Raw genomic sequence first — 144,179 nt, 5'->3', positions numbered from 1 at the left:
TTAACAATGTTAAGACACTGCGGGGCTGGGATTCATGGTCATCGCGAACCGCACCGGCCGACATTAAATCATGCCAGAACATGGGCAGCGCTAACAGCGCTAGGCCAGGGGATAACACGACAGCGCAGACTCCTGTCTAGCCCCCTCAAGCCAATGACGCCACTCCTCAAAAGCCCACTTCATGGCCAAAAGCTCCCGATTCCCAATATCATAATTCCGCTCGGCGGGCGAAAATTTACGAGAAAAAAAAGCACAAGGTTTCATCACGGAGCAGTCGGAACTTCTCTGCGACAAAACCGCCCCAGCTCCGATTTCAGAAGCGTCGACCTCAACCTGAAAAGGAAGAGCAACATCAGGCTGACGCAACACAGGGGCGGAAGAAAAGCGGCGCTTAAGCTCCCGAAAGGCCTCCACAGCAGCAGGGGACCAATCAGCAACATCAGCACCCTTCTTAGTCAAATCAGTCAATGGTTTAACAACATCAGAAAAACCAGCAATAAATCGACGATAAAAGTTAGCAAAGCCCAAAAATTTCTGAAGACTCTTAAGAGAAGAGGGTTGCGTCCAATCACAAATAGCCCGAACCTTGACAGGATCCATCTCGATGGAAGAGGGGGAAAAAATGTATCCCAAGAAGGAAATCTTTTGAACCCCAAAAACGCACTTAGAACCCTTCACACACAAGGAATTAGACCGCAAAACCTGAAAAACCCTCCTGACCTGCTGGACATGAGAGTCCCAGTCATCCGAAAAAATCAGAATATCATCCAGATACACGATCATAAATTTATCCAAATAATCACGGAAAATGTCATGCATAAAGGACTGAAAGACTGAAGGGGCATTTGAAAGGCCAAAAGGCATCACCAAATACTCAAAGTGGCCCTCGGGCGTATTAAATGCGGTTTTCCACTCATCCCCCTGCTTAATTCGCACCAAATTATACGCCCCACGGAGATCTATCTTAGAGAACCACTTGGCCCCCTTTATGCGAGCAAACAAATCAGTCAGCAGTGGCAACGGATATTGATATTTAACCGTGATTTTATTCAAAAGCCGATAATCAATACACGGCCTCAAAGAGCCATCTTTCTTAGACACAAAGAAAAAACCGGCTCCTAAGGGAGATGACGAAGGACGAATATGTCCCTTTTCCAAGGACTCCTTTATATATTCTCGCATAGCAGCATGTTCAGGCACAGACAGATTAAATAAACGACCCTTAGGGTATTTACTACCCGGAATTAAATCTATGGCACAATCGCACTCCCGGTGCGGAGGTAATGAACCAAGCTTAGGTTCTTCAAAAACGTCACGATAGTCAGACAAGAATTCAGGAATCTCAGAGGGAATAGATGACGAAATGGAAACCAAAGGTACGTCCCCATGCATCCCCTTACATCCCCAGCTTAACACAGACATAGCGTTCCAGTCGAGGACTGGGTTATGAGATTGCAGCCATGGCAATCCAAGCACCAACACATCATGTAGATTATACAGCACAAGAAAGCGAATAATCTCCTGATGATCCGGATTAATTCGCATAGTTACTTGTGTCCAGTATTGTGGTTTATTACTAGCCAATGGGGTGGAGTCAATCCCCTTCAGAGGTATAGGAGTTTCAAGAGGCTCTAAATCATACCCACAGCGTTTGGCAAAGGACCAATCCATAAGACTCAAAGCGGCACCAGAGTCGACATAGGCATCCGCGGTAATAGATGATAAAGAACAAATCAGGGTCACAGATAGAATAAACTTAGACTGAAAAGTGCCAATTGAAACTGACTTATCAAGCTTCTTAGTACGCTTAGAGCATGCTGATATAACATGAGTTGAATCACCACAATAAAAGCACAACCCATTTTTTCGTCTAAAATTCTGCCGTTCGCTTCTGGACAGAATTCTATCACATTGCATATTCTCTGGCGTCTTCTCAGTAGACACCGCCAAATGGTGCACAGGTTTGCGCTCCCGCAGACGTCTATCGATCTGGATAGCCATTGTCATGGACTCATTCAGACCCGCAGGCACAGGGAACCCCACCATAACATCCTTAACGGCATCAGAGAGACCCTCTCTGAAATTCGCCGCCAGGGCGCACTCATTCCACTGAGTAAGCACAGACCATTTACGGAATTTTTGGCAGTATATTTCAACTTCATCTTGCCCCTGAGATAGGGACATCAAGGCTTTTTCCGCCTGAAGCTCTAAATGAGGTTCCTCATAAAGCAACCCCAAGGCCAGAAAAAACGCATCCACATTGAGCAACGCAGGATCCCCTGGAGCCAATGCAAAAGCCCAATCTTGAGGGTCGCCCCGGAGCAAGGAAATCACAATCCTGACCTGCTGAGCAGGATCTCCAGCAGAGCGAGATTTCAGGGACAAAAACAACTTGCAATTATTTTTGAAATTTTGAAAGCAAGATCTATTCCCCGAGAAAAATTCAGGCAAAGGAATTCTAGGTTCAGATATAGGAACATGAACAACAAAATCTTGTAAATTTTGAACTTTCGTGGTGAGATTATTCAAACCTGCAGCTAAACTCTGAATATCCATTTTAAACAGGTGAACACAGAGCCATTCCAGGATTAGAAGGAGAGAGAGAGAGGAAGGCTGCAATATAGGCAGACTTGCAAGTGATTCAATTGAAAGCACACTCAGAACTGAAGGAAAAAAAAAAAAATTTTTCAGCAGACTTCTTTTTTCTCTCCTTTCTCTGCCAATTAATTTAACCCTTTGTGGTCCGGTCAAACTGTTATGGTTCTCAATGGCAAGAGAACATAGCCCAGCATACATAGGAACTAGCTCTTGGAAGGATGGAAACTTAAACTGACCATGAACTAAACCTGCCGCACAACTAACAGTAGCCGGGTAGCGTAGCCTGCGTTTTAGCCCTAGACGCCCAGCGCCGGCCGGAGGACTAACTAATCCTGGCAGAGGAAAATATAGTCCTGGCTCACCTCTAGAGAAATTTCCCCGAAAGGCAGACAGAGGCCCCCACATATATTGGCGGTGATTTAAGATGAAAATGACAAACGTAGTATGAAAATAGGTTTAGCAAAATCGAGGTCCGCTCACTAGATAGCAGGAAGACAGAAAGGGTACTCTCATGGTCAGCTGAAAACCCTATCAATACACCATCCTGAAATTACTTTAAGACTCTAGTATTAACTCATAACATCAGAGTGGCAATTTCAGATCACAAGAGCTTTCCAGACACAGAAACGAAACTGCAGCTGTGAACTGGAACAAAATGCAAAAAACAAACAAGGACAAAAGTCCGACTTAGCTGGAAGTTGTCTGGTAGCAGGAACATGCACAGAAAGGCTTCTGATTACAATGATGACCGGCATGGAAGTGACAGAGGAGCAAGGTTAAATAGCGACTCCCACATCCTGATGGGAACAGGTGAACAGAGGGGATGATGCACACAAGTTCAATTCCACCAGTGGCCACCGGGGGAGCCCAAAATCCAATTTCACAACAGCTCCCCCTGCAGAGCCCTGGGCTCCAACACCGCCAGTTGGGGCCCGGTACTGCTAGCTGCACAGAGAAAAACACCAGCCAATGTGTCAGTGGGGTTCAGCACCGCCAGCTGTTCCCCTGCTGTGCAGCCGGCAACGTGTCCTGCAACTGCCACGCAGGCACAACAGACCCAAAAGCTGCCGCCAGTGCAGGCTTCGGCCTACACTCTGCTCCATCTCCTCCTCCTGCTGACCCCGGGCTCCAACACCGCCAGTTGGGGCCCGGTACTGCTAGCTGCACAGAGAAAAACACCAGCCAATGTGTCAGTGGGGTTCAGCACCGCCAGCTGTTCCCCTGCTGTGCAGCCGGCATCGTGTCCTGCAAAAGCCACGCAGACACAAGAACTGAAATTGAAGGGAACCTGTCCCCCCTCCCCCAGGCGTTTGTACGTTTTAAAGGCCACCTTGTACAGCGGTAATGCTGCATGTGTGCAAGGTGGCTCATAAACGTATTCTCCTCGCACATGTGGAACTGAAAACACGTCTAAAATGTGTCCTCTGTGTGACCATTTAACCGTCCCGGTGGTGTGACTTTCCTTTGTAATGACACGCTGCAACCCCCTTGGTAGCGCTGCCCGTCTTCTGGCATCATTGTTTGGCTGCCTGCGCCTCTGCGGGCGCCCTGACCCACAGAACGCCCCTCGTTGTCTTATTTATTGGGACTGCGAGGGTGTGATTGACGGGCATGATCAGTGCATCAGTTCGCCTGTCCCTCATCTCCTTCCGCCTTCTGCGGACTGTGCGGCTTCATGGCCGTGGCATGCGATAAGGGATCAGATGACGCCGCACAGTCTGAAGCGGGTGTAAGGACCCGAGTGTGAGAGGCGAACATATGTGCTGCGCCAGGCCCTGAATCCCAGCCCCGCAGTGTTTTAACAATGTTAAGACACTGCGGGGCTGGGATTCATGGTCATCGCGAACCGCACCGGCCGACATTAAATCATGCCAGAACATGGGCAGCGCTAACAGCGCTAGGCCAGGGGATAACACGACAGCGCAGACTCCTGTACAGCAAATAACAACGCTCAGGAGGCTGCACCCAGCACCAAGGTGGGATTCTTGACATCTGTGCTGCGTCTCATTACAAAGGGAACTCGCCCCTCCAACACAGTTTGACTGTTTAAAGGGCTAAATGTTATACGTGTTTCATTCAGCGTGTGCAAGGAGCGAAATTAAAAGAGCAACCTTTGACTTGTGCAGCACTACTGCTGCATAAGCTGTGGCTCTTCTACTTTGTAACCCCTGAGGGGGGGGGTTAAAGGTTACCTTTGAAATTGGTTCAATTAGGCTTCGGCCTACACTCTGCTCCCCCTGCAGAGCCCTGGGCTCCAACACCGCCAGTTGGGGCCCGGTACTGCTAGCTGCACAGAGAAAAACACCAGCCAATGTGTCAGTGGGGTTCAGCACCGCCAGCTGTTCCCCTGCTGTGCAGCCGGCAACGTGTCCTGCAACTGCCACGCAGGCACAACAGACCCAAAAGCTGCCGCCAGTGCAGGCTTCGGCCTACACTCTGCTCCATCTCCTCCTCCTGCTGACCCCGGGCTCCAACACCGCCAGTTGGGGCCCGGTACTGCTAGCTGCACAGAGAAAAACACCAGCCAATGTGTCAGTGGGGTTCAGCACCGCCAGCTGTTCCCCTGCTGTGCAGCCAGCATCGTGTCCTGCAAAAGCCACGCAGACACAAGAACTGAAATTGAAGGGAACCTGTCCCCCCTCCCCCAGGCGTTTGTACGTTTTAAAGGCCACCTTGTACAGCGGTAATGCTGCATGTGTGCAAGGTGGCTCATAAACGTATTCTCCTCGCACATGTGGAACTGAAAACACGTCTAAAATGTGTCCTCTGTGTGACCATTTAACCGTCCCGGTGGTGTGACTTTCCTTTGTAATGACACGCTGCAACCCCCTTGGTAGCGCTGCCCGTCTTCTGGCATCATTGTTTGGCTGCCTGCGCCTCTGCGGGCGCCCTGACCCACAGAACGCCCCTCGTTGTCTTATTTATTGGGACTGCGAGGGTGTGATTGACGGGCATGATCAGTGCATCAGTTCGCCTGTCCCTCATCTCCTTCCGCCTTCTGCGGACTGTGCGGCTTCATGGCCGTGGCATGCGATAAGGGATCAGATGACGCCGCACAGTCTGAAGCGGGTGTAAGGACCCGAGTGTGAGAGGCGAACATATGTGCTGCGCCAGGCCCTGAATCCCAGCCCCGCAGTGTTTTAACAATGTTAAGACACTGCGGGGCTGGGATTCATGGTCATCGCGAACCGCAGCGGCCAACATTAAATCATGCCAGAACATGGGCAGCGCTAACAGCGCTAGGCCAGGGGATAACACGACAGCGCAGACTCCTGTACAGCAAATAACAACGCTCAGGAGGCTGCACCCAGCACCAAGGTGGGATTCTTGACATCTGTGCTGCGTCTCATTACAAAGGGAACTCGCCCCTCCAACACAGTTTGACTGTTTAAAGGGCTAAATGTTATACGTGTTTCATTCAGCGTGTGCAAGGAGCGAAATTAAAAGAGCAACCTTTGACTTGTGCAGCACTACTGCTGCATAAGCTGTGGCTCTTCTACTTTGTAACCCCTGAGGGGGGGGGGTTAAAGGTTACCTTTAAAATTGGTTCAATTAGGCTTCGGCCTACACTCTGCTCCCCCTGCAGAGCCCTGGGCTCCAACACCGCCAGTTGGGGCCCGGTACTGCTAGCTGCACAGAGAAAAACACCAGCCAATGTGTCAGTGGGGTTCAGCACCGCCAGCTGTTCCCCTGCTGTGCAGCCGGCAACGTGTCCTGCAACTGCCACGCAGGCACAACAGACCCAAAAGCTGCCGCCAGTGCAGGCTTCGGCCTACACTCTGCTCCATCTCCTCCTCCTGCTGACCCCGGGCTCCAACACCGCCAGTTGGGGCCCGGTACTGCTAGCTGCACAGAGAAAAACACCAGCCAATGTGTCAGTGGGGTTCAGCACCGCCAGCTGTTCCCCTGCTGTGCAGCCGGCATCGTGTCCTGCAAAAGCCACGCAGACACAAGAACTGAAATTGAAGGGAACCTGTCCCCCCTCCCCCAGGCGTTTGTACGTTTTAAAGGCCACCTTGTACAGCGGTAATGCTGCATGTGTGCAAGGTGGCTCATAAACGTATTCTCCTCGCACATGTGGAACTGAAAACACGTCTAAAATGTGTCCTCTGTGTGACCATTTAACCGTCCCGGTGGTGTGACTTTCCTTTGTAATGACACGCTGCAACCCCCTTGGTAGCGCTGCCCGTCTTCTGGCATCATTGTTTGGCTGCCTGCGCCTCTGCGGGCGCCCTGACCCACAGAACGCCCCTCGTTGTCTTATTTATTGGGACTGCGAGGGTGTGATTGACGGGCATGATCAGTGCATCAGTTCGCCTGTCCCTCATCTCCTTCCGCCTTCTGCGGACTGTGCGGCTTCATGGCCGTGGCATGCGATAAGGGATCAGATGACGCCGCACAGTCTGAAGCGGGTGTAAGGACCCGAGTGTGAGAGGCGAACATATGTGCTGCGCCAGGCCCTGAATCCCAGCCCCGCAGTGTTTTAACAATGTTAAGACACTGCGGGGCTGGGATTCATGGTCATCGCGAACCGCACCGGCCGACATTAAATCATGCCAGAACATGGGCAGCGCTAACAGCGCTAGGCCAGGGGATAACACGACAGCGCAGACTCCTGTACAGCAAATAACAACGCTCAGGAGGCTGCACCCAGCACCAAGGTGGGATTCTTGACATCTGTGCTGCGTCTCATTACAAAGGGAACTCGCGCCTCCAACACAGTTTGACTGTTTAAAGGGCTAAATGTTATACGTGTTTCATTCAGCGTGTGCAAGGAGCGAAATTAAAAGAGCAACCTTTGACTTGTGCAGCACTACTGCTGCATAAGCTGTGGCTCTTCTACTTTGTAACCCCTGAGGGGGGGGTTAAAGGTTACCTTTGAAATTGGTTCAATTAGGCTTCGGCCTACACTCTGCTCCCCCTGCAGAGCCCTGGGCTCCAACACCGCCAGTTGGGGCCCGGTACTGCTAGCTGCACAGAGAAAAACACCAGCCAATGTGTCAGTTGGGTCCAGCACCGCCAGCTGTTCCCCTGCTGTGCAGCCGGCATCGTGTCCTGCAAAAGCCACGCAGACACTTGCTCTTGTACCTTCTGCTCCCCATCCTGGTTCCAGTACCGTCAGCTGGTTCTGGGCAGAGCCTTTGGCTTAGGTGCCTCCCTCTGGGTATCCGAGTTCCACCAACGTCAGGTGGTCCTTGGTAGTGCTTTCAGGCACGGGTACCTCCTGCTTAGTAACCGGGTTCCAGTAACGTCAGCTGGTCCTCGGTAGTTCCATTGGCTCTTGGACCTTCGGCTACCCATCCGGGTTCCAGCACCGTCAGCTGGTTCTCGGCAGTGTCTTTTGCTCTTGTACCTTCTGCTCCCCATCCTGGTTCCAGTACCGTCAGCTGGTTCCGGGCAGAGCCTTTGGCTTAGGTGCCTCCCTCTGGGTATCCGAGTTCCACCAACGTCAGGTGGTCCTTGGTAGTGCTTTCAGGCACGGGTACCTCCTGCTTAGTAACTGGGTTCCAGTAACGTCAGCTGGTCCTCGGTAGTTCCATTGGCTCTTGGACCTTCGGGTAGCCATCCGAGTTCCAGTTCCATCAGCTGGTTCTCGGCATTTTCTCAGCCTTCTTGTACCTTCTGCTACATTTCCAAGTTCAAGAGACTAAACACGATGACCCGGAAGACCACCCCTAAGATGACGACGACACCAGAGACGACAACCACCGTGATGACGACGACCCCGGAGACGACGACCCTGAAGACCACCCCGATGACGACGACCCCGGAGACGACGACCCTGGAGACGACGACGACCTGGAAGACCGAGAAGCAGAAGAACAAGAGGCTGCAGAACAAAGAGCAGAAGAACATTAAGCATAACACTAAATATCAGAGCAAAAAATATTATCTAAATTATAAGCAGAAGAAGACTAAGCAGTGTATGGGGGTGAGTCCGTTCCTCCTCGTGGTGCCCCTGGATAAAGCCTGATGCTGCAGGCCAAACTGAACGCGGACAAATGTAACTCTTTTGTGACAGGCAGAACGGAAGGTGTAATCTTCAAACTTTTATAGATAACAACTACGGGAATGCCTGTCACAAATAAGAATATGATGAAGAAGTAGAATATGATGAAGATAATAGTAAAATAAAAAGAATATGAACAATGTAAGAAAAAAAATAATAGGTAGAAGATGAAGAAGAAGATGAATAAGGTGAAGAAGTTGATGTCAAAGAAGCTGATGATGAGGATAATGAAGAAGAAAGTGTGGGAGAAGTAAAAAAGAAGGTGAAGGGCGTGGAAGTAGTGAAACATCAATATCTGACAAAAAAAAAATAAAATAAACATAGTCAAAATCTTTCTACCGCCGAACGTCATAAAAAAACCCCAAAATCCTGCTATTCTATTACATTGGGCTAAACCTCTGTGCCTTTAATGTCTCCGCCACGTCCCCCAATACATCCTACATTATTCTTAGTTGTTTTCCTTCATGTAGAATGAACCTACAAGTTTATAAAGGGTTTATTTTAATTCCGATATTTTCGTCCCATTGACTTGCATTGGGATCGGGTATCGGTATCGGATTGGATCCGATATTTTGACGGTATCGGCCGATACTTTCCGATACCGATACTTTCCGATATCGGAAAGTATCGCTCAACACTACCAACCACATATTGAACAGTCTGGTATCTCTGTGACACCCCTCATCTATCTGTGGCCTACAAATTGTGTCATTAGATTAGAGTCGAGGCTTGCATTCACCTTTTTATTAAAATGGGCAAGGCGCATGTCAAGGGACGGGGAAGTGGACGTGATGGTGATGGTGCATGCAGAGGTTGAGGCCATCGGCAAGTTGAAAGTGTTCCTCAACAAACACCAACATCTTCTCGCAACAGATTCCTGTCAGAATTCAGGGTGCGGAAGAGGAAGAAGAGGTGGTGGATGATATAGTAACTGACCCAACCTGGCAGGAGGACATGCAGAGTGAGGACAGCAGCACAGAGGGGGATGACGCAGTGTGGCGTCCGCACACAGAAGGTGGACAACCTATCCATGCAACACCAACATGACGGAAGTTGCCAGTACAACTGAAAGCTCTTCACGAGTCTGGTTGTTTTTTTAAAGACTCTGCCGATAACCCCAAACAGGCCATTTGCAACAACTACCATGCCTGCATCAGCATGGGTAGCCAAACTATCAGCCTGACCACCAGCATAAACAGGCACATGGCAGCAAAGAACTCAACTTTGTGGTCTGAACCACAGGCACCAGGAACAGTGTCTGCAGGTAATACCACTCCTTCTTCCACTGTTGTGTGTGAAAGCCAATCCCCTGTCCACAGTGCATGTGAAGATGCCTCCTGCCCTGCACGTGACGTTACCCAGACTCAACTAGCACCATCATCGAGCACATCCTTGTCCCAGCGCAGCCTTCAGTTGTCCATAACACAGTCATTGGAACTGCACCGGAGCCGCAGCGTGAAGACAAGAAGAAGACATCATCCTATGAAGATGGGAGGCCCCAGATCGGACCGCGACGCCCATTGGACCAGACCGCAGTGGGACAGCCCCTGGGTGAGTATAATCTAACCTCTTTTTCTCATCTTTCAGGATACATTGGGGGCTTATCTACAGCATTTCAGAACGCTGTAGATAATCCCCTGATGCTGGTGGGCTTAGCTCACCTTCAATTTTGGGGGTGACGGGTTCCCTTTAATACAATGTGTCCAACATGCCTCACCTGTACTCCTTGGTTATCCAACACACTGTGATGTCTGTCGCCAGCGTTTTCACATGGGAATTTTTTAAATAATTCCGCAATAATGGCCCTCTGGTACTGCACCATTTTAGTACACCTGTCTGCCTCTGGAACAAGAGTTTGAAAGTTCTCCATGTAGCATGGGTCTAAAAGTGTCACTACCCAGTAATGACTGTCACCCCAAATTTTTATAATACGAGGGTCATGGGAAAGGCAGCGCAACATAAAGTCAGCCATGTGTGCCAGACTGGTAACAGGAAAGCCTTTCACGTCCTCAACAACAGGATGAGTAACCAAGGTATCCTCCTCCTCTTCCTTGTCCTCAGGCCATCAACGCTGAACAGACGGTATGACAGTTGTGCTTGTACCATCTATATCGCATGAAAGTAGCTCCTGTTCCTCCTTCACCTCTTCCTCATTGTCAACCAATCCACATTGGGATGACATGAGGCTGGACTGTGTGTAATCACCCTGCATGGTTCCTTGCTATATGTCCTCATGCTCTGCCTGCAATGCATCCTATTTCATTGTGAGCAGAGAGCTTTTCAGAATGCAGAAATGGGATGATGAGGCTAATTATGGTGTCATCGCAGCTCACCATCTTGGTGGACTCCTCAAAGTTTTGCAGGGTGGTACAGATGTCTGACATCCATGTCCACTCCTGAGGTCTTATGTGTGGAGCCTCAACTGAATAGCGATGGCCTTGTTGATGCTGTTAGTTAACAACTGTCCTCTTCTGCTCACAAATCCTTTCCAACATATGCAGTGTATAGTTCCAAGGCATGGAGATATCACACACCAGTCGGTGAGCTGGAAGCTGCAAATGCTGCTGAAGTGCAGCAAGGGCAGCTGAAGTTGTAGCTGACTTTCTAAAATGGGCACACAGTTGGGGTACTTTCATAAGCAGATCTGATAGCTCCGGGTAAGTTTTGAGAAAACACTGAACCACGAGGTTAAGCACATGGGTCAGGCAAGGCACGTGTGTGAGCTCACCTCACCTCTGAGCCGCCACCAGGTTTTCGACATTGTCACGCAAGACCTTTCCTGGCTGTAGATTCAGCGGTGTCAGCCACAGATCTGACTGCTCTTTCAGAGCTGTCCACAACTCTTCAGCATTGTGCAGTTTGTCACCTAAGCAGATTAGCTTCAGCACAGCCTGTTGGCGCTTGGCTGAGGAAGTGCTGAAGTGCTTCCAGATTGTGACTGATGTGCTACTTTCGGAGATGGAGGCTGAAGAGGAGGCAGAAGAGGAGGTGCAGGAGCTGTAGACTGTGGAGGCAACCCACATTGATGTAGCGCCCGCAATCCTTGAGGTCGGGAGGATGTGCACCATCCCAAGGTCGGACTGGGTCCAAGCTTCCACTATGTTAACCCAGTGTGCCATCAGCGAGATGTACCATCCCTGCCCACAAGCACTTGTCCATGTGTCAGTGGTTAGGTGGACTTTCCCATTAGCAGTATTGTTGAGGGCATGGCTAATGTGGGACACGTGCTTGTGTAATGCCGGGATGGTACACTGGGAGAAATAGTGGGAGTTGGGGACCGAATACCTTGGGATGTCCACCGCCATCAGGTTGTGGAAAGCTTCCATCTTCATGAGCATAAAAGGCAACATTTCGAGCGCAAGCAGATGAGAAATTTGTGAATTTAGTACTGTGGCCTGTGGGGCGTTGGAGGCATACATCCGCTTTATAAAATGTATATAAAACACAATATATATATATATATATAAAAAAATACGAAGAAATGATTCTTCTCGGGGCCCTCGAAAAAGAAAAAGACATCTAGGAGGTTTTGAAAGGCATCTTGTAAGATGACTCATTATCCTGATACCATACTACTTAGTCAAAATATTCTGTTGTGGCCATTTACCCTGAGTAACTAAAGGTTCATTGCATCATTTATTGCTAACCTCCTGTATAGCTTAAGTGGAATTGTGGATAGCTTGGAATGTGAGCTTGTCCATGGAAGAGGAGAAGAGAGATAGTGTCTTGCCTTGGCATTTGTGAAGCCAGTCATTAGTCTGGGAAGCACGTGTACAGTTATATTTCATGGCTGGTTTTCTGATCTTCACTAAAATGGTCCAGGAGGCAGTGCAAGCACATTGAGATCTTGGCTCAATGACGTCTTCATTAACCCCTTTACCCCCAAGGGTTGTTTGCACGTTAATGACAAGGCCAATTTTTACAATTCTGACCACTGTCCCTTTATGAGGTTATAACTCTGGAACGCTTCAACGGATCCCGGTGATTCTGACATTGTTTTCTCATGACATATTGTACTTCATGATAGTGGTAACATTTCTTTGATATTACTTGCGTTTATTTGTGAAAAAAATGGAAATTTGGCAAAAATGTTGAAAATTTTGCAATTTTCCAAATTTGAATTTTTATACAATTAAATCACAAAAATATGTGACACAAAATACTTAATAAGTAACATTTCCCACATATCTACTTTACATCAGCACAATTTTGGAATCAAAATTTTTTTCTGTTATGGAGTTATAAGGGTTAAAAGTTGACCAGCAATTTCTCATTTTTACAACACCATTTTTTTTAGGGAACACATCTCATTTGAAGTCATTTTGAGGGGTCTATATGATGGAAAATACCCAAGTGTGACACCATTCTAAAAACTTCACCCCTCAAGGTGCTCAAAACCACATTAAAGAAGTTTATTAACTCTTCAGGTGATTCACAGGAATTTTTGGAATGTTTAAATAAAAATGAACATTTAACTTTTTTACACAAAAAATTTAGTTCAGCTCCAATTTGTTCTATTTTACAAAGGGTAACAGGAGAAAATGGACCCCAAAAGTTGTTGTACAATTTGTCCTGAGTACGCTGATACCCAATATGTGGGGGTAAACCACTGTTTGGGCGCATGGCAGAGCTTGAAAGGGAAGGAGCGCCGTTTGACTTTCCAATGCAAAATTGACTGGAATTGAGATGGGACGCCATGTTGTGTTTGGAGAGCCCCTGATGTGCCTAAACATTGAAACCCCCCACAAGTGACACCATTTTGGAAAGTAGACCCCCTAAGGAACTTATCTACACTGTGTTCCAAATTATTATGCAAATAATATTTCCTCATATTTTCTCTAAATTACCTATCTGAATTGCAGTCATTGTTATTTTCCAGTCATCTACTATTCTAGTATAATTGCAATGTTTTGGAACAAACTGCCTATGAAAACAGTATCTTTAAAAAAAAAAAAAAACACTCAAAATGCATGTTCCAAAAAAATGGTCAATTGTGAAGTTATAAGCATTATCAGCTTGTTACAAAATGAAATCAAACAGTTTTCAAGTGAAAACTTTATTCTAGGTGATGTTACATTTGCACATAGGACCCCTTGTTCGAAAGAAGCTTCTGAACTCTCTCGTCCATTGAATTTGTCAGTTTTTGGATGGTTTCTGGTTGAATTGTTTTGCATGTGGACAGAATACCCTCCCAGAGCTGTTGCTTAGATGTGAACTGCCTCCCGCCATCATAGACACTCCTTTTGATGATGCTCCAGAGGTTCTCAATGGGGTTGAGGTCAGGGGAAGATGGTGGCCACACCATAAGTTTGTCCTCTTTTATGCCCATAGCAGCCAGAGATGCAGATGTGTTTTTTGCAGCATGAGACAGTGCATTATCATGCATGAAAATGATCTTGCTGCGGAAAGAACGGTTCTTCCTCTTGAACCATGGCAGGAAGTGTTGTTTTAGAAACTCCACATAGATTATGGAGTTCATCTTTACCCCTTCAGGGATCATAAAGGGGCCGACAATCTCTCCCCATGATTCCAGCCCAAAACATTACTCCACCTCCTCCTTGTTGGCGCCTTAGCCGTGTTTTCATGAGGTGTCCATCAACCAGCCATCCTCCACTCCATCCATCTGGACCATCGAGCGTTGCACGGTACTCATCGGTGATCCAAACAGTTTGGAAGTCAGTCTTCATGTATCATTTGGCCCACTGGAGCCGTTTCTGCTTGTGTGCAGTGGATAGAGGTGGTCGACAGGATGGCTTACGGACCTCTGAAGGACCCTGCATCTTGTTGTTCTGGGGACGTTGGAGGCACCAGCAGCTTCAAAAACTTGTCTGCTGCTATAGACATTTTTGCAGCTGCTCTTTTAACCTTACGCAATTGCCTGTTGGAAAGAGTCCTCAATTTTTCCTTATCAGCACGCACACGTGTGTGCTGGGAATCAGCTACATACTTCTTGATTGTGCGATGATCACGATGAAGTGTCTTGGCAATGTTGATTGTAGTCATGCCTTGACCTAAATACTCCACAATTTGTTGCTTCTCAGCATCCAACACATCCTTTTTCTTTCCCATTTTGGCAAAAAATGTAGGCTGCTTAATAATGTGGAACAGCCTTCTTAAGTAGTCTTGCCTTTATTTGGACACACCTACCAAGCTAATTAGCACAGGTATCTGCAATTGCTTTCAGTGATATAAAGAGCCCTGACACACATCACACATCACCATCAATGAGTTTAAATGACAAACAAAAAAATTCTAACCTTATCACTCCTAAACTCTTTGTGCATAATAATTTGGAACACAGTGTAGATGTGTGGTGAGCACTTTGACCCACCAAGTGCATCACAGAAGTTTATAATGCAGAGCCGTAAAAATAAAAAATATTTTTTCACAAAAATGATATTTTCGCCCCAAATTTTTTATTTTCCCAAGGGTGAGTTGTCCAATTTGTCCTGAGTACGCTGATACCTCACATGTGGGGGTAAACCACTGTTTGGGCGCATGGCAGAGCTCGGAAGGGAAGGAGTGCCATTTAACTTTTCAATGCAAAATTGACGGGAATTGAGATGGGATGCCATGTTGTGTTTGGAGAGCCCCTGATGTGCCTAAACATTGAAACCCCCCACAAGTGACACCATTTTGGAAAGTAGACCCCCTAAGGAACTTATCTAGATGTGTGGTGAGAGCTTTGAACCCCCAAGTGTTTCACTACAGTTTATAACACAGAGCCGTGAAAATAAAAAATCCTTTTTTTTCCACAAAAATTATTTTTTAGCCCCCAGTTTTGTATTTTTCCAAGGGAAACAGTGTAAATTGAACCCCAAAAGTTGTTGTCAAATTTGTCCTGAGTATGCTGATACCCAATATGTGTGGGAGGAACCACCGTTTGGGTGCATGGCAGAGCTCAGAAGGGAAGGAGCGTCATTTGGAATGCAGACATAGATGGAATGGTCTGCAGGCGTCACGTTGCATTTGCAGAGCCCCTAATGTACCTAAACCGTAGAAACCCCCCGCAAGTGACCCTATATTGGAAACTAGAGCCCCCAAGGAACTTATCTAGATGTGTTGTGAGAACTTTGAACCCCCAAGTGTTTCACTACAGTTTATAACGCAGAGCCGTGAAAATAAAAAATCCTTTTTTTTTTCCACAAAAATTATTATTTAGCCCCCAGTTTTGTATTTTTTCAAGGGAAACAGTGTAAATTGAACCCCAAAAGTTGTTGTCCAATGTGTCCTGAGTATGCTGATACCCCATATGTTGGGGTAAACCCCTGTTTGTGCGCACAGGAGAGCTCGGAAGGGAAGGAGCACTGTTTTACTTTTTCAACGCAGAATTGGCTGGAATTGAGATCGGACGCAATGTCGCATTTTGAGAGCCCCTGATGTGCCTAAACAGTGGAAACCCCCAATTATAACTGAAACCCTAATCCAAACACACCCCTAACCCAACTCAACTAACCCTAACCCTAACCCTAACTCAACTGTAACCCTAACCACACCCCTAACCCTGACACACCCCTAACCCTAATCCCAACCCTATTCCCAACTGTAAATGTAAACCTAACCCTAACTTTAGCCCCAAACCTAACTTTAGCCCCAACGTAACTTTAGCCCCAACCCTAACCCTAACTGTAGCCCTAACCCTAGCCCCAACCCTAACCCTAGACCTAATCCTAGCCCTAACCCTAGCCCTAACCCTAGCCCTAACCCTAGCCCTAATGGGAAAATGGAAATAAATACATTTTTTTAATTTTTTTATTTTTCGCAACTAAGGGGGTGATGAAGGGGGGGTTTGATTTACTATTTATAGCGGGTTTTCTAGTGGATTTTTATGATTGGCAGCCATCACACACTAAAATACACTTTTTATTGCAAAAAATGTTTTTTGCGTTACCACATTTTGTGTGCTATAATTTTTCCATATTTTGGTCCACAGAGTCATGTGAGGTCTTGTTTTTTGTGGAACGAGTTGACGTTTTTATTGGTAACATTTTCGGGCACGTGCCATTTTTTGATCGCTTTTTATTATGATTTTTGTGAGGCAGAATGACCAAAAACCAGCTATTCATGAATTTCTTTTGGGGGGGTGCTTATACCGTTCCACGTTTGGTAAAATTGATAAAGCAGTTTTATTCTTCGGGTCAGTACGATTACAGCGATACCTCATTTATATCTTTTTTATGTTTTGGCGCTTTTATACGATAAAAACTATTTTATAGAAAAAATAATTATTTTTGAATCTCTTTATTCTGAGGACTATAACTTTTTTATTTTTTTGCTAATGATGCTGTATCATGGCTTGATTTTTGCGGGACAAGATGACGTTTTCAGCGGTACTATTGTTATTTATATCCGTCTTTTTGATCGCATGTTATTCCACTTTTTGTTCGGTAGTATGATAATAAAGCGTTGTTTTTTGCCTGTTTTTTTTTTTTTACGGTGTTCACTGAAGGGGTTAACTAGTGGGATAGTTTTATAGGTCGGGTCGTTACGGACGCGGCGATACTAAATATGTGTACTTTTATTGTTTTTTATTTTTATTTAGCTAAATTAATCTATTTATTGGAACAATATTTTTTATTATTATTATTTATTTAGGAATTTACTTTCTTTTTACACATGTAATTTTTTTTTTTTTTACATTTTTACTTTGCCCCGGGGGGGGACATCACAGTAAAGTGACAGATCACCGATCTGACACTTTGCTGTGCACTGTGTCAGTTTGGCGATCACACAGCACAGTAGGGAGGTTTCCCGGTGCCTGCTCTGAGCAGGCGCTGTGAAGCCACCTCCCTGCAGGACCCGGATGCAGCCCCGCGGCCATTTTGGATCCGGGGCTTGCAGGGAGGAGATGCTCGGTACAAGGTGAGCACATCGCCTTGTACCGATCGTCTCAGGGAAGCACGCAGGGAGCCCCCTCCCTGCGCGATGCTTCCCTGTACCGCCAGAACACTGCGATCATGTTTGATCGCAGTGTGCCGTGGGCGGTCCGTGACCGCTCCTGGCACATAGTGCCGGATGTCAGCTGCGATAGTCAGCTGACACCCGGCCGTGATCGGCCGTGCTCCCCCCGTGAGCGGGGCCGATCGCGCTGGACGTACTATTCCGTCTTTGGGAAGTAGGGCCCACCCCACATGGACGGAATAGTGCGTCCAATGACAGAAAGGGGTTAAGTCAGTATCTCGATATACGCTTGTAACAATTTATTGAAGACAAAAGACCAGCAGTGAGATCATATGGTGGTGGAACAAAATTTCAAACAGGTGGCAGGTCACTGAAGAATCAGTGACCTGTCATTAAAGCATCTGAGGAAGGAGAGGGGGTAAGCTGGAGGAGGGGAAGACCCTACACACAGTCCCTCCCTTGTGCCTTGAAATATCATTAGAAGAAATTTTAAATCCTGTTTAAACAAGAGCCAAAAATCGGATTGATTCAACAAATGTATCAATTTAATCAGTATAACACCACCATTATGGTCATACCTTTACTTTATATTGCTAAATCTTGATGACAGGTTCTCTTTAAGTGTGGTCTTCATAATACTGGAGCACAGAGAATGCCAGTGCCGGATCATTCTAAAATTGAGCAATACTGTTTATGAGAGCATATTTCAATAACTTTTTATTGTAAAATCTAAAACATTCCAACTGAGAATACAAATTAATTGTATTAAAAGAGAATATAATGCAAAAAAAGGTAACCCCCTGTTACGGCTAGCGGAACTGTCATGAATCCCCAATGGCTAGGGATAGCACAGGACAAGCAAAGTACAAATAAATAACGGACGAGCTCTAGGGTGATGGAACCTGGGCTGACCGCTGCCCTACGCCTGACAAACGCAACTAGAGATAGCCAGGGAGCGTGCCTACGTTGGTTCTAGACGCCACGCACCAGCCTAAGAGCTAACTAGTACTGCAGAGAAAATAAAGACCTCACTTGCCTCCAGAGGAATGAACCCCAAAAGATATAGTTGCCCCCTCACATGTATTGACGGTGAAATGAGAGGAAGGCACACACATAGAGATGATATATATAGATTTAGCAAATTGAGGCCCGCTGTAAACTAGAAAGCAGAACGATACAAAAGGGGACTGAGCGGTCAGCAAAAAACCCTAATCAAAAAAACCATCCTGAGATTACAAGAACCCATGTGCCAACTCATGGCACATGGGGAGAACCTCAGTCCACTAGAGCTACCAGCTAGCATAGAGACATAATAAGCAAGCTGGACAAAAAACCAAACAACTGAAAAATCAGCACTTAGCTTATCCTGAAAGATCTGGGAGCAGGTAGGCAGGAACCAAACAGAGCACATCTGAATACATTGATAGCCGGCAAGGGAATGACAGAAAGGCCAGGTAAAATAGGAAACACCCAGCCTCTGATGGACAGGTGGAAACCAAAGGCCGCAACCCACCAAAGTCACCCAGTACCAGCAGTAACCACCAGAGGGAGCCCACAAACAGAATCCACAACACGGAACGCACCGAATAAATAGAGATGTTTTTATTGATATTGGTGCGTTCGCAGCCCGGGGTCCAGCGTGCAGGAGTACCTGCTGCTAGCAACGGTGGCACGATATGGCGGTATGGACTAACTTAGTTACTTCACCGAGTAGTCATGAAAGAAAAGCACTGTGCTCTGTTAGGCTTCACAGAGGCACAGGCTAACTGCCCACACAGAGAGCAGTCAGTGGTCACGCATGCACACAAAACTCCTTGCCGGAGGTGCCAGCATTCTAGGGGCTTATTTCAGCCGGGTCCCTGAACACATACTCTCGTGACCACACTGGTGCAAAGCACTTAACAAAGAACAATACTAGCGCATGGCCGTGCGATCATGCGAACCTTAAATAGCTGCAGCATGTACAGGACCTTCCTAGAAGGACCAATGAGAAGCTACACCAGAGCGTGAGCACCTACAGGACCTTCCTGAAGGAGCCAATGACCTTAGCTGCAGTATCAGATCATGTGACCCTCGATCTCCACTGAGAGATCTTACTCTGGGCATGCTCAGAACGAGCAAAGCAGGACTTAGACCCAGAAGTGTCTGCTCGCCGCTGCCCAGCACCGACTTCAATGGCAGAAGCAGGAAAGGCAGCAGTAACTCTTAGCACAGAGTCAGACTGAGCGAGACGCTGGGACCGACGTCTCTGCTGAGCAGGCTCCACTACGGCAGGAGAAGAATGGGAGACTGCAGCGGAGATGGACCGAGATTCCCCCTGTGCAGAGGAGGGAACTTGACCCCTAACACCCCCCCACATCTTTACATATATCTGAAATATGCTGGCAATTATGTGTTACATTATTTGATATCTAATGTCTTCTGTTTGAGATGAGCTGATTATTTGAAATTTGAATTTGTTGGCTGTAACATCACTGCCTATGTCCCTCCATGGCCTCCCATCCTCTACCGTTCAGAGACACTTCAGTACTCACCACCCCAGACCATGCAGTGAGCTCCTTGTCCTCTGCTTACTGTGTGCAGTGAGCTCCTGGTCCTCTGCTTGCATGCTTGAGGTGCCAGTGTGTTCACTCCCTGATACTTAAAGAAAGAGTACGCCCATTCCTATTGCATCCCAAACCTATTGCTAGGAGACACTTGGTACTTAAAGCACCTTCACCTGTTGGAAGGTGCCTAAGCAACATTGTCATTCCTGTTCCTGTCACACTGGGGGCTGAATACCAAGGCCTGAACCCTCAATCTGTACCTGTATCTGATTTTTCCTGTTTCTGCCACCCTGCAGGCTGAATACCCAGGCCTGAATCCTGAGTCTATACCTGTTTCCAATCTTTACAGTTTCTGTCACCCTTAGGGCTGAATACTCAGGTCTGTGACATGAACTTTACTTGTGTCTGTCTTTGTCTGAATTAGGACCAATCCCTGAACCTGTTTGCATCTAACTCTATCTCTAAAATCTGCATTGTCTGAATCTGTACCTATCTCTAATACCTGCAGTTTCTGAACCTGTACCTATCTCTAAAACCTGAAGTGACTGAACCTGTACATATCTCTAATCTGTTGCCTCTGTGCAACATTATTGGTTTGCGTGTACTCTTGCTTCTTCATTGTAAGTACCTTGTGTGAGTCTGTCTCCGACTGTCCTGTGTGTACCTGTCCTTGTATTGGTCCTGTGTGAACTTGGTCATGTCTGTCCTGTGTGTACTTGTCTTTACATGACCCAGTCTATTCTATGTCAACCTGCCCCTGTCTGTCCTGTGGGAACCTGCTGTTCCTGCCTTGTCTGCATTTGCGGTTCCCTGCTTGTCCGCATCTGTAGTTCCTGGTTTGTTCAATCTGAACAGGCTCCTACCCATTCCTGTATTCCATTCATACCTGCCAGTGACCAAGTTCTTCCTGAAGCTGTTCCTGTTTGGACAATCTCAACTGGGTCCTACATTCGTGTCCGCCAGCACTATCATATCTCGTTGAGGGTCAACTTCCCTGTGACCAAAGTCAGTCCTGTTGTAGCACCTGGTCACAACTCCCCAGGCTCTCTTTTGATCACAGCACTGTCATTTGACATGCATCTGAGCTCAGTCTTGCGGAGGCACTTAGTCATGCCCCTCCAGGCTCCCTCGGTCCACAGCACAATGGGACCATGATCCATGTTTGGGCTAAACAGGAGTAATACTGCCTTTGGCAAATGTTCCACAAATAAATTGGATTCACATATAATAGGCATACTAGAAAGCTTCTAATTGCTTTAAAAATACATGTATAATACAGAAAAAGAGAGACTTCATTGCAATATGATCTGTATAACCCTCTTAGGGTACATTTCCTCTGGCGAGAGACAAATCGGTCCATAATCTGGACCGAAAAAAGGGATGTAGCATATGCGATTGTCATGCGAGTGTAATGCGAGTGCAATGCGATTTTTAATCGCACCATCCGTTTTAAATCCGTATGACATCCGTATGCAATCCGTTTTATTTCTCTGCAACTATTTTTCCACAGTCATTTACAGGACCATGGACAGTGTTCTAGGCCACAGAATGGTGATGTATCCGGTAAAAACAGACGGAATACGGATGGTCCGTATTCCGTCCGTTTTTTTTCTTGCACCCATTGACTTGCATTGGCGAGTCTCGTCCGAGACTCGCAGCAAATCGCAGCAGGCTGTGATTTTTTTCTCAGTCCGATTTCAGCTGAGAAAAAAATCGCAAATGAAAAGACACCTATTGAATAACATTGGTCCGAGTGCAATCCGATTTTTTATCGGATTGCACTCGTCCGTTTTCCTCGCCAGTGGAAATGAGCCCTTACCGAGTGAATCTGCAGATGAAATCCTCTGCAAGACTTGTACCCAGCTTATCACTGATAACCTAGGTATAGACCAAGCAAGTATTTTTGTTTTTGCGATCCTCCCAAATCAAACCTCAGAATGTTCATATTCATACGGAACCCAAATTTCAGCAAATTCGACTTGAAGTTGATCCTCAGAAGATCAATCCGCTCACCACTGGACTGTAGTAAATTTTTCATACTTTAAATTCTGATGGTATGGATTAGTTTTTCTCCATAATTAACCCATGGAAAATGATAATTCCTCTGGACTGGTTTTATCTATATTTTGTATTTTATTTGTTTATGCTTAAGAAATGTAATTTGCGTTGATTCTGAGGATGGCTTCTTCGAAAGATATTTCAAATAATTATTTAACACAAATGTATTAATCTTTTAAGATTAAAACAGAATAGTATTCATGAAACAGCTATCTTTTTTTTCCCTTTTTTCCCACTGTTTTATGGCCTTGTTCAGCATTTGGTTGTTTACCCTGCATAGTAATGCCTGCTCTGGCCTTATGCTAATTGGTTAATTGCTGATTGTGGCCATTTGGTTCCTGATGCTAGCAGTCATTTCATTTCATGTATATATAGTCTGGCTGGGATAGCATGCGCGTGGGGTCGCGTGTGCAACATATTAAGAGCAACAGGATCAAGTGTTTGGCAGTTGGACAAGGCAGGAAACAGGTAAGGTGCATAAGTTTTTAAAACAAACATGCTTCTTGGTCAGTCATACTACATTATGCATTGATCATATCAATCTGCTTCTTATTTTTTTATTAACATTTAGTGCAAGCCTTCTCCTATCACTTTCCACTGTGCTCTCTGGAATGCATGGTCTGTGTGTATCAAACTAACTTACATTCACGATCTTTTCCTCTCTAATTCCCTTAACCTTCTGGCTATTACAGAAACCTGGATCCAGCACTCAGACACCACCGCCGCTCTCTCGTTTGGTGGCTGAAATTTTCACATACCACCAGACCTGAGAACAGACAGGGTGGAGGTGTTGGTTTGCTCATTTCATCACAATGTGCTTTCCAGGTCATCCCCCCGATTCCCTCACTTACATTTCCTTCCTTTGAAGTCCACGCCGTCAGACTCTTTAAGCCCTTCTCCTTGCGAGTGGCGGTTGTTTATCACCCTCCAGGCTCCTCCCGCCTGTTTCTAGACCACTTTGCCACCTGGCTTACTCACTTTCTATCCTGTGACATCCCCACCCTCATCATGGGAGACTTTAAAATCCCCATCAATGATCCCCTCTCCCAATCTGCCTCTCATCTTCTTTCTCTAACTTCTTCATTCGGCCTCTCACAGTTTACTAATTCTCCTATGCATGAGCACGTGAATACTTTGGACCTGGTTTTCTCCCGTCCCGGATCGCTGCACGACTTTACTAACTCCCCTCTCCCACTCTCGGACCACAACCTTCTTTCCTTCTCTGTCAAGAATTGTCTCCTCACCCAGGACACCCCCACTTACCACACTTATCGGGATACACGTACCATTAATACCCAGCAGCTTATGGACAATCTCCACACATCTTTAGCCCCATCTCCTCCATCTCCTGTCCAGACTTAGCATTGTCACACTTCAATAGTACACTGAAGAATGCCCTAGATGAAGCAACACCTTCTACATGCAGAAAGACCCAACACAGACAACGACAGCCCTGGCACACTATTCAAACACCCTTTCTTCAGCGTTGCTCAAGGTGTCCAGAGCGACAGTGGAGAAAATCTCTTAGCAGAAGACTTCATCCACTATAAGTTCATGCTCAAAACCTATAACTCTGCCCTTTATCTGGCCAAACAATCCTTCACCACCCTCATCACCTCACTATCCAACAACCCAAAACGACTTTTTGAATCCTTAAACTCCCTCCTGAAACCTCAAGTACAGGCCCCCATCACCAATCTCAGTGTTGAGGATCTGGCCACTTATTTCCTAGAAAAATCAACCACATCCATCAGGATATCTCAGCCCAATCTCCTCAGTGCCTGGATCCCCTTCCCTGCCACACCTCAAGCTCACTAGACATCTTTGAGCCTGTTTCAGAAGAAGAAGTTTCCAAGCTCCTCAATTCTGCTCAACCTACAACCTGCAACAGTGACCCCATTCCTTCACATCTCCTGCAGTCTCTCTCACCAGTGGTCACCACTCACCTGACTAAAATATTTAACTTCTCTCTTTCTTAAGGTATCTTTCCCTCCTCATTTAAACATGCCATCATAACCCCTTTACTCAAAAAGCCATCCCTGGACCAGAACTGCACTGCTAACTACAGACCTATCTCTAACCTTTCCTTCATCTCTAAACTCCTGGAACGCTTGGTCCACTGTTGTGTATCCGCTTTTTGGGCTCCCCTGGTGGTTGCTGGTGGTACTGGTGACTTGTTTGCACTTTGCTTCTTCTGTTCACCTGCTTCCATCAGTGTTTGGGAGTTTCCTATTTAGCCTTGCTCTCCAGTCCTTTCCTTGCCGGTCATCATTGTAACCAGAGCCTTCGGTTGCATGTTCCTGCTACTAGTCTGCTGATCAGCTAAGTGGACTTTGTCCTTTTTGTTTTGTACCTTTTGTCCAGTTTGCAGTTTTTGTAATTCTCTGTAGCTGGAAGCTCTTGCGGGCTGAAATTGCCACTCCTGTGTCATGAGTTGACACAGGAGTCTTAAAGTAATTTCAGGATGGTTTTTGAAAGGGTTTTCAGTTGACCGTGAAGTCCTCTTTTGTATCCTTCTGCTATCTAGTAAGTGGACCTCTCTTTGCTAAATCTACTTTCATACTGTGTATGTCTTTTCCTCTTAATTCACCGTTATTACATGTGGGGGGCTGCTATCATCTTTTGGGGTATTTCCCTAGAGGTAAGCCAGGTCTGTTTCTTCCTCTACCAGGCGTAGTTAGTCCTCCGGCTGGCGCGTGGCATATAGGAAGCCGTAGGTATGCTCCCTGGCTACTGTTAGTTGTGTGGTAGATTTAGCTCACGGTCAACTCGAGTTTCCATCACCCGAGAGCTTGTTCGTTACTTATATGTTTCTTACGTTCCCTTGCCATTGGGAACCATGACAGTATGACCGGCCAGTGTTAATCTTATTGGCAGAAGAAAGGAGAGAAAAAAGAAGTCTGTAAATTTTTTTTTTTTCCCTTTTTCCTCTATGCTTGTTCCATAGTTGGATCTGTTGTATTTCAGCTTTAATTACAGCCTTTGCCTTTCTCTCCTTATAATCCTTGAATGGCTCTGAGCTCACCTGTTTAAAGATGGATCCTCAGAGTTTGGCTGCAGGTTTAAATAATCTTGCTACGAAGGTTCAAAATTTACAAGATTTTGTTATACATGCTCCTATTTCTGAACCTAAAATCCCTACACCAGAGGTGTTTTCCGGAGATAGATCTCGGTTTTTGAATTTCAAATATAATTGTAAATTATTCCTTTCTCTCAGACCTCACTCCTCAGGAGATCCTGTCCAGCAGGTTAAGATTGTAATCTCTTTGCTGCGAGGTGACCCTCAAAATTGGGCATTTTCATTGGCACCAGGGGATCCTGCGTTGCTCAATGTGGATGCGTTTTTCCTGGCTTTAGGGTTGCTTTATGAGGAACCTAATTTGGAGATTCAAGCTGAAAAAGCTTTGATAGCCCTATCTCAAGGGCAAGATGAAGCGGAGATATACTGCCAAAAATTTCGTAGGTGGTCTGTGCTTACTCAGTGGAATGAGTGCGCCTTAGCGGCAAATTTCAGAGAGGGCCTTTCTGATGCCGTTAAAGATGTTATGGTCGGGTTCCCTGCGCCTACAGGTCTGAATGAGTCCATGACAATGGCAATTCAGATTGATCGGCGTTTGCGGGAGCGCAAACCCGTGCACCATTTGGCGGTATCTTCTGAAGAGACGCCAGAGAAAATGCAATGTGACAGAGTTATGTCCAGAAGCGAGCGGCAGAATTATAGGCGTAAAAATGGGTTATGCTTCTATTGTGGTGATTCTGCTCATGTTATATCAGCATGCTCTAAGCGTACTAGGAAGGTTGACAAGTCCATTTCAATTGGCACTTTACAGTCCAAATTTATTTTGTATATAACCTTGATTTGTTCATTATCAGTTATTACCGTGGATGCCTATGTGGACTCTGGCGCCGCTCTGAGTCTTATGGACTGGTCCTTTGCCAGGCGCTGTGGGTTTGATTTAGAGATTTTTGTCTGATTATCGTGATATTTTTGAAGAGCCTAAGATTGGTTCACTCCCTCCTCACAGGGATTGTGATTGCGCCATAGATCTGATTCCTGGCAGTAAATTTCCAAAGGGTCGTTTGTTTAACCTATCTGTACCTGAACATGCTGCTATGCGCGAGTATATTAAGGAGTCCCTGGAAAAGGGACATATTCGTCCTTCTTCATCACCTTTAGGAGCCGGTTTTTTCTTTGTCTCTAAAAAGGATGGCTCTCTGAGGCCTTGTATTGATTATCGTCTCCTGAATAAAATTACAGTCAAATATCAGTATCCGTTGCCTTTGCTGACTGATTTGTTTGCTCGCATAAGGGGGGCTAAGTGGTTCTCTAAGATTGATCTTCGTGGGGCGTATAATTTGGTGCGAATTAAGCAGGGGGATGAGTGGAAGGCCATTTTGAGTATTTGGTAATGCCTTTCGGCCTTTCTAATGCACCTTCTGTCTTTCAGTCCTTAATGCATGATATTTTCCGTGAATATTTGGATAAATTTATGATTGTGTACTTGGATGATATTTTGATTTTTTCTGATGACTGGGAGTCTCATGTTCAGCAGGTCAGGAGGGTTTTTCAGGTTTTGCGGGAGAATTCTTTGTGTGTAAAGGGTTCAAAGTGTGTTTTTGGGGTTCAAAAAATTTCATTTTTGGGGTATATTTTTTCCCATTCTTCTATTGAGATGGACCCTGTCAAGGTTCGGGCTATTTACGACTGGACGCAGCCTACTTCTCTGAAGAGTCTCCAGAAATTCTTGGGCTTTGCTAATTTTTATCGTCGATTTATAGCTGGTTTTTCTGGCGTTGCTAAACCTCTGACGGATTTGACTAAAAAGGGTGCTGATGTTGCCAATTGGTCCCCTGCTGCAGTGGAGGCCTTTCGGGAGCTTAAGCGCCGCTTTTTGTCTGCCCCTGTGTTGCGCCAGCCTGATGTTTCTCTTCCCTTTCAGGTTGAGGTCGATGCTTCCGAGATCGGAGCGGGGGCGGTTTTGTCGCAGAAAAGTTCCGACTGCTCAGTGATGAGACCTTGTGCGTTCTTTTCGCGAAAATTTTCGGCCGCCGAGCAAAACTATGATGTTGGTAATCGGGAGCTTTTGGCCATGAAGTGGGCATTTGAGGAGTGGCGTCATTGGCTTGAGGGTGCCAGACATCAGGTGGTAGTTTTGACTGATCACAAGAATTTAATTTATTTGGAGTCTGCCAGGCGCCTGAATCCTAGACAGGCACGTTGGTCGTTGTTCTTTTCCCGGTTTAATTTTGTGGTCTCGTACTTACCGGGTTCTAGGAATGTGAAAGCAGATGCTCTTTCTAGGAGTTTTGAGCCTGACTCTCCTGGGAATTCTGAACCTGCTGGTGTCCTTAAGGATGGAGTGGTTTTGTCTGCTGTCTCTCCAGATTTGCGACGTGCTTTGCAAGAATTTCAGGCGGATAGACCTGATCGTTGTCCGTCTGGTAGACTGTTTGTTCCCGACGAGTGGACCACTAGAGTCATCTCGGAAGTTCATTCTTCTACTCTGGCAGGTCATCCTGGAATTTTTGGCACCAGAGATTTGGTGGCTAGATCCTTCTGGTGGCCTTCCCTGTCTCGAGATGTGCGTGTTTTTGTGCAGTCTTGCGATGTGTGTGCTCGGGCCAAGCCTTGTTGTTCTAGGGCTAGTGGGTTGTTGTTGCCCTTGCCTATTCCGAAGAGGCCTTGGACGCACATCTCTATGGACTTTATCTCGGATCTCCCTGTTTCTCAGAAGATGTCTGTCATCTGGGTGGTGTGTGACCGTTTTTCTAAAATGGTTCATTTGGTGCCATTGCCTAAGTTGCCTTCCTCATCTGAGTTGGTCCCTCTGTTTTTTCAAAATGTGGTTCGCTTGCATGGTATTCCGGAAAACATCGTTTCTGACAGGGGTACCCAGTTCGTGTCTAGATTTTGGCGGGCAGTCTGTGCCAGGTTGGGCATTGATTTGTCCTTTTCGTCTGCATTCCATCCTCAGACCAATGGCCAGACGGAGCGAACTAATCAAACTTTGGAGACTTATTTGAGGTGTTTTGTGTCTGCGGATCAGGATGATTGGGTTGCCTTTCTGCCGTTGGCGGAGTTTGCTCTTAATAATCGGGCTAGTTCTGCCACTTTGGTTTCTCCTTTCTTTTGCAATTCAGGGTTTCATCCGCGTTTTTCATCTGGTCAGGTTGAATCTTCGGATTGTCCTGGAGTGGATGCGGTGGTGGATCGGTTGCATCGGATTTGGGGACAAGTGGTGGATAATTTGGAATTGTCCCAGGAGAGGACTCAGCAGTTTGCTAACCGTCGTCGTCGTGTTGGTCCCCACCTTCGCGTTGGGGACTTGGTGTGGTTGTCTTCCCGTTTTGTCCCTATGAGGGTTTCTTCTCCCAAATTTAAGCCTCGGTTCATCGGTCCTTATAGGATTTTGGAGATTCTTAACCCTGTTTCCTTTCGTTTGGACCTCCCGGCATCTTTCGCTATCCATAATGTGTTCCATCGGTCGTTGTTGCGGAGATATGAGGTACCGGTGGTTCCTTCTACTGAACCTTCTGCTCCTGTGCTGGTGGAGGGTGAATTGGAGTACGTCGTAGAGAAGATCTTGGACTCCCGTATTTCCAGACGGAGACTTCAATATCTGGTTAAATGGAAAGGCTATGGTCAGGAAGATAATTCTTGGGTAACTGCCTCTGATGTTCATGCCTCGGATTTGGTTCGTGCCTTTCATAGGGCTCATCCAGATCGCCCTGGCGGTTCTTGTGAGGGTTCGGTGCCCCCTCCTTAAGGGGAGGGTACTGTTGTGTATCCGCTTTTTGGGCTCCCCTGGTGGTTGCTGGTGGTACTGGTGACTTGTTTGCACTTTGCTTCTTCTGTTCACCTGCTTCCATCAGTGTTTGGGAGTTTCCTATTTAGCCTTGCTCTCCAGTCATTTCCTTGCCGGTCATCATTGTAACCAGAGCCTTCGGTTGCATGTTCCTGCTACTAGTCTGCTGATCAGCTAAGTGGACTTTGTCCTTTTTGTTTTGTACCTTTTGTCCAGTTTGCAGTTTTTGTAATTCTCTGTAGCTGGAAGCTCTTGCGGGCTGAAATTGCCACTCCTGTGTCATGAGTTGACACAGGAGTCTTAAAGTAATTTCAGGATGGTTTTTGAAAGGGTTTTCAGTTGACCGTGAAGTCCTCTTTTGTATCCTTCTGCTATCTAGTAAGTGGACCTCTCTTTGCTAAATCTACTTTCATACTGTGTATGTCTTTTCCTCTTAATTCACCGTTATTACATGTGGGGGGGCTGCTATCATCTTTTGGGGTATTTCCCTAGAGGTAAGCCAGGTCTGTTTCTTCCTCTACCAGGCGTAGTTAGTCCTCCGGCTGGCGCGTGGCATATAGGAAGCCATAGGTATGCTCCCTGGCTACTGTTAGTTGTGTGGTAGATTTAGCTCACGGTCAACTCGAGTTTCCATCACCCGAGAGCTTGTTCGTTACTTATATGTTTCTTACGTTCCCTTGCCATTGGGAACCATGACAGTCCACTCCCGTCTAATCTGCTATCTCTCGGATAAGTCTATTCTTGACCCCTTACAATCTGGTTTCCGCTCTTTACACTCCACTGAAACTGCCCTCACTAAAGTCTCTAATGATCTAATAACAGCTAAATCCACAGGTCATTGCTCTCTGCTGATTCTCCTGGATCTCTCTGCCGCATTTGACACTGTGGATCACCAGCTCCTTCTCACTATGCTCTGCTCTATAGGCCTCAAGGACACAGCCCTCTCCTGGTTCTCCTCCTACCTCTCTGACCGCTCCTTCACTGTATCTTTTGCTGGCTCCTCTTCCTCTCCTCGTCCCCTTACTATCGGGGTTCCGCAGGGCTCAGTCCTAGGCCCCCTCCTCTTCTTTCTATACACGGCCCCTATTGGACAAACAATCAGCAGATTTGGGTTCCAGTATCATCTCTATGCTGATGACACCCAATTATACACTTCTACCCCTGACATCACCTCTACCCTAATTCAAAATACCAAGGATTGTCTGTCTGCTGTTTCTAACATCATGTTCTCCCTCTATCTGAAACTAAATCTCTCCAAAATGGAACTTCTTGTGTTTCTCCCTTCTACTAACCTCACTCTACCCAACATTGAAATTACCCTGGAGGGTTCAACCATAACTCCCAAGCAGCATGCCCGCTGTCTTGGGGTCATATTTGACATCGAACTTTCCTTTACTCCCTATGTCCGATCACTCACTCGCTCTTGTCACCTGCATCTTAAAAACATCTCCAGAATCCGACCTTTTCTCACCTTTGAAACTGCTAAGACTCTTACTGTCGCTCTTATTCATTCTCGTCTGGACTACTGCAACTCTCTTCTGATCAGTCTCACTCTTACCAGACTTTCTCCTCTCCAATCCATCTTGAATGCGGCAGCCAGGGTCATATTTCTGTCCAGCCGCTTCACCGGTGCCTCCATCTTGTGCCAGTCATTACACTGGCTACCCATTCGCTACAGGGTCCAGTATAAACTCATCTCTCTCACCCACAAAGCTCTCCACAGTTCTGCACCGCCTTATACTCCTCTCTCATCTCTGTCTATCGCCCTACACGTGCCCTCCGTTCTACAAATGATGTAAGACTAACATCCCCCGTAATCCGAACCTCACACCTCCGTCTCCAAGACTTCTCTCTTGCTGCACCAGCTCTCTGGAATGCACTTCACCAGACGATCAGACTGATACCTAGCCCCGACCTATTCAAGCGCGCTTTGAAAACCCATCTCTTCAAACAAGCCTACCACATCAACTACTCAGTAAACTAACTTTGCCCTGTTCCCTCCTTCCAAATATTATTCTGAATCTGCACCCTACTATTCATCTGTCTCCACACCCTCCATGCACATGATAACTGCTCTTGATACTTGACTATTGCACTTAAACACATGGGCTGATGACCGGATCATGCAGCTTTATATGAAAATCCCTATTTATTATAAATGCCAGACATGAAATAACAAGCACTTTTTGCCTATTGTGTCCCCCCATTTCCTTGTAGATTGTAAGCTTGCGAGCAGGGACCTCACCCCTAATGTCACTGTTTACATTGTCTTAACTTGTACTGAATTTATTGTCTGTACATGTCCCCGCTTAATTGTAAAGTGCTGCGGAATATGTTGGCGCTACATAAATAAAAAATTATTATTATTATTATGGACAGACATTTACTTTAAATATTGAGTACATATTCAATGATTATTATTGAGTCCGCATGCAATAATTGTATTAGAATATGAAATTAGCTGAACATTATTGGCTGTGAGAGATAAGAAAATATAATTCTCATATAGAGTTATGTTTACTGCAGACTCCGGTTCATTGCCCTTGCAAAATGATATTGTAATAAATGATGATATATTAGAGATGAGTGAAACTTTTAGGCTATTTGCACACGATGCAGATTTGTTGCGTTTCCGCAGAGGTTTTTTTCTGTGCGGAAATGCACCAAAACTGCAAAGGATTACTAGAGCAAGGTTAATCAATGACAAACCTGAATTGTTGTGCAAATGATGCGGAAATTTCCATCCTTATTCGCAGCATTTTATTTTCCGCAGCATGTCAATTCTTTTTGCTGATCTGCAGCATTTTCCACCCATTGACTTCCATTGAGTCATTCAAATCTGCAGCAAAAAAGCAGGAATTAAAAGGTTTGCTGATTTGCTGTGGATGTGTGGTTTAGATGTGGATTAGATGGGATTTGGTACCAAAAACGCAGCAGACTTGTCAAAGGAAATTATGTCTGAAGAAGGAAGAGTGTATGGGTGGAGAATGTAGAATAGTGCCCATCTTGGTTGAAGCACATAAACAATGGAGGTTGTACAAGTAAATGACAACACCACATTTTTAATTTTTTTTTAAATACTATATTTTTATTTACCTAACAAATTGATGGGGAAATCAGGGACCGCCTGAACATATTCTTTAATTCACATATATTTTCTAGTTGTAGCAGGCTATGTTCAGACATGTCTAGCTGTCATATGTCATTCTGACCTTTCATTAGAACTGCTGACATGACTACGCCTAAAGATTATATTGATATGGGGAAGCTAATGACAGGTGGTAATACCTATTTGCTAGATAACGGGTTATAAACTGTATTAGGCCGGCCTCACACTTGGCATAAGACAATACGCCACGTATTATACGTCCGTACTACGGCCGTAATACGGAGAAATGTTCCCAAAATATTGATCCGTAGGCAGGGTGTGTCAGCGTATTTTGCGCATGGCATCCTCCGTATGTAATCCGTATGGCATCCGTACTGCGAGATCTTCGCGCAGGCTTGCAAAACCGACATCTAATAGATTTCTGTGCTCAAATGTTCGGGAAAACATATATACAGTATATATATATATATATATATATATATATATATATATATATATATATATATATATATATATATATATATATATATGTCATTGAGACACATATATATATATTCTGTATTTAGATTTCATTCAGCGCGATATATGTTAAAAGCCGGTAATTCAATTGCCGGCTTTTCATTTCTCCTGCACAAACCCGACAGGATATGAGACATGGTTTACATACAGTAAACCATCTCATATCCCCTTTTTTTTGCATATTCCACACTACTAATGTTAGTAGTGTAAATAAATGAACCTCAAGGCACAGTGCACAAATTGCAAAGGAAGACACATACATATATATATCAACCAATGTGCACCAATGGAGGAAAGTGATGGACAAATCCGGAATTAGAATAGCAAAACAAAGGAAACCCAGACAAAAAAGTCCAAAATGTGAAACAATAATATTTATTTGTAAATAAACAGTGGGTAGGTGGGGAACTACCAACGAGACACAAAACCAGGGACATATAAATGATAAAAATAACTGTAACAATATGTAATGATAAATATGCAAGTTAATACATCATAAAGAGGGACCATATAGCAGCATGGGAATCTAGATGGCAATGCAAATATATCACAAAGTGCACGTGCAAAAATATGTGTAAACAATGGACTGGCTAAAGTAACCATAAAACTAAATAAATGTAAGGCCAAAAGTGACCAAGGCTTATAAGTAAGCGGAATAGAGGTCAAAAGAATCCAACAACCAAATAGGTAGAAAGCAGCAAAGTGGCAAGTGCCAAAATCAGATAGAGTGCTACTGTAATGAAGCAAACACGGTCATGAGTATTACCTGCTATATGGTGGATATGTCCAGGGATGTGACTGACCCCGACGCGCGTTTCGGCGTCTGCCTTCGTCAGACGCCGAAACGCGCGTCGGGGTCAGTCACATCCCTGGACATATCCACCATATAGCAGGTAATACTCATGACCGTGTTTGCTTCATTACAGTAGCACTCTATCTGATTTTGGCACTTGCCACTTTGCTGCTTTCTACCTATTTGGTTGTTGGATTCTTTTGACCTCTATTCCGCTTACTTATAAGCCTTGGTCACTTTTGGCCTTACATTTATTTAGTTTTATGGTTACTTTAGCCAGTCCATTGTTTACACATATTTTTGCACGTGCACTTTGTGATATATTTGCATTGCCATCTAGATTCCCATGCTGCTATATGGTCCCTCTTTATGATGTATTAACTTGCATATTTATCATTACATATTGTTACAGTTATTTTTATCATTTATATGTCCCTGGTTTTGTGTCTCGTTGGTAGTTCCCCACCTACCCACTGTTTATTTACAAATAAATATTATTGTTTCACATTTTGGACTTTTTTGTCTGGGTTTCCTTTGTTTTGCTAATGTTAGTAGTGTGTATGTGCAAAATTTCAGCTCTGTAGCTGCTAAAATAAAGGGTTAAATGGCGGAAAAAATTGGCGTGGGCTCCCGTGCAATTTTCTCCGCCAGAATGGTAAAGCCAGTGACTGAGGGCAGATATTAATAGCCAGGAGAGGGTCCATGGTTATTGGCCCCCCGTGGCTAAAAACATCTGCCCCCAGCCACCCCAGAAAAGGCACATCTGGAAGATGCGCCTATTCTGGCACTTGGCCACTCTCTTCCCACTCCCTGTAGCGGTGGGATATGGGGTAATGAAGGGTTAATGCCACCTTGCTATTGTAAGGTGACATTAAGCCAGATTAATAATGGAGAGGCGTCAATTATGACACCTATCCATTATTAATCCAATTGTTGGAAAGGGTTAAAAAACACACACACACATGATTTAAAAGTATTTTAATGAAATAAACACAGCGGTTGTTGTAATAATTTATTGTTCTCTCAATCCATCAGGAACACCCTCGCTTGGCAAAATAATAAACGCACAAGATACATACCTTCTGATGTCCGATCACGTCCCACGATGTAATCCATCTGAAGGGGTTAACTAATATTACAGGCACGAGCTGCGATAAACCACTCGCTCGTGCCTGTAATCCCCCGGGTGCTGAAAGGAAAGCAGAGTGATCTATACTTACATTGAGTCGCGGTGATGCACCCCTGCTGGATGTTCTCATGAACTGCAGCCTGGGAACTTTTTCCCACGCTCCAGGTCATATGAGGACATCCACCAGGGGGCGTATCACCGCGACTGAAGGAAATGTAGGTCAATGACCTACATTTCATTCATTCGCCGGGGAATTACAAGCACGAGCACCGCTGCATTTAGCAGGGCTCCTGCCTGTAATATTAGTTAACCCCTTCAGATGGATTACTTCGTGGGACGAGACGGTTCACCAGAAGGTATGTATCTTGTGCGTTTATTATTTTGCCAAGCGAGGGTGTTCCTGATGGATTGAGAGAACAATAAATGATTACAACAACCGCTGTGTTTATTTCATTAAACTACTTTTAAATCATGTGTGTGTGTGTGTGTTTTTTAACCCTTTCCAACAATTGGATTAATAATGGATAGGTGTCATAATTAGTGTTGAGTGATACCGTCCGATACTTGAAAGTATCGGTATCGGAAAGTATCGGCCGATACCGGCAAAGTATCGGATCTAATCCGATACCGATACCCGATACCAATACAAGTCAATGGGACTCAAGTATCGGACGTTATCCCTGATGATTCCCAGGGTCTGAAGGAGAGGAAACTCTCCTTCAGGCCCTGGGATCCATATTAATGTGTAAAAGAAAGAATTGGGCGACACGACCAATCACAAGCCGTGACGTCACGGGAGGCAGGACACGCGCGCATTTTAAAATTACGTCACAGCTTGTGATTGGTTGCGTGCCGCCCATGTGGCCGCGACGCGACCAATCACAGCAAACCGTGACGTAATTTCAGGTCCTGAATGCAGAAATAGGCATACAGGACCTGAAATTACGTCACGGCTGGCTGTGATTGGTCGCGTCGCGGCCACATGGGCGGCACGCAACCAATCACAAGCTGTGACGTAATTTTAAAATGCGCGCGTGTCCTGCCTCCCGTGACGTCACGGCTTGTGATTGGTCATGTCGCCCATGTGACCGCGACGCGACCAATCACAAGCCGGAACGTAATTTTAAAATACTGAATGCCTAGAATTAAGCTTCCAGGACCTCAAAATTACGTCACGGCTTGCTGTGATTGGTCGCGTCGCGGCCACATGGGCGGCACGCGACCAATCAGAAGCCGTGACGTCGCGGGAGGCAGGAAATGCGTGCATTTTAAGCAAACAACGCTGCCGGTTCCCTCGGTGAGGTCCAGGCTGCGTCGGAGAGGTGAGTATAGCAATATTTTTTATTTTAATTCTTTATTTTACACATTAATGTTGTATTTTACACATTAATGTTTCGATACCGATACCCGATACCACAAAAGTGTCGGATCTCGGTATCGGAATTCCGATACCCGCAAGTATCGGCCGATACCCGATACTTGCGGTATCGGAATGCTCAACACTAGTCATAATTGTCGCCTCTCCATTATTAATCTGGCTTAATGTCACCTTACAATAGCAAGGTGGCATTAACCCTTCATTACCCCATATCCCACCGCTACAGGGAGTGGGAAGAGAGTAGCCAAGTGCCAGAATAGGCGCATCTTCCAGATGTGCCTTTTCTGGGGTGGCTGGGGGCAGATGTTTTTAGCCAGGGGGGGCCAATAACCATGGACCCTCTCCTGGCTATTAATATCTGCCCTCAGTCACTGGCTTTACCATTCTGGCGGAGAAAATTGCGCGGGAGCCCACGCCAATTTTGTTCCGCCATTTAACCCTTTATTTTAGCAGCTACAGAGCTGAAATTTTGCACATACACACTACTAACATTAGTAGTGTGGAATATGCCAAAAAAGGGGGATATGAGATGGTTTACTATATGTAAACCATGTCTCATATCCTGTCGGGTTTGTGCAGGAGAAATGAAAAGCCGGCAATTGAATTACCGACTTTTCACTAACACCGCTGCGTATTTCTCGCAAGTCACACTGCTGGTCCGTGTGGAATCCGTATTTTTCTCGCCCCCATAGACTTTCATTGGCGAATTTTTTGCGCAATACGCTGACAAACGCAGCATGCTGCGATTTTGTACGGCCATAGAAAGCCGTATAATACTGAACCATAATATACGGCTAATAGGAGCAGCCCCATTGAGAATAATTGTGCCGTTTATTTTGCGAGTTTTACGGACGTAATTTCTGCGCTCTTACGTCCGTAAAACTCGCTAGTGTGAGGCCGGCCTTAGGGTGAGGCTATTTTTGGGACCTTATGCTATTGAACACCTGTTCACAGATCACGTCTAATGGAAAAACACCTGATCAATTAATGATGATCTCATTTGTAATAAACAGCTGATGTGCGCATGACCAGAATGTATACGCCCACTCGAAAGAGTATATAAGGCAAGGTATAATTGATTAAAGTATATTGCTTCAAATTCAGATACACTCTGTCTCTGTGTGAATCCATCACTGCTCGAACATCCTCATATCTGGCAACCATCCAATAACCCTGAGAGTCTGACTTGCAGACCACCCTAACAAAATCCATAAACAAGTCATACAAATCCGCATAAAAAACGCATAAAATACGCATAAAAAATGCGCAGAATTTCCACTGCATTTTCTGCCAAGAGATGCAGAAACTGCACAGAAATTTCCGCAAGCAAATCCGCAACGTGCGCACATAGCCTTAAAATATGAATTTGCTAGCTTTTTCCAATTTTTGACAGAAAATTTGACTTGCAGTGAATCAATTTACTACAAATCGAACGTATTCCAAAGTCTTCAATAGGCCTTAAAAGGTATCAGTGGCTCTCTCGGGTCAACCGCTTTCAGCATCTTTACCATGTATAGCTATGGATAAACACATTGTAGCTAACAGTCTGTCCATTACACACTAACCTTCTTCACTGCTGTGCTTCCACACATTGCATACTTTCTTCAAAATTCGACAGGATTTCTCCCTATCTCTATGGATAAGCAATGAGCAGTGACATCCTCTCATTATCCATATTTACTGCAAAATGTCTGCTGCGTTCCTTGCTGCTGCTTTTATACCGGCCATGATAGTTCCTCCTGATTTGCTATCTTATACCAGGGATTAGTGGAAAGCCTGTTCTGATGCACTTTAGGTGATGTGATTCTTCTTTAGCTGATGGAATCTTTTGGAATGTGTAAAATTATCGTGGCAATATTAAGTAATTCACTGAAAGTATATTGTTCAAATTCCCCAGATTCAGAGAATACCTTAATATTTGGCACAAATATGTGTAACATCAAATCAATTCGCTCATCACTATGCTATTTCATTAACACATTAACTACTGACAACTGTTTTTTATGGCCCTTACATTCAGGTTATTCCCTAGAATATAATGAATTTTCAATCCAATTAGTTTACTCGCATTCACTTTCTTCTTGATAAAAATTGGAACCTTTAAATTAATAAATTAATTGAGGCTTTTTATACCTGTGTGTATATATATATATATATATATATATATATATATATATATATATATATATATATATATATATATATACTGTTCCTTAATGACAGAAAGTAATCATGCAAAATCTTATAATCTATAGACAATGTCAAATTATACAAGAGCATCCAAGGTAATAAAACATTTGTTTGAATCATGAAATTTATATTTGCATACCATTATACTTTTTTGTAATATACAAAATGTTTATAGGTTCTTTAGTACAGTGCAGCTCGTTGTCACATACTGTATGATGTATCTTTATCATTGTTCCCTTTTTTCAAAAGCTTCATTAAAAGACTGGATTTATCTTGGGGGCAGATCAAAAGATTTTTAATGCTGTCACTGACTGTGTGATTAGATAGTCTCTCAATGAATTATTTCTGCTGTTCTTGTCACATAAACATCATTTATTTAATAATCTCATAATATGATGTATTAACAAATCATTGCACTCACTGCTGTAGACACAGGGGGCAGAGCTTGGAATTAGTTTTTTACTTTATTGCTATATGTCATTGTAAGTCATTGTAAGCCACATAGGAGGGAGTATTTTCTTAATGTGGAAGCGGCATGAATATTAAATTTAGATGATAATTCAAAGAAAAGTAGATATGTACTGTATCTAGTAGTGCTATCATATGTGTAAAATTACATTTTTTTATCTTAGCATTAGGAAATGCTTCACAACCATTAGGGGAAGCCATGATGATTTTGTATGTAAATTTTTTCATGCCTGCATTTAAAGGGAATGTATAGAGATGACGGAATATATTGGAGTGGAAATTAATTCTACTCGAATTGTACAAAATTAATTCACCAAAAAGTGGATTTTTTAAAAAAAAAACAGCTTCCACCCAGATTCAGCAAAAGTGTATTAGTGACTAAAATGCTTGGGTGCTCGTTGCTCAGGTTGAGCAAATTGAGACGAATGTTTGTCAAAGGGAAACAAGCATTTTTCTGGCAACCCACCCGGCGGTCTGCAGAGGGACTAGAAATTGCGGAAATAGATGGGAACAGTGCTCAGATGACATGGGAACAGCATCGGTAAGACCCCTGTAAGCATTTCTGACTCCCAGGTCACTGCTGTGAACAATGTTGTCAGAGTCTTACGTCAATTTTTACAGACTCACAATAAAACATGCAAAAACGAAACCAAAATAGATTTTCCTGGGAAATATGTTAAGGAACATCCTTTCCAGGGTAATGACTTGTATATAAGGCAAAATAAATAACTAAAAACAAAAATGCTCCTCTACACCTTGGGCTATGTTCACACGTAGCGTTTTTTATATGTTTTTGAACTTTAGCATTGCTTTCAACCAAGACAAAAGCATTCACATTTTACAACCTTATCTGGCCATGTGGTGCGTGACACATCATCAGACACATTCTGGTTCATTTCTGAAGGAGGGACTCTGAAAGTCACAAAGACTATTTTTATAGGGCCATCAGGCAACATTTACTATTCTTAAAGGGCCAGCAGTCGGCCCTCATTCTTAGAGCTCCATCAGCTGGCTATGCTTTGTTGTTCCCATTATTAAATAGTAGGTCTCCTATACTGTTATTGCGTATGCAGTGAGTGGCAGAGCTGCCCAAAATTTGGATGTATCCCAATACCCCTTTGAAGAGTTTTACAGGAGGGCCTCCAGAAAACAATGTTACCATTATTAGGAAGTGGGTCTCCCATACTGTTTGTCCATGCAGTGAATGCAAGGGCTGCCAACAATTTGGAGGCATTCCAATGCCCCTTTGAAGAGACATGGAAGAGGGCCTTATAAAAAAATGTTCCCATTAGAAAGGAGCGGGTCTTCTATTCTTGTAATGCCCATGCACTAAGTGTATGAGCTGACAAACATTTACACTTGGGGGTATACATGAACATACTGTATAGCAATTTTTTTTCACAGGCATCATAAACACCTTTTAAAAAAAATTTGTGGGTGTTGCATCATGGACATGGTCACCCTGGTGATATGGTGGTAGAGGATGAGGATGAGGAGAAGAAGGAGGACAACAGCAAATAGCCAAAATCAGGAAGCATATACCCGTGTGGGTTAGAAGAGGTGCATGGAAATAGACCTCCAAAAAAAGACACTGGATTTGAGTTTATGCTACTCTGCTATCATACGGTGGTGTTGAGCAGTCTGGGCCAATCCAGCCCTTGTTTATTTTTATAAGAGTCAGCCTGTCAGCATTTTCAGTTGACAGGCAGATACGCTTAGCAATTATAATTCTACCAGCGGCACTAAAAACCCGCTCTGACAAAATGCTAGCGGCAGGGCAGGCCAGGACCTCCAAGGCGTAGAGAGAGCCTGTTCATGCCAAGTGTCCAGCTTGGATACCCAATAATTATAAGGCATAGAGGAATCATGAAGGATGTTGGTACATTCAGCAAGGTACTCCCTCAGCATCTTCCCAAACTTTGCACTCCTTGTGAGAGTACCTCGTGTCTCAGGGCCTGTGCGATTGGAGGGTCTGAGAAAACTCTCCCAGAACTTTGATAGTGTTCCCCTGCCTCTGCTGGATTGGAGTTGTGTCTCTCTCGCCTTTACTCCTTGGTTGTCCAACGAACTGTGACCTCTCCCGCCAGCGTTTTCAGATGGGAATTTTTTTAATAATTCCACAACTAGGGCTTTTTGGTACTACCCCATTTTAGTAGACCTGTCTGCCTTGGGACTAAGTGATAGAAAGTTCTCCTTGTAACGTGGGTCTTGAAGTGTCACCAACCAGTAATGATTGTCACTAGTGTTGAGCATTCCGATACCGCAAGTATCGGGTATCGGCCGATACTTGCGGGTATCGGAATTCCGATACCGAGATCCGATACTTTTGTGGTATCGGGTATCGGTATCGAAACAACATTAATGTGTAAAAGAAAGAATTAAAATAAAAAATATATGGGCGGCGCGCGACCAATCAGAAGCTGTGACGTCACGGAAGCAAGGAAAAGCGTGCATTTTAAGCAAAGAACGCTGCCGGTTCCCTCGGTAAGGTGCAGGCTGCGTCGGAGAGGTGAGTATAGCAATATTTTTTATTTTAATTCTTTCTTTTACACATTAATATGGTTCCCAGGGCCTGAAGGAGAGTTTCCTCTCCTTCAGACCCTGGGAACCATCAGGGATACCGTCCGATACTTGAGTCCCATTAACTTGTATTGGTATCGGGTATCGGTATCGGATTAGATCCGATACTTTGCCGGTATCGGCCGATACTTTCCGATACCGATACTTTCAAGTATCGGACGGTATCGCTCAACACTAACTGTCACCCAAACTGTTGAGAATGTCAGGGTCATGGGAGAAGCAGTGTAACATAAACTCAGCCATGCATGCCAGACTGCTAACAGGCAAGATTTCTGTGTCCTCACCAAGAGGATGACTGACCATGCTCTCCTCCTCCTCCTTCCTGTCCTCAGGCCATTCAAGCTGAACAGATGGTATGACAGTTGTGCAGGTAGTACCGTCTATAGTGCATGTTCTTCCTCCCCTTCCCCTTCCTCATTGTCACCCAATCCACGTTGGGAAGAGATAAGACTGGGATGTGTGTAATCACCCTGTATGGTACCTTGCTTCATCTCATCATGCCCTGCCTGCAATGCATCCTTTTTGATTGTGAAAACAGAAGCACATGGGCTACTTGGACAGTGAACAAGTCTGTAGGAACATGTTCACACACCACCAAGAAACTTGAAGACACAAAAGAGCACAGTAAGACCAAAAGCACTCTGTTGCAAAAAAAATCACAGTAATAAGCAAGTGCTATTAAAAAGATGAAAAAATCATGTTATTTGGTTGATACTCTTTTTGCAAAAAATGTATACTAAGCTGCTCCACCAAACGTCAAGGTATACCCATATAGAGCAGTCCTAACTAATGTATGCAATCCCTATCTGATGTATTTAAAAACCTGATCATCTGTATATTACCTGTATAAGCAGGGTTCAGAGAGGAAATGTCCACGTGGACACGCTGAATGGAACAGCTTTTGTGCAAATTGCCCACAAGGAGTAATGGATAACTCCCCAGTCTTGTAGACACAAGAGAACAATTATGGAAACAGAAACACATGGGCTACTTGCACAGTGAACAAGTCTGTAGGAACATGTTCACACACCACCAAGAAACTTGAAGACACAAAAGAGCACAGTAAGACCAAAAACACTCTGTCGCAAAAAAATCACAGTAATAAGCAAGTGCTAGTAAAGGTAGGAAAAAACAGGGTATTTGGTTGATATGTTTTTTGCAAAAAATTTATACTAAGCTGCTCCACCAAACGTCAAAATATATACAAAATATACAAAAGGTATACCCATATAGAGCAGTCCTAACTGATGTATGCAATCCCTATCTGATGTATTTAAAAACCTGATAATCTGTATATTACCTGTATAAGCAGGGTTTAGGGAGGAAAGGTCCATGTGGACATGCTGAATGGGACAGCTTTTGCGCAAATGGCCCAAAAGGAGTGGTGGATAACAGAGCACACAGAGAATCAGAATGGTGGCTCTAATTATGGTGCCATTGCCGCTCACCATCTTGGTGGCATCCTCAAAATTTTTGGAGGATGGTACATATGTCTGACATATATATCGACTCCTGAGGTCTTATGTGTGGAGTCTGAACTGAATACCGATGGCCTTGTTGATACTGGTAGTTAACAACTGCCCTTTTCAGCTCACAAAACCTTCCCAACATCTGCAGTGTAGAGTTCCAACTCATGGGGACATCACACACCAGTCGGTGAGCCGGAAGCTGCAAACCCTGCTGAAGCATGGCAAGGGTGGCAGAAGCTGTAGCTGACTTACTAAAATGGGTACACAGGCGGTGTACTTTGACAAGCAGATCCCGCAGCTCCAGGTAGGTTTTGAGAAACCACTGAACCACAAGGTTAAGCACATGGGCCAGGCATGGTACGTGTGTGAGCTCACCTCACCTCAGAGCCACCACCAGTTTCCAGCTATTGTCACACACAACCATGCCTGGCTGTAGGTAAAGCGGTGTCAGTCACAGATCTGCCTGCTATTTCAGAGCTCTCCACAACTCTTCAGCATTGTGCAGTTTGTCACCTAAGCATATTAGCTTCAGCACAGCCTGTTGCCTCTTGGCTGAGGAAGTGCTGCAGTGCTTCCAGCTTGTGACTGATGTGGTCATTTTGGAGATTGAGGCTGAAGAGGAGGAGGAGGAGGTGCAGGAGCTGTAGACTGTAGGGGCAACCCTGATTGACATAGGGCCCACAATCCTCAGTGTCCCAAGGTCCGACTGGGTCCCAGTTTCCACTATGTTAACCCAGTGTGCCATCAGTGAGATGCACCATATGCACTTGTCCACGTGTCCATGGTTAGTTGGACTTTCCCAGTAACTGCATTGTTGAGGGCATGGCTAATGTTGTGGTACACGTGCTTGTGTAATGCGGGGATGGTACACTGGGAGAAATAGTGGCTGCTGGGGACCGAGTATCGAGGGATGACTGCCGTCATCAGGTTGTGGAAAGCTTCCGTCTCCATTAGCCTAAAAGGCAACATTTTGAGCACAAGCAGTGGGAATTTAGTAGTGTGGCCTGTGGGGCATTGGCTGCGTATTTGCGCTTGCGTTCCAAGGACTGGGGTATGGACAACTTAACGCTGCAATAGGATTGTATGTGGACATGCTTGCTGATGGTGCTAGTTGAGTGTGTGCAACGACAGGTGCAGAGCAGGAGGCATCTTTGCATTCACTGTGGACAGGGGATTGGCTTGCACACAGCACAACAGAAGAAGCATTGGTGTCACCCGCAGACACTGTTCCTTGACTCTGAGGTTTGGCTCACAAAGTCAGGCGCTTTGCTGCCATGTGCCTGATCATGCTGGCGGTGGTCATGCTGGTAGGTTTGCTACCCCTGCTGATGCTGGCTTGGCAGGTGGTGTAATTGGCCTTTTTAAGGTTATCGGCAGAGTCTTTCTGGCATTGGACATACTATTCTGTCCATATGACCTGGGACTTAAATCCTATGGACGGAATAGTACGGTTGGAGCCCGGCTGATCGCAAATGGGTGTCAGCTGATTCTCACAACTGACACTTGGCACTAAGTGCCAGGAGCGGTCATGGACCGCTCCCAGCACTTTAACCCGCGGAAGACTGTGATCAAACAAGATCACAGCATTCCGGCGCCGGCAGAGGCATAGAGAAACATCGCACAGTTAGGGGGCTCCCTGCGTGCTTCTCTCAGAACAACGCGATATGATCACATTGTCCTGAGGTTCTCTTTTCATACCCCCAGCTCCAAGATGGCCACGGGGTCCTTCGGGCTCCTGCAGGGAGGTGGCGTCTCTGTGCCTGCTGAGAGCAGGCAGCGGCAAGCCTCCTTCACTGCCTGTCAGATCACTGATCTGATACAGTGCAGTACAAAGTGTCAGATCAGCGATATGACTTTATATAGTGATGTCCCACGCTGGGACAATCTAAAAAAGTTAAAAAAAAAATATTAGCACATGTAAAAAAAATTGTAAAAAATTCCTAAATAAAGAATTTTTTTTTTTCCAAAACATACATTTCTTTAAGTAAATAAAAACCAAACAAATAAAAGTACGCATATTTAGTATTGCCGCATCCGCAATGACCCGACCTATAAAACTGTCCCACTAGTTAACTCCTTTAGTGATCCCCATAAAAAACAAGGCAAAAAAAAATGCTTTATCAACATACTGCTGAACAAAACAATCAAAAACACGGATATAAATAAACATGGTACCGCTGAAAACGTCATCTTGTCCTGCAAAAAACGAGCTGCAATACAGCATCATCAGCAAATTAAATAAAAAAGTTATTGCTCTCAGAATAAAGGGATGCAAAAATAGTTATTTTTTATGTAAAATAGTTTTTATTGTATAAAAGCGCCAAAACATAAAAAAAATATAAATGAGGTCACACAAAAATCGGAATAAAATGCGATCAAATAATGTCATGTGCCCGAAAATAGTACCAATGAAAACATCAACTCGTCCTGCAAAAAACAATAACTTACATGACTCTGTGGACCAAAATATGAAAAAATTATAGCTCTCAAAATGTGGTGATGCAAAAACTATTTTTGCAATAAAAATAAAAAGTGTCTTTTAGTGTGAGACAGCTGCCAAACATAAAAACCCGCTATAAATAGTAAATCAAACCCCCCTTTATCACCCTCTTAGTTAGGAAAAAATAAAACGAAAAAAAAAATTATTTCAATTTTCCCATTAGGGTTAGGGTTACATTGAGGGCTAAAGTTAGGGTTGGGGCCAAAGTTAGGGTTAGGGTTGGAGCTAAAGCTAGGGTTAGGTTTGGGGCTAAAGTTATGATTAGGGTTGGGGCTAAAGTTAGGGTTGGGACTAGAGTTGGGGTTAGGGTTTGGATTATGTTTACGGGTTTGGATTAGGGTTGGGATTAGGGTTAGGGGTGTGTTGTGGTTAGGGTTGGGATTAGAATTAGAGGTGTACTTGGATTAGGGGTGTGGTTAGGGTTATGGTTAGGGTTGTGATTAGGGTTAGGGGTGTGTTGGGGTTAGGGTTATGTTTAGGGTTGGGAATACGGTTAGGGGTGTGTTAGGGTTAGAGTTGGAGTTAGAATTGGGAGGTTCCACTGTTTAGGCAAATCAGGGGCATTCCAAATGCGACATGGCGTCCAATCTCAATTGCAGCCAATTCTGCGTTGAAAAAGTAAAATGGTGCTCTTTCCCTTCCGAGCTCTGCCGTGCGCCCAAACAGTGGTTTACCCCCACATCAATTTTAGTGAAACACTTGGGGGTTCAAAGTTCTCACAGCACATTTAGATAAGTTTCTTAGGGGGTCTAGTTTCCAAAATGGGGTCACTTATGAAGGATTTCTACTGTTTAGGCACATCAGTGGCTCTGCAAACGAAACATGACACCCGCAGAATATTCCATCAATGTCTGCATTCCAAAACGTCACTACTTCCCTTCCGAACACCGATGTGTGCCCAAACAGTAGGTTTCTCCCACATATGGGATATCTGCATACTCAGGACAAATTGGACAACAACTTTTGGGTCCAATTTCTCCTGTTACCCTTGTGAAAATACAATATTGGGGGCTAAATAAAATCATTTTTGTGGAAAAAAATGATTTTTTATTTTTACGGCTCTGCGTTCTAAACTTTAGCTAAACACCTGGGGGTTCAAAGTTCTCACAACACATCTATATAAGTTCGTTGGGGGGGTCTAATTTCCAGTATGGGGCCACTTGTGGGGGGTTTCTACTGTTTAGGTACATCAGGGGCTCTACAACGTGATGCCCGCAGACCGTTCAATCAATGTCTGCATTCCAAAACGGCTCTCCTTCCCTTCCAAGCTCTGCCATGAGCCCAAACAGTAGTTCCTTCCCACATATGGGGTATCAGTGTACTCAAGACAAATTGCACAACAACTTTTGGGGTCCAGTTTCTCCTGTTACCCTTTGAAAATACAAAATTGGGGCTAAAAATAACATTTTTGTGGAAAGAAAAATATTTTTTTATTTTTACAGCTCTGCGTTATAAACTTTAGCGAATCGCTTGGGGGTTCAAAGTTCTCACAACACATCTAGATAGGTTCCTTGGGGTCTAGTTACCAAAATGGGGTCACTTGTGGGGGGTTTCCAAACGCAGCATGGCGTCTCATCTCAATTCCAGTCAATTCTGTGTTGAAAAAGTCAATCATTGCTCCTTCCCTTCCGAGCTCTGCCATGCGCCCAAACAGTGGATTATCCACACATATGGGGTATCGGCGTACTCAGGACAAATTGCTCAACACATTTTGGGGTCCAATTTTTCCTGTTACCCTTGGGAAAATAAAAACTTGGAGGCAAAAAGACCATTTTTGTGAAAAAAAATATGATTTTTTTATTTTTACGTCTCTATATTATAAACTTCTGTGAAGCACTTGGGGGGTTCAAAGTGCTCACCATGCATCTAGATAAGTTCCATAAGGGGTCTACTTTCTAAGATGGTGTCACTTATGGGGGTTTCTACTGTTTAGGCACATCAGGGGCTCTACAAACGCTACATGGCGTCCAATCTCAATTACAGCCAATTTTGCATTGGAAAGTCAAACAGCGCTCATTCCTTTTCGAGCTCTACCATGAGCCCAAACAGTTGTTTACCCCCACATGTGGGATATCGGTGTACTCAGGACAAATTGTACAACAACATTTTGGGTCCAATTTCAACTATAACCCTTGGTAAAGTAAAGCAAATTGGATCTAAATTAAATTTTTTGGGGAAAAAAAAGGTAAATTTAAATTTAAAGGTAAACATTCCAAAAATTCCTCTGAAGCACCTGAATGGTTAATAAACTTCTTGAACGTGGGTTTGAAGATATGGAGGGGTGCAGTTTTTAGGATGGTGTTACTTTTGGGTATTTTCTATTATATAGACCCCTCAAAGTGACGTCAAATGTGATGTGGCCCCTAAAAAAATGGTGTTGTAAAAATGAAAAATTGCTGGGATTCCGATACTTGCCGCGTATCGGATACCGGAATCGGAAGTTCCCAGATTCAAACTGCACGAAATCAGCCAATGAGACTGATTCCAAGTGTGGGCACATCCTGTTCAGCATGGAGGGCATGAAACTACTGGCAAGGCTGTGATTGGCTGCTGAAATGATGTCATGATGCAGTTTAAAAGTCGCTGGCGCCATTTTGCGATCACTCTGCTGTGAATTCAGTTAGTGACAGGACGCTGTTTGCTGACTGAGGGCCAGTTTAGAGATAGCGATTTGCTTCTTTGTGCTTTTCAAAGGCTAATTTAGCAACCGCTGTGTTCACCTACTAATCACCTTGCTTTTGCCTTGTAGCGCTGTTTTCACAGCGATCTGCAAGGTCTGTGTGTGTGTGTGTGTGTGTGTGTGAGTGCAGCCCACTCTCTAGTCTGAGTGCAGCCACATAGGCCATCCATAGCTGGTTGTATTCAGTTCAGGGAGGGTGGTTCATTGCCTCATACTGTTCTTTTTTTTTTTTTTTTTCCAAGTAGTGTAGTCTGCTGCTAATTTTTTCAAAAAAATCCTATTAGTGTCTTTCCACCCGTCTCCAGCTAATTTGTGGAAAAACACTACATAGGATAACGTAGAGGAGGGTTTTTGGGCCTTGCAGCGCCGTTTACGGCTGTCTGCACGGTCTCCGTGTGACTGCAGCTCGCCCTGTAGTCTGTGAGCAGCCATAGCCTGGTTGTCTCCAGCTCAGGGTTCTTCACTGCGTCATACCGCAAAATCAATTTTCCTTTTCTTTTAAGTAGTGCAGGCTGCTGCACATTTTTTCTAAAAAATCCTATTAGTGTCTTTCCACCCGTCTCCAGCTAACTTGTGGAAAAACACTACATAGGATAACGTAGAGGAGGGTTTTTGGGCCTTGCAGCGCCGTTTACGGCTGTCTGCACGGTCTCCGTGTGACTGCAGCTCTCTCTGTTGTCAGTTCAGCCCCCAAAAAATAAATAAATAATAAAGTTCACCAAACACACCAGTGACACCACTTTACATTTGTGTAGGCCACATTAGCTCATATTAAAGTCTAGTCCACACTTTAGAAAATTAGTGTTTCTTATACCTGTTAGGAGTTGTTCAGGAATAAGCACACAAAGCCAATAGTACTTTTCTGCTTATCTTTATCAGTCAACCAAGATGAAGAAGGCAGTGAGTAAGGCACGTGGGCGTGGGCGCGGAGCAGGGAGGGGACGTGGGGATTCTGTGCCTGCTGCGGGCACCGGTGACTCATCAGCACCCACTTTCACAAGGGAACAGTCATTCATGCGCAGCTTTGTCGCAGAGCGCCGTACACCGCTGCTGCGTGAAGAACAAATTGAAGCCGTTGTCGGATGGATGGCAGCTAATGCATCAACTTCAATTAGTGCCACATCCTCTCAGACACAGAGCACTGGAGAGCAGCCATCTGTCTCTTCACCACCTGCCAAATTGCCCAGGCAGACAGAGAGCCCAGGACAGGAGCCGTCTCTACTTCTGTTCTCTGAATCTCTTGGCTTGGAAACAGGGGGCCAGCCAAGCAGCATTGGAGAAATGGAAGAAGAGGCAGGGTGCAGTGATGCCCAACAGCTTTTTCTCTCTTCCTCTGAAGAGGCGGGTGGGACAGTGGCTCCGGTCACCACATCGCAGGCCGCATCAGCTGATGATGACACTCAGGTGCCACTTACTGGTGCGTGCTCTGCTGCTGAGACTACCCAGGAGGAGCAGTTGGGGGCAGAGGGTAATGTAGATGATGAGGTCCTTGACCCATCTTGGCGTGAGGGACAGGAAGGTGGTGGGAGCAGCTCGGATGAAGAGATTCCCCGTACGGCCCAAAGAGGGAGAGGGAGGGGGAAGACTGCGGATCCTGCAGCCTCCGCTTTGGCACCCGTTAGGAGCATGTCTCTTCCAAAAGCCAAAAAGGGCTCTCCCAAGACTTGCAGTGCCTGGTCCTTTTTTGACACAGTTGCAGATGACATTTGCTATGTCAAATGCAAGGTGTGTCATCACAAAGTAAAAAGAGGTCGAAATGTCAGCAACCTCAATACCTCCAACATGTGGAAACATGTGCGCAACAGGCACGCGGCGGAGTTACAAAAACACACTGAAGAGCTAGGCCAACCAACAGCGGCAGCTACCACCTCTTCAGCTCGTGTTGCCTCTTCCTCCAGCTCACACGCAGCTGGTTCGGCTTCCTCCCAGGATCGCCATGGAAGAACCTCTGGCCCTGTTGTCCAGAGACCCGCTGTAATTCCACCCGCAGCACCACGTTCCCAGTCATCCACACACTCCCAGCCCAGTGTACAGCCATCGGTAGTACAGGCATGGGAGAAAAGGCGGCCTTTCTCGTCAAACCACCCACGAGCACAGGCTCTGACTGCAGGCATTGCCAAACTTCTGTCACTGGAAATGCTGTCATTCAGGCTGGTGGAGACTGACAGCTTCCGTGACTTGATGTCATTGGCAGTCCCACAGTACAATGTGCCCAGCCGCTTTTACTTCAGCAGGCAAGCCGTCCCTGCCCTGCACAAGCATGTGGAGGGACACATAAAACACGCGCTACTGAATGCCGTCAGTAGCAAGGTCCACCTCACCACCGATGCGTGGACCAGTCAACATGGACAGGGGCGATACCTTTCCCTCACTGCCCATTGGGTTAATGTCGTTGAGCCGGGTACAGACCGTGAGAGTGGCGCAGGATGTGTCCTGCCCACTCCAAGGATTGCAGGAATCCATTCTGTACGCATTGACTCCTCCTCTTACACCAGTTCCTCAGAATCATCGCTGCAGGAGCCGTCACAGTCCACCTCCACATGGACCCGTGAACGTTTACCTGTTACGACCGACATGAGCACAGCCGTGGCCAAACGTCAACAGGCCGTCTTGAAATTAATTTCTTTGGAGAATCGAAGCCACACAGCGCAGGAGCTCTGGAATGCCATCAAGCAGGAGAGCGATGTGTGGTTTGTGCCAGCGAATCTCCAGCCAGGCATGGTAGTGTGTGATAATGGCCGAAATCTGGTGGCAGCTCTGGGCCTCGGCAACCTCACTCACATCCCATGTCTGGCACATGTGCTCAATTTGGTCGTGCAGAGTTTTTTGAGGGACTATCCGGATCTTGATGCACTGCTGCACAAGGTCCGCCTAGAGTGTGCTCACTTGCGGCGTTCCAGCACGGCAAAAGCGCGCATTGCGGCTCTGCAGCGCCGACACCGCCTGCCGGAACATCGCATCATATGTGACCTACCTACCAGGTGGAATTCCACGTTACATATGTTGGAGCGGTTGTGTGAGCAGCAGCAAGCTGTAATGGAGTACCAGCTGCATCAGGCGCAAAGAAGTCGCACTTCGCGCCGTTCAGACTTCACAACCACAGAGTGGGCCACTATGAAGGACGTCTGCCAGGTTTTGCGTCCCTTCGATTATTCCACGCGGATGGCGAGTGCAGATGATGCACTAGTCAGCATGACTGTCCCCCTTATCTGCCTGCTTGAAAAATCACTGAAAGCGCTAAGGGATGATGTTGTGGAAGAGGTGGAGGATGAGGATTCACCATTTCCATCATCTTCTGGACAGTCAGTGCCACGTGGTTCCTCACAAACGCGTAGGCAGGGGACAGTTTGTGAGGAGGATGAGGAGGAGTCAATGGAGGAGGAAGACATCCATCCAGAGGAGGGAGTTACACAATTGTCCAGTACTCAGTGTGTACAGCGAGGGTGGGGTGATGATGAGCGGGCAGAGATCACGCCTCCAGCAGGGGACAGCGTTTCTTGGGCAGTTGGCAGTCTGCAGCACATGGTGGATTACATGCTGCAGTGCCTGAGAAACGACCACCGCATCGCCCACATTCTCAACATGTCTGAATATTGGGTGTTCACCCTCCTCGATCCTCGCTACCGGGACAACGTAGAAAGCCTCATCACACCGTTGAATCGGGAGCGGAAAATGCGGGAGTACCAAGACACACTGGTGAATTCCATCATCTTCTCCATTCCAACTGAGAGAAGTGCTGCTAGTGCATTACAAAGCAGCTCAGTGCGTCCAGGCAGTGGTGGAGGCTCTGCACAAAGAGGGAGCAGAAGCAGTGCCTCTGCACAAGGCAAGACCAGTATGGCCGAACTGTGGCACAGTTTTCAGTGCCCGCCACAAAAGTCTACACCATCACAGACGGCTCCAGTCAGCAGGAGGCAACGGTTCCGTCAGATGGTGACAGACTACATGTCTTGCCCTCTTGCTGTACTCCCAGACGGCTCTTCCGCTTTCAAGTTTTGGGTCTCAAAGCTGGATACATGGCCAGAGCTAAGCCAGTATGCATTGGAGGTGCTGGCTTGCCCTGCGGCTAGTGTATTATCGGAACGTGTCTTTAGTGCTGCAGGTGGTGTACTAACTGACCGTCGCATGCGACTATCCTCCGATAACGTTGACCGGCTTACTTTCCTGAAAATGAACAAGGCCTGGATCTCGCAGGAATTTGCCACTCCTCTTCCTGATTAAATAATTAGGTCACTGTCTACGTTATCCAGGTCTCCTGTTGTGTTCATCTTTCTACCACCTGAACTTAAATTCCTGGGCTCCAACACCACCAGTTGAGGCTCAGAAGTGCCGTCTGCACAGTCAAAACATACGACCCAGTGTTATTGGGTTTCAGTAACGTCAGCTGATCCCCAGCTGTGTAGCCGGCAATGTGTCCTGCGACCGCCACGCTGACACAACAACTGAAATGTAAGGGAACCTGTCCCCCCCCCCCCCCAAGGCGTTTGTTACTGAAAGAGCCACCTTGTGCAGCAGTAATGCTGCACAAGGAAAAGGTAGCTATTTTTGTTTAGCTCCTTGCACACGCAGAACTTAACACTTATAAAATGTGTCCACTGATACCGTAAAACCGTCCCGGAGGTGGGACTTTCCTTCGTAATATGACGCAGCACAGCCGTCATTCCTACCCCCTTGGCGCCGTGCCCCGGCTCCTCAGCGTTGTTTGATGTTATGTTATCCCTTGGCCAGGCACACTTAGCGCTGCCCGTCTTCTGACATCATTTGGTGTCAGGATGGCTGTGCCTGTGCGGCCGCGCTGGCCGAGAGCCCGCCTCGCAGTGTCTTCTGATTTAATCCCACTGGGGGCCTGAGATCCATGGACATGCGCAGTGCATATCTGAACCTCCACCTCTCCCTCATCTCCCTACGGCTTCTTCAGACTGTGCGGTGTCAGCTGGTCCCTAATAGCATGCCAAGGCCGTGACACCGCACAGTCTTAAGAAGCCATAGGGAGGGGAGTGAGAGGCGAGGATATGCACTGCGCATGGCCACGGATCCCAGGCCCGCGGTGGGATTACAGTAGAAGACACTGCGAGGCGGGCTCTCGGCCAGCGTGGCCGCACAGGCGCAGCCAGCCTGACACCAAATGATGTCAGAAGACGGGCAGCGCTAAGTGTGCCTGGCCAAGGGATAACATAACAGTGCAGGCTCCAGGACGGAATCAAACAGCGCTGAGGAGCCGTGGCACGGCGCCGGGGGGGTAAGAATGACGGCTGTGCTGCGTCATATTACGAAGGAAAGTCCCACCTCCGGGACGGTCTCACGGTTTCAGGGGACACATTTTATAAGTGTTTAGTTCTGTGTGTGCAAGGAGCATAATGAAAAGAGCCACCGTTTCCTTTTGCATCTTTTGTGCTGCACAAGCTGGCTCTTTCAGCTACAAACGCCTTGGGGGGGGGTTAAAGGTTCCCTTTAGACTTTCTCCAATCAGGCTTCGGCCTACACTGTGTTCCTCTCCTCCTCCTCCTGTCCCTGGGCTCCAACACCGCTAGTTGTTGCCTGGTAGTGCTGTACGCACAGTCAACAGTCGCTCCTCTGTTATTGGGGTTCAGTAATGTCAGCTGTTCCCCTGCTGTGTGTGTGGCAATCCCTCCTATCTCCTCCACCTCCTCCTCCTGTCCCTGGGCTCCAACACCGCTAGTTGTTGCCTGGTAGTGCTGTACGCACAGTCAACAGTCCCTCCTCTGTTATTGGGGTTCAGTAACGTCAGCTGTTCCCATGCTGTGTGTGTGGCAATCCCTCCTATCTTCTCCACCTCCTCCTCCTCCTCCTGTCCCTGGGCTCCAACACCGCTAGTTGCCGTCCAGAAGTGCTGTCCGCACAGTCCCAACAGTCCCTCCTCTGTTATTGGGGTTCAGTAACGTCAGCTGTTCCCCTGCTGTGTGTGTGGCAATCCCTCCTATCTCCTCCACCTCCTCCTCCTGTCCCTGGGCTCCAACACCGCTAGTTGCCGTCCAGAAGTGCTGTCCGCACAGTCCCAACAGTCCCTCCTCTGTTATTGGGGTTCAGTAACGTCAGCTGTTCCCCTGCTGTGTGTGTGGCAATCCCTCCTATCTCCACCTCCTCCTCCTCCTGTCCCTGGGCTCCAACACCGCTAGTTGTTGCCTGGTAGTGCTGTACGCACAGTCCCAACAGTCCCTCCTCTGTTATTGGGGTTCAGTAACGTCAGCTGTTCCCCTGCTGTGTGTGTGGCAATCCCTCCTATCTCCTCCTCCACCTCCTCCTCCTCCTGTCCCTGGGCTCCAACACCGCTAGTTGTTGCCTGGTAGTGCTGTACGCACAGTCCCAACAGTCCCTCCTCTGTTATTGGGGTTCAGTAACGTCAGCTGTTCCCCAGCTGTGTGTGTGGCAATCCCTCCTATTTCCTCCACCACCTCCTCCTCCTCCTGTCCCTGGGCTCCAACACCGCTAGTTGTTGCCTGGTAGTGCTGTACGCACAGTCCCAACAGTCCCTCCTCTGTTATTGGGGTTCAGTAACGTCAGCTGTTCCCCAGCTGTGTGTGTGGCAATCCCTCCTATCTCCTCCACCACCTCCTCCTCCTTCTGTCCCTGGGCTCCAACACCGCTAGTTGTTGCCTGGTAGTGCTGTACGCACAGTCCCAACAGTCCCTCCTCTGTTATTGGGGTTCAGTAACGTCAGCTGTTCCCCAGCTGTGTGTGTGGCAATCCCTCCTATCTCCTCCTCCACCTCCTCCTCCTTCTGTCCCTGGGCTCCAACACCGCTAGTTGTTGCCTGGTAGTGCTGTACGCACAGTCCCAACAGTCCCTCCTCTGTTATTGGGGTTCAGTAACGTCAGCTGTTCCCCAGCTGTGTGTGTGGCAATCCCTCCTATCTCCTCCACCACCTCCTCCTCCTCCTGTCCCTGGGCTCCAACACCGCTAGTTGTTGCCTGGTAGTGCTGTACGCACAGTCCCAACAGTCCCTCCTCTGTTATTGGGGTTCAGTAACGTCAGCTGTTCCCCTGCTGTGTGTGTGGCAATCCCTCCTATCTCCTCCACCACCTCCTCCTCCTCCTCCTGTCCCTGGGCTCCAACACCGCTAGTTGCCATCCAGAAGTGCTGTCCGCACAGTCCCAACAGTCCCTCCTCTGTTATTGGGGTTCAGTAACGTCAGCTGTTCCCCTGCTGTGTGTGTGGCAATCCCTCCTATCTCCTTCACCTCCTCCTCCTGTCCCTGGGCTCCAACACCGCTAGTTGCCGTCCAGAAGTGCTGTCCACACAGTCCCAACAGTCCCTCCTCTGTTATTGGGGTTCAGTAACGTCAGCTGTTCCCCTGCTGTGTGTGTGGCAATCCCTCCTATCTCCTCCACCTCCTCCTCCTCCTCCTGTCCCTGGGCTCCAACACCGCTAGTTGCCGTCCAGAAGTGCTGTCCGCACAGAGCCAAACACCTCGCCAATGTGTTAGTGGGGTTCAGCAGCGCCAGCTGTTCCCCTGCTGTGTATACGGCAACGTGTACTGCGACCGCCACGCAGGCACAACAAGTTAAATTTAAGGGAACCTGTCCCCCCCCCCAGGCGTTTGTTACTGAAGGAGCCACCTTGTGCAGCAGTAATGATGCAAAGGGAAAAAGTGCCTCTTTTCATGGTGCTCCTTGCACATGCTGAACCTAACACTTATGAAAAGTGTCCCCTCCTACCGTGATACCGTCCGGTTGGTGGAACTTTCCTTTGTGATGTGACGCAGCACAGCCGTCATTCTTACCCCCTTGGCGCCATGCGCCGCCTCCTCAGCGTTGTTTGAATCTGTCCCGGAGCCTGCGCTGTTAGGTTAGCCCTTGGCCATGCACACATTTTGCGCTGCCCGTCTTCTGACATCATTTGGTGTCAGACTGGCTGAGCCTGTGCGGCCGCGCTGGACGAGATCCCGCCTCGTAGTGTCTTCTGATTTAATCCCACTGGGGGCCTGAGATCCATGGACATGCGCAGTGCATATCTGAACCTCCACCTCTCACTCATCTCCCTACGGCTTCTTCAGACTGTGCGGTGTCAGCTGATCCCTAATAGCATGCCACGGCCGTGACACCGCACAGTCTGAAGAAGCCGTAGGGAGGGGAGTGAGAGGTGAGGATATGCACTGCGCATGGCCACAGATCCCAGGCCCGTGGTGGGATTACATTAGACGACACTACGAGGCGGGATCTCGGCCAGCGCAGCCGCACAGGCGCAGCCAGTCTGACACCAAATGATGTCAGAAGACGGGCAGCGCAAAATGTGTGCATGGCCAAGGGCTAACCTAACAGCGCAGGCTCCGGGACTGATTCAAACAACGCTGAGGAGGCGGCGCACGGCGCCAAGGGGGTAAGAATGACGGCTGTGCTGCGTCACATCACAAAGGAAAGTTCCACCAACCGGACGGTATCACGGTAGGAGGGGACACTTTTCATAAGTGTTAGGTTCAGCATGTGCAAGGACCATAATTAAAAGAGCTAAGTTTACCTTTTCAAGCATTAGTGCTGTACAAGATGGCTCTTTCAGCTACAAACGCCTGGGGGGGGGGGGTTAAAGGTTCCCTTTCAACTTTCTCCAGTGCAGGCTTCGGCCTACACTCTGCTCCCTCTCCTCCTCCTGCTGACCCTGGGCTCTAACACCGCCAGTTGGGGCCCAGATGTGCTGGCTGCACAGAGCCAAACACCAGCCAATGTGTCAGTGGGGTTCAGCACCGCCAGCTGTTCCCCTGCTGTGTAGCCGGCAACGTGTCCTGCAACTGCCACGCAGACACAACAGACCCAAAGCTGCCGCCAGTGCAGGCTTCGGCCTACACTCTGCTCCCTCTCCTCCTGCTGACCCTGGGCTCTAACACCGCCAGGTGGGGCCCGGTACTGCTAGCTGCACAGAGAAAAACACCAGCCAATGTGTCAGTGGGGTTCAGCACCGCCAGCTGTTCCCCTGCTGTGTAGCCGACATCGTGTCCTGCAAAAGCCACGCAGACACAAGAACTGAAATTGAAGGGATCCTGTCGCCCCACCCCCAGGTGTTTGTATGTTTTACAGCCACCTTGTACAGCGGTAATGCTGCATGTGTGCAAGGTGGCTCATAAACTTATTCTCCTTGCACATGTGGAACTGAACACGTCAAAAATGTGTCCTCTGTGACCATTTAACCGTCCCGGAGGTGTGACTTTCCTTTGTAATGACACGCTGCAACCCCCTTGGTAGCGCTGCCCGTCTTCTCACATCATTGTTTGGCTGGCTGCACCTCTGCGGCAGCCCTGCCCGACACAACGCCCCTCGGTGTCTAATTTATTTTGACTGCGAGGGTGTGATTGACGGGCATGAGCAGTGCATATCTTCGCCAGGCTGTCACTCATCTCCTTCCGCCTTCTTCAGACTGTGCGGCTTCATGGCCGTGGCATGCGATAAGGGATCAGCTGACGCCGCACAGTCTGAAGCGGGTGTAAGGACCCGAGTGTGAGAGGCGAACATATGTACTGCGCCAGGCCATGAATCCCAGCCCCGCAGTGTTTTAACAATGTTAAGACACTGCGGGGCTGGGATTCATGGTCATCGCGAACCGCACCGGCCGACATTAAATGATGTCAGAAGATGGGTAGCGCTAACAGCGCTAGGCCAAGGGATAACACGACAGCGCAGACTCCTGTACTGCAAATAACAACGCTCAGGAGGCTGCACCCAGCACCAAGGTGGGATTCTTGACATCTGTGCTGCGTCTCATTACGAAGGGAACTCGCGCCTCCAACACAGTTTGACTGTATAAAGGGCTAAATGTTATACGTGTTTCATTCAGCGTGTGCAAGGAGAAAAATTAAAAAAGCAACCTTTGACTTGTGCAGCACTACTGCTGCATAAGCTGTGGCTCTTCTAGTTTGTAACCCCTGAGGGGGGGTTAAAGGTTACCTTTAAAATTGGTTCAATTAGGCTTCGGCCTACACTCTGCTCCCCCTGCAGAGCCTGGGCTCTAACACCGCCAGTTGGGGCCCGGTACTGCTAGCTGCACAGAGAAAAACACCAGCCAATGAGTCAGTGGGGTTCAGCACCGCCAGCTGTTCCCCTGCTGTGTAGCCGGCATCGTGTCCTGCAACAGCCACGCAGACACAAAGCTGCCACCAGTGCAGGCTTCGGCCTACACTCTGCTCCCTCTCCTCCTCCTGCTGACCCTTTGCTCCAACACTGCTAGTTGGGGCTCTAGGAAGACAAGCTTGAATAGGTCCCCATCCTGGTTCCAGCACAGTCAGCTGGTTCCGGGCAGAGCCTTTGGCTTAGGTGCCTCCTTCTGGGTATCCGAGTTCCACCAACGTCAGGTGGTCCTTGGTAGTGCTTTCAGGCATTGGTACCTCCTGCTTAGTAACCGGGTTCCAGTAACGTCAGCTGGTCCTCGGTAGTTCCATTGGCTCTTGGACCTTCGGCTACCCATCCGGGTTCCAGCACCGTCAGCTGGTTCTCGGCAGTGTCTTTTGCTCTTGTACCTTCTGCTCCCCATCCTGGTTCCAGTACCGTCAGCTGGTTCCGGGCAGAGCCTTTGGCTTAGGTGCCTCCCTCTGGGTATCCGAGTTCCACCAACGTCAGGTGGTCCTTGGTAGTGCTTTCAGGCACGGGTACCTCCTGCTTAGTAACCGGGTTCCAGTAACGTCAGCTGGTCCTCGGTAGTTCCATTGGCTCTTGGACCTAAGGGTAGCCATCCGAGTTCCAGTTCCATCAGCTGTTTCTCGGCATTTTCTCAGCCTTCTTGTACCTTCTGCTACATTTCCAAGTTCAAGACCCTAAAGACGACGACCCGGAAGTCCACCCCTAAGATGACGACAACACCAGAGACGACACCCACTGAGATGATGACGACCCTGGAGACGATGACCCTGAAGACCACCCCGATGACGACGACCCCGGAGACGACGACCCCGGAGACGACGACCCTGGAGACGACGACCTGGAAGACCGAGAAGCAGAAGAACAAGAGGCTGCAGAACAAAGAGCAGAAGAACATTAAGCATAAGACTAAATTTCAGAGCAAAAGATATTATCTAAATTATAAGCAGAAGAAGACTAATCAGTGTATGGGGGTGAGTCCGTTCCTCCTCGTGGTGCCCCTGGATAAAGCCTGATGCTGCAGGCCAAACTGAACGCGGACAAATGTAACTTTTTTGTGACAGGCAGAACGGAAGGTGTAATCTTCAAACTTTTATAGATAACAACTACGGGAATGCCTGTCACAAATAAGAATATGATGAAGAAGTTGAATATGAAGAAGATAATAATTAAATAAAAAGAATATGAACAATGTAAGAAAAAAAATAATAGGTAGAAGATGAAGAAGAAGATGAATAAGGTGAAGAAGTTGATGTCAAAGAAGCTGATGATGAGGATAATGAAGAAGAAAGTGTGGGAGAAGTAAAAAAGAAGGTGAAGGGCGTGGAAGTAGTGAAACATCAATATCTGACAAAATAAATAAAAAATTAACATAGTCAAAATCTTTCTAACGCCGAACGTCATAAAAAAAAATAAAAATCCTGCTATTCTATTTGATTGGGCTAAACCTCTGTGCCTTTAATGTCTCCGCCACCTCCCCCAATACATCCTTCATTATTCTTAGTTGTTTTCCTTCATGTAGAATTAACCTACAAGGAAAGAAAGGGTTTATTTTAATTCCGATATTTTCGTCCCATTGACTTGCATTGGGATCGGGTATCGGTATCGGATTAGATCCGATACTTTGACGGTATCGGCCGATACTTTCCGATACCGATACTTTCCGATATCGGAAGGTATCGCTCAACACTACTCACCACACATCTAGATAAGTTCTTTAGGGCAGAGGTCCCCAACCTTTTTTGCACCAGGGACCGGCTTTAAGCAAGACCAGTTTTCCATGGCCCGGTGGGGGTGGGGCAGGGGCGGGGCTTTGGTCATATGGGGGTGGGGTTATGGAGGGATGGAGCTTAGTGCATACTTATCATATAATTATGACATTTATAATGAGAATGTGATTCAACTTACCATAGGTTCGGAATGAGTGGGAGCACCATGCTTGTTTCCCTGGTGCTTTGCACCATTATTGCCCCATAGCTGTGCCATATAGTGCTCTGCACCATTATTGCCCCATAGCTGTGCCATACAGTGCTCTGCACCGTTTATTATTGCCCCATAGCTGTGCCATACAGTGCTCTGCACCATTCATAATTGCCCCATAGCTGTGCCATATAGTGCTCTGCACCGTTCATAATTGCCCCATAGCTGTGCCATACAGTGCTCTGCACCATTATTGCCCCATAGCTGTGCCATATAGTGCTCTGCACCATTATTGCCCCATAGCTGTGCCATATAGTGCTCTGCACCATTGCCCCATAGCTGTGCCATACAGTGCTCTGCACCATTATTGCCCCATAGCTGTGCCATATAGTGCTCTGCACCATTGCCCCATAGCTGTGCCATACAGTGCTCTGCACCATTATTGCCCCATAGCTGTGCCATATAGTGCTCTGCACCATTATTGCCCCATAGCTGTGCCATACAGTGCTCTGCACCATTATTGCCCCATAGCTGTGCCATATAGTGCTCTGCACCATTGCCCAATACCTGTGCCATACAGTGCTCTGCACCATTATTGCCCCATAGCTGTGCCATATAGTGCTCTGCACCATTATTGCCCCATAGCTGTGCCATATAGTGCTCTGCACCATTATTGCCCCATAGCTGTGCCATATAGTGCTCTGCACCATTATTGCCCCATAGCTGTGCCATATAGTGCTCTGCACCATTATTGCCCCATAGCTGTGCCATATAGTGCTCTGCACCGTCCATTATTGCCCTATAGCTGTGCCATATAGTGCTCTGCACCGTCCATTATTGCCCCATAGCTGTGCCATACAGTGCTCTGCACCATTATTGTCCCATAGCTGTGCCATATAGTGCTCTGCACCATTATTGCCCCATAGCTGTGCCATATAGTGCTCTGCACCATTATTGCCCCATAGCTGTGCCATACAGTGCTCTGCACCATTATTGCCCCATAGCTGTGCCATACAGTGCTCTGCACCATTATTGCCCCATAGCTGTGCCATATAGTGCTCTGCACCGTTGCCCCATAGCTGTGCCATACAGTGCTCTGCACCATTATTGCCCCATAGCTGTGCCATATAGTGCTCTGCACCATTATTGCCCCATAGCTGTGCCATATAGTGCTCTGCACTATTATTGCCCCATAGCTGTGCCATATAGTGCTCTGCACCATTATTGCCCCATAGCTGTGCCATACAGTGCTCTGCACCATTATTGCCCCATAGCTGTGCCATATAGTGCTCTGCACCGTTGCCCCATAGCTGTGCCATATAGTGCTCTGCACCATTATTGCCCCATAGCTGTGCCATATAGTGCTCTGCACCATTATTGCCCCATAGCTGTGCCATATAGTGCTCTGCACCATTATTGCCCCATAGCTGTGCCATATAGTGCTCTGCACCATTATTGCCCCATAGCTGTGCCATATAGTGCTCTGCACCGTCCATTATTGCCCAATAGCTGTGCTGCTGCTGCTGCAATAAAAATAATAAAACACATACTCACCTGTCTTGCTTGCAGCTCCTCGGCGCCATCTTCCCGGCGTCTCTCCGCACTGACTGATCAGGCAGAGGGCGGCGCGCACACTATATGCGTCATCGCGCCCTCTGCCTGCAGTCAGTGCGGAGAGACGCCGGGAAGATGGAGACAGCGCCCGGCGTGTGGAACGAGGACAGGTGAATATGTAATACTTACCTGCTCCCGGCGTCCCGCTCCTTCCCCCGGACAGCTGGTCTTCGGTGCCGCAGCCTCTTCCTCTGTCAGCGGTCACCGGCACCGCTGATTAGAGAAATGAATAGGCGGCTCCGCCCCTATGGGAGGTGGAGCCGCCTATTCATTTCTCTAATGAGCGGTCCCACGTGACCGCTGAACAGGGGCGCCGCGGACCGGCTGAAAAACCCCAACGGCCCGGTCCTGGTCCGCGGACCGGCGGTTGGGGACCTCTGCTTTAGGGGGTCTACTTTCCAAAATGGTGTCACTTGTGGGGGTTTCAATGTTTAGTCACATCAGGGGCTCTCCAAACGCGACATGGCGTTCCATCTCAATTCCAGTCAATTTTGCATTGGAAAGTCAAACGGCGCTCCTTCCCTTCCGAGCTCTGCCATGCGCCCAAACAGTGGTTTACCCCCACATATTGGGTATCAGCGTACTCAGGACAAATTGTACAACAAAATTTAGGGTCCAATTTCTTCTTTTACCCTTGGGAAAATAAAAAATTATGTGCGAAAAGATCAGTTTTGTGAAAAAATATGATTTTTTATTTTTACAGCTCTACATTATAAACTTCTTTGAAGCACTTGGTGGGTCAAAGTGCTCACCACACATCTAGATAAGTTCCTTAGGGGGTCTACTTTCCAAAATGTTGTCACTTGTGGGGGTTTCAATGTTTAGGCACATCAGGGGCTCTCCAAACGCGACATGGCGTCCTATCTCAATTCTAGTCAATTTTGCATTGAAAACTCAAATGGCGCTCCTTCCGTTCTGAGCTCTGCCATGCGCCCAAACAGTGGTTTATCCCCACATATGGGGTATAAGCATACTCAGAACAAATTGTATAACAACTTTTGGGGTCCAATTTCTCCTGTTACTCTTGGTAAAATAAAACAAATTGGAGCTAAAGTAAATTTTTTATGAAACAAAGTTGAATGGTCATTTTTTTAAAACATTCCAAAAATTCCTGTGAAACACCTGAAGGGTTAATAAACTTATTGAATATGGTTTTAAGCACCTTGAGGGGTGCAGTTTTTAGAATGTTGTCACACTTGGGTATTTTCTATCATATAGACCCCTCAAAGTGACTTCAAATGTTATGTGGTCCCTAAAAAAAATGGTGTTATAAAACTGAGAAATTGCTGGTCAACTTTTAACCCTTATAACTCTGTAACAAAAAAAAATTTTGATTCCAAAATTGTGCTGATGTAAAGTAGACATGTGGAAAATGTTACTTATTAAGTATTTTGTATGACATATCTCTGTGATTTAAGGGCATAAAAATTCAAAGTTGGAAAATTACGAAATTTTCAAAAGTTTCACCAAATTTCTGTATTTTTCACAAATAGACACAGGTAATATCAAAACTTTTACCACTATCATGAAGTACAATATGTCTCGAGAAAACATTGTCAAAATCACTGGGATCCGTTGAAGCGTTCCAGAGTTATAACCTCATAAAGGGACAGTGGTCAGAATTGTAAAAATTGGCCTGGTCATTAACGTGCAAACCACCCTTGGGGGTAAAGGGGTTAATAATGTATCAGTTACAAATGGATAAAGCATGGGTGAAACTTTGAAATACAAAGCATATTTTCTGTGTTTTACCAGTTTTATTTGGATCACCATGGAGTTTAATGGCTGAGTCTGATCCCCTCTGAGTCTCATAGACCAGACACGTGGATTAGTTTTTCAAAATAGATTTGTGTATGGATCAGTAAAACTCTATGGGTCCATGTGATGTCTGAGAAAAATAAACCTGACAGAAAAAAGATGTGTTAGGGCTGTCCCACACGTCCAGATAATTCCGGTACCGGAATAAATCGGTACCGGAGTTATCCGTGTCCGTGTGCCTGGGAACTCACGGAGGCCATACGTGCGGCACACGTGTGCCGCCTGTATGGCGAGTGGGTACCACACGGAGCGTGTGGTACCCACTCTGCATGGTGCTGAAGCTGCGATTCATATCTTCCCTGCAGCAACGTTTGCTGTAGAGAAAATATGAAGAATAGTGTTTAAAATAAAGATCTATGTGTCCGCCGCCCCCCCACCCCCTGTGCGCCCCCCCGCTGGTCAGAAAATACTTACCCGCTCCCTCGCTGCTTCCTGGTCTGGCCGCGGCTTCTCCTGCATGCGGTCACGTGGGGCCGATCATTTACAGTCATGAATATCTGGCTCCACCTCCCATAGGGGCGGAGCTGACTATTCATGATTGTAAATGATCGGCCCCACGTGACCGCATACAGTAGGAGGCGCGGCCAGACCAGGAAGGAGCGAGGGAGCGGGTAAGTATTTTCTGACCAGCCGGGGGGGGCGCACAGGGGGTGGGGGGGCGGCGGACACATGGATCTTTATTTTTAACACTATTCTTCATATTTTCTCTATAGCAAACGCTGCTACAGGGAAGATATGAATACCGGGTTCAGCACCATGTGGGGGGGACAGCGCTTACTGTAGCGCTGTCTCCTGCACGCACACGGACCCCAGACGGAGAATGTCCGTGTGAGGTCCGTGTTTTACGCGGACCCATTGACTCTATTGGGTCCGTGTAAAACGTGCGCTCCCACGAACACTGACATGTCTCCGTGTTTGGCACACGGAGACACGGTCCGCAAAAAATCAATGACATCTGCACAGATGCATTGATTTTTATGGGTCTACGTGTGTCAGTGTCTCCAGTACGTGAGGAAACTGTCACCTCATGTACCGGAGCCACTGACGTGTGAAACCGGCCTTACACGGATGTAGCCTAATTATGACTTGGGAGGTGTCACATATCTACTGAGATTTCTGAAATATATACACTATAGTTTATTTGTAGTTAAGACAATATCTGTATATACTCTTTATTTAAATACTATGGCATATTATCTGTATAGTACTCATACACCATTAGTTAGAATGTTGTTATGTTGTTTTTACTCACAAATCCAATCTGTATAACACAGTTCTGTAACCTCTTATGGCTCATTTGTTCAATTGGTGCTGAGACTTCAAATATCCAATTATACTTGTCTTCTATCACGTTATAAAAACAGTCTAAAAATAGCTGACATGCAAAAAGCAAATGTAACCGCTGTTTGCAAAGGAAGGGTAAAGACCAGCATGCTGAAATTTCATCTCATTTAGGATTTGCAATGTGCTTTTCTTTGAATCTTATTAACTGAGTTCCATAAATGAGATAACAATTTTATCTTAAGAAGAGCTTTCCACAATAATTGCAACTAAATGAAATGGTATTAGGGTGCAGGGGTGATGAAGAAAATTAAAGCATGAAGGCACTGCATGCATGAACTTTTCCATTGTCCTTTTCTTATAGCTTTATCCTAGGGCTCGGTATGGAGATATTTAAGTTTCTGCTTTTTTTTTTAAGATGAGAGAAAGTGAAAAAAACAGAACTACATCATCAAATAATTCCTTTGGCTTTGATTTTTGCAAGAAATCTGTCACTTAAAAAGTGGGCTTCCACATACAGACTTTGTACAGGCCACTCTGCTTATCAGGATCCAGTGATACCCTGGTTTTAACACTTTAAACCATATATGCAGATATATGCAATGCAGAAGGACATTCCTTAAAGAGGACCTGACACCTTCTATAAAAAATATTATTTTTAAATCTGATTTAAATATCTCTTGTCTAAATCTACATTTTTATTATGTTCCTGTAAATCACCATTCCAATCCTCTATTTGTGGGTGTCTGTTTGAGGACCATTCCCCTCTGCTAACAAGACTAGATTTATATACAGGGATTAATGAGCATTATCTCAGTAATGGAGTAGTGCAAAATAAAAACAACAACAGCACGTCCAGGACATCACTTACTGTACTTTTAGACCTGGCAAAAGGTTACTGCACATATTTGTAACAAGTTATTAGAGGAATTGCTCTTTAATAGGAATTGAGTGGGACACATGTAGGTCTGAGACACAATATCATTGAGAAATTAGCATACCTGCCCTCTCATTGTTTTCCTGACTGACCCATGTGATTAGCCAGTAAACAGGAGGAAATATATGACAAGAAACTCTATAAATCACACAATGACATTACAATTGGGAGTTAAACTTGATTTCTATATAATCTGAACATTAATTTTTCACAAGCTGTGAAAGTGTTTAGATTATAAAGAGAAACTAGAAAATAACCAATTTTAATGTTACTCCGTAACCTTTTAAATTCCACGTAAGAAAATATTTGTTTGACAGTGCATATTTTTTTTAAAAATGGTATAATGTGATGTTCACTAGAAATAGGCGGACCCCTGGATGTTTGGGTCTGGGGGGTTCGGCCAAACAGTTAAAAAAAAAGTTTGGGTTCGGGTACCAGAACAGTACCCGGACCCGAACCTGGACCCCATTCACATGACAGAGTGGCAAACACTGCTTTTCATTGGCAATAAAATCTTTATGCCAGTCAGACAGCAGCAGGTGATGTCACCTTTGTATTGTCTGGTAATATCAAGCCCATGGTTTAATAATGGAGAAACGTCTATAAGACAACTATCCATTACTAATCCTATAGTTATATTGTATATAAACACAGAATAAAGTATTTTATTTGAAATAAAAACAAACCACACTTTTCCTTTTTTATTTAAAAATAACAAACACAGTTATAATCAACTAACACCCATTCCATTGAATCCCTCGTCTCCTGTAATAAAACAAAAATTAAAAATAACAATATCCCTCATCTGTCCATCATTTTGTCACACACCATAATCCATGTCAAGGGATAAATAGTTTTCAACCTGAACAGTGCCAAGATGAGACCGTCCAAGCTTAGAACCACTGATGAATCAGCTGCTGCGAGTACAGCATCAGTGAGCAGTCGTGATCTCATCAAGGTTACAGCAAGTCATTGAGGCTGCATTTCCAACCGGCCAATGAACTGCGGTGACCTCCATCCAGTGAGATCACCACTAGCACAGTGAGAAAAAGTCTTGCAGTGCAGAGGCAAGTTCACTGCCATTCACATTCACCGCAGTGAAATTCTCCCGATGGGACTAATTTGCCAGCGTGGAAACCGCGGCTGTCTGACCGTCTGTAATGCAGTGCATGCACATGACAGCGCGTAAAACACCAGCTGTTTGTGAGGCAGAATCCAAACAGTAACACAGACTTCCTGGTGAAGGCAGTGTTGGGTGTCCTTACCCAAACAGTTGTTGTGCAGTATGGACACCGAACTTTACTGTTCGGGCTCGCCCATCTCTAATATCTACTACAAGGTTGAAAAGTTCCAGGGAGACGAATACTTTTGCAAGGCACTGTATAATATATATATATATATATATATATATATATATATATATATATATATATAGTAGCATTTCACCCGCTACGGGTCTTAGGGACACTCGATTGGCAGCAGAATAATCATTGACAGGCACGGTTCCTCACACAAATCTGTCCATATGGTTTATTTAAACTCCACATAAACCATATAGGGTACAGTCCGTTTCAATACAGCCACGAAACAGTAAAGGACATCAGACAGTTCATGTAGCAGATAGGCTTCTCTGCCATATATTATAATCCCCTTGTCCGGGGTTACCTCTCAGGTGGTCCACTCCTCACACTGACTTCACGTCAATCCCTGGTCCTCAACACAGGCCGTCCAGGTCTACGGTCTCTAGGTGACTCCAGGACGACTCCACTCCCAGGAGCCTCCAACACCGACCATCCAGGACCTTGCATAGGAACAAACGGTTCCATACACAGGAACCTCCCAGAACCATGTGACCCACACCCTGGTCACGTTATATACCTTTTAACCACTCTGTGGGAGTGTGGCTGTGTGGCTAGTTTGTCCCGCCCCTCTCACACAACTAGCCTAGTAAGTCTCCCATGACTATTATACAACATTACACAAACTCTTGTGGGACTACAGGTCCCAGAACAACCACGTTACATCAGACTTACCACGCAGACTCCCTCTGCGATACATATCGGCCATTCACAACACTGCCAGTCACTGTTTCATCATAACTCTGCCTCCAAGTGCATCTAGAAGTGCACAGACAGCACCCCCTAGCTGTAACATTGGTCACTGCACCACTATATATATATATATATATATATATATATATATATATATATATATATATACACACACACACACATATACAGTACAGACCAAAAGTTTGGAAACACCTTCTCATTTAAAGATTTTTCTGTATTTTCATGACTATGAAAATTGTACATTCACACTGAAGGCATTAAAACTATGAATTAACACATTTGGAATTATGTACTTAATTTCAGTTGTTTCACACTTTTTTGTTATGTCTTATATCCTAGGTTCTTCAAAGTAGCCACCTTTTGCTTTGATGACTGCTTTGCACACTCTTGGCATTCTCTTGATGAGCTTCAAGAGGTAGTCACCGGGAATGGCTTTCACTTCACAGGTGTGCCCTGTCAGGTTTAATAAGTGGAATTTCTTGCCTTATAAATCAGGTTGGCACCATCAGTTGTGTTGTGCTGAAGTCTGGTGGATACACAGCTGATAGTCCTACTGAATAGACTGTTAGAATTTGTATTATGGCAAGAAAAAAGCAGCTAAGTAAAGAAAAATGAGTGGCCATCATTACTTTAAGAAATGAAGGTCAGTCAGTCTGAAAAATTAGGAAAAGTTTGAAAGTGTCCCCAAGTGCAGTTGCAAAAACCATCAAGTGCTACAAAGAAACTGGCTCACTTGAGGATCGCCCCAGGAAAGGAAGACCAAGAGTCACCTCTGCTTCCGAGGATAAGTTTATCCGAGTCACCAGCCTCAGAAATCGCAGGTTAACAGCAGCTCAAATTAGAGACCAGGTCAATGCCACACAGAGTTCTAGCAGCAGACACATCTCTACAACAACTGTTAAGAGGAGACTTTGTGCAGCAGGCCTTCATGGTAAAATAGCTGCTAGGAAACCACTGCAAAGGACAGGCAACAAGCAGAAGAAACTTGTTTGGGCTAAAGATCACAAGGAATGGACATTAGACCAGTGGAAATCTGTGCTTTGGTCTGATGAGTCCAAATTTGAGATCTTTGGTTCCAACCACAATGTCTGTGCGACCCAGAAAAGGTGAACGGATGGACTCTACATGCCTGGTTCCCACCGTGAAGCATGGAGGAGGAGGTGTGATGGTGTGGGGGTGCTTTGATGGTGACACTGTTGGGGATTTATTCAAAATTGAAGGCATAGTGAACCAGCATGGCTACCACAGCATCTTGCTGTGGCATGCTATTCCATCCGGTTTGCATTTTGTTGGACCATCATTTATTTTTAAACAGGACAATGACCCCAAACACACCTCCAGGCTGTGTAAGGGCTATTTGACCAAGAAGGAGAGTGATAGGGTGCGACGCCAGATGACCTGGCCTCCACAGTCACCAGACCTGAACCCAATCGAGATGGTTTGGGGTGAGCTGGACCGCAGAGTGAAGTGTTATGGACCTGGTGGTTAGGAGCACCTGGAATGACCTGATGAGTAAACTCAAAAAACGGAACTAGCTTTGGGAAGTGGGAACTCTGCTGACCGCAAACTCTACTCCTATCGCACACACTAGAAATAGCCGTGGAGCATACCTAACTCTCCCTAGACGCCTCTTCACAGCCTAAGAGCTAACTACCCCTAAAGATAGAAATAGAAGCCTAACCTTGCCTCAGAGAAATTCCCCAAAGGTAAAGGCAGCCCCCCACATATATTGACTGTGAGTTAAGAGGAAAGTCACAAACATAGGAATGAAACAGGTTTTAGCATAGGAGGCCAGACTTACTAAATAGTCAGAGGATAGAAAAGAATACTATGCACTATGCAGTCAGCATAAAAAAACTACAAAACCATGCAGAGTATGCAAAATGACCCCCGCACCGACTCACGGTGTGGAGGTGCAACACTGCACCCCAGAGCTTCCAGCTAGCAAGGAAACATCATGATAGCGAGCTGGACTAGAATTTAGCAGTGCTAAGAAATATATTCAGGCAGCAGTAACATCAAATGAACTAGCAGGGACTTAGCTTCTGCTGGAGTAGACAGGTCCTCAGAGAAGTCCAAGAGAGATCTGAACCAATTCTGATACATTGACAGCTGGCATCAGGTAACGATCTGAGTGGAGTTAAATAGGGAAGCCAGCATAGCAACATAACGAGAGCAGCTAATAAAGTCAACCTAGTGACCAGCAGTTTCGCTCGAAGCCACCAGAGGGAGCCCAAGAGCAGAACTAACCAAAGTACCATTCATGACCACAGGAGGGAGTCCGAGAACGGAATTCACAACAGTGAAGGCAAAAGGGCCAACAAGTGCTAAGCATCTCTGGGAACTACTTCAAGATTGTTGGAAGACCATTCCTGGTGACTACCTCTTGAAGCTCATCAACAGAATGCCAATGCCATGTCATCAAAGCAAAAGGTTGCTACTTTGAAGAACCTAGAATATAAGTCATCATTTCAGTTGTTTCACACTTTTTTGTTAAGTATATAATTCCACATGTGTTAATTCATAGTTTTGATGCCTTCAGTGTGAATGTACAAATTTCATAGTCATGAAAATCCAGAAAAATCTTTAAATGAGAAGGTGTGTCCAAACTTTTGGCCTGTACTGTATACTTGTGTATAAATGTACTTAGAAATATACTGTAATTACCCTGTTTAAAAAGAGCTTTCATGATACCTGTCACTTCATATATATATATATACACAGTACAGACCAAAAGTTTGGACACACCTTCTCATTTAAAGATTTTTCTGGATTTTCATGACTATGAAATATATATACACATATATATATGTGTATATATATACACATATGCACTGTATATGCATGTGCGTACTTTCTGTAATGTGGCAGAATATATTTGTTGTCCGTGTCCATGTGTCCATTTTCACATCAGTGTGGCATTCATGTGCAGTTTGTGTGGTGTGACCCATACCAGCACCTGGGAACAGCAGCACGGTGTGCGCTGTTCCCAGGCAACAGCTCCTGAAGGCAGCTCTCATGATTGTTGCATGGTCTCCCTGAGATGAACGCAAACAGGAGACAATGATGTGTGTTGTAAAATAAAGAATTACATTTAAAAAAATGGCTTCGGCTCCCACACAATTTTCTTAACCAGCAGAGGGAAAGTCCACGGCTGTGGGCTGATGTTAATAATCTTAAAAAAGGGGCAATACATAACGCACTTAGCCTCATTCTTCCCACTTACCCTATGGGGGTGGCAAGTGCGATAATATGGTTGGGGTTGATGTCACCTTTGCATTGTCAGGTGACATCAAGCCCAGAGGTTAGTAATGGAGAGGCATCTATGAGATGCCACCATTACTAATCCCATAATACCAGTAAGTTTGGAAATAAACACACAGCAAGAATAAAGTCCTTTATTTGAAATAAAATAAAGCACTCTGTTTTACATATTTATTTAAAAAACACAGTTATACTCACCTAACTAATCCATTGAAGCCTTTGTCCCCTGTAAAAAAACAAAAATATTAAACAACTACAGGTCCTTCTCAAAAAATTAGCATATAGTGTTAAATTTCATTATTTACCATAATGTAATGATTACAATTAAACTTTCATATATTATAGATTCATTATCCACCAACTGAAATTTGTCAGGTCTTTTATTGTTTTAATACTGATGATTTAGGCATACAACTCCTGATAACCCAAAAAACCTGTCCCAATAAATTAGCATATTTCACCCGTCCAATCAAATAAAAGTGTTTTTTAATAACAAACAAAAAAACCATCAAATAATAATGTTCAGTTATGCACTCAATACTTGGTCGGGAATCCTTTGGCAGAAATGACTGCTTCAATGCGGCGTGGCATGGAGGCAATCAGCCTGTGACACTGCTGAGATGTTATGGAGGCCCAGGATGCTTCAATAGCGGCCTTAAGCTCATCCAGAGTGTTGGGTCTTGCGTCTCTCAACTTTCTCTTCACAATATCCCACAGATTCTCTATGGGGTTCAGGTCAGGAGAGTTGGCAGGCCAATTGAGCACAGTAATACCATGGTCAGTAAACCATTTTCCAGTGGTTTTGGCACTGTGAGCAGGTGCCAGGTCGTGCTGAAAAATGAAATCTTCATCTCCATAAAGCATTTCAGCCGATGGAAGCATGAAGTGCTCCAAAATCTCCTGATAGCTAGCTGCATTGACCCTGCCCTTGATGAAACACAGTGGACCAACACCAGCAGCTGACATGGCACCCCACACCATCACTGACTGTGGGTACTTGGCACTGGACTTCAGGCATTTTGGCATTTCCTTCTCCCCAGTCTTCCTCCAGACTCTGGCACCTTGATTTCCGAATGACATGCAAAATTTGCTTTCATCAGAAAAAAGTACTTGGGACCACTTAGCAACAGTCCAGTGCTGCTTCTCTGTAGCCCAGGTCAGGCGCTTCTGCCGCTGTTTATGGTTCAAAAGTGGCTTTACCTGGGGAATGCGGCACCTGTTTCCACACCAGACTCAGTCCACTGCTTCCTCAGGTTCCCCAAGGTCTGGAATCGGTCCTTCTCCACAATCTTCCTCAGGGTCCGGTCACCTCTTCTCGTTGTACAGCGTTTTCTGCCACATTTTTTCCTTCCAACAGACTTACCATTGAGGTGCCTTGATACAGCACTCTGGGAACAGCCTATTTGTTGAGAAATTTCTTTCTGGGTCTTACCCTCTTGCTTGAGGGTGTCAATGATGGCCTTATTGACATCTGTCAGGTCGCTAGTCTTACCCATGATGGGGGTTTTGAGTAATGAACCAGGCAGGGAGTTTTTAAAAGCCTCAGGTATCTTTTGCATGTGTTTAGAGTTAATTAGTTGATTCAGAAGATTAGGGTAATAGGTCGTTTAGAGAACCTTTTCTTGATATGCTAATTTATTGAGACAGGTTTTTTGGGTTATCAGGAGTTGTATGCCAAAATCATCAGTATTAAAACAATAAAAGACCTGACAAATTTCAGTTGGTGGATAATGAATCTATAATATATGAAAGTTTAATTGTAATCATTACATTATGGTAAATAATGAAATTTAACACTATATGCTAATTTTTTGAGAAGGACCTGTATATCCCTCCCCTGTCTGACATGAAGATAATCCTCAGATGCTTCATATCCCCTGTAAAAAAACAAAATAATAAACAACTACATCCCTCACCAATATTAACACAGTCTTGTAAAAAAATCTTTGCAAAAAATGTCTATCAGGCTATGTGCACACGTCAGGATTTTCTGCAGAATTTTCCTGAACAAAACCGGACTTTTTCTGCAGAAAATCCGCATGCGTTTTTTACGCTTTTTTTGCGCGTTTTTGACGCTTTTTTGCGTGTTTTATACCGGAGCTTCCCAATGCATTACATAGCGGGAAAAAGTGAAAATCTGCAAATGGAGTCTATGTACACAACCTTAGTTATATGTATAGAGGTGAGACCATAAAAAGCACAGTATGGAAGATTAAAAATAAATCTTTATTGATAATTGATAAAAATTATATGTTCAATAGAATAATGATAAATCAATTGATTTGAAGATAATCTATGCTGTCCCAAACCATAATCCATCTCTTGGACATCTGATTTTCAACATGTATGTCTCTTGTATGTGGTATTATTCATTCACTATGTGTAGGTAATATGTAGTCCATTCATGGTGTGGTTGAATTTGTCTCTTGTATGTGGTATTATTCAGTCACTATATGGTGATAATATGTGATCTGGTCATGGTGGGGCGGTATTTGTCCCTTGTGTGGGGTATTATTGGGCTTGTTATAGTGGATTATGTTATGTATTAAGATCAATTATTCTCTCTGATATCAATTATACACTTACAGAGGTTCTCCAGTGAAAACAAGTAATCGCCTATCCTAAGGCCTCATTCACACTTTCAGTATTTGGTCAGTATTTTACCTTGAAATTTGTAAGCCAAAGTCAGCAGTGGGTGAAAAATACAAAAGTGTTGCACGTGTTTCTATTACACTTTGGCTTACAAATAAGTGATGTAAAATACCGATCATTGCAAACTGGCCTAAGATAAGTGATAAGTTATTGATTGGTGGGGGACAAACTGCTGGCACAGAATCTGGAACTTTTATCCTCATTAGAACGGAGCTCATGTGCAACTTGACTGCTGATCCATTAATTCCCTCAGTGGCTGCACGCGCTGTGCTTGGCTTCTGGTGAGGGCGTGGTGCAGAAGTAGAGTTTTTCCAAGAATGGGCAGGGCTGTGGTAGGTTCAAGGGATGGAGGCAGAGCTGGGGTGGAGCTTGGACAGAGTCTCAAGGGGGCCCACAAATTTTGCCTGTATGGGGCCCTGAAACTACTATTGTTGTCCCTGTTTATACCACAGTGTACATGGTGTGTGTTTGTATGGGTGGGTGTATAGATACTGTGTGTGTTTTTATATACAGTATGCTTGTATCTATATACTGTATGTGTGTATATTTCTTGTGTATGTGTACATGTATACTGTATGTGTACTGTATACTCTGTGTGTATATATACAGTATGTGAGTGTAAATATTCTGTATGTTAGTGTGAAACACTGTATATGTGTGTAATAATAATAATAATAATCTTTATTTATATAGCGCCAACATATTCCGCAGCGCTTTACAGTTTAACAGTTTCAAACACAACAGTCATAGGTAACAATGTTAACAATACAGTAATAAAGCAAAATAAGACAAAATAAGACGACCCTGCTCGTGAGAGCTTACAATCTACAATGAGGTGGGGGAGATACAAAGCACAGGTGTGTATTTACAATGATGTCTTTACAATGATGGTCCAGCCATCTTCAGGGGGTGGGGGGTAGATGGAGATAGTGAATGGGCTACACACAAACACAAACCTAAAATGACTGATTAGGGAACGTGATAGGCCGCTCTGAACAAATGAATTTGAGCGAGCGCCTAAAACTATGCAAGTTGTGGATGTCCTAATATCTTGGGGTAGAGCATTCCAGAGGATTGGCGCAGCACGGGAGAAGTCTTGGAGTCGGGAGTGGGAGGTACGGATTAGTGCAGAGGTTAGTCGAAAGTCGTTTGCAGAGCGCAGCGGTCGGCTAGGCCGATAGACAGAAATGAGGGAGAAGATGTAAGGGGGTGCCGCACTGTGGAGAGCTTTGCGGGTGAGAACAAGTACTTTGAATTGTATCCTGTAATGAATGGGCAGCCAGTGTAACGACTGGCGAAGAGCGGACACGTCCGAGTAACGATTAGCCAGATGGACGACCCTAGCTGCTGCATTAAGGATAGACTGGAGAGGGGAAAGTCGCGTGATGGGGAGGCCAATTAACAGAGAGTTGCAGTAGTCCAGGCGGGAGTGGATTAGGGCGACAGTGAGAGTTTTTGTTGTCTCCATGGTGAGAAAAGGGCGTATTCTAGAGATGTTCTTCAGGTGTAAGCGGCACGAGCGGGCAAGAGATTGTATGTGGGAGGTGAAGGAGAGATCGGAGTCAAACATAACACCCAGACAGCGTGCCTGCTGCCTAGGCGTTATTATGGTGCCACCCACAGAGAGGGAGATGTCAGATTTAGGGAGGCTAGTAGAAGGCGGGAGCAGAAGAAGTTCAGTTTTGGAGAGGTTGAGTTTCAGATAGAGAGCGGACATGATGTTAGAGACTGCAGACAGACAGTCAGTGGCGTTCTGTAGTACAGCGGGGGTAAGGTCATGGGCTGACGTGTATAGTTGTGTGTCATCAGCATAAAGATGGTACTGAAAGCCAAATCTGCTGATGGTCTGTCCAATTGGGGCTGTGTAGAGGGAGAAGAGAAGGGGGCCAAGGACTGAGCCCTGAGGTACCCCGACAGTGAGAGGAAGAGGAGATGAAGTGGAGCCGGAGAACAGAACACTGAAGGAGCGTTCAGAAAGATAGGAGGAGAACCAGGAGAGAGCAGTGTCCTTAATGCCTAGTGACTGAAGCCTAGAGAGTAGGAGAGGGTGGTCAACAGTATCGAAAGCTGCAGAAAGATCGAGGAGAATGAGCAGAGAGTGGTCACCGTTACATTTTGCTGTCAGAAGGTCATTGGTCACCTTGATGAGTGCAGTTTCTGTTGAATGTAGGGGGCAGAACCCAGACTGTGAAGGGTCTAGGAGGGAATGAGTGGAGAGGTAACGGGTAAGGCGGGAGTAGACTAGACGCTCCAGGAGTTTTGAGATGAAGGGGAGATTGGAGACTGGTCTGTAGTTGTTTGCGCATGATGGGTCAAGGGTGGTTTTTTTTTAGTAATGGAGTAATGATAGAGTGTTTGAAGGAGGAGGGGAAAATGCCAGAGGAGAGGGAGAGATTAAAGATTGTAGTTAGGTGAGTTGTGACGACTGGAGAGAGAGACTGGAGGAGGTGTGAGGGAATGGGGTCGGTGGTGCATGTAGTCGGACGAGAAGAGGAGAGGAGCTTGGAGACTTCTTCTGTGATGGGATCGAATGTGGAGAGTGAGCCAGGGGAGATGCAGGGAGGAATGGGAGTCATTGCACTTGGTGTCTGGGAGCGGATTTCCTGACGGATATTGTCTATTTTCTCTATAAAGTGGGAGGGCAGGTCATCCGCACAAATGTCTGTGATAGGGGCTTGTGCTTTTGGCCTGAGGAGGGAGTGAAAGGTGTCAAAAAGTTTCTTGGGGTTGTTGGATAGTGATGAGATCAGAGTGGTGAAGTAGGTCTGTTTGGCAAGGTGAAGGGGAGAGTTATAGGTCCTTAACATAAATTTGAAGTGTATGAAGTCTTCTGGGGTGCGAGTTTTCCTCCATAAGCGTTCAGCACACCTGGAGCATCGCTGGAGAAATCTGGTTTGCGATGTGAGCCAGGGCTGTTTCACTCTGTGTTTGGAGGTTCTGAGGGTGAGGGGAGCTACTTGGTCTAGGGTGCTTCTAAGAGTGTTGTTGTAGTGATGTACAGCCAGATCAGGACAGGAAAAAGAAGAGATTGGGGACAGTGATGAGTGTACGGAGTCTGAAAGTGTATGAGGGTTAATGGTATGTAGATTTCTGAATGTGTGGTAGGTAGGAGGGTGCTGGGGTGGGCGAGGAGTTGTGAGTGTGAAGGAGAGAATGTTGTGGTCAGAGAGGGGAAGTGGTGAGTTATCTAGGTAAGATAAAATAGATCAACTGACCGAACAATATATATATATATATATATATATATATATATATATATATATATATATATATATATACAGTGGGGCAAAAAAGTATTTAGTCATTCAGCAATAGTGCAAGTTCCGCCACTTAAAAAGATGAGAGGCGTCTGTAATTTACATCATAGGTAGACCTCAACTATGGGAGACAAACTGAGAAAAAAAAATCCAGAAAATCACATTGTCTGTTTTTTTAATCATTTTATTTGCATATTATGGTGGAAAATAAGTATTTGGTCAGAAACAAACAATCAAGATTTCTGGCTCTCACAGACCTGTAACTTCTTCTTTAAGAGTCTCCTCTTTCCTCCACTCATTACCTGTAGTAATGGCACCTGTTTAAACTTGTTATCAGTATAAAAAGACACCTGTGCACACCCTCAAACAGTCTGACTCCAAACTCCACTATGGTGAAGACCAAAGAGCTGTCAAAGGACACCAGAAACAAAATTGTAGCCCTGCACCAGGCTGGGAAGACTGAATCTGCAATAGCCAACCAGCTTGGAGTGAAGAAATCAACAGTGGGAGCAATAATTAGAAAATGGAAGACATTCAAGACCACTGATAATCTCCCTCGATCTGGGGCTCCACGCAAAATCCCACCCCGTGGGGTCAGAATGATCACAAGAACGGTGAGCAAAAATCCCAGAACCACGCGGGGGGACCTAGTGAATGAACTGCAGAGAGCTGGGACCAATGTAACAAGGCCTACCATAAGTAACACACTACGCCACCATGGACTCAGATCTTGCAGTGCCAGACGTGTCCCACTGCTTAAGCCAGTACATGTCCGGGCCCGTCTGAAGTTTGCTAGAGAGCATTTGGATGATCCAGAGGAGTTTTGGGAGAATGTCCTATGGTCTGATGAAACCAAACTGGAACTGTTTGGTAGAAACACAACTTGTCGTGTTTGGAGGAAAAAGAATACTGAGTTGCATCCATCCAACACCATACCTACTGTAAAGCATGGTGGTGCAAACATCATGCTTTGGGGCTGTTTCTCTGCAAAGGGGCCAGGACGACTGATCCGGGTACATGAAAGAATGAATGGGGCCATGTATCGTGCGATTTTGAGTGCAAACCTCCTTCCATCAGCAAGGGCATTGAAGATGAAACGTGGCTGGGTCTTTCAACATGACAATGATCCAAAGCACACCGCCAGGGCAACGAAGGAGTGGCTTCGAAAGAAGCATTTCAAGGTCCTGGAGTGGCCCGTCCAGTCTCCAGATCTCAACCCTATAGAAAACCTTTGGAGGGAGTTGAAAGTCCGTGTTGCCAAGCGAAAAGCCAAAAACATCACTATTCTAGAGGAGATCTGCATGGAGGAATGGGCCAACATACCAACAACAGTGTGTGGCAACCTTGTGAAGACTTACAGAAAACGTTTGACCTCTGTCATTGCCAACAAAGGATATATTACAAAGTATTGAGATGAAATTTTGTTTCTGACCAAATACTTATTTTCCACCATAATATGCAAATAAAATGATAAAAAAACAGACAATGTGATTTTCTGGAATTTTTTTTCTCAGTTTGTCTCCCATAGTTGAGGTCTACCTATGATGTAAATTACAGACGCCTCTCATCTTTTTAAGTGGTGGAACTTGCACTATTGCTGAATGACTAAATACTTTTTTGCCCCACTGTATATAAATAGTTTGTAGCCAAAAAAAGTCAAATACAAAATAGATCAATGGCCAAACTTATCTGTGCTAAAAAACAAGGAAATGTGAAATATGTGAAATGTGAATAGCATACTGGCTTATGAACTTTATGAACAAACACATGAGATTTTTAGCACAAGATTTGCAAACGTTGTGAGCCCATTCACCAAAACGTCAAGGTAATCTCAGATCGAATGGGTAACTACACTGACTGTCTGGTGTGAACACTTACCTATGGTATCTGAGCTGAATGCCTAATGTGAACACTTACTTATGGCTAATGACAGGGTAAAGCCTACTTATATAGGAGGCTCAGAACCAATTGTGTTGAGATGTAATTAAAACCTGGAGAAGGGCAGAGCGTTCAAGTCAGAAAATAATATATAATAAAATAGATCAACTGACCGAACAATATATATATATATATATATATATATATATAAATAGTTTGTAGCCAAAAAAAGTCAAATACAAAATAGATCAATGGCCAAACTTATCTGTGCTAAAAAACAAGGAAATGTGAAATATGTGAAATGTGAATAGCATACTGGCTTATGAACTTTATGAACAAACACATGAGATTTTTAGCACAAGATTTGCAAACGTTGTGAGCCCATTCACCAAAATGTCAAGGTAATCTCAGATCGAATGGGTAACTACACTGACTGTCTGGTGTGAACACTTACCTATGGTATCTGAGCTGAATGCCTAATGTGAACACTTACTTATGGCTAATGACAGGGTAAAGCCTACTTATATAGGAGGCTCAGAACCAATTATGTTGAGATGTAATTAAAACCTGGAGAAGGGCAGGGCGTTCAAGTCAGAAAATAATATATAATAAAATAGATCAACTGACCGAACAATATATATATATATATATATATATATATATATATATATAAATAGTTTGTAGCCAAAAAAAGTAAAATACAAAATAGATCAATGGCCAAACTTATCTGTGCTAAAAAACAAGGAAATGTGAAATATGTGAAATGTGAATAGCATACTGGCTTATGAACTTTATGAACAAACACATGAGATTTTTTTTTTTTTTTTTTTTCAGCTCAGATACCATAGGTAAGTGTTCACACCAGACAGTCAGTGTAGTTACCCATTCGATCTGAGATTACCTTGACGTTTTGGTGAATGGGCTCACAACGTTTGCAAATCTTGTGCTAAAAATCTCATGTGTTTGTTCATAAAGTTCATAAGCCAGTATGCTATTCACATTTCACATATTTCACATTTCCTTGTTTTTTAGCACAGATAAGTTTGGCCATTGATTTATCTAGGTAAGAGATTGAACAGAGCCGGGCAAAGACCAGGTCCAGGGTGTTACCGTCTTTGTGTGTTTCAGAGGTTGAGAGCTGTGAGAGGCCTAGGGAAGTGGTTAGTGATAGAAGCTGGGATGCAGATGTGGAAGTGGGGTTGTTAATGGGAATGTTGAAGTCTCCCAGGATAAGGGTTGGTAGTTCTGAGGACATGAAGTGCGGTAGCCAGGCTGAGAAGTGGTCCAGGAAGTGGGTGGGTGAGCCTGGGGGCCGGTATATGACCGCTACTCTGAGGGAGAGGGGACGGAAGAACCTGATGGTGTGGACCTCAAAAGAAGGGAATGAAAGTGAAGGAACTGGGGGTATAACCTGGAATGTGCATTGGGGGGACAAGAGTATGCCGACTCCACCACCAGGTCTGTTAGTGGGTCTTGGGGAATGGGAGAATTGTAAGCCACCATGGGAAATGGCAGCAGGGGAGACAGTGTCAGAGTCTTGGATCCAGGTTTCAGTGAGGGCCAACAGATTGAGAGAGTTGTTCAGAAAGTAGTTGTGCAGGAAAGGGAGCTTGTTACATACAGACCGTGGATTCCAAATGGCACAATTGTATGTGTATATACAGTATATATATACAGTATATATATATATATATATATGTACACTGCTCAAAAAAATAAAGGGAACACTAAAATCCCACATCCTAGTGTGAGGCAGTGACTCATGTCACAGGTAGAGGTCGCTGTGTCTTCTCCCCAGTTTGTGCATGCAGACGGATGAAGTCCATAGCTGTGTATGGGAGTCACGAAATTCCGGTCCGGGTTTTCCATGTCGCTGAAGGCCACTGGTTTGTGTGTGTTAAAAGCCCTGCAGTAAGAGGTATGGGTGTGTCAGGTGTGTGAGGTGCATGTCAGTGTCAGTTTGGTGTGTGCTGGTGTGCAGAGCAGAGGCCTGCAGAGCGCTGGGTGAGTGCATGGAGGCACAGGCCAGCGGAGCCAGCACCCAGGGCAGCTGAATAGCCTGGCACCTGCAGGGCATACAGCGATGCAAGTTGTCCATGGTACTGGTCTCGGATGTGGACAGTCCTGTGCCCAGGGGTGGATGTCCTGTGCCCGAAAGAGATGGATGTGGACAGTCCTGTGCTCGGAGGTGGATGTCCTGTGCCCGAAGGAGACGGATGTAGTCCTGTGCCTGGAGGTGGATGTCCTGTGCCCGAAAAAGGACTAGCATGTGTAAAGATTGCAGACAGGTGGATATGGTGCCTGGCTGCTATTTGGACGATATCCTGGGCTGTGTACGGTTGTGTGAGTAAAGAGAATGTAAGAGACTGTGATACAGTGATGCAGGACACCCACTGGAACTAGTCAGAGGGGGCTGGCTTGTGTAGTGTCTGCAACATATGAGGCTGTGTATATGGAGACTGCAATATGGCGTACGGTTGCCCAAGGAAACTGGACAAGGGAAGTCAGGCCTGTTTAGGGAATGTAAATCTAAAGCCATATGATATGTATTACTATAAACTGGTGTGAACTGAACACTGATAATATACACTGAAGTTATATGTATTTGTGTGAATTGGACTTTAATGCTGTGAGGAAACACATTAAAGAGACTTTTGTATTGGAACTTTGTGGGTCACTGTCTCTTCACTACTTATGATGCTACTACAATTTTACACTAGATATCACTGAATTAAATATTCCAGTTGTAAATCTTTATTCATTACTTAATGGAATGTGTTGAGAACAATAAAACCTAAAACTGATCAATGTAAATCATAACTAATATCCTATGGAGGTCTGGAGTTGGAGTGATGCTCAAAAGCAAAGTGGAAAATTAAGTTACAGGCTGATACAACTTCAGTGGAAATGCCTCAAGACAAGGAAATGATGCTCAGTAGTGTGTGTGGCCACCACATGCCTGTATGACCTTTCTACAATGCCTGGGCATGCTCCTGATGAGGCGGCAGATGGTCTCCTGAGGGATCTCCCAGACCTGGACTAAAGCATTCGCCAATTCCTGGACAGTCTGTGGTGCAACGTGACGTTGGTGGATGTGCGAGACATAATGTCCCAGATGTGTTCAATCGGTTTCAGGTCTGGGAAACGGGCGGGCCAGTCCATAGCTTCAATGCCTTGATCTTGCAGGAACTGCTGACACACTCCAGCCACTTGAGGTCTGGCATTGTCCTGCATTAGGAGGAACCCAGGGCCAACTGCACCAGCATATGGTCTCACAAGGGGTCTGAGGATCTCATCTCGGTACCTAATGGCAGTCAGGTTACCTCTGGCGAGCACATGGAGGGCTGTGCGGCCCTCCAAAGAAATGCCATCCGACACCATTACTGATCCACTGGAAAACTGGTCATGCTGAAGGATGTTGCAGGCAGCAGATCGCTCTCCACAGCATCTCCAGATTCTGTCACGTCCGTCACATGTGCTCAGTGTGAGCCTGCTTTTATCTGTGAAGAGCACAGGGCGCCAGTGGCATATTTTCCAATCCTGGTGTTCTCTGGCAAATGCCAAGCGTCCTGCACGGTGTTGGGCTGTGAGCACAACCCCATCTGTGGACGTCAGGCACTCACACCATCTTCATGGAGTCGGTTTCTAACTGTTTATGCAGACACATGCACATTTGTGGACTGGTGGAGGTCATTTTACAGGGCTCTGGCAGTGCTCCTCTTGTTCCTCCTTGTGCAAAGGCTGAGGTAGCGGTCCTGCTGCTGGGTTGTTGCCCTCCTACAGCCCTCCACGTCTCCTGGTGTACTAGCCTGTCTCTTGGTAGTGCCTCCAGCCTCTGAACACTATGCTGACAGACACAGCAAACCTTCTTGCCACAGCTCACAATGATGTACCATCCTGGATGTGCTGCAATACCTGAGCCACTTGTGTGGGTTGTAGAGTCCGTCTCATGCTACCATGAGTGTGAAAGCACAACCAACATTCAAAAGTGACCAAAACAACAGCCAGAAAGCATTGGTACTGAGATGTGGTCTGTGGTCCCCACCTGCAGAACCACTCCTTTATTGAGTGTGTCTTGATAATTGCCAATAATTTTCATCTGTTGTCTATTCCATTTGCACAACAGCATGTGAAATTGATTGTCAAACAGTGTTGCATCCTAAGTGGATAGTTTGATTTTACAGAAGTTTGATTTACTTGGAGTTATATTCTGTTGCTTAAGTGTTCCCTTAATTTTTTTTGAGCAGTCTGTGTATATATACTGTATGTATGTATATATATATATATATACACTCACCGGCCACTTTATTAGGTACACCATGCTAGTAACGGGTTGGACCCCCTTTTGCCTTCAGAACTGCCTCAATTCTTCGTGGCATAGATTCAACAAGGTGCTGGAAGCATTCCTCAGTAGGGTTGAGCGACTTTCATTTTTTTAAGATCGAGTAGGGTTTTGGGAAACCCGATTTTGTCCAGAGTCGAGTCGAGTGCAGTCGGCCGATTATCGCTAAAAGTCGGGGATCGACCGAAACACGAAACCCAATGCAAGTCAATGGGGAAGCATAGTCGGCAGTGAGTGGAGGCCAGGAAAACACCTACAGTGCCCATTTTAATGCCAAAAACATCCATTCTTGTTTCTGAAGCTTGCCAATCTTAATTAACTGTATAATAATAGTTGGGCATAGGGAATTGGGGGAAAGTTGTGGGGGGAGTAGGGCTGGCTCAAGTTTTTCGTGGGCCCAGGAAATGCGGACTACATCACGGCGGTGTTGCAGGGAAAGGTAAGTATTTAAACGTTGCAAGTGCTGTGATCCTGAGCAAGCAGGGGGGGGCCCACTCGTTCGCATTGGCACTGGCACAGGGCCCCTCAAAGTACGGCGGTGTGTTTGCATGGCGGGGGCGCCTCCCACCAGCAGCGACACTTTTGCGTACTCTGAGGGGCCCTGTGCCAGTGACGTCGCCAACGAGTATGCCCCCCCACCTGATGAAGGAACCTGCACTTTCATCTGCACCTTCCTCTTTGTCCCTGTGTAAGGTGGTATAACATGCGGGAAGGGGAACCTTACTTTCAGCAGGGTCAGATTCTGGCTGTGTAGAGTACAAGGGGAATGTAGTGGTCTAGGTCAATGTACCAGCAGACTCATTTAGCAGTGGCTGGGCAATGGGCAGGATGAGGAGGAAACAGATATAGGGCCAAAGAATAAAGTAGGCTAAATGCAGTTCAAAATTGGTAACAGGACTAAACAGGCGGCATTGCTTTGTTCAGTGGAGTAGCAAACCCAAGAGCAGCAGACACTGTTTCAAGGGCCTAACCACACTAGTAGGCCAAATGCAGTTTAATATCTGATAGTATAGGGCGAAAGCCAGAATGTGGAAGCTCAGCTTTGTTCAGTTGAGGACAACACCAGGGAGGGGCAGACACCTTTAGTAGGCCGGAAAAGCCTATTGCATTTTTTAAAATGGTAATTTGGAGCAGAAGGTTGAAGCTCAGCTTTATTTAGTTGAGGGCAACACCAGGCAGGGGCACACAGACAGACACCTTTAGTAGGCCGGAAAAGCCTATTGCATTTTTTAAAATGGTAATTTGGAGCAGAAGGTTGAAGCTCAGCTTTATTTAGTTGAGGGCAACACCAGGCAGGGGCACACAGACAGACACCTTTAGTAGGCCGGAAAAGCCTATTGCATTTTTTAAAATGGTAATTTGGAGCAGAAGGTTGAAGCTCAGCTTTATTTAGTTGAGGACAACACCAGGCAGGGGCACACAGACAGACACCTTTAGTAGGCCGGAAAAGCCTATTGCATTTTTTAAAATGGTAATTTGGAGCAGAAGGTTGAAGCTCAGCTTTATTTAGTTGAGGGCAACACCAGGGAGGGGCAGAAGCCGTTAGTAGGCCCTAACCACCATTTTTTTTTTTAAAAACCACTTAATGAGAGCCGGAAGGTTGAAGCTCAGCTTTATTTAGTTGAGGGCAACACCAGGCAGGGGCACACAGACAGACACCTTTAGTAGGCCGGAAAAGCCTATTGCATTTTTTAAAATGGTAATTTGGAGCAGAAGGTTGAAGCTCAGCTTTATTTAGTTGAGGGCAACACCAGGGAGGGGCAGAAGCCGTTAGTAGGCCCTAACCACCATTTTTTTTTTTTAAAACCACTTAATGAGAGCCGGAAGGTTGAAGCTCAGCTTTATTTAGTTGAGGGCAACACCAGGCAGGGGCACACAGACAGACAACTTTAGTAGGCCGGAAAAGCCTATTGCATTTTTTAAAATGGTAATTTGGAGCAGAAGGTTGAAGCTCAGCTTTATTTAGTTGAGGACAACACCAGGCAGGGGCACACAGACAGACACCTTTAGTAGGCCGGAAAAGCCTATTGCATTTTTTAAAATGGTAATTTGGAGCAGAAGGTTGAAGCTCAGCTTTATTTAGTTGAGGGCAACACCAGGCAGGGGCACACAGACAGACACCTTTAGTAGGCCGGAAAAGCCTATTGCATTTTTTAAAATGGTAATTTGGAGCAGAAGGTTGAAGCTCAGCTTTATTTAGTTGAGGACAACACCAGGCAGGGGCACACAGACAGACACCTTTAGTAGGCCGGAAAAGCCTATTGCATTTTTTAAAATGGTAATTTGGAGCAGAAGGTTGAAGCTCAGCTTTATTTAGTTGAGGGCAACACCAGGGAGGGGCAGAAGCCGTTAGTAGGCCCTAACCACCATTTTTTTTTTTTAAAACCACTTAATGAGAGCCGGAAGGTTGAAGCTCAGCTTTATTTAGTTGAGGGCAACACCAGGCAGGGGCACACAGACAGACAACTTTAGTAGGCCGGAAAAGCCTATTGCATTTTTTAAAATGGTAATTTGGAGCAGAAGGTTGAAGCTCAGCTTTATTTAGTTGAGGACAACACCAGGCAGGGGCACACAGACAGACACCTTTAGTAGGCCGGAAAAGCCTATTGCATTTTTTAAAATGGTAATTTGGAGCAGAAGGTTGAAGCTCAGCTTTATTTAGTTGAGGGCAACACCAGGCAGGGGCACACAGACAGACACCTTTAGTAGGCCGGAAAAGCCTATTGCATTTTTTAAAATGGTAATTTGGAGCAGAAGGTTGAAGCTCAGCTTTATTTAGTTGAGGACAACACCAGGCAGGGGCACACAGACAGACACCTTTAGTAGGCCGGAAAAGCCTATTGCATTTTTTAAAATGGTAATTTGGAGCAGAAGGTTGAAGCTCAGCTTTATTTAGTTGAGGGCAACACCAGGGAGGGGCAGAAGCCGTTAGTAGGCCCTAACCACCATTTTTTTTTTTTAAAACCACTTAATGAGAGCCGGAAGGTTGAAGCTCAGCTTTATTTAGTTGAGGGCAACACCAGGCAGGGGCACACAGACAGACAACTTTAGTAGGCCGGAAAAGCCTATTGCATTTTTTAAAATGGTAATTTGGAGCAGAAGGTTGAAGCTCAGCTTTATTTAGTTGAGGACAACACCAGGCAGGGGCACACAGACAGACACCTTTAGTAGGCCGGAAAAGCCTATTGCATTTTTTAAAATGGTAATTTGGAGCAGAAGGTTGAAGCTCAGCTTTATTTAGTTGAGGGCAACACCAGGGAGGGGCAGAAGCCGTTAGTAGGCCCTAACCACCATTTTTTTTTTAAAAACCACTTAATGAGAGCCGGAAGCTTGAAGCTCAGCTTTATTTAGTTGAGGGCAACACCAGGCAGGGGCACACAGACAGACACCTTTAGTAGGCCGGAAAAGCCTATTGCATTTTTTAAAATGGTAATTTGGAGCAGAAGGTTGAAGCTCAGCTTTATTTAGTTGAGGACAACACCAGGCAGGGGCACACAGACAGACACCTTTAGTAGGCCGGAAAAGCCTATTGCATTTTTTAAAATGGTAATTTGGAGCAGAAGGTTGAAGCTCAGCTTTATTTAGTTGAGGGCAACACCAGGGAGGGGCAGAAGCCGTTAGTAGGCCCTAACCACCATTTTTTTTTTTAAAAACCACTTAATGAGAGCCGGAAGGTTGAAGCTCAGCTTTATTTAGTTGAGGGCAACACCAGGGAGGGGCAGAAGCCGTTAGTAGGCCCTAACCAAAGTTGAAGGCCAAATGCAGTTTAATTTCTTATACTATAGGCCGAAAGCCAGAAGGTGGAAGCTCCAATTTAGACAGTGGAGGACAATTTGAATTAGGGACTGCAGACAGACTTAGTAGGCTGTCCCCTGTGGACCATGCATCCACCACATTAACCCATTGCGCCGTAATGGACACGTAATCTTCCGTGGCCATGCCTACAGGTCCATGCGTCTGTTGTCAGGTGCACCTTTGTACTCACAGATTGCCAGAGTGCATGGACAATGCGGTCTTCTACATGCTGGTGGAGGGTTGGGATGGCTTTTCTCGCAAAAGAAGTGTCGACTGGTTAGCTTGTAGCGTGGTACAGCGTAGTCCATCATGGCCTTATTAATAGTAAATAAAATATATAACTAGGCTCTATGAACTTTTAAATAGGTTCCAGGGGTACACGGGCAGCATTGGTGTGGTCAGTGGAGGAGTATTGCAAGTAGGGGCTGCAGACAGGCTATCAAAGGCCTAAAATACCAAACAGTAGGCAGTCATGGCAGTTTTACATCGGTTACATGGATACACAGGCAGGCACTCCAGGCAGCATTGTGGTCAGTGGAGGAGTATTGCAAGTAGGGGCCGCAGACAGGCTATCAAAGGCCTAAAATAACAAACAGTAGGCAGTCATGGCAGTTTTACATCGGTTACATGGATACACAGGCAGGCACTCCAGGCAGCATTGTGGTCAGTGGAGGAGTATTGCAAGTAGGGGCCGCAGACAGGCTATCAAAGGCCTAAAATAACAAACAGTAGGCAGTCATGGCAGTTTTACATCGGTTACATGGATACACAGGCAGCTAGGTGGTGAGTGGAGGAGTATTTAAAGTAAGGACCGCAGACAGGCTTCAAAGGCCTAACATAAAAAAATGGGCTGGCTGTAGGCACTTTATAATTGGTTCCAGGGGTACACGGGCAGCAGTGGTCTGGTCAGTGGAGGACTAGTGGAAGGAGGGACCGCAGACAGGCTTCAAAGGCCTAAAATAAAAAAATGGGCTGGCTGTAGGCACTTTATAATTGGTTCCAGGGGTACACGGGCAGCAGTGGTCTGGCCAGTGGAGGACTAGTGGAAGGAGGGACCGCAGACAGGCTTCAAAGGCCTAACATAAAAAAATGGGCTGGCTGTAGGCACTTTATAATTGGTTCCAGGGGTACACGGGCAGCAGTGGTCTGGTCAGTGGAGGACTAGTGGAAGGAGGGACCGCAGACAGGCTTCAAAAAGGCCTAACATAAAAAAATGGGCTGGCTGTAGGCACTTTATAATTGGTTCCAGGGGTACACGGGCAGCAGTGGTCTGGTCAGTGGAGGACTAGTGGAAGGAGGGACCGCAGACAGGCTTCAAAGGCCTAAAATAACAAACAATAGGCTCATGGCAGTTTTACAGCGGTTACATGGATACACGGGCAGCTTGGTGGTGAGTGGAGGAGTAGTGCAAGGAGTGTCTGTCCCAGTACTCCCAAAATATAAATAGATGTTAATGTCTCGCAAAACAACCAAAACAAAAAAAAAGGTGGCATACTTAGGTACAGGGGTGGGCTCATCTGCTGAGTTTCTGACATAGTAATTTGGCAGTAACTATTTAATGGTGCCAATATAGGACACAGACACAGACTACTTTAAGTTGCATCATAGATGTCTACAAATTTGTATTGTCAGTGCCAGACATTGAATGATGTCAGCGAATAGACTAAAGATTGGTGGAGCTGTGCGACATAATTTTGCACGTGGTAGAGCACATTTTGAGCTGGGGTAGGGGGGAACTCTCTTGAGGCCGGCGGGACCGCCCCAGGGCCCCTCATGTTACAACGGTGTGTCTGACGTTGGGTGCGCACCACCACCGCCAGAGACACTACATTGTACTATGAGGGACCCAGTAGCAATGCCGTCAACCAAAAGCGAGCACACCCACCTCTTCAGACAAACAGCAGTCTCACGGGTGCTTGCGCCAAGTCGCGATACCACGGCCCCGTGTGGGGAGTTTGGCCATGTACGGAGGTGTAAACATGTCGTATGCTGTACAATCAGCTGCAGCAAATTAGACATTAGAAAAGTAATTCACAGGCAAGAGCCTTTCATAGGAAAGCTAGGTGTCGGCCGGGCAAGGTGGGGCAAAAGATTTCGAAATCCAGTTGTGGTTCATTTTAATGAATGTTAGATCGTCAACATTTTGGGTAGCCAGACGAGTCCTTTTTTCGGTTAATATTGAACCTGCAGCACTGAATACTCTTTCTGATAGGACACTTGCTGCCGGGCAAGCAAGCTCCTGCAATGCATATTCTGCCAATTCTGGCCAGGTGTCTAATTTGGAGGCCCAGTAATCAAATGGGAATGACGGTTGAGGGAGAACATCGATAAGGGATGAAAAATAGTTAGTAACCATACTGGACAAATGTTGTCTCCTGTCACTTTCAATTGATGCAGCAGTACCTGTCCTGTCTGCGGTCATAGCAAAATCACTCCACAACCTGGTCAGAAAACCCCTCTGTCCAACGCCACTTCTGATGTGTGCACCCCTAACACTCCTAGTCTGCTGCCCCCTGGAGCTCGTGTGAGAACGATCACGTGCGCTGTGTGCTGGGAATGCCTGAAGCAAACGGTCAACAAGAGTTGATTGTTTGGTTGCTAATATTAGTTCCAAGTTCTCATGTGGCATAATATTTTGCAATTTGCCTTTATAGCGTGGATCAAGGAGGCAGGCCAACCAGTAATCGTCATCGTTCATCATTTTCGTAATGCGTGTGTCCCTTTTTAGGATACGTAAGGCATAATCCGCCATGTGGGCCAAAGTTCCAGTTGTCAAATCTCCGGTTGTGATTGGTTGAGGGGCAGTTGCAGGCAAATCTACGTCACTTGTGTCCCTCAAAAAACCAGAACCCGGCCGTGACACGCAACCAATTTCCTGTGCCCCCGGGAAAGGTTCGGCATTAAAAATATACTCATCCCCATCATCCTCCTCGTCCTCCACCTCCTCTTCGCCCGCTACCTCGTCCTGTACACTGCCCTGACCAGACAATGGCTGACTGTCATCAAGGCTTTCCTCTTCCTCTGGTGCAGACGCCTGCTCCTTTATGTGCGTCAAACTTTGCATCAGCAGACGCATTAGGGGGATGCTCATGCTTATTACGGCGTTGTCTGCACTAACCAGCCGTGTGCATTCCTCAAAACACTGAAGGACTTGACACATGTCTTGTATCTTAGACCACTGCACACCTGACAACTCCATGTCTGCCATCCTACTGCCTGCCCGTGTATCCTCCCACAAATAAATAACAGCACGCCTCTGTTCGCACAGTCTCTGAAGCATGTGCAGTGTTGAGTTCCACCTTGTTGCAACGTCTATGATTAGGCGATGCTGGGGAAGGTTCAAAGACCGCTGATAGGTCTGCATACGGCTGGCGTGTACAGGCGAACGTCGGATATGTGAGCAAAGTGCACGCACTTTGAGGAGCAGGTCGGAGAACCCAGGATAAGTTTTCAATAAGCACTGCACCACCAGGTTTAAGGTGTGAGCCAGGCAAGGAATGTGTTTCAGTTGGGAAAGGGAGATGGCAGCCATGAAATTCCTTCCGTTATCACTCACTACCTTGCCTGCCTCAAGATCTACTGTGCCCAGCCACGACTGCGTTTCTTGTTGCAAGAACTCGGACAGAACTTCCGCGGTGTGTCTGTTGTCGCCCAAGCACTTCATAGCCAATACAGCCTGCTGACGCTTGGCAGTAGCTGGCCCATAATGGGACAACTGGTGTGCAACAGTGTCATCTGCCGATGGAGTGGTTGGCAGACTGCGTTCTGTGGAAGAGCTGTAGCTTCTGCTGGAGGACGAGGAGGAGGAGGAGGAGGGGGTGCGAACGCCTACAGCCAACTGTTTCCTAGACCGTGGGCTAGGCACAACTGTCCCTAAATTGATGTCGCCTGTGGACCCTGCATCCACCACATTCACCCAGTGTGCCGTGATGGACACATAACGTCCCTGGCCATGCCTACTGGTCCATGCATCTGTAGTCAGGTGCACCTTTGTACTCACAGATTGCCTGAGTGCATGGACGATGCGCTGTTTAACATGCTGGTGCAGGGCTGGGATGGCTTTTCTGGAAAAAAAGTGTCGACTGGGTAGCTCGTATCGTGGTTCAGCGTACTCCATCAGGGCTTTGAAAGCTTCGCTTTCAACTAACCGGTAGGGCATCATCTCTAACGAGATTAGTCTAGCTATGTGGGCGTTAAAACACTGTGTACGCGGATGCGAGGATAAGTACTTCCTTTTTCTAACCAGAGTCTCATGTAGGGTGAGCTGGACTGGAGAGCTGGAGATCGTGGAACTTTCGGGTGTGCCGGTGTACATGGCAGACTGAGAGACGGTTGGAGACGGTATTGTTTCCGCCGGTGCCCTAGATGCAATATTTCCTCCTACAAAACTGGTGATTCCCTGACCCTGACTGCTTTTGGCTGGCAAAGAAACCTGCACAGATACTGCCGGTGGTGCGGAAAATGGTGGCCTTACAGTGACGGAAGGGATGTTGCGTTGCTGACTAGCTTCATTGGCCGAGGGTGCTACAACCTTGAGGGACGTTTGGTAGTTAGTCCAGGCTTGAAAATGCATGGTGGTTAAGTGTCTATGCATGCAACTAGTATTTAGACTTTTCAGATTCTGACCTCTGCTTAAGCTAGTTGAACATTTTTGACAGATGACTTTGCGCTGATCAGTTGGATGTTGTTTAAAAAAATGCCAGACTGCACTCTTCCTAGACTCGGATCCCTTTTCAGGGATTGCAGACTGAGCTTTAACCGGATGGCAACGCTGTGCTCCAACAGGTTTTGGCTTTGACACGCGTTTTGGGCCAGATACGGGCCCGGCAGATGGAACCTGTTGCGATGTTGATGCCTGCTGCGGCCCCTCCTCCACCTCCGCTTCTGAACTACTGCCGCCTGCACCCTGTTCCCCCAATGGCTGCCAATCGGGGTCAATAACTGGGTCATCTATTACCTCCTCTTCGAGCTCGTGTGCAACTTCGTCTGTGTCACTGTGTCGGTCGGTGGTATAGCGTTCGTGGCGGGGCAACATAGTCTCATCAGGGTCTGATTGTGGATCTGTACCCTGAGAGGGCAATGTGGTGGTCTGAGTCAAAGGAGCAGCATAGTACTCTGGCTGTGGCTGTGCATCAGTGCACTCCATGTCAGAATATACTTGTAATGGGCATGGCCTGTTAAATGTTTCACTTTCTAAGCCAGGGACGGTATGTGTAAAGAGCTCCATGGAGTGACCCGTTGTGTCGCCTGCTGCATCCTTCTCTCTTGTTGTAGTTTTTGCTGAGGAGGACAAGGAAGCGACTTGTCCCTGACCGTGAACATCCACAAGCGACGCGCTGCTTTTACATTTACCAGTTTCGGAAGAGGAGGCAAAAGAGCTAGAGGCTGAGTCTGCAATGTAAGCCAAAACTTGCTGTTGCTGCTCCGCCTTTAAAAGCGGTTTTCCTACTCCCAGAAAAGAGAGCGTTCGAGGCCTTGTGTAGCCTGACGACGAAACTGGCTCCACAGCTCCAGACTTAGGTGGAATATTTTTATCCCCACGACCACCTGATGCTCCACTACCACTACCATCATTACCAGCTGACAATGAACGCCCACGACGACCTCTTGCACCAGACTTCCTCATTGTTTTAAAATCTTAACCAAAGTAACTTTATTTGTTGCTGTCAAACAACTTACACGGTGAGCTATAACTTCAGTATGATTTCAATATCCCTTAACAGGTTGGTGAGACCACAAGGAAAATCAGGCACAATGTTACACACTCTGTTTTCTGTGGCACAAAATCACAGAGATGACACACACGCAGGACTGTCACTCAAGCACTAATGTCAATATTAATCTCCCACCTAATTTATTTATTTTTTTTTCTCAGGGAGACTTTAGAAACCAAATAATATAAAAAAAAAAAAAAAAAAAAAAGGCTTTCTATGGCCCACAATTAGAGAGAGAGAGGTGGCACACCCAGGAGTCAAGACTGGCGCACAAGCTGAAAGGGCAATATTACTCTCCCACTGTTTTTTTAAGTTTTTTTTTTATTTCAGGGAGACTTTAGAAACCAAATAATATTAAAAAAACCAAAAAAAAAAATAGCCTTTCTATGGCCCACTGAATGAGAGACAGAGGTGGCACACCCAGGAGTCAAGACTGGCACACAAGCTGAAAGGGCAATATTACTCTCCCACTGTTTTTTTATGTATTTTTTGTTTTTTAAGGGAGACTTTAGAAACCCAATAATATTTAAAAAAAATAAATAAATAGGCTTTCTATGGCCCACTGAATGAGGGCTGTCCCACACGTCCAGATAATTCCGGTACCGGAATAAATCGGTACCGGAGTTATCCGTGTCCGTGTGCCTGGGAACTCACGGAGGCCATACCTGCGGCACACGTGTGCCGCCCGTATGGCGAGTGGGTACCACACGGAGCGTGTGGTACCCACTCTGCATGGTGCTGAAGCTGCTGAAGCTGCGATTCATATCCTCTCTACAGTAACGTTTGCTGCAGAGAAAATATGAAGAATAGTGTTAAAAATAAAGATTTAGGTGTCCGCCGCCCCCCCACCCCCTGTGCGCCCCCCCACCCCCTGTGCGCCCCCCCGCTGGTCAGAAAATACTTACCCGGGTCCCCCGTCGGCTGTCGCTCCTTCTTGGTCTTGCCGCGGCTTCTCCTGCATGCGGTCACGTGGGCCCGATCATTTACAGTCATGAATATGTGGCTCCACCTCCATAGGGGCGGAGCCGACTATTCATGATTGTAATTGATCGGCCCCACGTGACCGCATACAGTAGGAGGCGCGGCCAGACCAGGAAGGAGCGTGTAAGTATTTTCTGACCAGCGGGGGGGCGCACAGGGGGTGGGGGGGCGCACAGGGGGTGGGGGGGCGGCGGACACCTAAATCTTTATTTTTAACACTATTCTTCATATTTTCTCTATAGCAAACGCTGCTACAGGGAAGATATGAATACCGGCTTCAGCACCATGTGGGGGGGACAGCGCTTACTGTAGCGCTGTCTCCGGCACGCACACGGACCCCAGACGGAGAATGTCCGTGTGAGGTCCGTGTTTTACGCGGACCCATTGACTCTATTGGGTCCGTGTAAAACGTGCGCTCCCACGAACACTGACATGTCTCCGTGTTTGGCACACGGAGACACGGTCCGCACACGGTCCGCAAAAAATCAATGACATCTGAACAGATGCATTGATTTTTATGGGTCTACGTGTGTCAGTGTCTCCGGTACGTGAGGAAACTGTCACCTCACGTACCGGAGCCACTGACGTGTGAAACCGGCCTGAGAGGGAGAGAGGTGGCACACCCAGGAGTCAAGACTGGCACACAAGCTGAAAGGGCAATATTACTCTCCCACTGTTTTTTTATGTTTTTTTTTTTTTTTCAGGGAGACTTTAGAAACCAAATAATATTAAAAAAAACAAAAAAAAAAATAGCCTTTCTATGGCCCACTGAATGAGAGAGAGAGGTGGCACACCCAGGAGTCAAGACTGGCACACAAGCTGAAAGGGCAATATTACTCTCCCACTGTTTTTTTAGGTTTTTTTTTTTTTTTCAGGGAGACTTTAGAAACCAAATAATATTAAAAAAAAAAAAAAAAAAATAGGCTTTCTATAGCCCACTGAATGAGAGATAGCACACACAGCAGTGGCACACAAGCCCTGACTGAGGCCAATATTTTTCTCCCACTGATTGATGTAGTGTTTTTGTGTTGAGGTAGAATTTAGAACACAAATCACGGAAAAAATAAATAGGCTTTCTATGGCCCACTGAATGAGAGAGAGGTGGCACACCCAGGAGTCAAGACTGGCACACAAGCTGAAAGGGCAATATTACTCTCCCACTGTTTTTTTAGGTTTTTTTTTTTTTCAGGGAGACTTTAGAAACCAAATAATATTAAAAAAATAAATAAAAATAAATAGGCTTTCTATAGCCCACTGAATGAGAGATAGCACACACAGCAGTGGCACACAAGCCCTGACTGAGGCCAATATTTTTCTCCCACTGATTGATGTAGTGTTTTTGTGTTGAGGTAGAATTTAGAACACAAATCACGGAAAAAATAAATAGGCTTTCTATGGCCCACTCAGTGAGAGATGGCACACACAGGGATGGCACTGTAGCAGAAATGCCAATCTTAATCTCCCACAAAAAAAACAAAAAAAAAACAGGGACTGTCCTACAATTACTATCTCCCTGCAGTAATCTAAGCCAGGTATGGCAGGCAGCAATAGGAGTGGACTGATGCACAAATTAAATAAAAAGTGTGGACAAACAAAAAAGATAGCTGTGCAGAAAGGAAGGAACAAGAGGATATGTGCTTTGAAAAAAGCAGTTGGTTTCCACAGTGGCGTACACAGCAATACAGCTATCACGGAGCCTTCTAGGGCAGCCCAATGAGCTACAGCGCTGAGGGGAAAAAAAAAAAAAAATAGCTTCCACAGTCCCTGCACACCGAAGGTGGTGTTGGACAGTGGAAATCGCTGCAGCACAAGCGGTTTGGTGGTTAGTGGACCCTGCCTAACGCTCTCCCTGCTTCTGACGAAGCGGCAGCAACCTGTCCCTAAGCTCAGATCAGCAGCAGTAAGATGGCGGTCGGCGGGAACGCCCCTTTATAGCCCCTATGACGCCGCAGACAGCAAGCCAATCACTGCAATGCCCTTCTCTAAGATGGTGGGGACCAGGATCTATGTCATCACGCTGCCCACACTCTGCGTTCACCTTCATTGGCTGAGAAATGGCGCTTTTCGCGTCATTGAAACGCGACTTTGGCGCGAAAGTCGCGTACCGCATGGCCGACAAGCACAGGGGTCGGATCGGGTTTCATGAGACGCCGACTTAGCCAAAAGTCGGCGACTTTTGAAAATGATCGACCCGTTTCGCTCAACCCTATTCCTCAGAGATTTTGGTCCATATTGACATGATGGCATCACACAGTTGCCGCAGATTTGTCGGCTGCACATCCCAAAGATGCTCCATACAAGGCAGGAAGGATCCATGCTTTCATGTTATTTACGCCAAATTCTGACCCTACCATCCGAATGTCGCAGCAGAAATCGAGACTCATCAGACCAAGCAACGTTTTTCCAATCTTCTACTGTCCAATTTCGATGAGCTTGTACAAATTGTAGCCTCAGTTTCCTGTTCTTAGCTGAAAGGAGTGGTACCCGGTGTGGTGTCATGATTCTCAATGGCGAGAGAACATAGCCCAGCATATATGAGAACTAGCTCTTGGAAGATGGAAACTATACTGACCATGAACTAAACCTGCCGCACAACTAGAAGTGGCCGGGTAGCATGCCTACGTTTTTTTTATCCCTAGATGCCCAGCGCCAGCCGGAGAACTACCTAATCCTAGCAGAGGAAAAGACAGTCCTGGCTCACCTCTAGAGAAATTTCCCCAAAAGGCAGACAGAGGCCCCCACATATATTGGCGGTGATTTTAGATGAAATGACAAACGTAGTATGAAAATAGGTTTAGCAAAATCGAGGTCCGCTTACTATATAGCAGGAAGACAGAAAGGGCACTTTCATGGTCAGCAGAAAACCCTATCAAAACACCATCCAGAAATTACTTTAAGACTCTAGCATTAACTCATAACACCAGAGTGGCAATTTCCGATCACAAGAGCTTTCCAGACACAGTAACGAAACAGCAGCTGTGAACAGGAACAAAATGCAAAAACACACAAGGACAAAAGTCCAACTTATCTGGGAGTTGTCTGGTAGCAGGAACATGCACAGAAAGGCTTCTGATTACATTGTTGACCGGCATGAAACTGACAGAGGAGCAAGGTTATATAGCGACTCCCACATCCCGATAGGAGCAGGTGAACAGAGGGGATGATGCACACAAGTTCAATTCCACAAGTGGCCACCGGGGGAGCCCAGAATCCAATTTCACAACAGTACCCCCCCCTCAAGGAGGGGGCACCGAACCCTCACCAGAACCACCAGGGCGATCAGGATGAGCCCTATGAAAGGCACAGACAAGATCGGAGGCATGAACATCAGAGGCAGTGACCCAAGAATTGTCCTCCTGACCGTATCCCTTCCATTTGACCAGATACTGGAGTTTCCGTCTGGAAACACGAGAGTCTAAGATCTTTTCCACAACGTACTCCAACTCACCCTCAACCAACACCGGAGCAGGAGGCTCAATGGAAGGCACAACCGGTACCTCATACCTGCGCAACAATGACCGATGAAAAACATTATGAATCGAAAAGGATGCAGGGAGGTCCAAACGGAAGGACACAGGGTTAAGAATCTCCAATATCTTGTACGGGCCGATGAACCGAGGCTTAAACTTAGGAGAAGAAACCCTCATAGGGACAAAACGAGAAGACAACCACACCAAGTCCCCAACACAAAGCCGAGGACCAACACGACGACGGCGGTTGGCAAAAAGCTGAGTCTTCTCCTGGGACAACTTCAAATTGTCCACCACCTGCCCCCAAATCTGATGCAACCTCTCCACCACAGCATCCACTCCAGGACAATCCGAAGATTCCACTTGACCGGAGGAAAATCGAGGATGAAACCCCGAATTACAGAAAAACGGGGACACCAAGGTGGCAGAGCTGACCCGATTATTGAGGGCGAACTCCGCCAAAGGCAAAAAAGCAACCCAATCATCCTGATCCGCAGACACAAAACACCTCAAATATGTCTCCAAGGTCTGATTAGTCCGCTCGGTCTGGCCATTAGTCTGAGGATGGAAAGCAGACGAAAAAGACAAATCTATGCCCATCCTAGCACAGAATGCCCGCCAAAATCTAGACACGAATTGGGTCCCTCTGTCAGAAACGATATTCTCCGGAATACCATGCAAACGAACAACATTTTGAAAAAACAGAGGAACCAACTCGGAAGAAGAAGGCAACTTAGGCAAGGGAACCAGATGGACCATCTTAGAGAAACGGTCACACACCACCCAGATGACAGACATCTTCTGAGAAACAGGCAGATCCGAAATAAAATCCATCGAGATGTGCGTCCAAGGCCTCTTCGGGATAGGCAAGGGCAACAACAATCCACTAGCCCGAGAACAACAAGGCTTGGCCCGAGCACAAACGTCACAAGACTGCACAAAGCCTCGCACATCTCGTGACAGGGAAGGCCACCAGAAGGACCTTGCCACCAAATCCCTGGTACCAAAGATTCCAGGATGACCTGCCAACGCAGAAGAATGAACCTCAGAGATGACTCTACTGGTCCAATCATCAGGAACAAACAGTCTACCAGGTGGGCAACGATCAGGTCTATCCGCCTGAAACTCCTGCAAGGCCCGCCGCAGGTCTGGAGAAACGGCAGACAATATCACTCCATCTTTAAGGATACCTGTGGGCTCAGAATTACCAGGGGAGTCAGGCTCAAAACTCCTAGAAAGGGCATCCGCCTTAACATTCTTAGAACCCGGTAGGTACGACACCACAAAATTAAACCGAGAGAAAAACAACGACCAGCGCGCCTGTCTAGGATTCAGGCGCCTGGCAGACTCAAGGTAAATTAAATTTTTGTGGTCAGTCAATACCACCACCTGATGTCTGGCCCCCTCATGCCAGTGACGCCACTCCTCAAAAGCCCACTTCATGGCCAAAAGCTCCCGATTCCCAATATCATAATTCCGCTCGGCGGGCGAAAATTTACGGGAAAAAAAAGCACAAGGTCTCATCACGGAGCAGTCGGAACTTCTCTGCGACAACACCGCCCCAGCTCCGATTTCAGAAGCGTCGACCTCAACCTGAAAAGGAAGAGCAACATCAGGCTGACGCAACACTGGGGCGGAAGAAAAGCGGCGCTTGAGCTCCCGAAAGGCCTCCACAGCATCAGGGGACCAATCAGCAACATCAGCACCCTTCTTAGTCAAATCAGTCAATGGTTTTACAACATCAGAAAAACCAGCAATAAATCGACGATAAAAGTTAGCAAAGCCCAAAAATTTCTGAAGACTCTTAAGAGAAGAGGGTTGCGTCCAATCACCAATAGCCTGAACCTTGACAGGATCCATCTCGATGGAAGAGGGGGAAAAAATGTATCCCAAAAAGGAAATCTTTTGAACCCCAAAAACACACTTAGAACCCTTCACACACAAGGAATTAGACCGCAAAACCTGAAAAACCCTCCTGACCTGCTGGACATGAGAGTCCCAGTCATCCGAAAAAATCAGAATATCATCCAGATACACAATCATAAATTTATCCAAATAATCGCGGAAAATGTCATGCATAAAGGACTGGAAGACTGAAGGGGCATTTGAAAGACCAAAAGGCATCACCAAATACTCAAAATGGCCCTCGGGCGTATTAAATGCGGTTTTCCACTCATCCCCCTGCTTGATTCGCACCAAATTATACGCCCCACGGAGATCAATCTTAGAGAACCACTTGGCCCCCTTTATACGAGCAAACAAATCAGTAAGCAGTGGTAACGGATATTGATATTTAACCGTGATTTTATTCAAAAGTCGATAATCAATACACGGCCTCAAAGAGCCGTCTTTCTTAGACACAAAGAAAAAACCGGCTCCTAAGGGAGATGACGAAGGACGAATATGTCCCTTTTCCAAGGACTCCTTTATATATTCTCGCATAGCAGCGTGTTCAGGCACAGACAGATTAAATAAACGACCCTTAGGGTATTTACTACCCGGGATCAAGTCTATGGCACAATCGCACTCCCGGTGCGGAGGTAGTGAACCAACCTTGGGTTCTTCAAAAACGTCACGAAAGTCAGACAAGAATTCAGGAATCTCAGAGGGAATAGATGATGAAATGGAAACCAAAGGTACGTCCCCATGAGTTCCTTTACATCCCCAGCTTAACACAGACATAGCTCTCCAGTCGAGGACTGGGTTATGAGATTGCAGCCATGGCAATCCCAGCACCAAAACATCATGTAGATTATACAGCACCAGAAAGCGAATAACCTCCTGGTGATCCGGATTAACACGCATAGTCACTTGTGTCCAGTATTGTGGTTTATTACTAGCCAATGGGGTGGAGTCAATCCCTTTCAGAGGTATCGGAGCCTCCAATGGCTCCAAATCATACCCACAGCGTTTGGCAAAGGACCAATCCATAAGACTCAAAGCAGCGCCAGAGTCGACATAGGCGTCCGCGGTAATAGATGACAAAGAACAAATCAGGGTCACAGATAGAATAAACTTAGACTGTAAAGTGCTAATTGAAACAGACTTGTCAGGCTTCTTAGTACGCTTAAAGCATGCTGATATAACATGAGTTGAATCACCACAATAGAAGCACAACCCATTTTTTCGTCTAAAATTCTGCCTCTCGCTTCTGGACAGAATTCTATCACATTGCATATTTTCTGGCGTTTTCTCAGTAGACACCGCCAAATGGTGCACAGGTTTGCGCTCCCGCAGACGCCTATCGATCTGAATAGCCATCGTCATGGACTCATTCAGACTCGCAGGCACAGGGAACCCCACCATAACATCCTTAATGGCATCAGAGAGACCTTCTCTGAAAATCGCCGCCAGGGCGCACTCATTCCACTGAGTAAGCACAGACCATTTGCGGAATTTTTGGCAGTATATTTCAGCTTCATCTTGCCCCTGAGACAAGGACATCAAGGCCTTTTCCGCCTGAAGCTCTAAATGAGGTTCCTCATAAAGCAACCCCAAGGCCAGAAAAAACGCATCCACATTGAGCAACGCAGGATCCCCTGGTGCCAATGCAAAAGCCCAGTCTTGAGGGTCGCCCCGGAGCAAGGAAATTACAATCCTGACCTGCTGTGCAGGGTCTCCGGCAGAGCGAGACTTCAGGGACAAAAACAATTTGCAATTATTTTTAAAATTTTGAAAGTGAGATCTATTCCCCGAGAAGAATTCAGGCAAAGGAATTCTAGGCTCAGACATAGGTGCATGAACAACAAAATCTTGCAAATTTTGTACCTTTGTGGCGAGATTATTCAAACCTGTAGCTACACTCTGAAGATCCATTTGAAACAGGTGAACACAGAGCCATTCAAGGATTAGAAGGAGAGAAAGAGAGGAAGGCTGCAGCATAGGCAAACTAGCAAGTGATTCAATTAAGAGCACACTCAGAACTAGAGGAAAAAAAAAAAAAAAAAAAAAATTGTAGCAGACTTCTTTTTTCTCTCCTTTCTCAGCCAGAAATTTAACCCTTTTTTGGGCCGGTCAAACTGTCATGATTCTCAATGGCGAGAGAACATAGCCCAGCATATATGAGAACTAGCTCTTGGAAGATGGAAACTATACTGACCATGAACTAAACCTGCCGCACAACTAGAAGTGGCCGGGTAGCATGCCTACGTTTTTTTTATCCCTAGATGCCCAGCGCCAGCCGGAGAACTACCTAATCCTAGCAGAGGAAAAGACAGTCCTGGCTCACCTCTAGAGAAATTTCCCCAAAAGGCAGACAGAGGCCCCCACATATATTGGCTGTGATTTTAGATGAAATGACAAACGTAGTATGAAAATAGGTTTAGCAAAATCGAGGTCCGCTTACTATATAGCAGGAAGACAGAAAGGGCACTTTCATGGTCAGCAGAAAACCCTATCAAAACACCATCCAGAAATTACTTTAAGACTCTAGCATTAACTCATAACACCAGAGTGGCAATTTCCGATCACAAGAGCTTTCCAGACACAGTAACGAAACAGCAGCTGTGAACAGGAACAAAATGCAAAAACACACAAGGACAAAAGTCCAACTTATCTGGGAGTTGTCTGGTAGCAGGAACATGCACAGAAAGGCTTCTGATTACATTGTTGACCGGCATGAAACTGACAGAGGAGCAAGGTTATATAGCAACTCCCACATCCCGATAGGAGCAGGTGAACAGAGGGGATGATGCACACAAGTTCAATTCCACAAGTGGCCACCGGGGGAGCCCAGAATCCAATTTCACAACAGTGTGGTCTTCTGCTGCTGTAGCCCATCTGCCTCAAAGTTCGACGCACTGTGCGTTCAGAGATGCTCTTAGGCCTACCTTGGTTGTAACGGGTGGCGATTTGAGTCACTGTTGCCTTTCTATCAGCTCGAACCAGTCTGCCCATTCTCCTCTGACCTCTGGCATCAACAAGGCATTTCCGCCCACAGAACTGCCGCTCACTGGATTTTTTTTCTTTTTCGGACCATTCTCTGTAAACCCTAGAGATGGTTGTGCGTGAAAATCCCAGTAGATCAGCAGTTTCTGAAATACTCAGACCAGCCCTTCTGGCACCAACAACCATGCCACGTTCAAAGGCACTCAAATCACCTTTCTTCCCCATACTGATGCTCGGTTTGAACTGCAGGAGATTGTCTTGACCATGTCTACATGCCTAAATGCACTGAGTTGCCGCCATGTGATTGGCTGATTAGAAATTAAGTGTTAACAAGAAGTTGGACAGGTGTACCTAATAAAGTGGCCGGTGAGTGTATATATATATATATATATATATATATATATATATATATATATATATATATATATATATATATATATATATATATATATATATATATACATACAGTGCATACATACATAGAGAGAGCAATATTTGTGTATGATAGGTATAAAGTTTATGTCTCTTCAAATAGCATGTGTATGCAGTGTACCTTTTATATGTGTTTTATAATGTTTGGTTTCTAATATTTGGGTAGAAAATATTCTACTTACTCTATTTATTACAGTGTATATGTGGTATATGTCATGCCTCGCATGAGACACTGAAGAGGCCAGACGAAGAAGAAATACTTTCCTCTTCCTACTTGCATAGCAAGCCTTAACATCCCAACGCCTCCCTTGGCTTCTGAATCCTTCTCACTTCATCTACAAATATGACAGACAGGTGGGAGAAGTCTAATATTTCCTTAGAAAAATGTCCAAGTTTATCTCTTGCTCTTTGAAACATTGCAAGGGTGCGTTAAGTGCCTGTGGGCTGAAAACCTATTTGATGAAGAGAACATCCACCTTCTCATCCTCCGCACATCATAAATGTAGGTTTGATGCTGGTATGGGTTTGATGCTTTGGCAGGATTGCGGGAAGTTCTTTTTTCTACTTGTTGGGAATAACATACATAATAGAAGTGGACAGGATCAGGGAAAGAATAAGTGAATTGATGCAAAGGATAGGCAATAACTCACTGTTTACTGAGGGTCTAACTGTTGAGACCCCTAGAGATCCCAAGAACAGGGAATTGCAGCATGCTCAACCTTCCCTCCATTCATTGTCTATGGGACTGACAAAAATAGACAAGAACAGCGCTTTGCTAGTACTGGCAGTCCCATAGTACCTGTATGAAGAGGTGGTTGACCATGTGCACTTTCACTCTATGCATTCTTAACGGGAGTGCCAAACACCAGCTGAGCACAGCGCTATCTCCAACTGTCCTGTAGAGAGTGAATGGTGCAGCAGTACACCTGATAAACCACTGACTCATTCACACAGGGCTCTTCAGAGCCGCAGTTCTTGGGATCGATGAGATTCCCAGAGTCAGACCCCAAACAATTGGGAACTTTAAGCTATAGCCAAAGAAGACAACTGATTCATTGTTATGTTTAAGCCAAGTAATATGTCTAAGGCCGGGGTCACATGAGTGTATTCACAATTGACTATTTTATGTCCAGAAAAATGATGATGATTTTTCATCCATATTTGCCATGTGTGTATCTGATTTTTACGTCGATATATCCTTTTTGTATTTCCAAATTGCATTTGTTTTTTACATGAGCAATTCAATAAATAATAAAAGTCAAATACAGTGTCCTATCTTTATAATTGCAATGTATCCATGAAAAACCCATGACATACAGATGGTAACTCGGATGTGATCTGTCTTTTTACATACCCAATAACTCATAATGGGCGAGTCTGATCTAGGATACATATCAAAGTAATGGATGCTTCGATTTTTCACAGACCATCAGATGTGGTAGTCCATGTGAACTTTCATTGGTCAGTATGCTGTCCGTGTGCTATCAGTTTTGCAGAAGGACTGCACAAAAACATTTAATATGTTGTTCTGCGCGATCCCTATATACAGGTGCATCTCACAAAATTAGAATATCATCAAAAAGTTAATTTATTTCAGTTCTTCAATACAAAAAATGAAACTCATATATTAGATAGAGTCATTACAAACAGAGTGATCTATTTCAAGTGTTTATTTCTGTTAATGTTGATGATGTTGGAGATTTTATTCTCTAGCAGGACTTGGCACCTGGATGCAGACAAGCTGAAGGCTGCTATCAAAGCAACCTGGGCTTCCATAACATCTCAGCAGTGCAACAGACTGATCACCTCCATGCCATGCCGCATTGATGCAGTAATTGATGCCAAAGGAGCCCCGACCAAGTATTGAGTGCATTTACTGAACACACATTTCAGTAGGCCAACATTTCGGATTTTAAAATCATTTTTTCAAGCTGGTGTTATAAAGTATTCTATTCTGAGATAATAACATTGGGTTTTCATTGGCTGTAAGCTATAATCATCAACATTAACAGAAATAAACACTTGAAATACATCACTCTGTTTGTAATGACTCTAATATATAAGTTTCACTTTTTTTTAATTGAAGAACTGAAATAAATTAACTTTTGATGGTATTCTAATTTTGTGAGATGCACCTGTATGTGTACAGGGTGTATGAGATATATAGAGAAACTTCTCTGATCCTATGTAAGAAAATAGACTACCCCTTGTCATTCATAGGTATATCTGCATATATTACCCTTGTTTCTGTCTTATCAATTTAATCGGCAGCAATCTTCTTTATTATGTTTTGGTAGTCTTTACATATAAATCAGTACTTATTTTCCTGCAGAAATGGTTAAATATTTTCCCTCATTAAAATGGTTCTTATGTTTCACCATTTTCCTGCTGCGATCTATGTTGTCTTCATTCCACTTAGCGTGATTTGCTATTGTTTAGATTTGATGCCTATTTGTGATATTCAATACTGTGCAAATTGCTACTACTTTAAATGCTGCACAATCAATCTCTTCAGACCAAGTTTCCCACTGTGTCCTCAGAAAGTAGAGCTCCCAGACAAGCTGCCACCCACAAACCATATCAACTGGTTCTTTCATCAAAATGTTCAATAAAGGTATATGTAAAATTGAAGAAGAAATAGTAAAAGTGAAGTTTTAAAACCTTTTGTGATTTTTTTCTATTTTCCATCACGAAACTAATGTTGTCTGACTGCATTCTCCCTTGGGGGTCATATTACTTATCATATGGACTCTAAGGGTCAGCCATCGTTGAGTGGGGGCGCATTATCCGATTTCAGGTTGGGTGCCAACCTCCGCTTCTAAGCATGCATATTCAGACAGGTGACAGCATAGAGAGGTAAATTTAGTTATACACATCACTAATGTTGGGTATCAATTATGTATCTAATCAATATATGAATGATGTTTTTTTCCATCATACATGATGGCACCACGAGAGAGGGGATCTGCCCATCAAGGACAGGAAACCTTAAAGATAAAAGGGGCAGCTCCTCTCTTCACATCAGTTGGTTTCCTGTCCTTGACAGGGAACCCTCAAGATGGAAGACTTCTGATGAAGACAGAAGAGGATGCCTGGGCCTGGGTCGGGTGGATTTGGGCAGGCGCTGGTCTGCTGCACCCATCACCAGGTACCGGTAGTCACCTCGGGGGCCATGTATCCCATGCCCCCCCTGAGCGAAGCATGGCCACAGCCCATGAGGCGAACGCCCAGGTGAAGATTATCCACGGGGCCGCAGGTGGCGCTTCCACCCTGTTGATTGAAAAATCCTGCTGTCCACGGGGGTCACTTTATGGTGCCCCCCCCCCTGTTGACCAATGGTGGCCATGCAGCCTGTGAGGCACATCGGTGCCCGGGCTAGGTAAGCTCCTCGGAGGTTGGGTCCTCCCTGTTGAGCCTTAAGAGCAGGTTTCCCCCCTTCCCCCTCCTCCCTGATGGTACCTGAAGCTACACAGAGCAGGTATGGAGCGGTGTCCGGAGCATCTAGACGCTGGGAGTAAGTGCTGCGCTGTCTTCCTGAACAGGTATGGCGTGGACACTGCCGGAAACTCCAGCCAGCGCCAGGGAATGGAGGTACATGCATGCAGTACCCGGCGGCAGCACTCGGAACGTTTGAGGTGAGCAGAAGGGCAGGGGGGGCCAGAATTTTCGGCGCGCACCGAAAGCAAAGGCCGGGTGCGCACCTGGAAGTAAAGCACGCATAGGCGCTGAAGCCGGCGGCAGCACTCGGGGCAGGATTAACCAGGTGAATGGTAGCGCGCACCGGAAGTGGTTGCCGGGTGCACGCTCAGGTATCATTTTACTGCACAAGCGTCACGCTGGGCGGCCGGCAATGGCAGGATCAGCCAGGTAAATGGTGGCTCTAATAGCGCGCACTGGAAGTGGTTGCCGGGTGCGCGCTCTGACATGATTATACAGCGCAGGCGTTGCGCTAGTGGCCAGCAGATGCAGGATCAACCAGGTGATTGATTGCATCTATTAGCACCGGAAGTGGTGCAGGCACGATCAGCCAGGTAATTAAATCATGACAGGTGCGCATACACACCTGACTTCTGAAGCAACCAGTAATGGCAGGATCAACCAGGTGATTAGTGTTGAGCGATACCGTCCGATACTTGAAAGTATCGGTATCGGATAGTATCGGCCGATACCCGAAAAGTATCGGATATCGCCGATACCGATACCCGATACCAATACAAGTCAATGGGACACCAAGTATCGGAAGGTATCCTGTATGGTTCCTGTCATGATTCCCCAATGGCATGGGAACATCAGAAACACAAAAATTACAGACTAGCTCTCGGGTGATGGAAACTCAAGCTGATCGTGACCTAAATCTACCACACAACTAACAGTAGCCAGGGAGCATTCCTACGGCTGCCTAAATGCCACGCGCCAGCCGGAGAACTAACTACGCCTGGAAGAGGAAGGAACAGACCTGGCTTACCTCTAGTGAAATTCCCCAAAGATGATAGTAGCCCCCACATATATTAACGGTGAGTTCAGAGGAAAAGACATACACAGTATGAAGGTAGATTTAGCAAAGCGAGGTCCACTTACTAGATAGAGGAAGGATACAAAAGAGGACTTCACGGTCAGCTGAAAAACCCTATCAAAAACCCATCCTGAAATTACTTTAAAACTCCTGTGTCAACTCATCACACAGGAGTGGAAATTTCAGTCCACAAGAGCTTCCAGTAACAGGAAATGACAAAACTGTAAACTGGACAAAAATACAAAACAATAAGGACAAGAGTCCACTTAGCTGATCAGCAGACTAGTAGCAGGAAAATGCAACTGAATGACTCAGGTTACAATGATGACCGGCAAGGAAGTGACTGGAGAGCAAGGCTAAATAGGGAACTCCCAAAACTGATGGAAGCAGGTGAGCGAGGCAGAAAAGAACACACAAGTCTCCAGTACCACCAGCACCCACTAGGGGAGCCCAAAAAGCGATCACAACAGGTTCCCAGGGTCTGAAGGAGAGGAAACTCTGCTTCAGGCCCTGGGATCCATATTAATGTGTAAAATAGAGAGTAAAAATAAAAAATATTGATATACTCACCTCTCCGACGCAGCCTGGACCTTACCGATGTAACCGGCAGCTTCCATTCCTAAGAATGAGCGCTTGAAAGACTGTTGTGAATTCTGCTCTTGGGCTCCCTCCGGTGGTTGTTGGTGGCAGTGCAGTTGTCTTGGGGTTGTAATCCGGGCAGGTGTTTCTGCTGATTGCAGCTCTATTAGGTATTTAGTTGTGCAGGATCCATGAGTCTGTGCCAGTTGTCCATTGTACTTGGAGGGATTGCATCTCTCTGGCTCCTCATGCCCTGCTGCAAATTCAGCTAAGATAAGTGTCTGGTTTTTTGTCTCTGTGCACACATGCAGTGTGCTTTGCAATTCAGTGCAATTTATTGTGTTTTTGTCCAGCTTAGACTTTGTTTGGATTTTTCAGTCATGCTGAATTCTCAGGAGATGCAGATATACTTTCTATGTCTTTAGTTAGATGTGGAATATTTGTATTATCTGCTGTGGATGTTTTTAGGATTTTAATACTGACCGCTTAGAATTCTGTCCTATCCTTTTCTATTTAGCTAGAAGTGCCTCTTTTGCTAAATCCTGTTTTTCTGCCTGCGTGTGTCTTTCCTCTTATACTCACAGTCAATATTTGTGGGGGGCTGCCTATCCTTTGGGGTTCTGCTCTGAGGCAAGATAGAATTCCCATTTCCATCTATAGGGGTATTTAGTCCTCCGGCTGTGTCGAGATGTCTAGGACGTGTTAGGTACATCCCACGGCTACTTCTAGTTGCGGTGTTAGATTAGGGTTTGCGGTCAGTACAGGTACCACCTACTCCTGAGAAAGGCTCTCATGCGGCTCCAAGGTCACCAGATCACTACAAAAGACCTTAGATGACGTCGCGGCTTGTGATTGGTCGCGTGGCGGTCACGTGACCGCTCACGCGACCAATCACAGGCCGCGACGTCATCTAAGGTCTTTAAAGCGCTCAATCTTAGGAACAGAAGCTGCCGGTTACATCGGTAAGGTCCAGGCTGCGTCGGAGAGGTGAGTATATCAATATTTTTTATTTTTATTCTTTATTTTACACATTAATATCGATCCCGATACCAATTCCCGATATCACAAAAGTATCGGATCTCGGTATCGGAATTCCGATACAGCAAATATCGGCCGATACCCGATACTTGCGGTATCGGAATGCTCAACACTACAGGTGATCCATTTAAAAAAAAAAAAAAAAGGGGAAGTGAATCTATTTAAACGAGCCAGAAGTGCTGCCCTGTGTCACTAAACCAGGCAGGTTGAAGGTGACTACTCTTGTTACGTGGTAGTGTGTAAGATGGAGAGCTTTTCACCAGAGCATTTGATGCCACAGCAAGAGATGCAGGAAAGGTGGTCTCGCTCAAGTGAAAAGAGCCAGATCTGCCGTGGCAGCAGCAGAAGCCGCTCGGACAGCGTACGGACGGATCGCCATACCAAGGAGGGGTCCCTAGTCTCATTGGGAGACACGGAGAAAACCAGCCAACCTCCGGATCCGGTACCCGTACTTTGAAAGCGTCCGAGTGGTGAGTGAACTGTGAGAAAGTCCAGCACGCTAATGTCTGTTCTTTTCTCTTATCTCCGTCTCTCCCCTCTTTTCTTACATACTTTGGGGGTGGAGTATAGGAGGTCCCCAAAAAGTATAAGGCAAAAACTAAAAATAAGGAATGTCCCTTATGTAAAAAGCCTTTAAAGACATCTTGGGGTAAAAGACTGTGTCAGGAGTGTATCAACAAGACTGTGGCGGAGGAAACACCCTCCTTTACGGACAGCCTAAGATCTCTGATCCAGTCCGAAGTCTCTAGGTCCGTAAAAGCATTACAGACAGCTGACATGGATGCCAGATCTAGGGCAGATCCAGCCCCTCAGTAGCATCCCAAAGGGATTCCTCGGAGTCAGAGGAGGACTCAGATACAGCCCGCTGCTCAGATAGTAGCTCAGAGGAGGAGGATGCATTTCCAGCAGAGGCTACGGATAAGCTTATAAAAGCTGTTCGCTCTACCATGGGGCTGGTAGACGAGAAGGCCAAAAAGACAGCCCAAGAACTTATGTTCAGTAGTCTGCAAAAGAAAAAATGGAGGTCATTCCCTATTAATGAACAGCTACAAGAACTGATTAAGGGGGAATGGCAAAAACCAGAAAAAAGGTCCCAAATAACCTCCTCCCTAAAGAGAAGATATCCTTTTGAAGAGGAGGCGTCCTCATCTTGGGATAGAGCCCCGAAGATTGATGTGGCAATTTCAAAAGTTGCCAGAAAATCCTCCCTGCCATTCAAGGATCTAGGTTCTCTAAAAGAACCTCTGGATAGGAAGGTGGACAGTTCCCTGAAAACAGCATGGGAAGCCTCGGCAGGAGCAATAAGGCCAGCTATCGCGGCCACTTGTGTAGCCAGATCCCTTAAAATCTGCATAGACAACCTGGAGGAACAGGTAGAACAAAAAGTTCCCAGAGAGACTATCCTAGAGGCAATACCAACCATGAGAGCAGCAGCAGTGTTTCTAGCTGAAGCATCAGCAGACTCGGCTAGGCTGGCAGCAAAGTCAGCAGCTTTAGTCAACACAGGACGCCGTGCCGTATGGCTTAAATGCTGGCCAGGAGATACTCAGGCAAAGATGAAGCTTTGCTCTTTGCCTTGTGAGGGGAACTTCCTGTTTGGACCAGCATTAGATGAGGTGTTGGAGAAAGCCGGTGACAAAAAGAAAAACTTTCCAAAACAGCCATTTCAGCCCTTTCGTCGCTCCTTTCGGAGAGGCCAAAAATTCCGAAGGCAGCAGTATAGAGACCGAGACAGGAGCAACCTGGACAAGCGACCCAGGGGAGGAAAGGGCTTCTATTTTGGCAAGTCCCCTAGAGACACCAAGAAACCCTCCCAGTGACGGTCCTTCTCAGGTGGGAGGGAGGCTCTCTCACTTCCTTCCAGCCTGGGAGAGGATCTCATCCAGCGTATGGATCTGACAGATCATAGGATCAGGCCTAAAACTAAAATTCCACCACTGGCCTCCAAAAAGATATATGCAGACCCCGGTACAGTCCCCCCAAGAGAAACAAGACAGTCTGGAAGGAGAAGTAACATCACTCCTAGACAAGCACATCTTGGAAGAAGTTCCAATAAAGGAAAGGAGGGAAAAGGATTTTATTCCCCCCTTTTTCTCATAAAAAAACAGACAATTCTTGGAGGACAATAATAAATTTAAAAGGCCTCAACAAATTTTTTATAATACCATCATTCAAGATGGAAACCATAAAATCAGCGGTGAAACTTCTATATCCCCAGTGTTACATGTCCGTCCTTGACCTCAAGGACGCTTATTATCACGTCCCAATCAGACAACAAGATCATCAGTTTCTCAGAGTGGCAGTTCAGATGGGGTCCCAGTTGCGTCACTTTCAGTACAGGGCTCTGCCCTTTGGGATAGCAACAGTCCCACGGGTATTTACAAAGCAGATTGCAGAGGTCACAGCACATCTCAGAGAAAAAGACACTCTGATAATACCCTACTTGGACGACTTCTTGATAGTGGGGAAGAACTTTTCTCACTGTTAGGAGCAGGTCAGGATAGTGATGGACACTCTACAGACACTGGGATGGCAACTAAACCTCAAGAAATCCAAACTAGAGCCAGCAATGGTCCAGAATTTCCTGGGGATAACGGTAGACTCCGTGGCACAGGAGTGTCACCTCCCAGAAGAAAAAGAGGAAAAAATCAAACAAATGATTATGACAACATTAACAAAACCAGAGATGACTTTAAGAAGAGCCATGTCAGTATTGGGGTCCCTAACCTCCTGTTTACCGGCAGTAAAATGGGCCCAGTTCCATGCAAGAGAACTACAGTGGTGTGTGCTGCAGAACAACCTGGAACTTCGGGGACAGCTAGAGCAGAAGCTCATTCTCCCATTCTCTGTACTCCAATCACTCAGATGGTGGTTACAGATAGAGTCGTCTCCGAGAGGAGTTCCCTGGACATACACAGCCTCCAAAGTAATCACAACGGACGCCAATCCATGGGGGTGAGGAGCTCACTCAGACACACTATGGGTCCAAGATCCCTGGGCTCAAGAGGAGAAAAATCTATCCTCAAATGAGTGGGAACTCCTAGCAATAGAAAAGGCGCTAGAGAGATTACTTCCACACTTGACAGGGCATCATGTGAGAGTCCTATCGGACAACCGAACAGCGGTCGCATACGTGAACCACCAGGGGGGCACCCGTTCTCGGTCACTGATGCACATAACAAGAAGACTCATGTCTCTAGCCGAAAGGCATTTCCTTTCATTATCGGCCCTGCACATTCGAGGTGTGGACAACATAAAAGCAGACTTTTTAAGCAGGAACCACTTGAGGCAAGGGGAATGGTCCCTAAAAAAGTCAATTTTTCAACAGATAATACACATGTGGGGAAGACCCAGTATAGACCTCTTTGCCTCGAAAGCCAACAAAAATTCTGCTCCCTGAACCCAGCAGACAGGCCGTTGGCAGTAGACGCTTTCAGCATAGAATGGACATCAGGACTCCTGTATGCCTTCCCACCGATATGTCTAATCTCAGCAGTTCTGAGGAAGATCAGGGAGGACAAGGCCAGAGTGATTGTAATAGCTCCCTTCTGGCCGAAAAGACCATGGTTTTACTGGCTGAGAGTGATGTCAGTGACGGACCCGTGGGTTCTCCCGGAAGACCAGGACCTTCTAACGCAGGGTCCTTTCAACCACCCGCAGAATTCCAGGCTACATTTGACAGCCTGGCATTTGAACTGACGTTATTAGAGAAAGAAGGGTTCTCAGCTGGTTTAATATCCACCTTGCTCAGTAGTAGAAAATCAGTAAGACCAAGATCTATGGGAGAATATGGAAGAAATTCCTGTCCAGCTCAGGGCCAATATGGGAAGGGGAGGTCCCGATAGTGGCAATACTGGAGTTCCTGCAAAAGGGCTTAGATCTGGGGTTAGCTGTTAATACCCTCAAAGTACACATTTCAGCCTTAGCAGACTTATTCAACTGTGACCTGGCAAGCAATAGGTGGGTGATGAGGTTTATCCGAGCCTGTAGTAGAGCTGACTCTGTTCCATCCCCTACTCCTCCACCATGGGATCTAAATTTAGTGTTAACAGCTTTGACAGAAAGCCCCTTTGAGCCGTTAAATACAACATCAGATAAAGTACTGACATTAAAGACAGCTTTGTTAGTGGCACTTACATCGGCCCGTAGGGTGGGGGATTTACACGCGTTGTCAGCTGACCCCCCTTACACACAAATTATGGACGATAGGGTTGTGTTAAAATTAGATCCGGCATATCTCCCCAAAGTGGTATCGAGATTCCATAGGGCTCAGGATATAACCCTGCCCTCTTTTTGTCCCAATCCTAGTAACAAGAAAGAGGAGAGACTCCATTGCCTAGACGTCAGGAGATGTATCCTACAGTATTTAGAGAGTACAAAATCCTGGAGAAAACAGAGGGCTTTATTTGTTTCGTTCCAGGGGTCAAGGAAGGGCCTTAAAGCCTCAAAACAAACTATCGCTAGATGGGTGAGAGAGGCCATTATTCTAGCGTATAGTAGTGCAGGCAGGTTTGTTCCACAGGGTCTGAAAGCCCATTCCACGAGGGCCATGGCGACATCGTGGGCGGAGAGAGCAGATGCTACCATCGACCAAATCTGTAAGGCGGCCACTTGGTACTCTCCATCTACATTTTTTAAACATTATAGGCTAGACCTATCTGCTACCTCTGATCTCACATTTGGGAGAAGAGTATTACAAGCTGTGATCCCTCCCTAAAAGAGAATACAAATCTCTGTAACTCTCTCATGGTGCCATCATGTATGATGGAAAAACACGGGTATTACATACCTGGTAATGTGTTTTTTCATGAGACATGACGGCACCCTTATATTCCCACCCATTTGATCACGTCATTAGTTGGGTGCATTATTAGCATTATTTGTATTATACACTCCCTGGGGTATCGGTGAATAGAACCGTATAGGATGTATTATTTATGTGTACACTAACCAGCGGAGTTCCTCTCGTACTCTGTAAAACAACTGATGTGGAGAGAGGAGCCGCCCCTTTTATCTTGAAGGTTTCCTGTCCTTGATGGGCGGATCCCCTCTCTCGTGGTGCCGTCATGTCTCATGAAAAAACACATTACCAGGTATGTAATACCCGTGTTTTAGGGTGAACCCAGCGTGCACTATTTATGTATGGTGTCTGTGTTGGTTTTAATTAATACATTAAAACTTATATTTTATATCCTTTTTTGTGGGGCTTCCTATGTAAGCACACTACTTTTGCTTGCAAGTTAATCTGTAAAAGAGTATTACCCACATATAACAACGCTTTTTTTGGTTCACTACGCTCTCACGTTTGTCAGTGCCCTGCGACACTAAGAGTTTTTTTGCTAGGGTTACCATCATTGGGACAGCCGTCGAGGAGTGGGGGCGCCATTGCGCAGGTCAGGGTGCCAACCCCCGCTGATAGGTAGGGTAAGTGTGAGGGACAGCCTTTTTACCCACACACCTTAAACCCTCATCGCAAACCTACACATTACATTTTTCTTTTCCCTTCCTGATAGGGTCCATTAGTTCAGGAGGGACAGTCGACGTTGAGCGGGGGTTTCAGGATTAGGGTGCCAACCTCCGCTGGCAGGAAGGGTACTGACAAGTGTTAGGCTACTAGGGATAGGCACCCCCTAGGTTTGTTTTATTTTTTCAAGTGTCTATTTTGGTGATGGTTTTGCATACACTATGTTTTTAAGTAAATGGTAATAAAGAGATTTTTTAGTATTTTTGGGGTTTTGTTCTGTGAGACTATGCTTTTGTTCTTATTAGCAATAATTACACTGCGTTACAAAGGTTTTGTCCCTCGGACAATTTTGAATGTTCCTGATAGATTTTTTCATGCTGATTTCAGAAATAACTTCAGATTTTTCCTATCACATAAAGTTTTTGAGAAATGATATGAAACATTATAACTCTGACAGCGGGCATTTAAATGCACTTCTGGACATCGGTCCGGAAACACTGCGCAACAAATTTCAGGGAAATTCTTGTCCCCCCCCAAAGAAAATGTTATAGTTTCTTATAGATTTTGATATGCTGAACACGAATATGTTCTCCAAAAGTCTTTGTCACATAAGGTTTTTAAACCCTTCATAACCGGAGCTTTTTTCAATTTTTCGTTTTCGTTTTTCGCTCCCCTTCTTTCCAGAGCCGTAATGTTTTTATTTTTCTGTCAATATGGCCGTGTGAGGGCTTATTTTTGCAGGACGAGTTGTACTTTAGAATGACATCGTTGGTTTTACCATGTACTTGAAAACAGGAGAGAAATTCCAAGTGCAGTGAAATTGCAAAAAAAGTGCAATCCCACACTTGGCTTTTTGGCTAGTTTCACAAAAGGCTAAAACATACCTGCCATTATGATTCTCCAGGTCATTATGAGTTCATGGACACCAAACATGTCTAGGTTCTCTTTTATCTAAGTGGTGAAAACAAATTCCAAAGTTTGTTTTAAAAAAAAAAGCACAATTTTCCGAGACCCGATGCATCTCCATTTTTCGTGATCATGAGTTGGTTGTGGGCTTATTTTTTGCATGCTGAGCTGATGTTTTAATGATACCACTTTTGTGCAGATATTTTCTTTTGATTGTCCTTTATTGCATTTTAATGCAATGTTTCCGCGACCAAAAAACGTTATTCTGGCGTTTTTATTTTTTTTATCGCTACGCCGTTTAGCGATCATGTTAATTCTTTTTTTATTGACAGAACGGGTGATTCTGAATGCGGCGATACCAAATATGTGCAGGTTTGATTTTTTTTTATTTTATTTTGAATGGGGCAAAAGGGGGGTGATTTGAACTTTTATGTTTTTTTACTTTTTTAATATTTTTAAACACTTTTTTTTTTTACTTTTGGCATGCTTCAATTGCCTCCATGGGAGACTAGAGGCTGCCATAGCGCTATCACCTCTGCTACATAGAGGTGATGCTCAGATCACCTCTATGCAGCAAAATTACAGGCTTGCTATGAGCGCCGACCACAGGGTAGCGCTCATAGCAATCTACCATCAACAACCATAGAGCTCACGAGGAGACCTCTGGCTGTGATGGCAATGCAGCGATGACCCCCCAATTACATGACAGGGATCGTCGCTGCGCGTATTTCCAGACCGGCATCCAGAAGTGCATCTAAATGCCCGCTGTCAGAGTTATAATGTTTTGCGCAATTTTCGGATACCCATTGTTATGATCCTAATGGTAGAGGATCTCAGGAGTTCCAGCTAAGTCCGCAAACACAAAAACCAGCTCATAGGGAAGTGGTAACTTGGCTGACCGCATATCTGATCCTAGCACAACAACTAGAAGTAGCCGGGGAACGTACCTACGTTGATTCTAGACGTCTCGCACCAGCCGGAGAACTAACTAACCCTTTCAGAGAAAATAAGACCTCACTTGCCTCCAGAGAAAAGACCCCAAAGTTATAATACAAGCCCCCAACAAATAATAACGGTGAGGTAAGAAGAAAGGACAAACGTAAGAATGAACTAGATTTAGCAAAGAGAGGCCCACTAATTAATAGCAGAAAATAGGAAGAGGACTTATGCGGTCAGCAAAAACCCTATAAAAATATCCACGCTGAATATCCAAGAACCCCCGCACCGACTAACGGTGTGGGGGGAGAATATCAGCCCCCTAGAGTTTCCAGCAAAAACAGAAATCACATTTTGAACAAGCTGGAACAAAATAAGAGCAAATGCAAATGAACAAAAATAAGAAAGCAGAACTTAGCTTATCTTGCAAAAACCAGGAGACCAGGAGTCAGGAGAAAACAGACATAGACTGATTACATCGATTCCAGGCACTAGACTGAGTATCCAGGAAGTTTAAATAGGAACACCCAAGGCCTAACGAACCAGGTGGGTACCAACCTGGGGAAAGACAATCCAAGTGCCATACTGCTAGTGGCCACAAGAGGGAGCCAAAAAGTATAGTTCACAACAGTACCCCCCTTTAAGGAGGGGTCACCGAACCCTCACCAAGACCACCAGGGCGATCAGGATGAGCAGCGTGAAAGGCACGAACCAAATCGGCCGCATGAACATCAGAGGCGACCACCCAGGAATTATCCTCCTGACCATAGCCCTTCCATTTGACCAGATACTGAAGCCTCCATCTAGAGAGACGAGAGTCCAAGATCTTCTCCACCACGTACTCCAACTCGCCCTCAACCAACACCGGAGCAGGAGGCTCAACAGCAGGAACCATAGGCACAACGTACTGCCGCAACAAAGACCTATGGAACACATTGTGAATGGCAAACGACACAGGAAGATCCAAACGAAAAGACACCGGATTAATGACTTCCAAAACTTTATAAGGACCAATAAAGCGAGGCTTAAACTTAGGAGAGGAAACCTTCAGAGGGACAAACCGAGAAGATAACCAAACCAAATCCCCAACACAAAGTCGGGGACCCACACCGCGGCGGCGGTTGGCAAAACGCTGAACCTTCTCTGTCATGATCTCAATGGCAAGAGAACATAGCATAAGCATATATAGGAACTAGCTCTTGGAAGATGGGGACTGAGCTGACCATGAACTAAACCTAACGCACAACTAGCAGTGGCCGGGTAGCATGCCTACGTTGATTCTAGATGCCCAGCACCAGCCGGAGGACTAAATAAAACTAGCAGAGGAAAATATTAGTCCTAGCTCACCTCTAGAGAAATACCCCGAAAGGAGACAGAGGCCCCCCACATGTATTGGCGGTGAGTTGAGATGAAATAGCAAACGTAGTATGAAAATAGGTTTAGCAAATTTGAGGTCCACTTACTACATAGCAGAAGACAGAAAGGACACTTTCATGGTCAGCTGAAAACCCTATCAAAAACACCATCCAGAAATTACTTTAAAACTCTGGCATTAACTCATAACACCAGAGTGGCAATTCCTGTTCACAAGAGCTTTCCAGACACAGTAACGAAACTACAGCTGTGAACTGGAACAAAAATGCAAAAACAAACATGGACAAGAGTCCAACTTATCTAGTAGTTGTCTAGGAGCAGGAACAAGCACAGAGAGGCTTCTGATAACATTGTTGACCGGCAAGCAACTAACAGAGCAGCAAGGTTATATAGCGACTCCCACATCTTGATGGGAACAGGTGAACAGAGAAGATGAAGACACCAATTCAATTCCACCAGTAGCCACCGGGGGAGCCCAGAATCCAAATTCACAACAGTACCCCCCCCTCAAGGAGGGGGCACCGAACCCTCACCAGAACCACCAGGGCGATCAGGATGGGCCCTATGAAAGGCACGAACCAGATCGGAGGCATGAACATCAGATGCATTCACCCAAGAATTATCCTCCTGGCCGTATCCCTTCCACTTGACCAGATACTGAAGTCTCCGTCTGGAAACACGAGAGTCTAAGATTTTCTCCACAACGTACTCCAACTCACCCTCAACCAACACCGGAGCAGGAGGCTCAACGGAAGGCACAACCGGTACCTCATACCTGCGCAATAATGACCGATGAAAAACGTTATGAATAGAAAAGGACGCAGGGAGGTCCAAACGGAAGGAAACAGGGTTAAGAATCTCCAATATCTTATACGGGCCGATAAACCGAGGCTTAAACTTAGGAGAAGAGACCCTCATAGGGACAAAACGAGAAGACAACCACACCAAATCCCCAACAGAAAGCCGAGGACCAACACGACGGTGGCGGTTGGCAAAAAGCTGAGTCTTCTCCTGGGACAACCTCAAATTGTCCACCACCTGCCCCCAGATCCGATGCAATCTCTCCACCACAGCATCCACTCCAGGACAATCCGAAGATTCCACCTGACCAGAGGAAAATCGAGGATGAAACCCCGAATTACAGAAAAACGGGGACACCAAAGTGGCAGAGCTGGCCCGATTATTGAGAGCGAACTCCGCCAATGGCAAAAAAGCAACCCAATCATCCTGGTCAGCAGACACAAAACACCTCAGATATGTCTCCAGGGTCTGATTAATCCGCTCGGTCTGGCCATTCGTCTGAGGATGGAAAGCGGACGAAAAAGACAAATCTATGCCCATCCTAGCACAGAATGCCCACCAAAATCTAGACACGAATTGGGTCCCTCTGTCAGAAACGATATTCTTAGGAATACCATGCAAACGAACAACATTTTGAAAAAACAGAGGAACCAACTCGGAAGAAGAAGGCAACTTGGGCAGAGGAACCAAATGGACCATCTTAGAAAAACGGTCACACACCACCCAGATGACAGACATCTTCTGAGAAACAGGCAGATCTGAAATAAAATCCATCGAGATGTGCGTCCAAGGCCTCTTAGGAATAGGCAAGGGCAACAATAATCCACTAGCCCGAGAACAACAAGGCTTGGCCCGAGCACAAACGTCACAAGACTGCACAAAGCCTCGCACATCTCGTGACAGGGAAGGCCACCAGAAGGACCTTGCCACCAAATCCCTGGTACCAAAAATGCCAGGATGACCTGCCAACGCAGAAGAATGAACCTCAGAGATGACTCTACTGGTCCAATCATCAGGAACAAACAGTTTATCAGGTGGGCAACGATCAGGTCTATCCGCCTGAAACTCCTGCAAGGCCCGCCGCAGGTCTGGAGAAACGGCTGACAATACCACTCCATCCCTAAGGATACCTGTGGGCTCAGAGTTACCAGGCGAGTCAGGCTCAAAACTCCTAGAAAGGGCATCCGCCTTAACATTCTTAGAACCCGGTAGGTATGACACCACAAAATTAAACCGAGAGAAAAATAATGACCAGCGCGCCTGTCTAGGATTCAGGCGCCTGGCGGTCTCAAGATAAATCAAATTTTTGTGGTCAGTCAATACCACCACCTGATGTCTGGCCCCCTCAAGCCAATGGCGCCACTCCTCAAAAGCCCACTTCATGGCCAAAAGCTCCCGATTCCCAACATCATAATTCCGCTCAGCGGGCGAAAATTTACGGGAAAAGAAGGCACAAGGCCTCATCACGGAGCAGTCAGAACTTTTCTGCGACAACACTGCCCCAGCTCCGATCTCAGAAGCGTCGACCTCAACCTGAAAAGGTAGAGCAACATCAGGCTGACGCAACACAGGGGCAGAGGAAAAACGGCGCTTAAGCTCCCGAAAGGCCTCCACAGCATCAGGGGACCAATCAGCAACATCAGCACCCTTCTTAGTCAAATCGGTCAATGGTTTAGCAATATCCGAAAAACCAGCAATAAATCGACGATAAAAGTTAGCAAAGCCCAAAAATTTCTGAAGACTCTTAAGAGAAGAGGGCTGCGTCCAATCACAAATAGCTTGAACCTTGACAGGATCCATTTCAATGGAAGAGGGGGAAAAAATATATCCCAAAAAGGAAATCCTCTGTACCCCAAAAACACACTTAGAACCCTTCACACACAAAGAATTAGACCGCAAAACCTGAAAAACCCTCCTGACTTGCTGGACATGAGAGTCCCAGTCATCCGAAAAAATCAGAATATCATCCAGATACACAATCATAAATTTATCCAAATAATCGCGGAAAATGTCATGCATAAAGGACTGGAAAACTGACGGAGCATTAGAAAGACCAAAAGGCATCACTAAATACTCAAAGTGGCCCTCGGGCGTATTAAATGCGGTTTTCCACTCATCCCCCTGCCTGATTCGCACCAAATTATACGCCCCACGAAGGTCAATCTTAGAGAACCACTTGGCCCCCTTTATGCGAGCAAACAAATCAGTCAGCAACGGTAATGGGTATTGATATTTAACAGTGATTTTATTCAAAAGCCGATAATCAATACATGGTCTCAAAGAGCCGTCTTTTTTTGACACAAAGAAAAAACCGGCTCCTAAGGGAGATGACGATGGACGAATATGTCCCTTTTCCAAGGACTCCTTTATATATTCTCGCATAGCAGCATGTTCAGGCACAGACAGATTAAATAAACGACCCTTTGGGTATTTACTACCCGGAATTAAATCTATAGCACAATCGCACTCACGGTGCGGAGGTAGTGAACCAAGCTTGGGTTCTTCAAAGACGTCACGATAGTCAGACAGGAACTCAGGGATTTCAGAGGGGATAGATGATGAAATGGAAACCACAGGTACATCCCCATGAGCCCCCTTACATCCCCAGCTCAACACAGACATAGCTCTCCAGTCGAGGACTGGGTTGTGAGATTGCAGCCAAGGCAATCGTAGCACCAAATCATCATGTAGATTATACAGCACCAGAAAGCGAATAATCTCCTGGTGATCCGGATTAACACGCATAGTTACTTGTGTCCAGTATTGTGGTTTATTATTAGCCAATGGGGTGGAGTCAATCCCCTTCAGAGGAATAGGAGTCTCCAAAGGCTCTAAATCATACCCACAGCGTTTGGCAAAGGACCAATCCATAAGACTCAAAGCGGCGCCAGAGTCGACATAGGCGTCCGTGGTAATAGATGACAAAGAGCAAATCAGGGTCACAGATAGAATAAATTTAGACGGTAAGGTGCAAATGGAAACAGATTTACTAAGCTTTTTAGTGCGCTTAGAGCATGCTGATATAACATGAGTAGAATCACCACAATAGAAACACAACCCATTTTTCCGTCTAAAATTCTGCCGCTCGCTTCGGGACAGAATTCTATCACACTGCATACTCTCTGGCGACTTCTCAGTGGACACCGCCAGATGGTGCACTGGTTTGCGCTCCCGCAAACGCCTATCGATCTGAATAGCCATTGTCATGGACTCATTCAGACCCGCAGGCACAGGGAACCCCACCATAACATCCTTAATGGCATCAGAGAGACCCTCTCTGAAAGTCGCCGCCAGGGCGCACTCATTCCACTGAGTAAGCACAGACCATTTACGGAATCTTTGGCAGTAAATTTCCGCTTCATCTTGCCCCTGAGATAGGGACATCAAAGTTTTTTCTGCCTGAAGCTCCAAATGAGGTTCGTCATAAAGCAACCCCAAGGCCAGAAAAAACGCATCCACATTGAGCAACGCAGGATCCCCTGGTGTCAATGAAAAAGCCCAGTCTTGAGGGTCGCCCCGGAGCAAGGAAATCACAATCCTGACCTGCTGTGCAGGGTCTCCGGCAGAGCGAGATTTCAGGGACAAAAATAATTTGCAATTATTTCGAAAATTCTGAAACCCGGATCTATTCCCCGAGAAAAATTCCGGCAAAGGAATTCTCGGCTCAGATACAGGTGCATGACAAACAAAATCTTGCAAATTTTGTACCTTCGTGGCGAGATTATTCAAACCTGCAGTTACACTCTGAAGATCCATTACAAACAGGTGGACACAGAGCCATTCAAGGGTTAAGAGGAGGTAAGAAGCAGCTAGACAGCAATTAAGGGCTAGGCAGCAAAACTCTGAGGGGAAAAAAAAAAAAAAAAAAAAAAAATTCCCTTCAACACTTCTTTTTCTCCTGCTTCAGCCCAAACAATTAACACTTTGTGGGCCGGTCAAACTGTCATGATCTCAATGGCAAGAGAACATAGCATAAGCATATATAGGAACTAGCTCTTGGAAGATGGGGACTGAGCTGACCATGAACTAAACCTAACGCACAACTAGCAGTGGCCGGGTAGCATGCCTACGTTGATTCTAGATGCCCAGCACCAGCCGGAGGACTAAATAAAACTAGCAGAGGAAAATATTAGTCCTAGCTCACCTCTAGAGAAATACCCCGAAAGGAGACAGAGGCCCCCCACATGTATTGGCGGTGAGTTGAGATGAAATAGCAAACGTAGTATGAAAATAGGTTTAGCAAATTTGAGGTCCACTTACTACATAGCAGAAGACAGAAAGGACACTTTCATGGTCAGCTGAAAACCCTATCAAAAACACCATCCAGAAATTACTTTAAAACTCTGGCATTAACTCATAACACCAGAGTGGCAATTCCTGTTCACAAGAGCTTTCCAGACACAGTAACGAAACTACAGCTGTGAACTGGAACAAAAATGCAAAAACAAACATGGACAAGAGTCCAACTTATCTAGTAGTTGTCTAGGAGCAGGAACAAGTACAGAGAGGCTTCTGATAACATTGTTGACCGGCAAGCAACTAACAGAGCAGCAAGGTTATATAGCGACTCCCACATCTTGATGGGAACAGGTGAACAGAGAAGATGAAGACACCAATTCAATTCCACCAGTAGCCACCGGGGGAGCCCAGAATCCAAATTCAGAACACTTCTCCTGTGACAACTTCAAGTTGTCCACCACATGATTCCAAATCCGCTGCAACCTATCCACCACGGAATCCACCTCAGGACAGTCAGAAGGTTCAACATGACCCGAGGAAAAACGCGGATGAAAACCAGAGTTGCAGAAAAATGGCGAAACCAAAGTAGCGGAACTAGCCCGATTATTGAGGGCAAACTCAGCCAATGGCAAGAAGGTCACCCAATCATCCTGATCCGCAGAAACAAAACATCTCAAATAAGCCTCCAGCGTCTGATTAGTTCGCTCAGTTTGGCCATTAGTCTGAGGATGAAAGGCAGATGAAAATGACAAATCAATGCCCATCTTAGCACAAAAAGATCGCCAGAATCTGGACACAAACTGGGATCCTCTATCAGACACGATATTCTCAGGAATGCCGTGCAAACGAACCACATTCTGAAAGAACAAAGGAACCAGATCGGAAGAGGAAGGCAACTTAGGCAAGGGCACCAAATGGACCATCTTGGAAAAATGATCACAGACCACCCAGATGACAGACATTCCTTGAGACACCGGAAGATCTGAAATGAAATCCATGGAAATGTGCGTCCAAGGCCTCTTCGGGACGGGCAAGGGCAAAAGCAACCCGCTGGCACGAGAACAGCAAGGCTTAGCCTGAGCACAAATCCCACAGGACTGCACAAAAGAACGCACATCCCGTGACAGGGAAGGCCACCAAAAGGACCTAGCCACCAAATCTCTGGTACCAAAAATCCCAGGATGCCCTGCCAACACCGAGGAATGAACCTCAGAAATAACTCTGCTGGTCCATTTATCAGGAACAAACAATCTATCAGGTGGGCAAGGGTCAGGTCTACCAGCCTGAAATCTCTGCAACACACGTCGCAAATCAGGAGAAATGGCCGACAAGATTACTCCCTCTTTAAGAATACCAGCTGGCTCTGAGACGCCAGGAGAGTCAGGCACAAAGCTCCTAGAAAGACCATCAGCCTTCACATTCTTTGAACCAGGCAGGTACGAGACCACAAAGTCAAAACGGGAGAAAAACAATGACCAACGAGCCTGTCTAGGATTCAGGCGCTTAGCAGACTCGAGATACGTCAGATTTTTGTGATCAGTCAAGACCACCACACGATGCTTAGCTCCCTCGAGCCAATGATGCCACTCCTCAAATGCCCACTTCATGGCCAACAACTCCTGATTACCAACATCATAGTTCCGCTCAGCAGGCGAAAATTTCCTAGAGAAAAAAGCACATGGTCTCATCCCAGAGCAACCAGAGCCTTTCTGCGACAAAACAGCTCCGACACCGATCTCAGAAACATCCACTTCCACCTGAAAGGGAAGTGAGACATCAGGCTGGCACAAAACAGGCGCCGAAGTAAACCGGCGCTTCAGCTCCCGAAAAGCCTCCACGGCTGCAGGAGCCCAATTAGCAACATCAGAACCTTTCTTGGTCATATCCGTCAAAGGTTTAACAACGCTAGAAAAATTAGCAATAAAACGACGGTAGAAATTAGCAAAACCCAAGAACTTCTGAAGACTCTTAACAGACGTGGGTTGAGTCCAATCATGAATAGCTCGGACCTTGACTGGGTCCATCTCCACAGTAGAAGGGGAGAAAATAAAACCCAAAAAGGAAACCTTCTGCACCCCAAAGAGACACTTTGAGCCCTTCACAAACAAAGCATTATCACGCAAAACCTGAAACACCATCCTGACCTGCTTTACATGAGAATCCCGATCATCAGAAAAAAACAGAATATCATCCAGATAAACAATCATAAATTTATCTAGATACTTCCGGAAGATGTCATGCATAAAGGACTGAAACACTGAAGGAGCATTAGAGAGCCCAAAAGGCATCACCAAGTACTCAAAATGACCTTCGGGCGTATTGAACGCAGTTTTCCATTCATCTCCCTGCTTAATGCGCACAAGGTTGTACGCACCACGAAGATCTATCTTGGTGAACCAACTGGCACCTTTAATCCGAGCAAACAAGTCCGACAATAGTGGCAAAGGATACTGAAATTTGACAGTGATATTATTCAGAAGCCGATAGTCAATAGAAGGTCTCAAAGACCCGTCTTTCTTGGCCACAAAAAAGAATCCCGCACCAAGAGGGGAAGAAGATGGACGAATATGTCCCTTCTTCAAAGACTCCTTTATATAAGAATGCATTGCGGCATGCTCAGGTACAGACAGATTAAATAATCGTCCCTTAGGAAATTTACTACCAGGAATCAAATCTATAGCGCAGTCACAGTCCCTATGAGGAGGAAGGGCACTGGACCTGGACTCACTGAATACATCCTGATAGTCCAATAAATACTCCGGAACTTCAGAAGGAGTAGAAGAAGCAATAGACACCGGCGGGGAATCGCAATGAATTCCCTGACAACCCCAACTTGACACAGACATAGCCTTCCAATCCAAAACTGGATTATGGGTCTGTAACCATGGCAGACCCAAAACGACCAAATCATGCATTTTATGCAGAACAAGAAAATGAATCACCTCCCGATGTTCAGGAGTCATGCACATGGTCACTTGTGTCCAATACTGCGGTTTATTCTCCGCCAATGGCGTAGCATCAATTCCTCTAAGAGGAATAGGATTTCTCAAAGGCTCCAGGACAAAACCACAGCGCTTGGCAAACGACAAGTCCATAAGACTCAGGGCAGCACCAGAATCCACAAATGCCATAACAGGGTAGGAAGACAATGAGCAAATTAAAGTCACAGACAAAATAAACTTAGGCTGCAAATTACCAATGGCGACAGGACTAACAACCTTTGTTAGACGTTTAGAGCATGCTGAGATAACATGTGTAGAATCACCACAGTAAAAACACAACCCATTCTGACGTCTATGATTTTGTCGTTCGGTTCTAGTCCGAATTCTATCACATTGCATTGAGTCAGGTGTCCGTTCAGACAATACTGCCAGAGGATTAGCAGATTTGCGCTCCCGCAAACGTTCGATCAATCTGAATGGCAAGAGTCATAGAATCATTCAGACTTGTAGGGATGGGAAAACCCACCATAACATTCTTAATGGCCTCAGAAAGGCCATTTCTGAAATTTGCGGCCAGAGCACACTCATTCCATTGAGTAAGCACGGACCATTTCCGAAATTTTTGGCAATACACTTCAGCTTCATCCTGGCCCTGAGAGATAGCCAGCAACACTTTTTCTGCCTGAATTTCAAGATTAGGCTCCTCATAAAGCAATCCGAGCGCCAGAAAAAACGCATCAATATTTGCCAATGCAGGATCTCCTGGCTCCAATGAAAAAGCCCAATCCTGAGGGTCGCCACGCAAGAAGGAGATAACAATTTTAACTTGCTGAGCTGAGTCTCCAGACGAACGAGGTCTCAAAGATAGAAACAATTTACAATTATTCCTAAAATTCCTAAATTTAAATCGATCTCCAGAGAACAGCTCAGGAATAGGTATCTTAGGCTCTGACATAGGACTACAAGTAACAAAATCCTGAATGCCCTGCACTCGTGCAGCAAGCTGATCCACACTAGTAATCAGAGTCTGAACATTCATGTCTGCAGCAGAGCTTCAAGCCACTCAGAGAAAAAGGGGAAGAAGAAAAAAAACAAAAAAAACTCAGAACTTCTTTTCTCTTAATCCCGCTTCTGCAATGCATTAAATATTCTCTTTTTGGCCTGGAATACTGTTATGATCCTAATGGTAGAGGATCTCAGGAGTTCCAGCTAAGTCCGCAAACACAAAAACCAGCTCATAGGGAAGTGGTAACTTGGCTGACCGCATATCTGATCCTAGCACAACTAGAAGTAGCCGGGGAATGTACCTACGTTGATTCTAGACGTCTCGCACCAGCCGGAGAACTAACTAACCCTTTCAGAGAAAATAAGACCTCACTTGCCTCCAGAGAAAAGACCCCAAAGTTATAATACAAGCCCCCAACAAATAATAACGGTGAGGTAAGAAGAAAGGACAAACGTAAGAATGAACTAGATTTAGCAAAGAGAGGCCCACTAATTAATAGCAGAAAATAGGAAGAGGACTTATGCGGTCAGCAAAAACCCTATAAAAATATCCACGCTGAATATCCAAGAACCCCCGCACCGACTAACGGTGTGGGGGGAGAATATCAGCCCCCTAGAGCTTCCAGCAAAAACAGAAATCACATTTTGAACAAGCTGGAACAAAATAAGAGCAAATGCAAATGAACGAAAATAAGAAAGCAGAACTTAGCTTATCTTGCAAAAACCAGGAGACCAGGAGTCAGGAGAAAACAGACATAGACTGATTACATCGATTCCAGGCACTAGACTGAGTATCCAGGAAGTTTAAATAGGAACACCCAAGGCCTAACGAACCAGGTGGGTACCAACCTGGGGAAAGACAATCCAAGTGCCATACCACTAGTGGCCACAAGAGGGAGCCAAAAAGTATAGTTCACAACACCCATAGCGTCTCCATTTTTCTTGATCTGGGGTTTGGTGAGGGCTTATTTTTACGTACCGAGCTGACATTTTTAATGATACCATTTTGGTGCAGATATGTTCTTTTGATCGCATTTTAATGCAATGTCGCGGTGACCAAAAAAACCTAATTCTGGCATATCAAATTTTTTTCTTGCTATGCCATTTAGCGATCAGGTTAATCCTTTTTTTTATTGATAGATCAGGCGATTCTGAATGTGGCAATATCAAATATGTATAGGTTTGATTTTTTTATTGTTTTATTTTGAATGGGGTGAAAGGGAGGTGATTTAATATTTTATATTTTTAAATTTTTTAAAACGTTGTTTTTTACTCTTGCTATGCCTCTATAGCCTCCATGGGAGCAAAGCTCAGATCGCTCCTATGTAGTAGATTTACTGCATTGCTATGAGCGCCGACCACAGGGTGGCGCTCATAGCAATCCGGCATCAACAACCACCACAACAACAACAATCCGGCATCTGGTTGTTATGCCGATGCATCACTGACATGACGTGGGTCAGTGATGCGCTCATTTTCGGCTCTATGTCCAGAAGCGCTAGTTAAGTGCCGCTGTCAGCATTTGACAGTGGCATTTAACTAGTTAATAGCGGTGGGTGGATCGTGATTCCACCCGCCGCTATTGCGGGCACATGTCAGCTGTTCAAAACAGCTGGCGGTTCCTCTTCTTCTTCCGACCATCCCAGACTAGGAGGTGGACTTCTCTCATTGATGGGCATACTTCTCTCACATAGTAGTATTGGTGAGGGGCGGGCATAGCTTTTGTGCTGTTCCTCCAAGCTCCATCCATGACAACATGCCCTTCTCCTCCTGCATGCCACATGGTGCTGTAATGTCAGCACTTTTGGCAGCAATTAGTAGTTCAATAGTCTCCCAGTAAATCGTACTGACCTAAAGAATAAAGCTGCCTTATCAAGTTTACTACACGTGGAATGGCATAAAAATACCCCGAATTGCTGGTTTTTGTTCATTCTACCTGCCAAAAATTGCATTAGAAAGCTATGAAAAAATGTCATGTGCCCAAAAATGGTACCAATAAAAACGTCAACTCATCATGCAAAAAACAAGCCCACACATGGCTCTGTTGGCCGAAATATGGAAACATTAAAGCTATCAAAATATGGCGATGAAAAAACTTGTTTTTTTAGTGTTTGGCGACCATCACTAGTCAAGACCTTTGATCAAAAGAAACATTTGGCACATTATGTAACTAAAAATTCTAAAAATTTGGCAAAGAAGAGCAGCTGAAATCCTACATCAGAAAAACATGGGACAAGATTCTCTCTCAAAAACTCCAGGAATTGGTCTCCTTACTTCCCACACGTTTACAGACTGTTGTAAAAAGAAGAGTGGATGTTACACAGTGGCTCTGTCCATACTTTTTGAGATATGTTGCTGCTGTCAGTTTCTAAATTAGTTATTTTTTCAAATGAAATGGAAAATGTGTAACTTTCACCTTCTGATCTGTCCTATGTTTTGTTTTGTTTTGTTTTGAATAAAATATTTCTGTTGGAGATTTCCAAATAATTACATTCTTATTTTCTTTAACCCCTTCCCTACTGGATGATTTCCCATTTTTGCACTTTTGATTTCTCATACCCTTCTACTAAGGGCCATAACTTTTTTATTTTTCTATCGACATGGGCTTATTATTTGCAGGACAAGTTGTACTTTTGAATGACTCAACACATTTTATCACGTGATGTACTGGAAAGTGGACAAAAAAATTCCAACTGCAGCAAATTTGCTGAATAAAATCCAAATTCTGCAATTATTTCTTCGTCTTTTTGTTTCTATAGCATTCATTATAAGGTAAAAATTACCTGTAAATATGACTCGCAGGATCAGTACAGTTATAGTGATGCCAAACATGCATAGTTGATTTTTACAGACATAGAAATGCCACATATGAGTTTATTATTATTATTTATTTTTAATGGGAGAAAATATTAATCATTTGAATTTTTATATACGGTATCTTTTTTTAATTTTTAGCATATGTCGCCGACCCTTTAGGGGACAAGAACCTCGAACCAGCCAGCAGTCCCCTATGAATGCCAGCCATGGACTATCATAAGATTATTGTCATGAGAGGTACAAGGTACAAGCAGCCTTCCAACTGTTATGACAACTCTTCAACACACCACAATCGCGTCACAGGGTGCCATATTGCGGTTAGAAATAATAATCTGGCTAGTTCTGCTACTTTGGTTTCTCCTTTCTTTTGTAATTCGGGGTTTCATCCTCGTTTTTCCTCTGGTCAGGTGGAGCCTTCGGATTGTCCTGGAGTGGACGTGGTGGTGGATAGGCTACATCAGATTTGGAATCAGGTGGTGGACAATTTGAAGTTGTCTCAGGAGAAGGCTCAGCAGTTTGCTAATCGTCGTCGCCGCGTGGGTCCCCGACTTCGTGTTGGGGACTTGGTGTGGTTGTCTTCTCGTTTTGTCCCTATGAAGGTCTCTTCTCCCAAGTTTAAGCCTCGGTTCATCGGTCCTTATAAGATCTTGGAGATTCTTAACCCTGTATCTTTTCGTTTGGATCTCCCAGCATCGTTTGCTATTCATAATGTGTTCCATCGGTCATTATTGCGGAGGTATGAGGTGCCCGTTGTTCCTTCAGTTGAGCCTCCTGCTCCGGTGCTGGTGGAGGGAGAATTGGAGTATGTTGTTGAGAAGATCTTGGATTCTCGTGTTTCCAGACGTAAACTCCAGTATTTGGTTAAGTGGAAGGGTTATGGTCAGGAGGATAATTCCTGGGTGGTTGCCTCTGATGTTCATGCGACTGATTTGGTCCGCGCCTTCCATAGAGCTCATCCTGATCGCCCTGGGGGTTCTCGTGAGGGTTCGGTGACCCCTCCTCAAGGTGGGGGTACTGTTGTGGATTCTGTTTTTGGGCTCCCTCTGGTGGTTACAACTGGTACTGGGTGACTTTGGTGGGTTGCGGTCTCTGGTTTCCACCTGTCCATCAGTGGCTGGGTGTTTCCTATTTAACCTGGCTTTCCTGTCATTCCCTTGCCGGCTATCAATGTATCAGTGTGTGTCTCTGTTACCTGCTCCTAGGCCTTCAAGACAAGCTAAGTCTGTATTTCCCTGTTTCATGATTGCTTTCATGTTTTTCAGTCCAGCTTGCAGATATGTAATTCTCTGCTGCTGGTTGCTCTAGTGGGCTGAAATTACCACTCATGTACCATGAGTTGGCACATGAGTTTAAGTAATTTCAGGATGGTATTTTGAAGGGTTTTTCAGCTGACCGCGCAGTTCACCTTTTGTATCCTCTGCTATCTAGCTTAAGCGGGCCTCATTTTGCTGAATCTGTTTTCATAACTACGTTTGTGCCTTCCTCTCATTTCACCGTCATTATATGTGGGAGGCTGCTATCTCTGTGGGAAAATTTCTCTGGAGGCAAGTGAGGTCTGTTATTCTTCTGATAGGGGAAGCTAGATCTCCGGCTGGCGCGAGACGTCTAGGGGCCCCCCAGGAACGTCCCCCGGCTACTGTTAGTTGAGTGTTGAGGTTCAGGATCGCGGTCAGCTCAGGTTCCATCACCCTAGAGCTCGTCCTGTTTTTGCCCGTGTTATGTTGACAAATTCCCTGCCATTGGGAATCATGACAGTATAGCCGGCCCACAAAGTGTTAATTGTTTGGGCTGAAGCAGGAGAAAAAGAAGTGTTGAAGGGAATTTTTTTTTTTTTTTCCCCTCAGAGTTTTGCTGCCTAACCCTTAATTGCTGTCTAGCTGCTTCTTACCTCCTCTTAACCCTTGAATGGCTCTGACCTTAGCTGTTTATCATGGATGTCCAGAGTTTGGCTTCCAGCCTGAATAATCTTGCTGTAAAAGTTCAAAATATACAGGATTTTGTTGTTCACACTCCTATGTCTGAACCTAGAACTCCTATTCCAGAGTTTTTTTCTGGAGATAGATCTACCTTCCTGAATTTCAGGAACAATTGCAAATTGTTTCTTTCTTTGAAATCTCGCTCCTCTGGAGACCCTGCTCAGCAGGTCAAGATTGTAATATCTTTCCTGCGGGGCGACCCTCAGAATTGGGCATTTGCATTGGCACCAGGGGATCCTGCATTGCTCAGTGTGGATGCGTTTTTTTCTGGCACTGGGATTGCTCTATGAGGAACCTAACCTGGAGATTCAGGCTGAAAAGGCTTTATTGGCCCTCTCTCAGGGGCATGATGAAGCGGAAGTATATTGTCAAAAATTTCGGAAATGGTCGGTGCTTACTCAGTGGAATGAGTGCGCCCTGGCTGCAAATTTCAGAGATGGTCTTTCTGAGGCCATTAAGGATATTATGGTGGGGTTCCCTGCGCCTACAGGTCTGAATGAGTCTATGACTATGGCCATTCAGATTGATCGGCATTTACGGGAGCGCAAACCTGTGCACCAGTTGGCGGTGTCTTCTGAACAGGCACCTGAGACTATGCAATGTGATAGAATTCAGTCCAGAAGTGAACGGCAAAATTATAGGCGGAAAAATGGATTGTGTTTTTATTGTGGTGATTCAGCTCATGTTATATCAGCATGCTCTAAACGCACAAAAAAGGTTGATAAATCTTTTGCCATTAGTACTCTGCAGTCTAAGTTCATTTTGTCTGTAACTCTGATTTGTTCACTGTCATCCATTTCCGTCGATGCCTATGTGGATTCGGGCGCTGCCCTGAGTCTTATGGATTGGTCTTTTGCCAAACGCTGCGGTTTTAGTCTGGAGCCTCTGGAAGTTCCTATTCCTTTGAAGGGAATTGACTCTACACCATTGGCTATGAATAAACCGCAGTACTGGACACAAGTGACCATGCGCATGACTCCCGTTCATCAGGAGGTGATTCGCTTCCTTGTACTGTATAATTTACATGATGTACTAGTGCTTGGTCTGCCATGGTTACAAACTCATAATCCAGTCCTGGATTGGAAAACAATGTCTGTGTTAAGCTGGGGATGTCAGGGGGTTCATGATTATGCACCTCTGATTTCAATTGCTTCATCTACTCCTTCTGAGGTCCCTGCGTTTTTGTCTGACTATTGGGATGTTTTTGAGGAGCCTAAGCTCAATTCGCTCCCTCCTCATAGGGATTGTGACTGTGCTATAGAATTAATTCCTGGCAGTAAGTTCCCTAAGGGTCGTTTATTTAATCTGTCAGTGCCAGAGCATACTGCTATGCGGAATTATATTAAGGAGTCCTTGGAAAAGGGACATATTCGTCCATCTTCGTCCCCTCTGGGAGCAGGTTTTTTTTTCGTGGCTAAAAAAGATGGTTCCCTGAGGCCTTGTATAGATTATCGCCTTCTGAATAAGATTACAGTCAAATATCAGTATCCATTGCCATTATTGACTGATTTGTTTGCTCGCATTAAGGGGGCTAGGTGGTTCACTAAGATAGATCTTCGCGGTGCGTATAATCTTGTGCGGATAAAGCAGGGTGATGAGTGGAAAACCGCATTTAATACGCCTGAGGGCCATTTTGAGTATTTGGTAATGCCTTTTGGACTTTCTAATGCTCCTTCAGTCTTTCAGTCCTTTATGCACAATATTTTCCGTGAATATCTGGATAAGTTTATGATTGTGTATTTGGATGATATTTTGGTGTTTTCTGATGACTGGGAGTCTCATGTTCTACAGGTCAGGAAGGTGTTTCAAGTTCTGCGGGCCAATTCTCTGTTTGTGAAGGGCTCAAAATGTCTCTTCGGAGTCCAGAAGATTTCTTTTTGGGGGTACATTTTTTCTCCTTCTACTATTGAGATGGATCCCGTCAAGGTTCAGGCAATTTGTGACTGGACACAACCTACATCTGTTAAGAGTCTTCAGAAGTTCTTGGATTTTGCTAATTTTTATCGTCGGTTCATTTCTAATTTTTCCAGTGTTGTTAAACCTTTGACTGATTTGACTAAAAAGGGTGCTGATGTTGCTAATTGGTCTCCTGCGGCTGTGGAGGCCTTTCAGGAACTTAAGCGCCGGTTTTCTTCTGCTCCTGTGTTATGTCAACCAGATGTTTCACTTTCTTTTCAGGTTGAGGTTGATGCTTCCGAGATTGGAGCAGGGGCGGTTTTGTCACAGAGAAGTTCCGATGGCTCGGTGATGAAGCCATGTGCGTTCTTTTCTAGAAAATTCTCGCCCGCCGAGCGCAATTATGATGTGGGTAATCGGGAGCTTTTGGCCATGAAGTGGGCATTTGAGGAGTGGCGTCATTGGCTTGAGGGTGCTAGACATCGTGTGGTGGTCTTGACTGATCACAAAAATCTGATTTACCTTGAGTCTGCCAGGCGTTTGAATCCTAGACAGGCTCGTTGGTCGTTGTTTTTTTCTCGTTTCAATTTTGTGGTTTCATACTTGCCAGGTTCAAAGAATGTGAAGGCAGGTGCTCTTTCCAGGAGTTTTGTGCCTGACTCTCCTGGAGACTCTGGGCCTACTGGCATCCTTAGGGATGGGGTAATATTGTCCGCCGTCTCCCCAGACTTGCGACGTGCATTGCAGGAGTTTCAGGCGGATAAACCTGATCGGTGTCCACCAGAAAGACTGTTTGTTCCGGATGATTGGACCAGTAGAGTCATCTCCGAGGTCCATTCTTCTGTGTTGGCTGGTCATCCTGGAATATTTGGTACTAGAGACTTGGTGGCCAGGTCTTTTTGGTGGCCTTCCTTGTCAAGGGATGTGCGCACCTTTGTGCAGTCTTGTGAAGTGTGTGCTCGGGCTAAGCCTTGCTGTTCTCGGGCCAGTGGGTTGTTGTTATCCTTGCCTATCCCGAAGAGGCCTTGGACGCACATTTCCATGGATTTTATTTCAGATCTCCCTGTCTCACAGAAAATGTCCGTTATCTGGGTTGTGTGTGACCGCTTTTCTAAGATGGTTCATTTGGTACCCTTGCCTAAGTTGCCTTCCTCCTCTGAGTTGGTCCCTTTGTTTTTTCAGAACGTGGTTCATTTGCATGGGATTCCGGAGAATATCGTTTCGGACAGGGGATCCCAGTTTGTGTCTAGATTTTGGCGGACGTTTTGTGCTAAGATGGGCATTAATTTGTCTTTCTCGTCTGCATTCCATCCTCAGATGAATGGCCAGACGGAGCGAACTAATCAGACCTTGGAAACTTATTTAAGGTGTTTTGTTTCTGCTGATCAAGATGACTGGGTTGCCTTTTTGCCACTGGCCGAATTTGCCCTTAATAATCTGGCTAGTTCTGCTACTTTGGTTTCTCCTTTCTTTTGTAATTCGGGGTTTCATCCTCGTTTTTCCTCTGGTCAGGTGGAGCCTTCGGATTGTCCTGGAGTGGACGTGGTGGTGGATAGGCTACATCAGATTTGGAATCAGGTGGTGGACAATTTGAAGTTGTCTCAGGAGAAGGCTCAGCAGTTTGCTAATCGTCGTCGCCGCGTGGGTCCCCGACTTCGTGTTGGGGACTTGGTGTGGTTGTCTTCTCGTTTTGTCCCTATGAAGGTCTCTTCTCCCAAGTTTAAGCCTCGGTTCATCGGTCCTTATAAGATCTTGGAGATTCTTAACCCTGTATCTTTTCGTTTGGATCTCCCAGCATCGTTTGCTATTCATAATGTGTTCCATCGGTCATTATTGCGGAGGTATGAGGTGCCCGTTGTTCCTTCAGTTGAGCCTCCTGCTCCGGTGCTGGTGGAGGGAGAATTGGAGTATGTTGTTGAGAAGATCTTGGATTCTCGTGTTTCCAGACGTAAACTCCAGTATTTGGTTAAGTGGAAGGGTTATGGTCAGGAGGATAATTCCTGGGTGGTTGCCTCTGATGTTCATGCGACTGATTTGGTCCGCGCCTTCCATAGAGCTCATCCTGATCGCCCTGGGGGTTCTCGTGAGGGTTCGGTGACCCCTCCTCAAGGTGGGGGTACTGTTGTGGATTCTGTTTTTGGGCTCCCTCTGGTGGTTACAACTGGTACTGGGTGACTTTGGTGGGTTGCGGTCTCTGGTTTCCACCTGTCCATCAGTGGCTGGGTGTTTCCTATTTAACCTGGCTTTCCTGTCATTCCCTTGCCGGCTATCAATGTATCAGTGTGTGTCTCTGTTACCTGCTCCTAGGCCTTCAAGACAAGCTAAGTCTGTATTTCCCTGTTTCATGATTGCTTTCATGTTTTTCAGTCCAGCTTGCAGATATGTAATTCTCTGCTGCTGGTTGCTCTAGTGGGCTGAAATTACCACTCATGTACCATGAGTTGGCACATGAGTTTAAGTAATTTCAGGATGGTATTTTGAAGGGTTTTTCAGCTGACCGCGCAGTTCACCTTTTGTATCCTCTGCTATCTAGCTTAAGCGGGCCTCATTTTGCTGAATCTGTTTTCATAACTACGTTTGTGCCTTCCTCTCATTTCACCGTCATTATATGTGGGAGGCTGCTATCTCTGTGGGAAAATTTCTCTGGAGGCAAGTGAGGTCTGTTATTCTTCTGATAGGGGAAGCTAGATCTCCGGCTGGCGCGAGACGTCTAGGGGCCCCCCAGGAACGTCCCCCGGCTACTGTTAGTTGAGTGTTGAGGTTCAGGATCGCGGTCAGCTCAGGTTCCATCACCCTAGAGCTCGTCCTGTTTTTGCCCGTGTTATGTTGACAAATTCCCTGCCATTGGGAATCATGACAGTATAGCCGGCCCACAAAGTGTTAATTGTTTGGGCTGAAGCAGGAGAAAAAGAAGTGTTGAAGGGAATTTTTTTTTTTTTTCCCCTCAGAGTTTTGCTGCCTAACCCTTAATTGCTGTCTAGCTGCTTCTTACCTCCTCTTAACCCTTGAATGGCTCTGACCTTAGCTGTTTATCATGGATGTCCAGAGTTTGGCTTCCAGCCTGAATAATCTTGCTGTAAAAGTTCAAAATATACAGGATTTTGTTGTTCACACTCCTATGTCTGAACCTAGAACTCCTATTCCAGAGTTTTTTTCTGGAGATAGATCTACCTTCCTGAATTTCAGGAACAATTGCAAATTGTTTCTTTCTTTGAAATCTCGCTCCTCTGGAGACCCTGCTCAGCAGGTCAAGATTGTAATATCTTTCCTGCGGGGCGACCCTCAGAATTGGGCATTTGCATTGGCACCAGGGGATCCTGCATTGCTCAGTGTGGATGCGTTTTTTTCTGGCACTGGGATTGCTCTATGAGGAACCTAACCTGGAGATTCAGGCTGAAAAGGCTTTATTGGCCCTCTCTCAGGGGCATGATGAAGCGGAAGTATATTGTCAAAAATTTCGGAAATGGTCGGTGCTTACTCAGTGGAATGAGTGCGCCCTGGCTGCAAATTTCAGAGATGGTCTTTCTGAGGCCATTAAGGATATTATGGTGGGGTTCCCTGCGCCTACAGGTCTGAATGAGTCTATGACTATGGCCATTCAGATTGATCGGCATTTACGGGAGCGCAAACCTGTGCACCAGTTGGCGGTGTCTTCTGAACAGGCACCTGAGACTATGCAATGTGATAGAATTCAGTCCAGAAGTGAACGGCAAAATTATAGGCGGAAAAATGGATTGTGTTTTTATTGTGGTGATTCAGCTCATGTTATATCAGCATGCTCTAAACGCACAAAAAAGGTTGATAAATCTTTTGCCATTAGTACTCTGCAGTCTAAGTTCATTTTGTCTGTAACTCTGATTTGTTCACTGTCATCCATTTCCGTCGATGCCTATGTGGATTCGGGCGCTGCCCTGAGTCTTATGGATTGGTCTTTTGCCAAACGCTGCGGTTTTAGTCTGGAGCCTCTGGAAGTTCCTATTCCTTTGAAGGGAATTGACTCTACACCATTGGCTATGAATAAACCGCAGTACTGGACACAAGTGACCATGCGCATGACTCCCGTTCATCAGGAGGTGATTCGCTTCCTTGTACTGTATAATTTACATGATGTACTAGTGCTTGGTCTGCCATGGTTACAAACTCATAATCCAGTCCTGGATTGGAAAACAATGTCTGTGTTAAGCTGGGGATGTCAGGGGGTTCATGATTATGCACCTCTGATTTCAATTGCTTCATCTACTCCTTCTGAGGTCCCTGCGTTTTTGTCTGACTATTGGGATGTTTTTGAGGAGCCTAAGCTCAATTCGCTCCCTCCTCATAGGGATTGTGACTGTGCTATAGAATTAATTCCTGGCAGTAAGTTCCCTAAGGGTCGTTTATTTAATCTGTCAGTGCCAGAGCATACTGCTATGCGGAATTATATTAAGGAGTCCTTGGAAAAGGGACATATTCGTCCATCTTCGTCCCCTCTGGGAGCAGGTTTTTTTTTCGTGGCTAAAAAAGATGGTTCCCTGAGGCCTTGTATAGATTATCGCCTTCTGAATAAGATTACAGTCAAATATCAGTATCCATTGCCATTATTGACTGATTTGTTTGCTCGCATTAAGGGGGCTAGGTGGTTCACTAAGATAGATCTTCGCGGTGCGTATAATCTTGTGCGGATAAAGCAGGGTGATGAGTGGAAAACCGCATTTAATACGCCTGAGGGCCATTTTGAGTATTTGGTAATGCCTTTTGGACTTTCTAATGCTCCTTCAGTCTTTCAGTCCTTTATGCACAATATTTTCCGTGAATATCTGGATAAGTTTATGATTGTGTATTTGGATGATATTTTGGTGTTTTCTGATGACTGGGAGTCTCATGTTCTACAGGTCAGGAAGGTGTTTCAAGTTCTGCGGGCCAATTCTCTGTTTGTGAAGGGCTCAAAATGTCTCTTCGGAGTCCAGAAGATTTCTTTTTGGGGGTACATTTTTTCTCCTTCTACTATTGAGATGGATCCCGTCAAGGTTCAGGCAATTTGTGACTGGACACAACCTACATCTGTTAAGAGTCTTCAGAAGTTCTTGGATTTTGCTAATTTTTATCGTCGGTTCATTTCTAATTTTTCCAGTGTTGTTAAACCTTTGACTGATTTGACTAAAAAGGGTGCTGATGTTGCTAATTGGTCTCCTGCGGCTGTGGAGGCCTTTCAGGAACTTAAGCGCCGGTTTTCTTCTGCTCCTGTGTTATGTCAACCAGATGTTTCACTTTCTTTTCAGGTTGAGGTTGATGCTTCCGAGATTGGAGCAGGGGCGGTTTTGTCACAGAGAAGTTCCGATGGCTCGGTGATGAAGCCATGTGCGTTCTTTTCTAGAAAATTCTCGCCCGCCGAGCGCAATTATGATGTGGGTAATCGGGAGCTTTTGGCCATGAAGTGGGCATTTGAGGAGTGGCGTCATTGGCTTGAGGGTGCTAGACATCGTGTGGTGGTCTTGACTGATCACAAAAATCTGATTTACCTTGAGTCTGCCAGGCGTTTGAATCCTAGACAGGCTCGTTGGTCGTTGTTTTTTTCTCGTTTCAATTTTGTGGTTTCATACTTGCCAGGTTCAAAGAATGTGAAGGCAGGTGCTCTTTCCAGGAGTTTTGTGCCTGACTCTCCTGGAGACTCTGGGCCTACTGGCATCCTTAGGGATGGGGTAATATTGTCCGCCGTCTCCCCAGACTTGCGACGTGCATTGCAGGAGTTTCAGGCGGATAAACCTGATCGGTGTCCACCAGAAAGACTGTTTGTTCCGGATGATTGGACCAGTAGAGTCATCTCCGAGGTCCATTCTTCTGTGTTGGCTGGTCATCCTGGAATATTTGGTACTAGAGACTTGGTGGCCAGGTCTTTTTGGTGGCCTTCCTTGTCAAGGGATGTGCGCACCTTTGTGCAGTCTTGTGAAGTGTGTGCTCGGGCTAAGCCTTGCTGTTCTCGGGCCAGTGGGTTGTTGTTATCCTTGCCTATCCCGAAGAGGCCTTGGACGCACATTTCCATGGATTTTATTTCAGATCTCCCTGTCTCACAGAAAATGTCCGTTATCTGGGTTGTGTGTGACCGCTTTTCTAAGATGGTTCATTTGGTACCCTTGCCTAAGTTGCCTTCCTCCTCTGAGTTGGTCCCTTTGTTTTTTCAGAACGTGGTTCATTTGCATGGGATTCCGGAGAATATCGTTTCGGACAGGGGATCCCAGTTTGTGTCTAGATTTTGGCGGACGTTTTGTGCTAAGATGGGCATTAATTTGTCTTTCTCGTCTGCATTCCATCCTCAGATGAATGGCCAGACGGAGCGAACTAATCAGACCTTGGAAACTTATTTAAGGTGTTTTGTTTCTGCTGATCAAGATGACTGGGTTGCCTTTTTGCCACTGGCCGAATTTGCCCTTAATAATCTGGCTAGTTCTGCTACTTTGGTTTCTCCTTTCTTTTGTAATTCGGGGTTTCATCCTCGTTTTTCCTCTGGTCAGGTGGAGCCTTCGGATTGTCCTGGAGTGGACGTGGTGGTGGATAGGCTACATCAGATTTGGAATCAGGTGGTGGACAATTTGAAGTTGTCTCAGGAGAAGGCTCAGCAGTTTGCTAATCGTCGTCGCCGCGTGGGTCCCCGACTTCGTGTTGGGGACTTGGTGTGGTTGTCTTCTCGTTTTGTCCCTATGAAGGTCTCTTCTCCCAAGTTTAAGCCTCGGTTCATCGGTCCTTATAAGATCTTGGAGATTCTTAACCCTGTATCTTTTCGTTTGGATCTCCCAGCATCGTTTGCTATTCATAATGTGTTCCATCGGTCATTATTGCGGAGGTATGAGGTGCCCGTTGTTCCTTCAGTTGAGCCTCCTGCTCCGGTGCTGGTGGAGGGAGAATTGGAGTATGTTGTTGAGAAGATCTTGGATTCTCGTGTTTCCAGACGTAAACTCCAGTATTTGGTTAAGTGGAAGGGTTATGGTCAGGAGGATAATTCCTGGGTGGTTGCCTCTGATGTTCATGCGACTCATTTGGTCCGCGCCTTCCATAGAGCTCATCCTGATCGCCCTGGGGGTTCTCGTGAGGGTTCGGTGACCCCTCCTCAAGGTGGGGGTACTGTTGTGGATTCTGTTTTTGGGCTCCCTCTGGTGGTTACAACTGGTACTGGGTGACTTTGGTGGGTTGCGGTCTCTGGTTTCCACCTGTCCATCAGTGGCTGGGTGTTTCCTATTTAACCTGGCTTTCCTGTCATTCCCTTGCCGGCTATCAATGTATCAGTGTGTGTCTCTGTTACCTGCTCCTAGGCCTTCAAGACAAGCTAAGTCTGTATTTCCCTGTTTCATGATTGCTTTCATGTTTTTTAGTCCAGCTTGCAGATATGTAATTCTCTGCTGCTGGTTGCTCTAGTGGGCTGAAATTACCACTCATGTACCATGAGTTGGCACATGAGTTTAAGTAATTTCAGGATGGTATTTTGAAGGGTTTTTCAGCTGACCGCGCAGTTCACCTTTTGTATCCTCTGCTATCTAGCTTAAGCGGGCCTCATTTTGCTGAATCTGTTTTCATAACTACGTTTGTGCCTTCCTCTCATTTCACCGTCATTATATGTGGGAGGCTGCTATCTCTGTGGGAAAATTTCTCTGGAGGCAAGTGAGGTCTGTTATTCTTCTGATAGGGGAAGCTAGATCTCCGGCTGGCGCGAGACGTCTAGGGGCCCCCCAGGAACGTCCCCCGGCTACTGTTAGTTGAGTGTTGAGGTTCAGGATCGCGGTCAGCTCAGGTTCCATCACCCTAGAGCTCGTCCTGTTTTTGCCCGTGTTATGTTGACAAATTCCCTGCCATTGGGAATCATGACAGAATGCCACTTTCAGAGATTGACAGTGATATTTAATAGGCGACAGCTTCACCCTCTGCTGTTACAGGGAGATGACGGCTGAATACTACCTATGAAAATATTAATGTTTGTCTAAGGCTATGCCATGCTAAATGGACTTTGGCATGCAAATCATCAAAAAAACTAACACACAGATATACTTTGTGTACTAAACTTATAAAACTGTTAGCTGCCATAGTAGCTAAAGTAGCCGACAAATAGTAGCTTCTTCCTTTGCTATAAAATGAAAGACTTGTGTACAAATCATTAGCCTTACAAGAGAAAGACTGTACAAGATAATCACCAGGTATTGGGAACCAATAACAAATGATTATTTTTGGCTGGAGTTTCACTAAAATATAAAACTGTATAAACAACTAATGTAGGAGTATTTTCATAACCATACAATATTCACATGCCGAAAGGCAATGGTTCTGTTTTCTGCTCATTAAGTGAGAATAATTATACATTATATGTTCAACTACCTTCATACAGATTGCCGGAGAAAGCTAAGCTCTCAGCCAATACAACAAATTGTCATTTTGGATGAGTTAATTTGGTGATCCTTGTCAGCTATTACAGATGTGTCACATTGTGCAATTTTGTCAGTTTGCAATGTGCAGCATGACATATTTTAATAACTGTGTGACAAACTACTTATTAACCTATGAACTAGGCACTTATGACAGTATAAGGAAGGAACAAAGACGATTTATTAAACAAAAGGCTATATATTTTTTACCCAACTGACATTTCAGTGAAGCAGCACATTAGGCATATAGTTATTAGAGGCATGCATAAATCACACTACAGCAGAGTTCTGCACTCCATTAAATATAGGTACACGATTCGCATGTCACTTATAAAAGAAAAAGGAGCCAGCATTTTTTGTACCATAATTGAAAAACAAAATACTCAACCTAAACTCTGTTCACATTGATATTTATATTTATTTATATTGCACTTGGCACAGCTACCAGGAAAATCTCCCACTGCATATGCTGAAGGCAAAACCCTGATGTATATGGATTTGCGTTATACAGACATATACATCACTATGCTAAAAAACTGTATACATTGCGTTTAAAGGAATGTGTCAAATGACCTATTGTGTAAATCACGTTTTTATGCTTAGCATTTTATTTGTGAGTGTGATCATTAATGTGATAAGGTATTGCATGATATTATCACATTGACTATATGGTGGTACTTGTTCTGCACAGGCGCCTGCCAATCTGTATAGGCCACTACAGTACATTTAAATCCAAAGACTGACAGATGATGTCTTGTATGTATAGAAAATCTCTTCCTTTTTCTCCTCTATCTAGCCCAATCCACAATGAAGACTTCTTACTGTCTTTGGTCCCTCACTTCAATAACCATGCTCAGCCGCTATATCAGTTTAAATAACCTGAGACCCCCAGAACACAGAGAGATGTATAGTATAATGGCCTTTAATATTCTGTAAGGATACTAACGTAAAGAAATCCAGTAAGGTTAAGTGCACTCACTCACGGGGAGAGGGACATAATGCTTGGAAGCGAGGAAGGATTCCTTTTATCAGGTATTCACATACATGCAACACAGTTCTGAATTCAGGCCTGAAGGGGGGGCTCTGAACCCAGTTTCAGGGGAGCTTCCCTGTATATATATATATATATATATATATATATATATATATATATATATATATATATATATATGGTCTGGGTGAGGAGTTAGTCAGTCTGTCAGAGGGACAGAACGGAGAGGAAGCAGACGGTGCGAGTCTGAGAGAGAAAGAGGGGGCCGTGCAGCCATGAGAGGTGCTGCAGCTCCTAGAAGGAATGAGAACAGAACAGTTTGTAGAGACAGTTAAGGAGGGAAAGGAGCAAAGGAGAGTTAAGAGCTGGAGAGAGAGGCTACGACTGGGCTTCCTCCACGCTGAGCGCAGATACTTGCAGCTGGAAGGCCGAGGTTGTGGGGGTAATTTCATGCCCCACAGCAGAAACTGGTGGACAGCAGATTGCAAGTCTCCTGTCCACCATTAACTCCCGTAGGCACAGTAACACATAGAGCCCAGTGTCATCCTGAAAGACCCTGTAAAAAGGCTCGAGTTATGTTGTGAATTTGGATTCTGGGCTCCCCCGGTGGCCGCTTGTGGAATTGGATTTGTCATCCTCTTTCCTGTTTCACCTGGTTCCATCAGTAGTGGGTGTCGCTATTTAAGCTCATTTCATCTGAACTCACCGTCATTATATGTGGGGGGCTACTGTCTTCTTGGAATATTTCTCTAGAGGTGAGCCAGGTCTTATATTTCCCTCTGCTAGCTATTTAGGTCTTAGGCCAGAGCTGGGCATCTAGCTATAAATAGGAAATGCTACCTGGCTATTTCTAGTTGCGCGGCAGGCTTAGTTCATGGTCAGTATAGTTCCATCTTCCGAGAGCTTGTCCCTCTATAGGCTTGCTATGATCTCTGCCTGCAGAGATCATGACAGTTTGACCGGCCGATAAAGTGTTAAAGACCCAGGTTGAGAAAGGAGAGTTATAAGAAGTCTGCTGGAATTTTTTTTTTTTTTTTTTTTTTTTTTTTTTTTTTCCTCCAGTTTGCCTTGCTGCAGTCTTTTTTCTCTCTCTCCTCCTAATCTCTGTATGGCTCTGTGTGCACCTGACAATAATGGATCTTCAGAGTGTAACTGCGGGTTTGAATAATCTCATCATGAAAGTACAAAATTTACAAGATTTTGTGGTACATGCTCCGGTATCTGAGCCGAGAATTCCTTTGCCGGAGTTCTTCACAGGGAATAGAGCTAGCTTCCAGAATTTCCGAAATAATTGTAAGCTTTATTTGTCCCTGAAGTCTCGTTCAGCTGGAGACCCTGCTCAGCAGGTTAGGATTGTGATTTCCTTGCTCAGGGGTGACCCTCAAGATTGGGCCTTCTCATTGCCAGCAGGGGATCCTGCGTTGCGCGATGTGGATGCGTTTTTTCTGGCCTTGGGCTTGCTTTATGAGGAACCTCATTTGGAACTTCAGGCAGAAAAAACTTTGATGGCACTATCTCAGGGGCAAGACGAAGCTGAAGTTTACTGCCAAAAATTCCGTAAATGGTCTGTGCTTACTCAGTGGAATGAGTGCGCCTTGGCGGCAACTTTCAGAGAAGGCCTCTCTGATGCCGTTAAGGATGTTATGGTGGGGTTCCCTGTGCCTGCAGGTCTGAATGAGTCCATGACAATGGCTATTCAGATTGATAGGCGTCTGCGGGAGCGCAAACCGGTGCACCATCTGGCGGTGTCTTTGGAAAAGACGCCAGAAAGTATGCAGTGTGATAGAATTCTGTCCAGGAGCGAGCGACAGAATTTTAGACGGAAGAATGGATTGTGCTTCTATTGTGGGGATTCTACTCATGTTATATCAGCATGCTCTAGGCGTACAAAGAAGCTTGATAAGTCTGTTTCCATTGGCACCATTCAGTCTAAGTTTATTTTGTCTGTAACCCTGATTTGCTCTTTGTCATCCATTGCCACGGACGCCTATGTTGACTCTGGCGCCGCTCTGAGTCTTATGGATTGGTCCTTTGCCAATCGTTGTGGTTTTGATTTAGAGCCTTTGGAGACTCTTATTCCTCTGAAGGGGATTGACTCCACCCCATTGGCTAATAATAAACCACAATACTGGACACAAGTAACCATGCGTATCAATCCGGATCACCAGGAGATTATTCGTTTCCTGGTGCT

This window comes from Ranitomeya variabilis, chromosome 1, assembly GCF_051348905.1.
Source record: "Ranitomeya variabilis isolate aRanVar5 chromosome 1, aRanVar5.hap1, whole genome shotgun sequence".
NCBI classification, from domain to species: Eukaryota; Metazoa; Chordata; class Amphibia; order Anura; family Dendrobatidae; genus Ranitomeya; species Ranitomeya variabilis.
Note: the sequence above shows the minus strand (reverse complement) of the source record.